Below are 123,902 nucleotides of genomic sequence, written 5' to 3' on the forward strand. Positions count from 1 at the left end.
GGTTTAGGTCGTTGTTATCTAAGGCCTTCCTATAGAAACAAACCGCCAACAAACACATTAAACAGCCGCATACAAGAACACAGAGCCCCTAAAGTAGCATTTAAATAGCTCCCTCCCCCCCCCCCCTCCCGAAAAAGTCACCTCGATCTCTAGATCTAGACGGCCTTAAGGGCTCTGAGCGGAATTTTTGTCAAATAAGGTTTGATCCCAGTGTTTTGTTTAAACGTAATCATCATAAAGACCCTAAATTGCTAGGCGGGGAATTCAACCATGGATATTGCCTCAGTCCTCATTTTTTTCTGGCTACGGCCCTGGATACCAACATACATGAAATAGAGGCCCTCTTGCCGCCTTACATCGCAAAGCTAAGGGAGCTGAGACAGAGAAGATGTCCCTTACTGTACTTTATTCCAAGTTAGAAATTTGTGGGGAGTGCTTCAGCCATTTGTGATCGCCACTTGGGCGAGAAGCAGTTTGCACTTATAGGCTCGGGAAATGTTTAGCCATTCAATGGCGTAGAACTGCGAGCTCTTTCACTTTTGTCTCAGCCAACGAAAGCTCCTGCGAGGAAAAATTCTTTTTCATTGAAGACTGTGATTCGTAAATGTTTTTTATCTTGTGAAAACAAGGTTGACAGAGTTTTCTTATGGAAATTATCATCGAGAGGAACTTTCCTTCCCAATAAAACTCTGTTAAGACGCTTGCCAACTCCACACCGTGTTTCTCTCACGAAACTATTGACAGAGTGGTTTCTTATTAAAACCGTTTGATTATAACACCCTGACAGATGTTAAAAAAAATTGCCAACGGCTTTTTCGGAGAGTCTTTAGCAATTTTTTAGCGTTCGCCATCGTGCTGCATTTCTTTTATTTTTGCGCCAGCCGCCAGTCGCCCATCCCACGCTCTCTCGCTAACATTTTCACTTTCGTTTTAGTTTTCTGTTGTCAGGAGACTAGCCATTCACATCCTGTGTCCCCAGTCTGTCCCCAGAGCCTCCTTTCCCTCGTGCGAAGGCCCCGCCGGCTAAGAGGGACAGGAGGCTTTGGGGACGAGAATGCCCGAGGGTTTCCTATCCCTCTTAGCCGGTGGGGCCTTCGCACGAGGGAAAGAAGGCTCTGGGAACAGACTGGGGACACAGGATTTGATTGGCTAGTCTCCTGACAAAAGAAAACTAAAACGAAAGTGAAAATGTTAGCGAGAGAGCGTGGGATGGGCGACTAGCGGCTGGCGCGAAAAATAAAAGAAATGCAGCACGATGGCACCCGCTAACTAATCGCTAAAGATTCTCCGAAAAGGTGCTTGGCAATTTTTTTTAACATCTGTTGGTGTTATAATCAAACGGTCTTGATTATAAACCACTCTGTCAATAGTTTTTGACTGTCAGTGCAACTATAGGTACATTTGGAAACATGACACTTAGCATACCTAGGAACAGGTTAAAACTAATTATTTCCCTACAAATATTATTAATTATTAACCAGGTTTAATATGCAGTTGTTTTGCAACATCCATTTACCGTGTTTTTTTTTTGGGGGGGGGGGGAGTGGGGAGGCAGAATTTGGGAAATTATCTTCTTGAAAGTGTAAGAGGGCAACACAAATAATTTACATGTGCACTGACATCCCTTCAAATTATCTAATTTTTATTCTCAATCGCACGATTGTGAATATTATACAGAGGGCAGCTTTAATAATCGTTAAGTCGAAAGTCGGAGCCATTTAAATTTGAATAATAATATTAATAGCTGTAACAATGACAGTAATCTATCACTCCTTCATCTAAACATTCGAAGTATTTCTCATAAGGTGGATAAATTTTCTAATTCCTTAGGAAGTATTATGCTTAATTTTTCCTGTTATCGGTATCTCAGAAACACGGCTAGAAGGTTCCAGTCATTCGTCTGATATTCCCGGTTTTAATTTTATTCATAATCATAGGGTTGGTAGGACTAGTGGAGGTGTCGGCCTTTGTCTCGCTGATTACTTTGAATTTAAACATCGTGCTGATCTGTTTTTTTCCGACGATTGTACTGAGTCTTTGTTTGTAGAAATCAATAGCGCAACGGAAAGAAAACGTAGTGATTGGAGTTATTTATAGACCACCCGATTGCAAGCTAAGGCCCTGTTTACCGGCAGGAAGGGTAACCCTAGTGCTAGGGTTACCATAGCAGGAGGGCTACCCCTGCCTCCTCCACAGGCTTTTCTTGGGGATTTTGACGGGAATAAACGAGGACGAATCGGAGCTAGCATGGGAACGAGCTAGAAGCGCGAGCGGAGACTTATGGGAAGGAGAAATACGCGAGCGGGGGATGATGGGAAGGGTTTTTCCCTTCCCTTCATTCTTCGCGCCTCGCATATCCCCTTTTAGTGAGTGCGGGGCGACTGAGGACGACGCAGGTACGGCGAGATGACCTCATCACGTGACCAGTTGAAAGCATGTACACAAGAAAACGTGGTTGATAAAGATATTACATTCTTATTTTGCCTTTAATCCTTTGCATCATGTATTATTAGGTTTTTACAAAACTCATTTATTTTTAGAGGCAAGGAGATCTTAAGCAAGCTCTGTTGAGCTTTTGTAAAGATCCCCCGTAATTATTAGTATTAGTTATTACACAGTGGTGGGCGTCAAGAAAAGGATGGAATACTTATCATTAAATTAACAAGATTGTGGTTGATCCCGGGGGGGGGGGGGGAGGGTTATTGGGTTCAGTTTTGCTGGGTATGTGCCGCTGGCCTCTCAGAGCCCCTGCCCCATTGTAGTTTATTTTGTGGCCAGTTATAGACCCCATCTTAGTCACTTTTTGGGAAAATATAATTTTCGCGATCCCAACTAAGTCACTTTCTATTTATGCATCTACTTTCAAGAACGGAATGTAATGCGAGGTGATTGTTATATTTAATAAACAGCAATTTTCTGAACTTTTTAACCGAGACCACTTTGAATCCCTACTTAATAGAATTTTCTTACACCAAAAATCCGAAAATGTTCGACCCCATTCTAGTAACTCTATTGAAAATGAAACCCCATTCTAGTCAATGCAGTCATAAAAATGCGACCCTATCCAGCGGCACATCCCCATTAGCCTCTTATAACGGAGTACCCCCCCCCCCCCCACCCCGGGTGGTCGATACGATTTGTGAGACGATTTCGATGATTTAGTATACGATTTACGAGTTAGAATTCGACGACAGTTGTATACAAGAATGCGATAGAGGTGAACCGATTTGTACCAGTACGTTATCGACAATTAAAACGTTTAAGAAAACACTACAAGATTCGATATCCATTTGTTACACCCATGACCTCCGCGATGCCGGTGGAGTGTTCTACCAACTGAGCTATCAAGCTAACTGGTAGCTTAGAGTAGACGTCATGGGTTCGGATCGCATTCAGGGCTGAGTTTTTCAGGCTTTCGGTGGTTGACTGTCGTTCGCAGTTTATACATGTTTCATAACAAATTGATAGACAATAGTGCTATGCCAAACTGTGCGTTGGCATGACACGGACGGGCCGGAACATGCAGCCATATGAGAGATTTTCGGCATCTTAAATACGCCCACTCTACTCCCATAAAAATTCCACAGGCCGTGACTATTTTTAATAAAGAAACCAATAAACAATATCTCAGTTCTCCCTCTATCTCTGAAATAACACTTAAACTGATCCCAATTATATTTTTTAATTCCTTCTGAATGAATCGTGAGGCCAGCTATGCTCAGTTACTTAAATTGGTGTTCCCTTCAACTCCACTTCAATTTTCACTTAATTAATGAACCTTTGGTAACAGATTTAAGCTAGGCAGAACATACCCTCCTTCTTTATCTCTGTAAAAAAAGTCTTTTATCACAATCCAATGTTCCTAAATCTGCCTAAAATATTTCAGTCCAAATTTTTGACGAGAATTTCTCTTATAATTAGGTAAACATCAAGTGACGTTCCCAATTGGTTAGGGCGCCAGCCTGTAGAGCTGGAGCTCGCAGATTCAAACTAGCCGTGGAAGTGAATTGTGGATTGAATTCGTAATATGCTCGTAGAGGTAAAGAAATAAACGTATAATATGTAAAACCCACATATTTGAAATCCATGTGTATGTTTCGTTTCACAGTTAGCAGATCGTCACCATTAAAACTATATTCAGTTATCGAAATGTTAAACCTCTTACTGAAGTTACACAACACAGTTGTATGATTGTTTGTTTAATCACAAGATTAACACAAGTCCCATCAGGTGATAAACAACACCGAATTCGATGAACATAACATGTCACTCCAATCAGCTGTTTGCTCATAGAATTCTTGATTCTTCGCAAGTGAGGGTGTCGATTTTTTTCTGGTTTTGTTTTAAATAACATTCAGCCTCCAAACAAGGACATTAGTCAGTTTTCGCCATATCCTTGTCCAAGATGTCTGCAACAGGCGAGGTACATGTGAGTTACTATACTGAATCAATCTTACTCTATTTTATCGAAATTTTTTTTTTGCTATTCCATGCAGGGTGGGATAAGAGAGAGCTCTGGGACAGGACTAGAGCACTTGTCGAAGGATAAGATACACATATTTTTAACACCTCGCTTCAGTTCAGATAATTGTCGTTGGGAATGTTTTACCGGCAACTTTTTCAGTTAAAGAGGTATTCCACGCTAACTTGATAACTATTCAAAGATGGTCAAATAAATCGAAACTTGTCGAATTCTCGTCAATTGAGAGTCGTGCGGGATGTTTTGAAAAATCTAGGGCCATCCAACAGTTCACGATTCTGGTGGATATCTGTTCGGAAACGATGGAGAGCTATTTCGCCTCCGAAATTCGGATGTAGTTTTAAAGAAAATCTTTTGTCGGCCCGAAATTTCGTACACTGGAAAACAAATTCCTTTCGTTTTGGACAGACAAATATCTCGATAAAATAACGAGGTACCACCAGCTAGCCTTTTCGTAAAACAAACGACAGCTTGAAAATTCTGAGAATGTGACTGCATTGGCTTACACAAATATGTCTTTAAAAGACCACCAAACGACCTGGGAACACAGGATATAACTTAAGCCGTCTGCCATTGACTGGATAAAAGAACACCAATAAAAGCACGTAGGGTACAAAGCTCTTTTTCAATTTTGGATAAATTTAATGAACCTGTCTGTGCGGTATGTGAATACATTGTTGTTGTGTTTTAATAATGACGTGGCACTATAATGATCTAGACAATAATTCAAAAATTTTGTTTCTTTTTAACAACGTTGATCCTTTTGTCTGTATGACAATCGCTGCTTATATTTATGACTCAATGTTAATACGACAATCAATGTTAATTTAATTATTTAAATACAAACTATAATTTTATATTATATAGCTCTATTAAGTCGGTAATGCCATGTATACATATGGAAATACTGAATAAACTGTTGTTGTTGTTGTTGTTGTTGTCGTAAAGAAACTTAAATTTTAAAATTTCTGCGTTCGAGATTTGTCGTCGAGGACAAAAAACGTTAACCTTAGTTGACTGGTTTTTTATTTGCATTTATGTCATCGTCACAGTTAAATCGTGACAGTGAGCCATGTCAAAATACCCTGCGCACTTTTTACTCCGGATACACTTTGGGGGAGTGAAAAGGAAGGATTAAGCTTAGACTTCGCCTATAAGTTTGCTCCAGAAAACAATGCTAGGACAGATATAAACCTCTGAAATTGACCCTAATTTCAATTCGAAATCTAACCCTCGAAGTTCCCTATCTTTAACTCAGTGAATTAGCACATTTATTTAAAAATACGACTTTTCACTTCATTTTTACACTTAAGGAGAGATGATAAAAAGATTTGACTGCAGCCGGGATAGAATTACGGGAATAGTTCTCGTTGTCGTGTACGAGCTCGCTAAAGATGTTAAAGATACACGATTTTCCCGTTTTTCCTGGGGGCCGAAGCGGGCGTGTAGCCGTAAATTCAACTTCTCTAATTTTTAGAAAAACGAAAGAGCAGCGGAACTGTAAATTGTGGGGGACATTTAGGTGAAACAAAATTAAATGTGAAATTTGCCATCTGTTGTGGAATTTTTGATATTTGTTGTCAGTATAGCTCTTACACGTAAGTGTTTTTCGCTTTAATGATCTTGTTGAGTGCCCCTGACATTCCATATTTGTTTGCACAGATCGTGCACCTGGATGAAACCTCACTTCAAGCTGTGAAGAAGCATTCCGTAACAACTGATAAAAAAGGTAATGTGAAAAGTAATCAGATACTAGCGAAAAATGTACTGTTTAACTAGGCTTTATTATCTGTCAGCCTTTCCACTGTTTATGTAGGAAGTACACACGTTTCCATGGCTTCGCTGTACTGTATCGATAACTTAGCGATTACACGATAGATTTCTAATATCGCATTTGCAGTATCGAATAGGCGTTATCACGGTTTTCGACGCCATTTTGACGAGTAGGCAAAGACGTCTTGTAATAACAGTGTTTGTATGGAAATCCGATGTCAAATAATTTTCATAAAACGTCGCTTCGGAAAACTGCACGAATTGGAATCATTAGGCACTATGCAAAGGATTTTACAAAAAATAACTGAGGAATGTAGCTGTTCTAGAAAGCGTTTTGCTGCGTTTTGACATTTTCATACATTTGTCTGAGTTTACTCGTAGCGCGAGTCAAGCTCGAGTCACGAGCCAAGTTCGAGTCAGGGTCCAACTTTAATTTTTCTCTCTTTTTTTCTTCTTCTTCTTATGTCTTTTGGTTGTTTTTCCTTTTTATATAATGATGTACTTGTGGTAAGCGAAAAAAAAAAAAAAAACTTTCAGGTTTGCAACAATTTTCGTTTTAATAATACTGATCGATCACTAGAGCCATTAGCTTAACCGCTCCTAACCACACCGCTAACGACATGCAATTAATCCCCATAGAAAAAGTCTACTCTAACCGGGACTCAATCCGTAAGGCCAGAGAAGCCTTTTTAATCTCAAAAGGCAGAACACTTTTTCCACATGGCTTCCGTTATTCGCGAAGAAATTTACTAGCTCTTTTCGCTTTATTATTTTTTATCTTTCGTTACTATTATTTCATTCGCTTCATATTTTATACTGTTAATCAATTTAGTTTAACGTAGTTCCGCTATTTCGCAAATATTTGTCAGCTATATAAGCGTATGTTAATTCTAATGCAAATTTTCATTGTACCTGAAGAAGGCTGGTTTGGCCAGCCGAAATATAGTAACCTTTAAACCGTAATGCTACGTTGTATCGGTCTCTGCTTCTTTTATCATTAATTTAACCACTGTGACTCGCTGCTACTGTGGAAAGATATTCGACAACCGTAAGTGTTCATAGATTTCCTAGGGTAATTAAGACTTGTGGATGCGTACGCCTGAAGCAGAGATCCCATTGCCACGACTGAGAAAACGGACGGTGATGAAGTATTACCTGCCTAATCAACTCAAGCGCCATCTTGTTGCATCCGCAGGACACCCAGGATAACATAGAATTAAACCTGTACCCTCCGCGGCCAAAATGAGGAGTAGCGAATAGTAAAATCCGAGAATCGCCGTGACCGAGACCAAACAATTTTCGAAAATCTGAGCTCGAGACCCTGTACCGGAGAAAATCGAGCCCGAGACTTGATAATCGAGTGCTTCAGGACATTAAATTGAACCAACAACAGTCACCTGGTCACACGATTAGTTATGGACTAACATTTGCTCTTTTTTATGGTTGACCACGACCCGAGATTTGTAAAGATCAAGCGCTCTCTGATTTCCGCTTTTGCCATCAGCGGTATGAAAGTTCATCAATCCAGCCGTGCACTTTGTCTAAGGATTATTTTTAGTTTTAGTTGAGACAAACTAACTTCCGAGTTAGGATTTCGAGTTGGATTTCAGTTCGATAAAAGATGTAGAAGTCGGTTTTTTCGTGATGGTTTTTAGTAATCCACTGGGAGTGAGATTGCAGGCTGTTCGTTTATCACGTATACTGATGGGAGTTTAACAGATCCACGTCTTTAATAAGTTGATCATTGTTGTCTTTTGCTTTCGAGAGCTTTGGCTTCTTGCAGTTGTTTTCATCTCGGTTGCTTCGTGACTGAAAGACTTATGTATTAAGTTTTTAGAGCTGACGTGTATCTCCATTGTTTTGTACGTTAGCTCGCATCCGGTAGATATTCAAAGCTAAGACAGACGGTAACTGTCATGCGAGTCTCTAGGATGCTTCAGCGATTTCTTTTGACAAGCCGGTTTAGTGTTGTTTCTCAGGCAAGAGTGAATTTCGATTCTAAATGAATCTCTTCAGTTGCCATTAAAAGTTCTGAGAGCAGTCAACCCTGTATCATTAACTAGCTCAGTGGTAGAGCATCTGGAGTAGTAATCGGAAGGTCCTAGGTGCGACTCCTGATACTCCTGAAGCTTCCTGAGCACTTGGATTTTTTTTCGAGTATACCTGTCTCATTTACTGATTAATACATCATTCACATTTATTTACCAGGCTTAACATATTCCATCACATTATTTCGATTGCGCATATACCACCTATTGACATTCAAATCGTAGCAGTATAGAGGATGTTTGTCCCATGAACCTAGTTTAATGGCCTTAGCTCCCACGAGTGTCCTGTAGCTCAGTGGTAGCGCATCCGAACTAGTATTCAGAAGGTCTTAGGTTCGAACCCTAATAGGAGCACTCGGATTTTTTCCGAGTATGCCAGTGTCATTTACTGATAAATACATCATTCTCATTTATTCACCAGGCTTAACATATTCCCTGGTCACAATATTTCCATTGCCATTATTTACTTATTCATTCACGAGTTGGCTCACAGGAGCCTTTGATTAGGTCAAAAAAACCTTTAAGGGTCTAAATGTTTATTTATCTATATATCTCTGGATAATATGAGATATATTAAACATTTGAGAAAAGTACACAGCCTTGAAAACAGCAAGAAAATGTTCAGAAGTCAGGAATTTTAAATTTGTACAGTTGGAATGATTTGTAGTAAGCAAGGACTCGTTCAACTTATGTCAAAACGTGCAGAATTGGACAAAACCATAAAGTAAGCTTTACTTTGCTTGAAGTTGTTATAAAAGTAACAGTCATTAAGAGATGGATTCATTAGAAATTTAATCAGTACGTAATATTTTCTTAAATTTAACGCCATTTCAGTTTTTTAACATTTTACTGACGAATCAACACGTTCAGTTATTATGTCAAAATATATACGGGAAATAAATTTTTTTAGCTTTTTTTCTCGTTTTCCCTAGGAATAAAATAAGTATGCCCCGCACAAATTTTTACAGATGTAGCAATTAAAATGTTTACTGTAAACTAGCAATATAGTTTCATTTCTAGAACTGATGTACTGTAAGAGAGATTCAAGAATATATGTTGTCTGTTTTGCCCATCAACCAAAATGGCTGACACACCGTCTACGTCATTGACCGATTAATTATTTATAAATAATAAAACCAAAAGCCACATATAGTTTTGAAAAGTCGAATAAATGTTTTAACTTTGGTATAAGTTTTAAGTTGTAGTGTGTCAACAGACTAAAGAAATGGTGTTTTACTTTTGGCACTTTTCACTGCAGCTTCTGAGCACAAAATTGGAGTTTGTGGTGCCAACAAATATCTGATGTGTAACAATGAAGCAAGGACGTCAAGGGCGTTTTGGGACATTCCCCTTGAAGATCTCTTTGTATGCCAAATTTGTGTGGGGGTAAAAAATTTCATTCCAAATTTGTTTGATTTTTACAGATAAGTTAGCTGTTTGTTGAGTGAGGTTCGCTCCCATTCAACATCCCGAAACTGATGATGATACGGTTGTATCCGAAACATGTCTTGCAAATTCGAAAGTGTGTGTATTTTTCTGGAAAGTTTTTTTACATATCATTTAGAATCTTTCAACGATAGTCGCTTTCAGAGATATACAGTTAATTAAATAACTCGGGAACTGAGTGGAGAAGGGGGTATACAACAAAGTTTTACACGGAGAGGCTCGACCCCAAGGTCCAAACCGTTACCCTATTATATATACAATTTTTGACAGAAAAGGTAACCCTTTCATCTGGCCTGCCACAGAAAATGGTACCACGTTCACATACATACAGTTGAAACCGCAACTCATTTCGTTGGATCAGTACGAGATATCTGTGAAGGCCCTTTTAAATATCTCAAGTAAATCAGTTTTCTCTATCCTTTTCTATACTTAACCCTGTAAAATCCCAACCTCCAGCCTAAAAAAGATACCTCTTTTGGGTGAGGCCTCCCTGTTTAGGCCGTTATAGGGAGTACTTCCCCCGCCTACCCCCTCGGGGAATTAACACATATAAAGAAAAGGGGAAAATAGTAAACAAACAAGGCCAGTTTAATTAGATGGCCACCAAGTCCAAAGAAGGCAACACATGGTAGAGAAAAATGGTGTGCAGTCAGCTCAGGAGTGCTCTTGGCTGCAGCTGGCGTTAGAGCCCGGTGCTTTTTATACAAATCAAAATCAAAACTGTCGATACTCATTTTCGCTACATCTGTTTTGCTTCGTCAGATCCACCGCCCAGATTATCCAAAGTTCCAGCAATTTTTCCTGTTGCTTTTTCCATGTTGGAAAAGGTAGAAGTGGCAGACAGCAAGGGTTGCCTTTCTGCTGGTACCGCGTTTGAAGATAGAACCACCATCTTTTTATAATGAAGAGCTTTGAGTCGGCGAGTTTTTTTGGCGTTAAGCTTCAATAAACGGCTAATTCCTTTAGAAAAACAATAAAGCAGTGAAATCATAGAACAGCAACTATAGGTCAAAAATAGGGTTGGCAAATCTTATCTAATCATTAGAGGAAACATGTCTGTCACTGCTCACTTGAAAACCGCTGTTTTTAAAAGATTTCCTCAACGTAACGGGTGCTTAGCTCAATGATTTGTAAAAGGAAATATGTGCAAATACAATGGCCTTTTAGAAAGACTACAATAAAAATAGACTTTTTTTAAAGTAAAAGTTTCAACGTTGTTTTTATCAAATTTGGTCCTTATTCGGATACTTTAATCATTAAACGTTATTTCATTGCTGATAATTACTCTCAAATATTGCGGTTTGAATAACACTGATTTTAGTGTGTAGTTATTTCAGTTTGTACTTGTATTTTATTCAGAGAATTAAGATGAATTGTGTAGCGTAAGTCACCGACAAGAGACACTTTGCCTTCTTAGCCGGACTTCCTGGAACTGTTTAGATTACCCTTACTTGCGCTTTACCAGTGACACAGTTGAAACCGTGTTAGTCATATCTTTCAACGCAATAGTTTGTTTTAGACATAATTTTAGTTATGCTGATCAAAAGTTGTTTTCTTCTGTTATCAATTGAATGTGAAGCAAAAGTCTTGTTTTGAACTGTTTCCTCGGAAACCGTACCATAAAACAGATACGGCCAAATTTGTTTTTAAGAAGTAACAATAGATTGTTTATGCTTTGTCAACACACTGTCTACCTCATTTACCGTCTAATTATTTATAAATAATAAAATCGAAGCCACATACATTTTTGAAAAGTCGAATAAATTTTTTAACTTTGGTATAAGTTTTGAGCTGTGGTGTATTAACAGACTGAAGAAATGGTGTTTTACATTTGGCACTTTTCACTGATGCTTCTGAGTTCAAAATTGGAGTTTGTGGTGCCAACAAATATCTGATGTGTAGCAATGAAGCGACGACGTCAAGGGCGTTTTGGGACATTCCCCTTGAATATCTCTTTGCATACCAAATTTGTGTGGGGGTAAAAAATTTCATTTCCCACTTTGTTTGATTTTTACAGAGAAGTGATCTGTTTGATGAGTGAGGGTCGCTCCCATTCAACATCCTGAAACTGATGATGATACGGTTGTATCCGAAACATGTCTTTCGAATTCAAATTCAAAAGTGTGTGTATTTTTCGGGAATGTTTTTTTTATATATCATTTAGAATCTTTGAACGATAGTCGCTTTCAGAGATATACAGTTAATTAAATAACTCGGGAACTGAGTGGAGAAGGGGATATACAACAAAGTTTTACACGGGGAGGCTCTACCCCAAGGTCCAAACCGTTACCCTATTCTATATACAATTTTTGACAGAAAAGGTAACCCTTTTATCTGGCCTGCCACAGAAAATGGTACAACATTCACATGCATACAGTTGAAAGCGCAACTTGTTTCGTTGGATCTGTACTAGATATCTGTGAAGGCCCTTTTAAATACCTAAATCACAGTTTTGTCTATCCTTTTCTATACTTAACCTTGTAAAATCCCAACCTCCAGTCTAAAAAAGATACCTCTTTTGGGTGAGGCCTCCCTGTTTAGGCCGTTATAGGGAGTACTTCCCCCGCCTACCCCCTCGGGAAATTAACACATATAAAGAAAAGGGAAAATAGTAAACAAACAAGGCCAGTTTAATTAGAGGACCACCAAGTCCAAAGAAGGCAACACTTAATAGAAAAAACTTGTGTGCAGTTAGCTCAAGAGTGCTCTTGGCTGCAGCTGGTGTTAGAGTCCGGTGCTTTTTATACAAATCAAAATCAACACTGTCAATACTCATTTTCGCTCAATCTGTTTTGCTTTCTCAGATCCATCGCCCAGATCATCCAAAGTTCCAGCAACATTTCCTGTTGCTTTTTCCATGTTGGAAAAGGTAGAAGTGGCGGACAGCAAGGGTTGCCTTTCTGCTGCTACCATGATTGAAGATAGAACCAGCCTCTTGACAACATGAAGAGCTTTTAGTCGGCGATTTTTTTTGGCGTTAAGCTTCAATAAACGGCTAATTCCTTTAGACAAACAATAAAGCAGTGAAATCATAGAACAGCAACTATAGGTCAAAAATAGGGTTGGCAAATCTTATCTAATCATTAGAGGAAACATGTCTGTCACTGCTCACTTGAAAACCGCTGTTTTTAATAGATTTCCCCAACGTAACGGGTGCTTAGCTCAATGATTTGTAAAAGGAAATATGTGCAAATACAATGGCCTTTTTGAAAGACTACAATAAAAATAGACTCATTTCAAAGTAAAAATTTCAACGTTATTTTTATTAAATTTGGTCCTTATTCGGATACTTTAATCATTAAACGGTATTTCATTGCTGATAATTACTCTCAAATATTGCGGTTTGAATAACACTGATTTTAGTGTTTAGTTATTTCAGTTTGTACTTGTATTTTATTAAGAGAATTAAGATGAATTGTGTAGTGTAAGTCACCGACAAGAGACACTTTGCCTTCTTAGCCGGACTTCCTGGAACTGTTTAGATTACCATTACTTGCGCTTTACCAGTGACACATTTGAAACCGTGTTAGTCATATCTTTCAACGCAATAGTTTGTTTTAGACATAATTTTAGTTATGCTGATCAAAAGTTGTTTCCTTCTGTTATCAATTCAATGTGAAGCAAAAGTCTTGTTTTGAACTGTTTCCTCGGAAACCGTACCATAAAACAGATACGGCCAAATTTGTTTTTAAGAAGTAACAATAGATTGTTTATGCTTTGTAAACAAGGGTTTCCTTAGTTTTTCCTTTCAGTTTTCTTGCTGCCAGAACATGACTGGAAATAACTTTCTTATTCGTTTTTGGTGTAATTCCGCCGTGTTTCAGGTTGAATTTGTACCAGTTAAATTTTACCCTTAATGACTTTTAATCTATAAGTAATTACTGAACGGTAACACCTATTGTACCAGATCTGTTATACCAACACGTCTTGTACTTTTTAATTAAAGCTACGAGGTTGTAAGCACGTAGCATAGTTAATTTATGGAAAGAGGCGGAACCAAGATTTGGACAAGAAGGCTGTGTCCTATTTCAAGTTTCTGTTGTAAAGAGTTGTTACGCTTTTCATTACCGGTAATTTTTGATTTCTCTTGTATTTAGCCAAGAGTGTTTTTAAAAGATGGAAATGTTCCTTGTAACTTTTATATTGATTTCCTCGCTTTGTTTTGTCCAGATCGTTTGGCGATGACATTGAACTGAATTGAAGAAGAAACTTGTTTAAGTGCGCAAGCGTACTTTCGCTTAAGAACTACTGCGCAAGGCATTACGTTAGCTTAAATGTACGATTGATGAGATTTTGACAGCTGATTGACAGTTCCCGCCAAATCACGCCTGGACGATATAAAAGTGATGAGATTAATCTGTTTTTGGCCTTTACATCTTGTTCTTGTCAGAGTAAGGTTTTGCAGTGTTATCAATAAACAAGCAAAGGAGCAGAAGATGTGGTTTTACTTCTTGAAGTGTAATAGCGCGTAGAATTATAGTACAACAAAAGACTAATCCTCTGAACGTAATTCTCACATCTTCGAGCTCAGAGTCATGTAGGGATTTGTGTTCGGAGGCTTGTTTTTAACTCGTGAATGCGCGCAGGCGCAATGAGCGAGTGATGTGAGCTTAATGTCACTTAATCAGAAGAAAAGTTTATATTGATTAAATGGGAATTTAATCAAAATCATAAATTATTCATAGTCTGCGTACAATGCATGTTAAGCTGCCATTACGGGACAAAAAACAAGGACGTAAAATCAACTTAACGAGTCACGTATTCTTAAAAGAAAACAGCTAGTATGTGTGTTGTCTGCTACTTTCTTCCACTGAACGACACTAAAGGGCAACTTTCCCCTCAGGACGGATGTTTTCCAAAAGTTCGACTTCGATTAACCTCCCTCGTAGACGCTCTTTTGGCTCTTCTAGTTGGGGAGGAAAGATTGCGTGACGAGCCAAAAAGAGAATCTACGAGATAGCCTACACTTCGATAGGCGGACCTGCTTATTTCAGCAAACATCAAACGCAAATGTGAAAACCTTTAAAGGAGCCTGCCGTAAAAATCCGGGGAAACGACGAGACTGAAAGAATACGAAATTCCACAGTGCGATAAATTCCCCTTCAGTGTCAAACGTAATCGATAAGATCAGGCCGTAAACACTGAATTTACATACAGCCGAACAAAACATTTCATTTCTCTGGCCGCAATATAAAAAAGAAACTGTTCAATTAACTTTAAAGATTCAAGACCACTCCGTGGGTGAAAGGCTAAGGGTAAAATAGGAAACTAATTTCATCCGGGGTCCATTCTCGTCCCCAGAGCCGCCTGGTCCTCTTAGCCGCTGGAGGTTGGGCACTAAGACCAAGTGGCTCTTGGGACACAGGATTGTCCACAGGATACATGAATACCGGAAGTCCTAGAATCTGGGACTTCCGGTATTCATGTATGAAGTGTTGAAATGTCATTAAATTTAGTGAGACTAATATGGCGGCTGCCAGAGGCGATAAGTTTGTTGAGATACTGGCAAATGTTCTTCGTCTTCTTATTTTGGAAATCGATTTCTCTTCGTGAGCATCTTGGGAACGCAATTAGATTTATTGTCAAAAAAAGGAGGGATGTGTAAGGTGTCTTTGCGTTCGGCAAATCCTTCATATTCCAGCTTTTCCCCTTTGTTTTGACTCATGGCTGGAGGTCAGTGACTCCATCATTTTGGTCGCATGGCCGTTGAATGCGCTGATGCGGGATCAGATATCAAAATTGACAGCTCGAAACTACCATCTGCAATGATTCTTTGAGGCGAATTGTTGAACTTCTCTGTATCCCAAATGGAAGTAATATTAAGTGAATTTAAGTTGATTGGAAAAAAAAATTAGGAAGGTTTTGGACAGTGTTGAGATTAGGGAAAAGATCAAAGCAGTTGTAGTTGATGAGGCACATCTCATTGCAGAATGGCGGATGAACAAGTTTTATTCTACTTCTTTTCACAATAAACATATAAATACTGTGGAACTATATACTTTGTGATCAGCCACTATACAAACCTTTGAGGGTTAATCTGTCATTATATTAAAGTAGAAAGTTGTACAATGTTATGCAAATCATTAATGGGAAAATGACCACAATACGTTCGCATTTTTAGGATGGAACTGGCGTTTCGAGGGCTCAATTTATAATGGAGATGGACCATCTGATGGATAGTCAATAATTTGTTTCTATGTTTATTACACCTATTTTAAAATCACTGGTGATCCTTGCAATCTGATTGGCTCTAAACAGTACGATTTATTGAGGAATCGCACTATTTTTTGCCTCCAAATCGCGTCCCTTTAGCCCATGAAAATAAAATGAAATAATAATTACCACTTAAAGAACGGGTTTCTTGAAGTGGATCAATAAATATATTAACATTGACAAAAAGAAATGTGATTTCAAAATGGTTGTAATAAATTACTAAACATTGAACTCTGCACTCTACTCAGTTCTATTAACAATAAAATTTTTTTGTGTTTAACAATTGTAATACATGAATGTCATTTATAGAAGGAAAATCTTTGTCCATACTATTAAACACAGATGACTGATTATCAGACAGACTAGTAACACTTGTCAGTTCCGAATGTTCCTCCTTGACAAGAATTCCATCTCTAGTATTAATACCTGCAAATTAACTACCATACAGATTCATCAGGTTGGATAATCCATCTCTGCTATAAATTCACCTAAATTCATTTATATTACACATTGAAATTTGTGTGTTTAATGATGTTATGTGTCTGTAGCCCTCAAGAGACTTTCTTTTGAGTTCATTGGGTTCAAAGAGTGTTCCAAATATTACAGTCAATTAAAAAGAAGTTGTTCTACAAATGACCAAATGTTGAATGTAATTTCTATTATCACATAAAATACAATTTTAAGGAATTTTTATATTTTCAGTGACACTCTTTTTATGTCTCAAAGATAATTCTAGCAGGTATTCGATTTGAAGGGATGACAGTGCACATGTAAATTATTTGTGTTGCCCTCTTCCACTTTCAAGTAGGCAATTTCCCATATTCTGCCCCTACCACCACCCCCCCTCTCCGAAAAAACAAAACAAACAAACAAAAACAACATCAACAACAAAAAAAACAATCAGAAAATGGATGTTGCAAAACAACTGCACATTAAACATTGTTAACAATTAATAATATTCATGGGGAAATAATTATTTTTAGACCTGTTTCTAGGCCTGCTAAGTGCCATGTTTCCAAATGTACCTATAGTTGCACTGACAGTAACAGCAACAGAGAAAACAAAAGATATAATTATTTTAAATTCCTTAGGGATGGTGGATCCTGTCATCAAGTTTGGGAGAACAAAGAACGAAATTCGTCGAATTCGTTTGCATTACTTTTGCACAATACTGTATCATTGCAGTGAACTCAAACAGAAAGAACATATTTTACACTGCTGCTAGATACCAACATACATGAAATAGAGGCCCTCTTGCCGCCTTACATCGCAAAGTTAAAGGAGCTGAGACAGAAAAGATGTCCCTTACTGTACTTTATTCCAAGTTAGAAATATGTGGGGAGTTCTTCAGCCATTTGTGATCGTCACTTTGGCGAGAAGCAGTTTGCACTGATAAGCTCGGGAAATGTTTAGCCATTCAATGGCCTAGAACTGCGAGCTCTTTCACTTTTGTCTCAGCCAACGAAAGCTCCTGCGAAGATAGACTCTTTTTCGTTGAAGACTGTGATTGGTAAATGTTTTTTATCTTGTGAAAACAAGGTTGACAGAGTTTTTTTTAGGGAAATTATCATCGAGCGAACTGCCAACTGCTTTTTCGGAGAGTCTTTTCCAATTTTTCAGCGTCCGCCATCGTGCTGCATTTCTTTTATTTTTCGCGCCAGGTCGCCAGTCGCCATTCCCACGCTCTCTCGCTAACATTTTCACTTTCGTTTTAGTTTTCTTTTGTCAGGAGACTAGCCAATCAAATCCTATGTCCCCAGTCTGTCTCCAGAGCTTCCTTTCCCTCGTGCGAGGGCCCGCTGACTAAGAGGGACTGGAGGCTTTGGGACGAGAATGCCCCAGAGCCTCCTGTCCCTCTTAGCCGGCGGGGCCTTCGCACGAGGGAAAGGAGGCTCTGGGGTTAGACTGGGGACATAGGATTTGATTGGCTAGTCTCCTGACAAAAGAAAAGTAACGCGAAAGTGAAAATGTTAACGAGAGAGCGTGAGATGGGCGACTAGCGGCTGGCGCGAAAATTAAAAGACTTAAAAGTAGCGTAAAAAAGAAATGCTGCACGATGGCACCCGCTAAAAAATCGCTAAAGATTCTCCGAAAAGGCGCTTGGCATTTTGTTTTAACATCTGCTGGTGTTATAATCAAACGGTCTTGATTATAAACCACTCTCTCAATAGTTTTTGACTGTCAGTGCAACTATAGATACATTTGGAAACATGACACTTAGCATACCCAGGAATAGGTTAAAACTAATTATCTCCCTATAAATATTATTAATTATTAACCATGTTTAATATGCAGTTGTTTTGCAACATCCATTTACCGATGTTTTTTTTTTTGGGGGGGGCGGAGGGGAAAGGCGGAATTTGCGAAATTATCTTCTTAAAAGTGTAAGAGAGCAACACAAATAATTTACATGTGCACTGACATCCCTTCAAATTATCTATTTTTTATTCTCAATCTCACGATCGTGAATATTATACAGAGGGCAGCTTTAACAATCGTTAAGTCGAAAGTCGGAGCCACTTTAATCTGAATAATGATAATAGCTGTAACAATGACAGTAATCTATCACTCCTTCATTTAAACATTCGAAGTATTTCTCATAAGGTGGATAAATTTTCTAATTTCTTAGGAAGTATTATGCTTAATTTTTTCTGTTATCGGTATCTCAGAAACACGGCTAGAAGGTTCCAGTCATTCGTCTGATATTCCCGGTTTTAATTTTATTCATAATCATAGGGTTCGTAGGACTAGTGGAGGTGTCGGCCTTTATCTCGCTGATTACTTTGAATTTAAACATCGTGCAGACCTGTTTTTTTCTGGCGATTGTACTGAGTCTTTGTTTGTAGAAATCAATAGCGCAAAGGAAAAAAAACGTAGTGATTGGAGTTATTTATAGACCACCCGGTTGCAAGCTAAGGCCCTGTTTACCAGCAGGAAGGGTAACAACCCTAGTGCTAGGATTACCATAGCAGGAGGGTTACCCCTGCCTCCTCCACAGGCTTTTCTTGGGGATTTTGACGGGGATAAACGAGGACGAATCGGAGCTAGCATGGGAACGAGGTAGAAGCGCGAGCGGAGACTTATGGGAACGAGAAATAAGTGAGCAGGGGATGATGGGAAGAAAAAAATAGGAAGGGTTTTTCCCTTCCCTTCATTCCTCGCGCCCCGCTTATCCCCTTTAAGTGAGCGCGGGGCGACTGGGGACGACGCAGGTATGGCGTGATGACCTGATCACGTGACCAGTTGAAAAGCATGTACCCAAGAAAACGTGGTTGATAAAGATACAACATTCTTTATTTTGCGTTACATCCTTTACATCATGTATTATTAGGTTTTTACAAAACTCATTTATTTTTAGAGGCAAGGAGATCTTAAGCAAGCTCTGTTGAGCTTTTGTAAAGATCCCCTGTAATTAGTTATTACACAGTAGTGGGCGTCAAGAAAAGGATGAAATGCTTATCATCAAATTAACAAGATTGTGGTTGATCCGGGGGGTGGGGGTACTTGGGTTCAGTTTTGCTGGGTATGTGCCGCTGGCCTCTCAGAGCCCCTGCCCCATTATAGTCTATTTTGTTGCAAGTTATAGACCCCATGTTAGTCACTTTTTGGGAAAATGTAATTTTCGCGATCTCAACTAAGTCACTTTCTATTTATGCATCTACTTTCAAGAACGGAATGTAATGCAAGGTGATTGTTACATTTAATAAACAACAACTTTCTGAACTATTTAACCGAGACCACTTTGAATCCCTACTTAATAGAATTTTTGTATCCCAAAGATACAAAAATGTGCGACCCCAGTCTAGTAACTCTATTAAAAATGAAACCCCATTCTAGTCAATCCAGTCGTGAAAATGCGACCCTATCCAGCGGCACATCCCCATTAGCCTCTTATAAGGAAGTACCCCACCCCCCCCCCCCCCAGCGGTGGTTGATACCATTTGTAAGACGATTTCGATGATTTAGTATACGATTTACGAGTTAGAATTCGACGACAGTTGTATACAAGAATGCGATAGAGGTGAACCGATTTGTACCCGTACGTTATCGACAATTAAAACGCTTAAGAAAACACTACAAGATTCGATATCCATTTTTTACACCCATGACCTCCTCGATGCCGGTGCAGTGTTCTACCAACTGAGCTATCAAGCTAACTGGTAGCTCATCGCAGACGTCATGGGTTTGGATCGCGTTCATGGCTGAGTTTTTCAGGCTTTCGGTGGATGACTGCGAGGGTCTTTTGTGCTTAGTCTTTCGTTGGCAGTTTATACATGTTTCATATATTTATATTCACGGATCACAGAATTAACGCAGGAACACGTCATCATATGATAACAAACTGACAGTAACATATGCATGGTCAACATTCCTTGCGTTACCTTGGACCAAAATTATAGGAAAAACTGCCTAAAAATATTAGATCCGCAAAAACTTTGAACAACTTTAAAATCGCTATAAGAAAGTTTGACGTCAGCTCTCTGTTGGACAACGGATGTATGTGTTGTTCTTGCTAATAATAATAATAATAATAATAATAATAATAATAATAATAATAATAATAATAATAATAATGATAATAATAATAATAATAATAAAAATAATAATAATAATAATGTTTATTTGTGCTTTTTTTCTATTTACATGTTGATTCTTACAATCTTTTAGTGGTGTTATATAAATTAAATTAATTATTAGTTAAATTAATGTGCAAAGCAAGGAAGCTAAATAAACCATTAGGTTGTCTTGTTAGCTCCTGGCTAATTTAGGTTCTAGACAGCAGGCAAAAAAGAAAGAAAAAAAAATGAAAAAGCAAAAGGAAGGAAGAAGTTATTAATTGTAAAAAGTTAACGTATGTTACGAGGTCAGCATAAGAGAAAATTAGTTCATTTATTGTTCTGACAGTAAATAATGTATAATTTGTTTCGGAAAAGCAGACACAGTTAATTGTCAAATAAACAATTTTTTAGGTGTTAATTAATGATAATTAATTATTAGGTTTTCTTAACTTTACTTAATCTTAGTTGAATAGATTTTACTTTAAATTTTTTGTTAGTCTCCCCAATTAAAAGGGCACTTGTGCTCGGCTATCCAGATTTGAGACTTGTTGTTGTTGTTATTATTATTATTATTATTATTATTATTATTATTATTATTATTATTATTATTATTATATTATTAGTCAATAGTGTTATGCCAAACTGTGCGTTGGCATGACACGGACGGGCCGGAACATGCAGCCACATGAGAGATTTTCGACATATTAAATACGCCCACTTTAGACAAACCAGCTTTTGAAGAATTGCTCCCATAAAAATTTAAAAATTCCACAGGGACTATTTTTAGTAAAGAAACCAATAAACAATATCCCAGTTAGAGCAGTTTCCAATTGAGTGTCGTAAAACCAAAACCAAAGTACGCTGAAATGTTAAACCTCTCCGCTGAAAGGGGAAGTATCATGGGGTTTTTTATATCTTTTGTTAAAAATGATGACACGAGACCTTCAATCAGCTGCCAAACAATTATAGAATCACGAGAGGAAAGAAATCAACTTAATTCTTGAAAGAAACAACTTGTGATCTGTTCTAGCGCATTTTGGAAACAAACATGCGAGAACTTGAAAAACATTAGCCTAATATTTTTCAAGTTTCAATCCAAACCAGCCAACCCTGTCTCTGGCCTGTCTCTTTCGTTGTTTCTGCTGACAGTCAAACATTTTTGGGTTTTGAAATGACAGCAAATTTTCGTGATACTTCCCCTTGAAGTTACATGACAGTTGTATGTTTGTTTAATCACAAGATTAGCAAAAGTCCCATCGGGTGATAAACAACACCGAATTCACTAAACATAACATGCCATTCCAATCAGGTGTTTGCTCATAGAATTCTTGATTCTTCGCAAGTGAGGGTGTCGATTTTTCCTGGTTTTGTTTTAAATAACATTTAGCCTCCAAACAAGGACATTAGTCAGTTTTCGCCATATCCTTGTCCAAGATGTCTGCAACAGTCGAGGTACATGTGAGTTATTATAATCAATCTTACTCTATTTTATCGAAGTTTTTTTTGCTATTCCATGCAGGGTGGGATAAGAGAGAGCTCTGGGACAGGACTAGAGCACTTGTCGAAGGATAAGAGAGAGCTCTGGGACAGGACTAGAGCACTTGTCGAAGGATAAGATACACATATTTTTAACACCTCGCTTCAGTTCAGATAATTGTCGTTGGAAATGTTTTACCGGCAACCTTTTCAGTTAAAGAGGTATTCCACGCTAACTTGATAACTATTTAAAGATGGTCAAATAAATCGAAACTTGTCGAATTCTCTTCAATTAAGAAGGGTGCGGGATGTTTTGAAAAATCTAGGGCCATCCAACAGTTCACGATTTTGGTGGATATCTGTTCGGAAACGACGGATGGCTATTTCGCCTCAGAAATTCGGATGTAGTTTTAAAGAAAATATGATGTCGGCCCAAAGTTTTGCACACTGGAAAACAAATTCCTTTCGTTTTCGGACAGAAAAATCTCTCGATAGAAATACGAAGTAGCACCAGCTAGCCTTTTCGTAAAACAAACGACAGCTTGAAAATTCTGAGAATCTGACTGCATTGGCTTACACAAATATGTCTTTAAAAGACCACCAAACGACCTGGGAACACAGGATATAACTTAAGCCGTCTGCCATTGACTGGATAAAAGAACACTTATAAAAGCACGTAGGGTACAAAGCTCTTTTTCAAGTTTGGATAAATTTAATGAACAAATATCTCGATAAAATTACGAGGTACCACCAGCTACCCTTTTCGTAAAACAAACGACAGCTAGAAAATTCTGAGAATGTGACTGCATTGGCTTAATAAAATATGTCTTTAAAAGACCACCAAACGATCTGCCGGAACTCAGAAGATAATTAAAACCTAAGCCGTCTGCCATTGACTGGATAAAATACCAATAATAAAAGCACGTAGGGTACAAAGCTCTTTTTCAATTTTCGATAAATTTAATAGACCTGTCTGTGCGGTATGTGAATACATTGTTGTTGTGTTTTAATAATGACGTGGCATTGTAATGATTTCATTGTAATGATTTTATAATGACGTGGCATTTTAATGATCTAGACAATAATTCAAAAATTTTGTTTCTTTTTAACAACGTTGATCCTTTTGTCTGTAGGACAATCGCTGCTTATATTTATGACTCAGTGTTAATACGACAACAAATGTTAATTTAATTATTCAAATACAAACTATAATTTTATATTACATAGCTCTATTAAGTCGGTAATGCCATGTAAACATATGGAAATGCTGAATAAACTGTTGTTGTTGTTGTAAAGAAACTGAAATATTAAATTTCTGCGTTCGAGATTTGTCGATGAGGACAAAAAACGTTAACTTTAGATGAGTGGATTTTTTTTTCATTGATGTGATCGTGACAGTTAAATCGAGACAGTGAGCCACGTCAAAATACCCTGCGCACTTTTTACTCTCGATACACTTTGAGGAGTGAAAAGGAAGGATTTAGCTTAGACTTCACCTCAGTAAAAATCTAACCATCGAAGTTCCCTATCTTTAACTCGGTGAATTAGCACATTTATTTAAAAATACGACTTTTCACTTCATTTTTACACTTAAGGAGAGATGATAGAAAGATTTGACTGCAGCCGGGATAGAATTACGGGAATAGTTCTCGTTGTCGTGTACGAGCTCGCTAAAGATGTAAAAGATACACGATTTCCCCGTTTTTCCTGGGGGCAGAAGCGGGGGTGTAGCCGTAAATTCAACTTTTCTAATTTTTAGGAAAGCGAAACAGCGGCGGAACTATAAATTGTGGAGAAAATTTAGGTAAAACAAAATTAAATGTGAAATTTGCCATCTGTTGTGGAATTTTTGATATTTGCTGTCAGTATAGCTCTTACATGTAAGTGTTTTTCGCTTTAATGTTCTTGTTGAGTGCCCCTGACATTCCATATTTGTTTGCACAGATCGTGCACCTGGATGAAACCTCACTTCTAGCTGCGAAGGAGCATTCCGAAACAACTGATAAAAAAGGTAATGTGAATAGCGATCAGATACTAACGAAAACTGTGCAGTTTAACTCTTTATTATTTGGCAGCCTTTCCACTGTTTCTGTAGGAAGTGCACAAGTTTCCATGGCTTTGCTGTACCGTATCGATAACTTAACAATTTCACGATAGATTTCTAATATCGCATTTGCAGTATCGAATAGACCTTATCACGGTTTTCGAGGCCATTTTGACTAGTAGGCAAAGACGTCTTGTAATAACAGTGTTTGTGTGGAAATCCGATGTCAAATGATTTTCATAAAACATCGCTTATAAAAACAACATGAATTGAAAACTTTTGGCACTATGCAAAGGATTTTACAGAAAATAACTGAGGAATGTAGCTGTGCTAGAAGGCATTTAGTTGCGTTTTGACATTTCCATACATTTGTCTTAATTTACTCGTAGCGCGAGTCAGGCTCGAGTCACGAACGAAGTTCGAGTCAGGGTCCAACTTTAATTTTTCTCTCTTTTTTTCTTCTTCTTGTTCTTCTTCTTCTTGTTCTTGTTCTTGTTCTTCTTGTTCTTGTTCTTGTTCTTCTTCTTCTTCTTCTTATGTAAAAAGATGATGTACTTGTGGTAAGCGAAAAAAAAAAAAAACTTTCAGGTTTGCAACAATTCTCGTCTTAATAATAATATCGATCACTAGAGCCATTAATTTAACCACTATAATACGCTGCTACTGTGGAAAGATATACGACAACCGTTAGTGTTTATAGATTTCTTAAGGTAATTAATACCTGTAGCCGCATACATCTGAAACAGAGATCCCATTTCCACGACGGAGAAAACGGCCGGTGATGAAGTATTACCTGCCTAATCATGTCCACATGACACCCAGGATAACATAGAATAGAACCTGTACCCTTCGCGGCCAAGATTAGGAGTAGCGAATGGTAAAATCCGAGAATCGCCGATACCGAGACCAAACAATTTTCGAAAATCCGAGCTCGAGACCCTGTACCGGAGAAAATCGAGCCCGAGACTTGATAATCGAGTGCTTCAGGTCATTAATTTGAACCAACAACAGTCAGCTGGTCACACGATTAGTTATGGATAACATTTGCTCTTTTTTACGGTCTATCACGTCCCGAGATTTGTAAAGATCAAGCGCTTTCTGATTTCCGCTTTTGCCATCAGTGGTATTAACGTTCGTCAATCCAGCTGTGCACTTTGTTTGAAGACTGTTTCTAGTTTTAGTTGAGACAAACTAGTCAAACTAACTTCTGAGTTAGGATTTCGAGTTGGATTTTCGATAAAGGATGTAGAGGTCGGTTTTTTCGTGATGGTTTCTAGTAATCCGCTGGCAGTGAGATTGCAGGCTGTTCGTTTATCACGTATATGAGAGTCTAACAGATCCACGTCTTTAAAAAGTTGATCATTGTTGTCTTTTGCTTTCGAGAGCTTTGGCCTCTTGCAGTTGTTTTCATCTCTGTTGCTTCGTGACTGAAAGACTTATGTATTATGTTCTTAGAGCTGACGTGTATCTCCATTGTTTTGTGCGTTAGCTCGCATCCAGCAGATATTCAAAGCTAAGACAGTCGGTAACTGTCATGCGAGTCTCTAGGATGCTTGAGCGATTTCTTCTGACAAGTGGTTTAGTGTTGTTTCTGAGGCAAGACTGCAGTTTCGATTCTAAATGAATGTCTTCAGTTGCCAATGAAAGTTCTTAGAGCAGTCAACCCTGTATCATTAACTAGCTCAGTGGTAGAGCATCTGGAGTAGTAATCTGAAGGTCCTAGGTGCGACTCCTAATACTCCTGAAGCTTCCTGAGCACTTGGTTTTTTTTTTGAGTATATCTGTCCGCTCATTTACTGATTAATACATCATTCACATTTATTTACCAGGCTTAACATATTCCATCACATTATTTCCATTGCGCATATGCCACATATTGACATTCAAATCGTAGCAGTATACAGGATGTTTGTCCCATGAACCTAGTTTAATGGCCTTAGCTCCCACGAGTCTCCTGTAGCTCAGTGGTAGAGCATCCGAACTAGTAATCGGAAGCTCTTAGGTTCGAACCCTAATAGGAGCACTCGGATTTTTTCCCGAGTATGCCTGTGTCATTTACTGATAAATACATCATTCTCATTTATTCACCAGGCTTAACATATTCCCTGGTCACATTATTTCCATTGCCATTATTTACTTCTTCATTCACGAGTTGGCTCACAGGAGCCTTTGATTAGGTCAAAAACCCTTTGAGGGTCTAAATGTTTATTTATCTATATATCTCTAGATAATATGAGATATATTAAACATTTGAGAAAAGTACACAGCCTTGAAAACAGCAAGAAAATGTTCAGAAGTCAGGAATTTTAAATTTGCACAGTTGGAATGATTTGTAGTAAGCAAGGACTCCTTCAACTTATGTCAAAACGTGCAGAATTCGACGAAACCATAAAGTAAGCTTTACTTTGCTTGAAGTTGTTATAAAAGTAACAGTCATTAAGAGATGGATTCATCAGAAATTTAATCAGTACGTAATATTTTCTTAAATTCAAGGCCGTTTCGGTTTTTTAACGTTTTACTGGCGAATCACCACGTTCAGTTATTATGTCAAAATATGGGAAATCCATTTTTTAGCCTTTTTTCTCGTTTTTCCAAGGAATAAAATAAGTATGCCCCGCAGAATTTTTTTACAGATGTAGCAATTACAACGTCTACTGTAAACTAGCAATATATTTTCATTTCTAGAACTGATGTACTGTAAGAGAAATTCAAGAAAATATGTTGTCTGTTTTGCCCATCAACCAAAATGGCTAACACACTGTCTGCGTCATTGACCGTTTAATTATTTATAAATTATAAAACCCAAGCCACATATATTTTTGAAAAGTCGAATAAATGTTTTAACTTTGGTATAAGTTTTAAGTTGTAGTGTATTAACAGACTGAAGAAATGGTGTTTTACATTTCAGTTGGCACTTTTCACTGCAGTATCTGAGCTCAAAATTGGAGTTTGTGGTGCCAACAAATATCTGATATGTAATAATGAAACAAGGTTGTCAAGGGCGTTTTGGGACATCCCCCTTGAATGTCTCTTTGCATGCCAAATTTGTGTGGGGGTAAAAAATTTCATTTCCCACTTTGTTTCATTTTTAAAGAGGAGCTGAGCTGTTTGTTGAGTGAGGGTCGCTCCCATTCAACATCCCGAAACTGATGATGATACGGTTGTATCCGAACTGATGTCTTTCAAATTCAAAAGTGTGTGTATTTTTCTGGAATGTTTTTTTATATATCATTTAGAATCTTTCAACGATAGTCGCTTTCAGAGATATACAGTTAATTAAATAACTCGGGAACTGAGTGGAGAAGGGGGTATACAACAAAGTTTTACACGGGGAGGCTCGACCCCAAGGTCCAAACCGTTACCTTATTACATATACAATTTTTGACAAAAAAGGTAACCCTTTTATCTGGCCTGCCACAGAAAATGATACCACGTTCACATGCATACAGTTGAAACTGCAACTCATTTTGTTGGATCAGTACGACATATCTGTAAAGGCCCTTTTAAATATCTCAAGTAAATCACAGTTTTCTCTATCATTTTCTATACTTAACCTTGTAAAATCCCAACCTCCAGCCTAAAAAAGATACCTCTTTTGGGTAAGGCTTCCCTGTTTAGGCCGTTATTGGGAGTACTTCCCCCGCCTACCCCTCGGGCAATTAACACATATAAAGAAAAGGGAAAATAGTAAACAAACAAGGCCAGTTTAATTAGACGGCCACCAAGTCCAAAGAAGGCAACACGTGGTAGAGAAAAATGGTGTCCAGTCAGCTCAAGAGTGCTCTTGGCTGCAGCTGGTGTTAGAGTCCGGTGCTTTTTATACAAATCAAAATCAAAACTGTCAATACTCATGTTCCCTGCATCTGTTTTGCTTTGTCAGATCCACCGCCCAGATCATCCAAAGTTCCAGCAACTTTTCCTGTTGCTTTTTCCATGGTGGAAAAGGTAGAGGTGGCGGACGGCAAGGGTTGCCTTTCTGCTGCTACCTATAAGGAAGATAGAACCTGCCTCTTATCAACGTGAGGAGCTTTGAGTCGGCGAGTTTTTTTGGCGTTAAGCTTCAATAAACGGCTAATTCCTTTAGCCAAACAATAAAGCGGTGAAATCATAGAACAGGAACTATAGGTCAAAAATAGGGTTGGCAAATCTTATCTAATCATTAGAGGAAACATGTCTGTCACTGTTCACTTGAAAACCGATGTTTTTAAAAGATTTCCTCAACGTAACGGGTGCTTAGCTCAATGATTTTGTATAAAGAAATATGTGCAAATACAATGGTCTATTTGAAAGACTACAATAAAAATAGACTCATTTTAAAGTAAAAGTTTCAACATTGTTTTTATTAAATTTGGTCCTTATTCGGATACTTTAATAATTAAACGGTATTTCATTTATACATGTTTCATATATTTATATTCACGGATCATAGATAACGTAGGAACACGTCATCATATGATAAACAACTGATAGACAACAGTGTTATGCTAAACATTGCGTTGGCATGGCACGGACGGGCCGGAACATGCAGCCACATGAGAGATTTTCTGCATATTGAATACGCCCACTTTAGAAAAACCAGCTTTTGAAGCATTACTCCCATAAAAATTCCACAGGGACTATTTTTAATGAAGAAACCAATAAACAATGTCACAGTTATCCCACTATCTCTCAAATAACACTTAAACTGATCCCAATTATATTTTTCAATTCTTTTCGGATGAATCGTGAGGCCAGCTGTGTTCAGTTACTTAAATTGGTGTTCCCTTTAACTCCACTTCAATTTTCTGTTAATTAATGAACTTTTGGTAACAGATTTAAGCTAGGCAGAACATACCCTCCTTCTTTATCTCTGTAAAAAAGTATTTTATCACAATCCAATGTTCCTAAATCTGCCTAAAATATTTCAGTCCAAATTTTTTACGAGAACTTCTCTTATAATTAGGTAAACATCAACTGACGTTCCCAATTGGTTAGGGCGCCAGCCTGTAGAGCCGGAGCTCGCAGATTCAAACTAGCCGTGGAAGTGAATTGTGGATTGAATTCGTAATATGCTCCGGCGTAGAGGTGAAGAAATAAACGTATAATATGTAAAACCCACATATTTGAAATCCATGTGTATGTTTCGTTACACAGTTAGCAGATCGTCACCATTAAAACTATATTCAGTCATTGAAATGTTAAACCTCTCACTGAAGTTACATAACACAGTTGTATCTTTGTTTAATCACAAGATTAACAGAAGTCCCATCAGGTGATAAACAACACCGAATTCGATGAACATAACATGTCATTCCAATCAGTTGTTTGCTCATAGAATTCTTAATTCTTCACAAGTGAGGGTGTCGATTTTTCCTGGTTTTGTTTTAAATAACATCCAGCCTCCAAACAAGGACATTAGTCAGTTTTCGCCATATCCTTATCCAAGATGTCTGCAACAGGCGAGGTACATGAGTTATTGTAATCAATCTTACTCTATTTTATCGAAGGTTTTTTTGCTATTCCATGCAGGGTGGGATAAGAGAGAGCTCGGGGACAGTTTTAAAGCACTTGTCGAAGGATAAGATACACATATTTTTAACACCTCGCTTCAGTTCAAATCAGAATTGTCGTTGGGAATGTTTAACCGGCAACCTTTTCAGTTAAAGAGGTATTCTACACTAACTTGATAACTATTCAAAGATGGTCAAATAAATCGAAACTTGTCGAATTCTCCGGCTTCAATTGAGAAGCGTGCGGGATGTTTGAAAAATCTAGGGCCATCCAACTGTTCACGATTTTGGTGGATATCTGTTCGGAAACGACGGAGAGCTATTACGCCTCAGAAATTCGGATGTAGTTTTAAAGAAAATATTTTGTCGGCCCGAAATTTTGCACACCGGAAAACAAATTCCTTTCGTTTTTGGACAGACAAATATCTCGATAAAATTACGAAGTAGCACCAGCTAGCCTTTTCGTAAAACCAACGACAGCTAGAAAATTCTGAGAATGTGACTCCATTGGCTTAATAAAATATGTCTTTAAAAGACCACCAAACGATCTGGGAACACAGGATATAACTTAAGCCGTCTGTCATTGACTGGATAAAATAACAATAATAAAAGCACGTAGGGTACAAAGCTCTTTTTCAATTTTCGATAAATTTAATAGACCTGTCTGTGCGGTATGTGAATACATTTTTGTTGTGTTTTAATAATGACGTGGCATTGTAAAGAAACTGAAATATTAAATTTCTGCGTTCGAGATTTGTCGTCGAGGACAAAAAACGTTAACTTTAGTTGAGTGGTTTTTTATTTGCATTTATGTCATCGTCACAGTTAAATCGTGACAGTGAGCGATGTCAAAATACCCTGCGCACTTTTTACTCTGGATACACTTTGAGGGAGTGAAAAGGAAGGATTAAGCTTAGACTTCGCCTATAATTTTGCTCCAGAAAACATATCAGGGCTAGGACAGATATAAACCTCTGAAATTGACCCTAATTTCAATTCGAAATCTAACCCTCGAAGTTCCCTATCTTTAACTCAGTGAATTAGCACATTTATTTAAAAATACGACTTTTCACTTCATTTTTACACTTCAGGAGAGATGATAAAAAGATTTGACTGCAGCCAGGATACAATTACGGGAATAGTTCTCGTTGTCGTGTACGAGCTCGCTAAAGATGTAAAAGATACACGATTTCCCCGTTTTTCCTGGGGGCCGAGGCGGGCAAATTTTTTTCTTTACGCCCACTTCAAGATGGCGAACAGTTACCGTGACAGACTGGTAACTAGCAAGTCAACTAGAGTAACACAACATTACTTCCGGTAAATTCGCAATCGCTTTCGCGTGTTTCCACGGCTTCTCAAGACGTTGTTTTTACCTGTTTTTACACTGAGACACGAGACATTGTCACAGTGATTTGGGCATCCCCGAGTTTTGGGCACCCCCGTGCCCAAATCCCTAGTGATATGGGTATCCCCTTCCAATATGGCTGCCGTGTTTTCGGTATCCCCCGGTACCCTCCCCCCATGCCCAAAACACTAGTGATTTGGGTATCCCCTAAACATGCAAGTAGAATTCGGAAAATTTTCGAAAGATGGATTCCTAAAAATAAAAATGTTTTAGAATATGTCAAAAGCCAGTGCTATCCGATCGGGGTTTTTACGAAACAAAAAAAGCCCTGTTTTAGGAAAATGTTGCGAAAAATTCGAGTACGATCAATAAAAGGATTTCCTGTTTTACATCGATAAACGAAAGGATACAAAGAGGTAGAGCAGCGTTACTGCTGGCCAGATTATTACAAGGATTAAGTTGAAATGGTAAGAATTGCTTTTCACTGCCGTGCATGCTTCTTCCACATTGATTTGTCGACATCAATTTCAAATCCGCAAGCAAAAGAAGCTTCTAAAACTTAGGTCAATTTTGACCTAAATATAACAACAAGTTAAAGCCTATACTTTATCCCCAAAATCTCCCCCTTAACGGTATCGAACGTAAGAGGAGTTATTTTGGTCTAGGTCTTGCTGCAGAGTTGCGTTTGACCCACAGTTTGCCCGCTGTCACGCCACTTCTTTTGTGGACATTTATTTTTTGGGGGGAGGGGAAAGTGGTTGAGCAGTTACCAAAATAAAAAATCCTGAACAAGAATGAACGATTTATGAAACAAAGGTAGCTGTCCTGGCAATCCCGCTTTTGCTCTGTGTTTTTGGAAGTAAACTGATTATTTCCCTTTCGGTAGAAATACGAGATGGGGATACTCTTATATCTACCCCAATCTTTCACTCCCTTCGTACTTCATAAACCTGATTTGTAAAACAGATTTCTCGTTTTCAATGAAACTATTAGCGTGGCTTGTTTATTTTTTCCTTAGGCCGTTTCTACGGTGAGGGGACGACCGAAAACACTACAGTCATATTGGAAGGGGATACCCATATCACTAACTAGGGACTTAGGTATCCCATATATTTCATTTTCCTTAACTAATAACTTTAGAAAACTAATTTATAAGGCTGATTTATTTTTTTGAGTACTCATTGGAACGTTTTTATTTTTATTTTATAGCAGATATTTTTCCTGTCGGCCGACTCCACTACGAAGCCACCGTGGAAGGGGATACCCATATCACTAGGGATTTAGATATCCCATATATTTAATTCTCCTTTACTTTAGAAAGCCGATTTGTAGAGGTGATTTCTTTTCTTGAGTACTTATTGGAACGTTTTCAGTCTATGTAAACCGATTCCACTTCGAAGCCATATTGGATGGGGATACCAATATCACTAGGGATTTAGGTATCCCATATATTTCATTCTCCTTGACTTTAGAAAGCCGATTTGTAGAGCTGATTTCTTTTTTTGAGTACTCATTGGAACCTTTTCAGTCTTCTTAACTTTGAAGATATTTTTCTGTCGGCCGATTCCACCACGAAGCGATATTGGACGGGGATACCCATATCACTAGGGATTTAGGTATCCCATATCAGTTTCATTCTCAGTTGACTTTAGAAAGTCGATTTTTAAAGCTGATTTCTTTTCTTGAGTAACCCTCCAGATTTTGTTTCCTGTTGGCAGATTTTACCACGAAGCGACTAATATTGGACGGGAAGATCAATAACATTAGGCTGCACTAGGGATTTAGGTCTCCCGATTTTTTCTTTCAGTTTAATTAATTTCCCTTAATTACTTTATGTTATTATACCCATTTGATTGCTTACTGATTTACGTATTATTTTGGTTTTTCTTTCTTTGTACGATCCAGTGGACGGCCTTATCTCATTCTCGTCTTTACCCGTCGTGATTTATATTATTTCGGGCTGGACATCGAATGAGTAAACATCAATGATCAATTCAGAACAGAAAAACTTGACATTCAGGCGACCTTCATATTGCGTGACAGCTGTACCGTCAATTATCATGTACTCACTGATTAGTGATTAAATTTTTAATCGCCAAACAAAGCAGGCTTTGAAATGCCCAGATTTGTCTACGTTTACCTGCATTGGAAAGATTTGTACCAAACACATGTTTGCACATGTTAAATTCAGCGCGTAGTCAGGAAAACAACACAAAGACAAATTGCAGATGAGGGTCAGATGAAACTGTGTTCAGCGACGTCTTGTTTTCATTTCGCATAAAATAATGTCTAGAATTGAGACAACAGGATAAGGGATCACTTTCTAAAGACACTGTACATGCGGTGGTGCTGCTTGGTGGGAAATCTATTGGCCACCGTAAAGACTTTCGAGTGATTACATATGGAATGTTAGCCCCTCGTCTGATCGACGAATTGAAGGGCTATAAAATGCTCGAAACGTCAGCACTCGAATATTTCTTTAGATCTCTTTACGGTGGCCAATTTACAATTAGTCATCGACTCTGTTGATAAACCAAATATTTAGACAACGCTTCGTCTTTAAGACTTCGAATGAATTGACTTGCCCCAGTCTGCGGTATTTTACATTGTCAGTGTTTTGTGCATCCCTACCGGGGATACCCATATCACTAGGGATTTGGGCACGGGGGTGCCCAAAACTCGGGGATGCCCAAATCACTGTGACAGCGGAAACTAACGAGGAACTGGGCATGAAAGATTACCAGAAAAGGGACTGGAAATGAATTAAGACATAAATGTTGAACTATGAAGAGTACAAGTTTGTGCGGCTCGTTTCAATACGGACAGCTGTTTGTACAGAGGGTAATCAGGTGCAATCAAGGTACGCAAAAAGCAACCAATCACAAAACTTGTAAATAGAGAATTGTGCATGTGTTTACATAGACTGATGCAGACACTTGAGGGAGTTTGGGTAGCCCTTTGCCTGGCATAAACTTTCAAATTCTCCCAAACTCCCTCAAATGCTGTTTGTAATACACATGATTTTAACACATCTTTATAGTAGGTGAATGTGTGTTCCTTTAACCTTGTTAATCACAGTCACATCCTCTTGTGATTCTTTAAGCTCAACCGCTTGTCTAAATTGTTAACACTTTCCAGAATTTTGCTGATTTTTTGCAATGTTACTTGCAAGATCATGCTTTTTTTTCTGTACCTTTGGTCGTTTCCTGACACGAAATCTAAACCGATCAAAATCATCACTGTCATTGCCCTCATCCTCAGCCTTTCTTGCAAATGGTTTTGGAGGTCGGTCTGCTCGAGTTTTCTTCATCCTTCAGGAAATCCCCTTTCTTCTCCTGCCTGCTACTGTAGATTGCACCTTTATTCTTTTTCTAATCCTTTTTTCTTTGGTTGTAGTCTGGAATCTGTTAAGGTGACGGCTTGCAAAAGTATGTATTGCAGACGCAATTTGAGGTATCACGCTACGGGTGCTCCCTTCTTTGAGTTTTTCATACCTTGAAACAAACAAGCTGACTCCCATAATAAAATTTTCATCCCCACTCTTTAATTTTGAAACAATATCATTGCACACTCCATAGACCTTTGTCTAAAGACCTTCTGCTATGGGATGGATTGGATGAATTTCATCAATACTGTCAACTTGACTGCTGTTTTCTGTAATGTCTGTTGGGTCTAGTGATGGTGTGGTTAAATCTAGTGAACATTGGGGTCAAGCAGCGCCAGTAATGAGGAGAGACGACACGAAGTAAGCGAACAACAAACACTTTACTAAGAACAACAAAGCCTTTTACAAGATGGCGGAGTAAATTAGCAAGCCCACGAGGAGACGCGCGTGATACGCATGCGCGGCTGACAATAACTGCTGGCGCAACTTCTTCTTCTTCTGTGTAAATAGAAAACTAACGTGAACAAAATAAAGGAAACTTAACAAAAAGGGTTGTAACGGATCGTAACTGTTCACTGCAGCAAATAGTTAAACGAACTATTTTTGAAACTGTAGCCTAAAACGCTAGTCGAGAATGTACTCCTGTAAGTATGCTGGAGGTCGACGGGTCCGCTGGGGTCTTGGTTGGGAGGGAACTGGGATAGGAATGGGATCAGTAGCAGAGGAGCTGGTGTCATCTTGCCGTTCGGTGTGGTGCGGGGTGGAGGCTGAAGGGTCTGGGCTAGGCGGGCGTAACAGGTCCGGTGGTGCAGAGGGCTGCTGGCACGGCTGGGGCTGTTCAGCAATCTCCTCACATTCGTCGTCGTCAAGAGGGACAACAGACTGGTATGATGGAGTTGGAAGGGTGTGTGGTACAGCGTAGCACTCGACTAGTTTCACCTTGTAAGATGTAGCCCTGAGTTGCGAGCCAGAGAACTTCTTAATGAAGCACCATTCCCCATCGATGCTAACAATGATATAGCGGTCACGGGCGCGTGACTTGTCTCGGTCGGACTTTATGTAAACGAGGTCTCCAACTTGCAAGGGTGGGACAGGAGCTCGTGGCCGGTAACCGCCTTTGGCCGCTTCGCTGAAAGGATGGTTGGCTTGACGGGCTTTCTGTTTCGCTAAAATGTGTTGTAAGTCATTGATAGGGATCTGCTCATTGGAGAACTGGTTCCGTTGCGTCCAAAGCTCCCGTGAGGACAGGCCTTGGCTGCGGAGTCGCGAGTTGAGTCGGGCAGTGGCAATGGCAAGACTGAGTTCAGTAACTGGACCTCCGCCGGGCTCCTGGCGTAAAAGCTCTTCTTCAAGCTCCAGCACGGCTCGTTCGGCAACGGGATTTTTGTTGGTGTTTTTAATGCGACCAACTTCAACGGAGATGCCAAGATGTTGTAAGGCGTTGAAGTTTTTCAGCGAGACGAATCCGGGTGCAGGGTCGACACGAATCACAGCTGGGGGACCATCGAGGGGGTGTAGACCCACTACCAACTGGGCAAGGGCATCACGAAGAGTATCACTCTTCTCGTCGGGTACGAGGCACGATGCAGTGTAAGAGGTGGTACATTCTCTCAAAAGTAAGATGAATTGGCGACAGCGTCTAATGATATCGGCTGCAAATGACACGCCTACGACTTCAGGAGGATCTTCTGACGACTGGCTGGTAAGGGGGATAGGGAACTTCTTGAGTGAGGCACAAGTGTGGCAGGAGTCTGATACTCGAGCGATAGCAGCACTCATATCCAGGGCAAAGAAGTGACGCTGTATGACCATTTGAAGTTGGTGCTTAGAGGGGTGGTCAAGCTTGAGGTGAATAGCAGTAAGTAGGCCATCAAGTGCGGAACGAGGTACGACGATCAACTCAATAGGGCGGGAGAGTGGTTGTTGACGCTGAACAATGAGCAGGCCATCCTTGGAAATGGAAGTGACATTAAGGTAGCGCTTAACGTCTCGGATGTTGGTCAGTTTCTTGGAAGGGCGGGTGCCCTGTTTCAAGTGAGCGCAGACACGCCGTAGATCGGGGCACTCGTTTTGAACACTGAACCATGCAGGTCTGTTAGTGAAGGGTAGGCGCTTGGTGTTATCAAGGACTTCTTGAGCGGAGATGCCACGTACAACTGAAGACTCTGATTCGTGCACGAAAGAGCAAATTTGGCAGTTCGGTTCAGTACAGTCAGGAGCATTGCGACTGGCAAAGTCAGAGGGTAAATTGGCGGCGCCAGCAAGATGCTGGATGCTAACTTGGTATCGGCTGACCGTGGTCAAGAAGGAGGTAACGCGTGGACTGGCAGAAAATTCACCTCGGCAAAGTTTCTGCAAGGCTTGGACGCAGGGCTGGCTATCTGTCAGAACGCAGGCACGGTTCGTGGATTGGATTATGAAGGGGCTAAAGTGCTTAACAGCAGCGGCTATAGACAGCGCTTCGACCTCGCATGGTAGCCATGTGACCTGATGCTTGCGTAGTTTAGAGCTGTAGAAGCCGGCAAGGAGAAGGCGGTCCTGGCGTGTAACGTACAAGGTGGCTCCGAGACCACGTCGGGTGACTGAGCCATCAGTAACAATCCAAAGCTGGTCAGAGGGACGAGGAAGGACGATGGACTTGTGTGTGTTAAGGGCATCCTGTGCTGCGGAGAATTTCTGACGAAGGTTGTCATTCCACTGAATGTGGTCATGAGATTGTAGATCGGCCAAGGATGATTCAAGTGGGTCCACAAGTTGTGCGCAGTGAGGGAGGACACGGCTAAGGACTTTGTATGCACCGATGAAGGAACGCATGCCTTTCACGGACTCAGGAGGGAGGCAGGTTGCGAGTGCGGCAATGCGGTGGGGGCTTGCAGATAAGGAGCCTTGTGACCAGATCCAACCCAATATGGTGGTTGTTTTGGGGCATATGACAGTCTTAGTAGCAGAAAGGCGGAGGTTACACCGGGCAAGGGCGTCAAGTATACGAGACCAGTTAGCGATAAGCTCCTGCGGGGTATCACCACCACAATAAAGGTCGTCGGCGAGTTTTGTAGCACATCCCTCTTGGAGGAAGTCGCCAAGAACACGACACATTAATTCCTCTAATGCAGTCTCTGAACCGGGCATGCCCATGGCTGACCTGGTATATACCCTGATGCCGCGAAACGGAGTGGCCACGCCGCAGTATTTCATGGAGGCCTTTGATAGAGGTATCTGGTAAAAGGCACGGGTGAGGTCAGACTTGATTATGTACTTCCATGGGGCAATGGTGCGGAGAGTGGAGTCAACGTCGGGCATCAAGGAGGGTTGTGGTTTGCTGTAGCGCCCCACGTCTGTGAAGGCTGTAACCAGACGAAAACCGCCGGAGGGTTTTTTAACGAGGAATGAAGGGTTGAGGTATTCAACGGTAACTCCGATGTCCTCCGGACGACGGAAGACCTGGCATTGTTCCAACTCATCAAATTTCTGCTGCAGTTCAACCAGCTTGTCACGGGAATATTGGGGAACACGGCCTTTGCGTTGCGGAGGCTGCACTGGTCCCATATTAACAGAGGCTTGGACAGGACCGGCCATGCCGTTGTAACCAACAATTTCAGGATTAAAGACTGCGTCATGAGTCTGGAGCATTTCGCGGAACTTGTTGCGGAAGGTGTCGGGTAAGATGTTGTCAGGGTCAATGACGACAGCATCTGAGAAGAACCCAGACTGGGGTGAGCAGCTTCCACCAGGGTGGGAAGGTGGTGGGTGTGGTCCGACAGGGGAAGTGGGAACCGCGGCTGTGGTGTGACGAGCTTGGCAGAGATGTTCGTGGCGACGGACTGTCCTTGGCTCAGCAGTGTCGTTGACTAATCGAACTCTGCTAGCGACTGCGTCCACAATTTGGGGCTGAGGCCAAAGATGTGAACCTTTGGAGTATTTGTTGGATGGTGCATCAGTACGGGATTCTATGGCTAAAGTACAATCAGGATCCATGGTAGGTGGTAGGCTCAGCTCAAGATATTCCCCAGGGAGGACCACTGTTGTAGGTGAGGACGAGCGTAACACATAAGACTGGGTGCGGCGGACGGCGTGAGCCTGGGAACTGGCACTTGACTCGGGATGGTAGGCCAGTATTTCGGAGCCTTGGATAAGAACCTGTCCCTTTGCTGGGCGAACGGATATGTCATTAGTGATCATAAATGGGGTTCCAGCTAAAACATCAACATCTAAGTCTTCCACTACAAGGGCATCAAGGGTCAGGCACGTGCCAGCTCGAGAAAGAGTGAGGTGAGTCTCGCCAACAACAACGAGAGGCGTAACTCCATCTGCTTGTAGGGCCTGCTGGGAAGATTTTACGATGGGAGCGTCGATGCTACGAGCGACAGAGGCCTTGATCATGCTGGTTTCGGCACCAGTGTCCAAGGTGAGTTTAAGTGAGTGGTGACGGTAGAAGGCATTGAAATTGGGGGACTGCTTTGTACTCACGCGTCGAGACACAACCCTGGCCGAGGAATGGGGAGAAGAAGCGAAGTCCTCCACATCAGGTGAACAGAAGAAATCAGAATCGGTGGGGTCATCTTCGTCATCGATGCAACTTGCAAGGCGTGCTTTGGCGAGGAAAGCGCGGTCTTCAGCAGGTAGGTAAGTGCACTGACTGAGGAAGTGACGGTCATTACGTCCAGCCTGCTTACACAAGGGGCAAGACTTGACTTGTGGTTTAGTGGATGCCTTTTGGAAGCGGTTATAAGAACCCCTCAGAGGCGGCTGTCTGAACGTCGATGCTGTTGAACGCAAGATTTTAGCATCGGCGTTGCTGTTGATCTCTTCCAAGAGGGAATCCAATGCTTGAGAAATTTCAGGTTTGAGGGTTGCAAGAGACTTGGACCGGAGCTCGGTACCGTAGCGTTGCTTGACCAAATTGGGGAGCTCAGGGTGGACTAATCTCAACCATGTGAGGACTACAATATTTTCGAGAGTAGGAGACATTTCCTCGTCGGCGCCGGGAACCTCGCCATGGTGTGAGATACTTCCATTTGCCAATAACAAATTGTCTTCGATAAAGGACATTAGACGTTGATAAAGATCCTCAGGGCGCTCAGCAGGGGCAAGTGTGATGTTATTGAAGTCGAGAAAGTGAGCGCCGGTTGACTGGAAACCGAAGTGAAGGCGAATCGCTTGCCAGATGGAGTTCATGGAGGTTGAGTTCTTGACAATGGTGTTACGAGAAATTACGGGACAATAGTTCGCAATTTGTCCGAGCATTAATTCAAGATGGGTACACTTTTGTTGTGCAGTTCTACGAGAAGCTTGAGGTACGGATTCCGGGTCGTCCTGGAGGCCGCGACCAGGGCTGCCAGGGGATTTCTTCAACCATGTTACGCCATCAGCGAGAAAACCCGCGAAGTTGCGGTCGAGGGAAAGAATGTACTGAAGATTTTGTCTCCAGGCTTCAAACGACGTTATCGTTTCCTGTTTGGTTAAGGACCACTGCTTTGGTGCTCTTGGATTCATTTCGTGCTCTTGAATGAACGGAGAAAAGGCAGAATGTGTACTAAGCTGTGAGTCTTTGTGTATTGTTGATACAGCTATCGACTAAGCTGTTTCGCTAGTTCCTCGCTTGGAAATCGGTCGACGATCCGTTATGAGCTGGCTGTCTCTAAGTACGAGACGAGGGTAAGTTCCAACGGCTGCCACCACGCCAGTAATGAGGAGAGACGACACGAAGTAAGCGAACAACAAACACTTTACTAAGAACAACAAAGCCTTTTACAAGATGGCGGAGTAAATTAGCAAGCCCACGAGGAGACGCGCGTGATACGCATGCGCGGCTGACAATAACTGCTGGCGCAGATTGTCCATTGAAGCAGACTACATTTTGAGTTGCTTCCTCTTACACATTTTTCTGGTGTACACCGTCTGCCTGCTAATAACTAACAAAGTAATTCAGTAATGCTGGCTGTTATTCTGATCTTGTTTGTAACTTGTCACCCCTGCTTGGAATCCACAATAACTATATAACTGTATAATTTGGAATTTTATTGCATCGCTTGCAAGATGAAGTGAATCCTGTGCTCTGATTGGATACTCGTGTGATCAAGATGGAGCCATCTTGCCCACTTAGGATTACCTGTTACCAATGCACCCATGCATGCAGAATCAATAGTAAAGCCATATAATAATAAATCTTTTATTGGCCAAGCTTGGGTCAAGATGGCAGGATATTGGCCTTGTTCTATTGTTGGCAAAATTATTGATTGTCCTGTCCCTAAATTGTACCGATGCCCCCCCCCCCCCCCAACCCCTCAGGCCCTACACACACGCACATCTTTTTAGGCTGGGATCCCTCCTTTTAAATAAAGGCTAACCTCTTTTGTATCATGATTATTTTGAAGGACGTAAAAAAGAAGATAAGCCTCTTGCCCAAGCCAAGAGCTTCATTATCTGATACACAAGAAACCTGCAAAAAAAATGTTAAAGTACATCAAGGTTTGATACTGTACTTGTATTAACCTTGTGGAGGATTAAAGAAACTGTATGTATTTATCTGGCTTTGACATACCACTTCATCATTCATACAGAACCACCTCTGGTCCACCTTGCAGTAGCTATAATGGTGGCCACATTTGCACTTAGTACCACTATGTACTACAACACTTTGCAACTCGTACATATTGCTGTTCTATGTAAACAAAAAATTATGGTATAAACAATTAGAGAAGGCATAATCTTAACTATTTCTATAGTTGTGTTCCCTTTCTTAGATAAGCATTTAAATGGTAATACAGTGGAACCTCTCAAATACTGGTATGGGCAACCTCCTATTTAATGTCAGGAAAAGTGGTTGGTTAAAAGAGGTGGTCACTGTCAGGGAGCCTGCAGACTGTAATGTTGTTAATTCTAACCTGAATCAATTTCCATAAATGGGGATGGATATGACAAGTGGAAGTTGTGGGAAACATGAGCAGAAGGCGAGTGTTTCATCAGCTAGTGGCCTGTTTCAGGTTATCCCAAAACTTTCACAAATGTTACCATGGAAACAAGGAAAGTATGAATTTATACATCTTTTCTATAGAGTTACAGTTAAACAACCAACCAAAATAAATACAAGAGAGTATTTCTTTCAAGCTAAGTGGACTATTTCATCACTTTTCCTTTTTGTTTGTAGAGATCAAAATAACTACAATCAAACTTCCCATAAGTGAACACTTCCCATAAGCGGACACCTTTGGGACCAAGCATAGGTGTCTGCTTTTGAGAGGTGTCCACTTACGGGAGCTGTGCATTGGTGGAGGTTCAACTTTAATAATACTAATATTCTTAAAATAAAGCTATATACAGGTAATAATAGTACAGACAATAATTAGGGTAGGTCACTGCTTACAGCTTTTCTAGCAAAATTATATTTTACTTTCTTATTGTATCAAAAATAATTATACCTTTGATGGCTCATTCAGTAGTAAGCAGTCAAACCATGCAGGGTATATCAATTTCTTCCTCAATTTGTTATTTCCTGTTCTCTCAAATCTGCAATATATTATTGCGAATATTAGGGAAAAAAGGATCCCTTGTCTTTAGAGTTCAGGTATTAAATACAAGAAGCTAAGACAAAAATCTCCACCAAATTATGTAACTTTCAAAATCAATTCCTCGAAATAAACCTACCTTTTTAAATGGAATGTGAGGACTTTGGGCCATTTACTAACAAATTGGTCTTTCTCAGCCCTGGTCAGCTCATTACACTGTGTACAACACCAAGCACAATAGGTATTGTGGGCACATGCAAACACAATCCAATATGATCTCTGTGAGACATATTGCAAATTCATGACTTCCTAACCTTTCGCAGAAGCATCGGTTGTCCCCATCAAGAATTTCTGTCTGTGTATTATTGAGTGCTTCAACCAGTGATTGGGAGGACCCCTATTTTATAATAAGGAAAGATAATTCCATTTGACTATGTATGGTGATGGTTAAGAGGCCATGATAGGAAACGGGGAACTGTAAATAAGAAAATTGAATAAATTGTTAATATTAAAATGTAGTAACTGTTTGCATAAATATGACCAAAATTCTTGATGATTGACACAAATCCTTAATGCATAGCCCATCATTGTTGATTACTGTGCTTTGCTATAACATGCAAAATCTGAAATTGAAATCACTGCCGACAGTTGCATTTTTCGCTACCGTCAATGACCGCACTGGAAGCTTTAGAAACAAAGTAACAGGATCAAAAGGTCACGTTCGTGCACGGTGATTGGTGGATTTTGATCCACTTTGTTTGATTGATGGCAGGAAAAAACGCAACCATCTGCTCATGTGGTATTTTGTATTTCAGATTCCACCTGTTATTGAAAATTGCAAGTTAACTGTTACATGTACCTGTATGTCAATACTGTGATTGCTCTTCTGCTGACATGTCGGCACATTGTACACTTTACTGAAGTGGAGAATAAAATAGCATATTTGGAGATATTGACTTTGTTTATCTGTGCAAAATTACTACTGTCACATACCTCATGCAAACATGGGCACTATTATTTTTGTTTGTTATAGTAACTAGAATACTTCTCAATGGGAAGCCTACTAATCACTAGGCGTGGCCTATTAGTTAGGCCGCTAGGGGTCAAATCTTCCACCCTGCCACTCCGACTGGATTTTTCTTCCATAGTCTCAAATTCAACTACTCTACAGTTTGTAAATAGCCTTCATTGGTCAGCATCCTGCCAGTTGGTTATAACATGGTGCTGGAAAGTCATTAGGGGCAGCCATGATTCACATTTGTGACATTAATCTATTCATTTGTTATTTTTTTTTTTATTATTTGTTATTTTTGTATTATTTTAATAATTGCATGTATGGAAACCTGTACTGGTTAGCTCTCCTCCAATTTCTTCATGGAAGTGAGAGGCACCACTAAAAATAGACCACCAGCCTTTAGTGGAAGTGTATCATTACTCTATGAAGTATTGGTTTAATCATGTTTTATGTCTAGCTGTATAAGGTATAGGTTTAACTGACACTCACTTGTCAACTGAGTTGACAAGTTTTTGTTAACTGAGTTAACAAAACAGGTGTTTCCAATGTTTATGAGTCCTGATAACGCCATGTCCAATCGATCGCACAGAAAACTAGTGTAAACAGAGAAATAGACGAATTTTCCACGAGTGTGACAAATTACCGCGTATAAAAACAATTTTGCCGCCAAAACTTACATATCTCTTAGTTACCAGCTTCCCAACGAACGAGCGCACTTTTTTCATGCCCAGTTTCCTCGTTAGTTTCCGTGGGCCCAAAAAGTGGGCGTAAAATGAAAACCGATTTCGTGTTACGCCCACCAGAAAAATGTCTTCTGAGCTTTGAAGTGTACTCAAGGAATGGTGACTCTATAAAAGTACGAGACATATTTTTTAAAGGTAGTAGAGGTTGGGTTAGCCGTCGAAAGGGGCTCGATACGCTACAGACTATAAAAATGTTTGGAGGGGATTTGAGAAGTATTCTTCACAAGGTTATCCGCACTTTAATTGATCTCAGCTCATTAAAGTTACATTTCGCTAATGATGTCTCGTGTCTCAGTGTAAAAACAGGTAAAAACAACGTCTTGAGAAGCCGTGGAAACACGCGAAAGCGATTGCGAATTTACCGGAAGTAATGTTGTGTCACTCTAGTTGACTTGCTAGTTACCAGTCTGTCACGGTAACTGTCCGCCATCTTGAAGTGGGCGTAAAAAAAAAATTGCCCGAGGCGGGGGTGTAGCCGTAAATTCAACTTCTCTAATTTTTAGAAAAACGAAAGAGCAGCGGAACTATAAATTGTGGGGGACATTTAGGTGAAACAAAATTAAATGTGAAATTTGCCATCTGTTGTGGAATTTTTGATGTTTGCTGTCAGTATAGCTCTTACATGTAAGTGTTTTTCGCTTTAATTTTCTTGTTGAGTGCCCCTGACATTCCATATTTGTTTGCACAGATCGTGCACCTGGATGAAACCTCACTTCTAGCTGCGAAGGAGCATTCCGAAACAACTGATAAAAAAGGTAATGTGAAAAGTGGTCAGATACTAACGAAAAATGTACTGTTTAACTCTTTATTATCTGTCAGCCTTTCCACTGTTTCTGTAGGAAGCACACAAGTTTCCATGGCTTCGCTGTACCGTATCGATAACTTAGCGATTTCACGATAGATTTCTAATATCGCATTTGCAGTATCGAATAGGCGTTATCGCGGTTTTAAACGCCATTTTGACGAGTAGGCAAAGAATTCTTGTAATAACAGTGTTTGTATGGAAATCCGATGTCAAATAATCTTCATAAAACATCGCCTCAGAAAACTTCATGAATGGGAAACTTTTGGCACTATGCAAAGGATTTTACAGAAAATATCTGTACATTAATCCTAAGCTCTATAAACATCTCCTACATCTTCTGATGTTCAATAAAGCTCAGTGTCATTTCCTTGTTTACTTTAAAGTAGGTGGTGGTCAACTAGAAAGCCTTTGCTACATTGACCACCACACACATTTTATAATTTGTACTGTATAAGTATTTATTTTTATCTTGTAATTATCTGTTGTAATACTTTACTTTCTATGTTTATGTTGTGTAAAAAGTGTGAAATAAATGAACCTTGAAATGAACCTTGAGGAATGTAGCTGTGCTAGAAAGCATTTAGTTGCGTTTTGACATTTCCATACATTTGTCTGAGTTTACTCGTAGCGCGAGTCAAGCTCGAGTCACGAGCCAAGTTCGAGTCAGGGTCCAACTTTAATTTTTCTCTCTCTTTTTTTTCCTTCTTTTTCTTCTTTTTCTTCTTCTTCTTCTTCTTCTTCTTCTTCTTCTTCTTCTTCTTCTTCTTCTTCTTCTTTTTTTTCTTCTTCTTCTTGTGTCTTCTGGTTGTTTTTCTCTTTTATATAGTGATGTACTTGTGGTAAGCTAAAAAAAAAAAAACTTTCAGGTTTGCAACATTTCTCGTTTTAATAAAAATATCGATCACTAGAGCCATTAATTTAACCACTGTGATTCCCTGGAAAGATATACGACAACCGTTAGTGTTCATAGATTTCCTAAGGTATTGAAGGCCTGTAGCTGCATACACCTGAAGCAGAGATCCCATTGCCACGACTGAGAAAACGGACGGTGATGAACAATATTACCTGCCTAATCGACTCAAGCGCCATCTTGTTGCATCCACAGGACACCCAGATAGAACCTGTACCCTTCGCGGCCAAAATGAGGAGTAGCGAATGGTAAAATCCGAGAATCGCCGTGACCGAGACCAAACAATTTTCGAAAATACGAGCTCGAGACCCTGTACCGGAGAAAATCGGGCCCGAGACTTGATAATCGAGTGCTTCAAGTCATTTACTTGAACCAACAACAATCACCTTGTCACACGATTAGTCATGGACTAACATTTGCTCTTTTTTACGGTCTATCACGACCCGAGATTTGTAAAGATCAAGCGCTCTCTGATTTCCGCTTTTGCCATCAGCGGTATTAACGTTCATCAATCCAGCCGTGCACTTTGTTTTAAGATTGTTTCTAGTTTTAGTTGAGACAAACTAGTCAAATTATCTTCTAAGTTGGTATTTCGAGTTGGATTTTCGATAAAGGATGTAGAGGTCGGTTTTTTTGTGATGGTTTCTAGTAATCCGCTGGCAGTGAGATTGCAGGCTGTTCGTTTATCACGTATATGAGAGTCTAACAGATCCACGTCTTTAAAAAGTTGATCATTGTTGTCTTTTGCTTTCGAGAGCTTTGGCCTCTTGCAGTTGTTTTCATCTCTGTTGCTTCGTGACTGAAAGACTTATGTATTATGTTCTTAGAGCTGACGTGTATCTCCATTGTTTTGTGCGTTAGCTCGCATCCAGCAGATATTCAAAGCTAAGACAGTCGGTAACTGTCATGCGAGTCTCTAGGATGCTTGAGCGATTTCTTCTGACAAGTGGTTTAGTGTTGTTTCTGAGGCAAGACTGCAGTTTCGATTCTAAATGAATGTCTTCAGTTGCCAATGAAAGTTCTGAGAGCAGTCAACCCTGTATCATTAACTAGCTCAGTGGTAGAGCATCTGGAGTAGTAATCTGAAGGTCCTAGGTGTGACTCCTGATACTCCTGAAGCTTCCTGAGCACTTGGTTTTTTTTTTGAGTATATCTGTCCGCTCATTTACTGATTAATACATCATTCACATTTATTTACCAGGCTTAACATATTCCATCACATTATTTCCATTGCGCATATGCCACATATTGACATTCAAATCGTAGCAGTATACAGGATGTTTGTCCCATGAACCTAGTTTAATGGCTTTAGCTCCCACGAGTCTCCTGTAGCTCAGTGGTAGAGCATCCGAACTAGTAATCGGAAGCTCTTAGGTTCGAACCCTAATAGGAGCACTCGGATTTTTTCCCGAGTATGCCTGTGTCATTTACTGATAAATACATCATTCTCATTTATTCACCAGGCTTAACATATTCCCTGGTCACATTATTTCCATTGCCATTATTTACTTCTTCATTCACGAGTTGGCTCACAGGAGCCTTTGATTAGGTCAAAAACCCTTTGAGGGTCTAAATGTTTATTTATCTATATATCTCTAGATAATATGAGATATATTAAACATTTGAGAAAAGTACACAGCCTTGAAAACAGCAAGAAAATGTTCAGAAGTCAGGAATTTTAAATTTGTACAATTGGAATGATTTGTAGTAAGCAAGGACTCCTTCAACTTATGTCAAAACGTGCAAAATTGGATAAAACCATAAAGTAAGCTTTACTTTGCTTGAAGTTGTTATAAAAGTAACGGTCATTAAGAGATGGATTCATCAGAAATTTAATCAGTAGGTAATATTTTCTTAAATTCAAGGCCGTTTCGGTTTTTTAACGTTTTACTGGCGAATCACCACGTTCAGTTATTATGTCAAAATATGGGAAATCCATTTTTTAGCCTTTTTTCTCGTTTTTCCAAGGAATAAAATAAGTATGCCCCGCAGAATTTTTTTTACAGATGTAGCAATTACAACGTCTACTGTAAACTAGCAATATATTTTCATTTCTAGAACTGATGTACTGTAAGAGAAATTCAAGAAAATATGTTGTCTGTTTTGCCCATCAACCAAAATGGCTAACACACTGTCTGCGTCATTGACTGTTTAATTATTTATAAATTATAAAACCAAAGCCAGATATATTTTTGAAAAGTCGAATAAATGTTTTAACTTTGGTATAAGTTTTAAGTTGTAGTGTATTAACAGACTGAAGAAATGGTGTTTTACATTTGGCACTTTTCACTGCAGTATCTGAGCTCAAAATTGGAGTTTGTGGTGCCAACAAATATCTGATATGTAATAATGAAACAAGGTTGTCAAGGGCGTTTTGGGACATCCCCCTTGAATATCTCTTTGCATGCCAAATTTGTGTGGGGGTAAAAAATTTCATTTCCCACTTTGTTTCATTTTTAAAGAGGAGCTGAGCTGTTTGTTGAGTGAGGGTCGCTCCCATTCAACATCCCGAAACTGATGATGATACGGTTGTATCCGAAACATGTCTTTCAAATTCAAAAGTGTGTGTATTTTTCTGGAATGTTTTTTTTACATATCATTTAGAATCTTTCAACGATAGTCGCTTTCAGAGATATACAGTTAATTAAATAACTCGGGAACTGAGTGGAGAAGGGGGTATACAACAAAGTTTTACACGGGGAGGCTCGACCGTAAGGTCCAAACCGTTACCCTATTATATATACAAGTTATGACAGGAAAGGTAACCCTTTTATCTGGCCTGCCACAGAAAATGATACCACGTTCACATGCATACAGTTGAAACTGCAACTCATTTTGTTGGATCAGTACGACATATCTGTAAAGGCCCTTTTAAATATCTCAAGTAAATCACAGTTTTCTCTATCATTTTCTATACTTAACCTTGTAAAATCCCAACCTCCAGCCTAAAAAAGATACCTCTTTTGGGTAAGGCTTCCCTGTTTAGGCCGTTATTGGGAGTACTTCCCCCGCCTACCCCTCGGGCAATTAACACATATAAAGAAAAGGGAAAATAGTAAACAAACAAGGCCAGTTTAATTAGACGGCCACCAAGTCCAAAGAAGGCAACACATGGTAGAGAAAAATGGTGTCCAGTCAGCTCAAGAGTGCTCTTGGCTGCAGCTGGTGTTAGAGTCCGGTGCTTTTTATACCAATCAAAATCAAAACTGTCAATACTCATGTTCGCTGCATCTGTTTTGCTTTGTCAGATCCACCGCCCAGATCATCCAAAGTTCCAGCAACTTTTCCTGTTGCTTTTTCCATGGTGGAAAAGGTAGAGGTGGCGGACGGCAAGGGTTGCCTTTCTGCTGCTACCTATAAGGAAGATAGAACCTGCCTCTTATCAACGTGAGGAGCTTTGAGTCGGCGAGTTTTTTTGGCGTTAAGCTTCAATAAACGGCTAATTCCTTTAGCCAAACAATAAAGCGGTCAAATCATAGAACAGGAACTATAGGTCAAAAATAGGGTTGGCAAATCTTATCTAATCATTAGAGGAAACATGTCTGTCACTGTTCACTTGAAAACCGCTGTTTTTAAAAGATTTCTTCAACGTAACGGGTGCTTAGCTCAATGATTTTGTATAAAGAAATATGTGCAAATACAATGGTCTATTTGAAAGACTACAATAAAAATAGACTCATTTTAAAGTAAAAGTTTCAACATTGTTTTTATTAAATTTGGTCCTTATTCGGATACTTTAATAATTAAACGGTATTTCATTTATACATGTTTCATATATTTATATTCACGGATCACAGATAACGTAGGAACACGTCATCATATGATAAACAACTGATAGACAACAGTGTTATGCTAAACATTGCGTTGGCATGGCACGGACGGGCCGGAACATGCAGCCACATGAGAGATTTTCTGCATATTGAATACGCCCACTTTAGAAAAACCAGCTTTTGAAGCATTACTCCCATAAAAATTCCACAGGGACTATTTTTAATGAAGAAACCAATAAACAATGTCACAGTGATCCCACTATCTCTCAAATAACACTTAAACTGATCCCAATTATATTTTTCAATTCTTTTTGGATGAATCGTGAGGCCAGCTGTGTTCAGTTACTTAAATTGGTGTTCCCTTCAACTCCACTTCAATTTTCTGTTAATTAATGAACTTTTGGTAACAGATTTAAGCTAGGCAGAACATACCCTCCTTCTTTATCTCTGTAAAAAAGTATTTTATCACAATCCAATGTTCCTAAATCTGCCTAAAATATTTCAGTCCAAATGTTTTACGAGAACTTCTCTTATAATTAGGTAAACATCAACTGACGTTCCCAATTGGTTAGGGCGCCAGCCTGTAGAGCTGGAGCTCGCAGATTCAAACTAGCCAGGGAAGTGAATTGTTGATTGAATTCGTAATATGCTCCGGCGTAGAGGTGAAGAAATAAACGTATAATATGTAAAACCCACATATTTGAAATCCATGTGTATGTTTTGTTTCACAGTTAGCAGATTGTCACCATTAAAACTATATTCAGTTATCGAAATGTTAAACCTCTCACTGAAGTTACATAACACAGTTGTATGATTGTTTGTTTAATCACAAGATCAACACAAGTCCCATCAGGTAATAAACAACACCGAATTCGATGAACATAACATGTCATTCCAATCAGGTGTTTGCTCATAGTTTTCTTGATTCTTCGCAAGTGAGGGTGTCGATTTTTCCTGGTTTTGTTTTAAATAACATTCAGCTTCCAAACAAGGACATTAGTCAGTTTTCGCCATATCCTTGTCCAAGATGTCTGCAACAGGCGAGGTACATGTGGGTTATTATAATCAATCTTACTCTATTTTATCGAAGTTTTTTTCGCTATTCCATGCAGGGTGGGATAAGAGAGAGCTCTGGGACAGGACTAGAGCACTTGTCGAAGGATAAGATACACATATTTTTAACACCTCGCTTCAGTTCAGATAATTGTCGTTGGGAATGTTTTAACGGAAACCTTTTCAGTTAAAGAGGTATTCCACGCTAACTTGATAACTATTTAAAGATGGTCAAATAAATCGAAACTTGTCGAATTCTCTTCAATTAAGAAGGGTGCGGGATGTTTTGAAAAATCTAGGGCCATCCAACAGTTCACGATTTTGGTGGATATCTGTTCGGAAACGACGGATGGCTATTTCGCCTCAGAAATTCGGATGTAGTTTTAAAGAAAATATGATGTCGGCCCAAAGTTTTGCACACTGGAAAACAAATTCCTTTCGTTTTCGGACAGACAAATATCTCGATAAAATTACGAGGTACCACCAGCTAGCCTTTTCGTAAAACCAACGACAGCTTGAAAATTCTGAGAATGTGACGGCATTGGCTTAATAAAATATGTCTTTAAAAGACCAACCACCAAACGATCTGGCAACACAGGATTTATGAATTAAGCCGTCTGCCATTGACTGGATAAAAGAACACTAATAAAAAGCACGTAGGGTACAAAGCTCTTTTTCAATTCTCGACAAATTTAATAAACCTGTCTGTGCGGTATGTGAATTCATTGTTGTTGTGTTTTAATAATGACGTGGCATTGTAAAGAAACTGAAATATTAAATTTCTGCGTTCGAGATTTGTCGTTGAGGACAAAAAACGTTAACTTTAGTTGACAGGATTTTTTTTTTGCGTTTATGTCATCGTGACAATCGTGACAGTGAGCCACGTCAAAACACCCGGCGCGCTATTTACTCTGGATACACTTTGAGGGAGTGAAAAGGAAGGATTAAGCTTAGACTTCGCCTATAATTTTTCTCCAGAAAACATATGCTAGGACAGATATAAACCTCTGAAATTGACCCTAATTTCAATTCGAAATCTAACCCTCGAAGTTCCCTATCTTTAACTCAGTGAATTAGCACATTTATTTAAAAATAGGACTTTTCACTTCATTTTTACACTTAAGGAGAGATGATAGAAAGATTTGACTGCAGCCGGGATAGAATTACGGGAATAGTTCTCGTTGTCGTGTACGAGCTCGCTTAAGATGTGAAAGATACACGATTTCCCCGTTTTTCCTGGGCGCCGAAGCGGGCGTGTAGCCGTAAATTCAACTTTTCTAATTTTTAGGAAAACGAAATAGCGACGGAACTATAAATTGTGGGGGACATTTAGATGAAACAAAATTAAATGTGAAATTTCCCCATCTGTCGTGGAATTTTTGATATTTGTTGTCAATATAGCACTTACATGTAAGTGTTTTTTCGCTTCAATGTTCTTGTTGAGTGCCCCTGACATTCCATATTTGTTTGCACAGATCATGCACCTGGATGAAACCTCACTTCAAGCTGTGAAGGAGCATTCCGAAACAACTGATCGCAAAGGTAATGTGAAAAGTGATCAGATACTAACGAAAAATGTACAGTTTAACTCTTTATTATTTGTCAGCCTTTCCACTGTTTCTGTAGGAAGTACACAAGTTTCCATGGCTTCGCTGTACCGTATCGATAACTTAGCGATTTTACGATAGATTTCTAATATCGCATTTGCAGTATCGAATAGGCCTTATCACGGTTTTCGACGCCATTTTGACGAGTAGGCAAAGACGTCTTGTAATAACAGTGTTTGTATGGAAATCCAATGTCAAATAATTTTCATAAAACATCGCTTATAAAAACGACATGAATTGAAAACTTTAGGCACTATGCAAAGGATTTTACAGAAAATAACTGAGGAATGTAGCTGTGCTAGAAAGCATTTAGTTGCGTTTTGACATTTCCATACATTTGTCTGAGTTTACTCGTAGCACGAGTCAAGCTCGAGTTACGAGACAAGTTCGAGTCAGGGTCCAACTTTAATTTTTCTCTCTTTTTCTTCTTCTTCTTCTTCTTCTTCTTCTTCTGCTTCTTCTTCTGCTTCTTCTTCTTCTTCTTCTTGTGCTTGTGCTTGTTCTTCTTCTTCTTCTTCTTCTTCTTCTTCTTCTTCTTCTTCTTCTGCTTCTTCTTCTTCTTGTGCTTCTTCTTCTTCTTCTTCTTCTTCTTCTTCTTCTTCTGCTTCTTCTTCTTCTGCTTCTTCTTCTTCTTCTGGTGGTTCTTCTTCTTCTTCTTCTTCTTCTTCTTCTTCTTCTTCTTTTTCTTCTTCTTCTACTTCTTCTTCTTCTTCTTCTTCTTCTTCTTCTTCTTCTTCTTCTTCTTCTTCTTCTTCTTCTTCTTCTTATGTAAAAAGATGATGTACTTGTGGTAAGCGAAAAAAAAAAAATAACTTTCAGGTTTGCAGCAATTCTCGTTTTAATAATAATATCGATCACTAGGGCCATTAATTTAACCACTGTGATTCGCTGCTACTGTGGAAAGATATACGACAACCGTTAGTGTTCATAGATTTCCTAAGGTAATTTAGGGCCTCTAGCTGCATACACCTGAAGCAGAGATCCAATTGCCACGACTGAGAAAACGGACGGTGATGAAGTATTACCTGCCTAATCAACTCAAGCGCCATCTTGTTGCATCCACAGGACACCCAGGATAACATAGAATAGAACCTATACCCTTCGCGGCCAAAATGAGGAGTAGCGAATGGTAAAATCCGAGAATCGCCGAGACCGAGACCAAACAATTTTCGAAAATCCGTGCTTGAGATCTTGTACCGGAGAAAATCGAGCTCGAGACTTGATAATCGAGTGCTTCAGGTCATTAACTTGAACCAACAACAGTCACCTGGTCACACGATTAGTCATGGACTAACATTTAGGATTTCGAGTTGGATTTCAGTTCGATAAAGAATGTAGAGGTCGATTTTTTCGTGATGATTTCTAGTAATCCACTGGCAGTGAGCTTGCAGGCTGTTCGTTTACCACGTATATGAGAGTCTAACAGATCCACGTCTTGAAAAAGTTGATCATTGTTGTCTCGCGCTTTCGAGAGCTTTGGCTTTTTGGAGTTGTTTTCAGCTCTGTTGCTTCGTGACTGAAAGACTTATGTATTAAGTTCTTAGAGCTGACGTGTATCTCCATTGTTTTGTGCGTTCGCTCGCATCCGGCAGATATTCCGAAGCTAAGACAGTCGGTGACTGTCATGCGAGTCTCTAGGATGCTTCAGCGATTTGTTCTGACAAGTGGTTAAGTGTTGTTTCTTAGGCAAGAGTGAATTTCGATTCTAAATGAATCTCTTCAGTTGCCAATGAAAGTTCTGAGAGCAGTCAACCCTGTATCAGTAACTAGCTCAGTGGTAGAGCATCTGGAGTAGTAATCTGAAGGTCCTAGGTGTGACTCCTGATACTCCTGAAGCTTCCTGAGCACTTGGATTTTTTTCCGAGTATACCTGTCTCATTTACTGATTAATACATCATTCATTTTTATTTACCAGGCTTAACATATTCCATCACATTATTTCCATTGCGCATATGCCACATATTGACATTCAAATCGTAGCAGTATACAGGATGTTTGTACCATGAACCTAGTTTAATGGCCTTAGCTCCCACGAGTCTCCTGTAGCTCCGTGGTAGCGCATCCGAACTAGTAATCGGAAGCTCTTAGGTTCGAACCCTAATAGGAGCACTCGGATTTTTTCCGAGTATGCCTGTGTTATTCACTGAGAAATACATCATTTTCATTTATTCGCCAGGCTTAACATATTCCCTGGTCACGTTATTTCCATTGCCATTATTTACTTCTTCATTCACGAGTTGGCTCACAGGAGCCTTTGATTAGGTCAAAAAACCCTTCAAGGGTCTAAATGTTTATTTATCTATATATCTCTAGATAATATGAGATATATTAAACATTTGAGAAAAGTACACAGCCTTGAAAATAGCAATAAAATGTTCAGAAGTCAGGAATTTTAAATTTGTACAGTTGGAATGATTTGTAGTAAGGAAGGACTCCTTCAACTTATGTGAAAACGTGCAGAATTAGACAAAACCACAAAGTAAGCTTTACTTTGCTTGAAGTTGTTATAAAAATAACAGTCATTAAGAGATGGATTCATCAGAAATCTAATCAGTACGTAATATGTTCTTAAATTCAAGGCCGTTTCATTTTTTTAACGTTTTACTGGCGAATCAACACGTTCAGTTATGTCAAAATACGGGAAATCCATTTTTTTTAGCCTTTTTTCTCGTTTTTCCTAGGAATAAAATAAGTATGCCCTGCAGACATTTTTTACAGATGTAGCAATTACAATGTCTGCTGTAAACTAGCAATATATTTTCATTTCTAGAACTGATGTGCTTTTAGAGAAATTCAAGAAAATATGTTGTCTGTTTTGCCCATCAACCAAAATGGCTGACACACTGTCTGCGTCATTTACCGTTTAATTGTTTATAAATAATAAAACCAAAAGCCACATATATTTTTGAAAAGTCGAATAAATGTTTTGACTTTGGTATAAGTTTTAAGTTGTAGTGTGGTGTCTTATATTTGGCACTTTTTACTGCAGCTTCTGAGCTCAAAATTTGATTTTGTGGTGCCAACAAATATCTGATATGTAACAATGAAACAAGGACGTCAAGGGCGTTTAAGGACATCCCCCTTGAATATCTCTTTGCATGCCAAATTTGTGTGGGGGTAAAAAATTTCATTTGCCACTTTTTTTTTTATTTTTACAGAGAAGTGATCTGTTTGTTCAGTGAGGTTCGCTCCCATTCAACATCCCGAAACTGATGATGATACGGTTGTATCCGAAACATGTATTTCAAATTCAAAAGTGTGTGTATTTTGCGGGAATGTTTTTTTTTTACATATCATTTAGAATCTTTCAACGATAGTCGCTTTCAGAGATATACAGTTAATTAAATAACTCGGGAACTGAGTGGAGAAGGGGGTACACAACAAAGTTATATACGGAGAGGCTCGACCCCAAGGTCCAAACCGTTACCCTATTATATATACAATTTATGACAGGAAAGGTAACCCTTTTATCTGGCCTGCCACAGAAAATGGTACCACGTTCACATGCATACAGTTGAAACCGCAACTCATTTCGTTGGATCTGTACGAGATATCTGTGAAAGCCCTTTTAAATATCTCAAGTATATCACAGTTTTCTCTATCATTTTCTATACTTAACCTTGTAAAATCCCAACCTCCAGCCTAAAAAAGATACCTCTTTTGGGTAAGGCTTCCCTGTTTAGGCCGTTATTGGGAGTACTTCCCCCGCCTACCCCTCGGGCAATTAACACATATAAAGAAAAGGGAAAATAGTAAACAAACAAGCCCAGTTTAATTAGACGGCCACCAAGTCCAAAGAAGGCAACACATGGTAGAGAAAAATGGTGTCCAGTCAGCTCAAGAGTGCTCTTGGCTGCAGCTGGTGTTAGAGTCCGGTGCTTTTTATACAAATCAAAATCAAAACTGTCAATACTCATGTTCGCTGCATCTGTTTTGCTTTGTCAGATCCACCGCCCAGATCATCCAAAGTTCCAGCAACTTTTCCTGTTGCTTTTTCCATGGTGGAAAAGGTAGAGGTGGCGGACGGCAAGGGTTGCCTTTCTGCTGCTACCTATAAGGAAGATAGAACCTGCCTCTTATCAACGTGAGGAGCTTTGAGTCGGCGAGTTTTTTTGGCGTTAAGCTTCAATAAACGGCCTATTCCTTTAGACAAACAATAAAGCGGTGAAATCATAGAACAGGAACTATAGGTCAAAAATAGGGTTGGCAAATCTTATCTAATCATTAGAGGAAACATGTCTGTCACTGTTCACTTGAAAACCGATGTTTTTAAAAGATTTCCTCAACGTAACGGGTGCTTAGCTCAATGATTTTGTAAAAAGAAATATGTGCAAATACAATGGTCTATTTGAAAGACTACAATAAAAATAGACTCATTTTAAAGTAAAAGTTTCAACATTGTTTTTATTAAATTTGGTCCTTATTCGGATACTTTAATAATTAAACGGTATTTCATTTATACATGTTTCATATATTTATATTCACGGATCACAGATAACGTAGGAACACGTCATCATATGATAAACAACTGATAGACAACAGTGTTATGCTAAACATTGCGTTGGCATGGCACGGACGGGCCGGAACATGCAGCCACATGAGAGATTTTCTGCATATTGAATACGCCCACTTTAGAAAAACCAGCTTTTGAAGCATTACTCCCATAAAAATTCCACAGGGACTATTTTTAATAAAGAAACCAATAAACAATGTCACAGTTATCCCACTATCTCTCAAATAACACTTAAACTGATCCCAATTATATTTTTCAATTCTTTTTGGACGAATCGTGAGGCCAGCTGTGTTCAGTTACTTAAATTGGTGTTCCCTTCAACTCCACTTCAATTTTCTGTTAATTAATGAACTTTTGGTAACAGATTTAAGCTAGGCAGAACATACCCTCCTTCTTTATCTCTGTAAAAAAGTATTTTATCACAATCCAATGTTCCTAAATCTGCCTAAAATATTTCAGTCCAAATTTTTTACGAGAACTTCTCTTATAATTAGGTAAACATCAACTGACGTTCCCAATTGGTTAGGGCGCCAGCCTGTAGAGCCGGAGCTCGCAGATTCAAACTAGCCGTGGAAGTGAATTGTGGATTGAATTCGTAATATGCTCCGGCGTAGAGGTGAAGAAATAAACGTATAATATGTAAAACCCACATATTTGAAATCCATGTGTATGTTTCGTTTCACAGTTAGCAGATCGTCACCATTAAAACTATATTCAGTCATTGAAATGTTAAACCTCTCACTGAAGTTACATAACACAGTTGTATCTTTGTTTAATCACAAGATTAACACAAGTCCCATCAGGTGATAAACAACACCGAATTCGATGAACATAACATGTCATTCCAATCAGTTGTTTGCTCATAGAATTCTTAATTCTTCACAAGTGAGGGTGTCGATTTTTCCTGGTTTTGTTTTAAATAACATCCAGCCTCCAAACAAGGACATTAGTCAGTTTTCGCCATATCCTTATCCAAGATGTCTGCAACAGGCGAGGTACATGAGTTATTGTAATCAATCTTACTCTATTTTATCGAAGTTTTTTTTGCTATTCCATGCAGGGTGGGATAAGAGAGAGCTCGGGGACAGTTTTAAAGCACTTGTCGAAGGATAAGATACACATATTTTTAACACCTCGCTTCAGTTCAAATCAGAATTGTCGTTGGGAATGTTTTATCGGCAACCTTTTCAGTTAAAGAGGTATTCTACACTAAATTGATAACTATTCAAAGATGGTCAAATAAATCGAAACTTGTCGAATTCTCCGGCTTCAATTGAGAAGCGTGCGGGATGTTTGAAAAATCTAGGGCCATCCAACAGTTCACGATTTTGGTGGATATCTGTTCGGAAACGACGGAGAGCTATTACGCCTCAGAAATTCGGATGTAGTTTTAAAGAAAATATTTTGTCGGCCCGAAATTTTGCACACTGGAAAACAAATTCCTTTCGTTTTCGAAGAGACAAATATCTCGATAAAATTACGAAGTACCACCAGCTATCCTTTTCGTAAAACCAACGACAGCTTGAAAATTCTGAGAATGTGACGGCATTGGCTTAATAAAATATGTCTTTAAAAGACCACCAAACGACCTGGAAACACAGGATATAACTTAAGCCGTCTGCCATTGACTGGATAAAATAACAATAATAAAAGCACGTAGGGTACAAATCTCTTTTTCAATTTTCGATAAATTTAATAGACCTGTCTGTGCAGTATGTGAATACATTTTTGTTGTGTTTTAATAATGACGTGAGTAGTATATCTTCAGCAAAATTAACCTGGTTACTGCGTTCCCCTTGCGTTCCGTGTGCGTTCCCTTAATTAATATTCCTAAGGGTCGAGTCCATGACGTCATCTATTGTTATAACCTAGGGAAAAAATGCGTTCCTGCATACTAATAACTGTCTTCCTCCATACTAATTAAGTGTCTTCCTGCATAATATTAAGTGTCGAGGTTTACTAATGAGCGTCACTCTAATACAAAGGGAACAATAGACATGCCTAGGCTTGCCCGCTTTATACCCACCCTGATTGGATAGTCAAGACTCTATTGTTAGAGTTAATAAAAACAGCGCAAAATTTGAAAGCGTTATCATTCAACTAGAGTAAAGATTATTTTATCGCTGCTATATTTCGCAAGGATAGTTCCAAACATGCAAGTCGAATCGAGCGCTACACCTCTGTCGACAAAAGATAAAGCGAGTTCCTTACCCGGTCAGTTCTGCCCGTTTCATCCCCGCTCAACGTTAGAATTGGTAGAAAAAGCGCAAGGATTTAGCTATGTTTACTGTCCCGAGAAAATGTGCTTTATGTTTGCCCCTGCTTCAGAATGGAAAGAGTACATAGAGCGTATCGCACATCATACACACTCTGATGTGAAAAGGTATGCAGCTCAGTTGGTCTGTGATTGTTCTAACAAGCTAGCATTGAGAAAAAGTAAACAACCGTGGAGCCAGGATGGCATGTTTCTGACGTGCCACAAAAAAGAGTGTAACTTTTTCATGTGGATAGACCAGCCAATATCGCATGCTATCAAGGAGCGGCTCTCATATTCACCTCAGCCACGGTTCACGAGATTTCATCCTTATAGAGAGATAAAGGAGATGTTTGAAAATCATCGCCAAGAGGTTAAACAAAAAGGACTTATTCAGCGCCAGCGCCATGCACGCAAATATGACGAAGGATTTTTAATGTGTGACAACGGATTCAACAGTCTAGGAAGTCCTAAAATATTTCACGGTCTTAGATACAGAAAATGGATGGACGAAGTATGGGAATCTTACAAGTTTTATGTCCAAAAAATGAAAGAAGACTCTCGAGACGACCCAGATCCTTCACTTTGTTTAGATAAAGACGATTTGCTGCGTCAGGCGTATTTCAAGTACGCAAGTGATGACGGCCATCATCCCGAAAGTTTCCGAGTGTTGAAGGTTTTATATGAAAGACATATTGAAGGCAAACACGTACCTTTTGAAGGTTATGTCATCAGCCCCGAAGAACATGAAGAGATAGAAAGAGATAAACAGTTATCTTCTTATTCTAGAGCTTTTGCACGAGATTTACGCAGATCAAAATGTATTGCTATGCTTAACAATATAAGGAACCAAGATCTTCCTGTTTGTTCTAATTAAATATATTGCATTACCGTCTGTGTGGACATAGAGCTGTCTTGAGATCCTTTGAAAGATTTTTAAAGGTTTTGAGTGAAATAAAGTTTTATTCATCTTTACACCGCGTTAGTCACTAATTATGTTTAACAAATGTTTGACTCGAGCTCTAAAATTTGCATGTGAATTATCTCGTGTGTCTTTTGTTTGAGAAACAATAAGTCATATCCAACACCTACTCTGATTGGGTAGTCCCAGAGTCAGTGTCGATAACAATACCCGAACCGGCTACACGCAATCTATTTTATGCGAAATCTTCATCGACTTCGATTCTCAGACCGTCAGTTCCTTAACAACATGGCTAGCAAGTTTACTGTTGGAACCCCAAACACCCTCGAAAAAGTGTAGAATGGTGATATTGAAATAGAATATCGGAAACTATTAGCGACCTGTTTCAAAACCATGAACGGAACAAGGGAATTATCACAGAGAGCTTAGAAGACAATTAAAACTTAGCGACGCGCGACATCCACGCGTGTGTCTGAGAAAATAAAGACACATGACTAGAAATGGCCCGTTTGTCTCTTTTTGTCCCTTTTGGCGTGGTTTTGGCCTTTCAGGCCTGGTTATGACCTTTCAGGCCTGTGTTTGGCCTGGTTATGGCCTTTCTGGTCTTCTTTTATTTATGGAGGAGAACGCTTAGTAACCCCGCCTTCATCAATTTTCTATAAAAGAGACGCGTTACTTTCTGAAGTTTAGTTTCCTGTCAGAAGGCGTGCGGTTCAAACCAAAGATGACGAGCACAAACTATACCTTATACCTGCAACAAGGTGCTGGAAATGATGAAGACAATGAAGAAAGCGATTTCTCCCAAGAAAGCGATTTCTCCCAAGAAAGCGAAGTTTCTAGTCAAGGAACGGAGTCTTCCCAAGAAGAAGAAACAGAAAACTTAGAGCCGTGGTCACGCATTCTTGATGAAGCCGAGAACCGCCACAAGACCCAGCTTAACGCTTTGATCAATCAATACCAAGAAAACGGCGATTCAGAAGATGTGGCTCGTAGTAAAGCCGTAAACGCTCTCGTTCCTGTTTACAGAAAAGAGCTGAGAAAAGTGCTCTTAGAGAATCTACAATGGATGCGTGCAATGAAAAAAGATCCCACCTTCAAAAAAGTGATGGAAACTCAAAAAGAGCTTAAAGACACAGAAGGATTTGATTGGTTGGAATCGACGGAACTTGCTATCGATAAGCGGAAATTCTTACTCAATCGATTGTACGAAAAGTAGCCCATTCCACAAGATCAAGACTAAACCTACTATGACTGTTATGGATTTTTTTTTTTTTATTTCCTAGATCTTTGTATTGTTGCATTTCAATAAAACTGTAAACAAGCAAACTTTAAGTGTGTTGATTGATGACTTGAAAATAATAACAATAATCGGTAAACTTGTACAAAAATTTAAAAAAATCTGAAATTTGAAATACAAATTACTAAAGCAAGATCAAAACTTTTTAATTAAACACTGTTATTTGTGATGACACTTTTAAATAAAGATGATGATTCCAAAGTTGAGAACTGTTGCGTGACTAGCGACGCGCGACACCCACGCGTGTGTCTGAGAAAAATAATAATAATAATAATAATAATAATAATAATAATAATAATAATAATAATAATAATAATAATAATAATAAAAACATATAACTACAAATGGCCCGTTTGTCTCCTTTTGTCCCTTTTGGCGTTCTTTTGGCCTTTCAGGCCTGGTTATGGCCTTTAAGGCCTGTGTTTGGCCTGGTTATGGCCTTTCTGGTCTGTGTTTGGCCCTTCTGACACTCTATATAACCTGACTATTTGCGAAAAAGATGTCATTTGTGTTTAGTCACCAAACTGTCAACATGGTTTACAAGAGAGTTTGCAGAAACTGTCCGATTCCATCGTGCGGGGCTAAATACCTTGTCAGATTAGCTAACCATCTCGCGGATGTTCATCAGCTAGGGCACATACAGCGAAGACAGTATTTACAAGAGGCGAAACTGCAACCTAAAGTTAAAGTCGTCGTTTACGAAAGTGAAGCGGATAATTCCGGAAAAAATCACTTTCACAATCCAGCACAGACACAAGAAACGGTGTACGAACTGTCAAGACAGCGGAGAAATGAGGCCTCTTTTAAAGCAAAAACTAAAAGACCGACTTCAAAGAACAAGGCAAACCGCAAGAAACAAAGAAAGTCGAACTCTTGGCTTAGAGGCCATAGGAAAATTGTGTAGACACGGAAGGAATATTTATTATTCCTCGAAATAAAACGGAAAAAACGGATTTGTAATAGTCAGTCAAATGATTCATTTTCATTCCTTTTCCTTTCAAATCGCTGAGTATTTGACTCTTTTTCCTCATTGTTTTTTAATAAAGTTTTTTAAACGGTATCCCTTGTCTGGTTCTATTGCTAGCAATTATAAGTCGCGTGTTTTAATTGATCCTTGTTAAGTTATATAAAATTGATTATATACTAATGCGTCAAGATACTCCCTTGGGTTTTTCCAGCAGAACTGAACTAATTTGTATGCAACTTAAGACTCGTGGATCCGCATAATTAACTGAACGGTGCGTGACTTTAATAGTTTTTTATTTCCTCGAGATAGGTAGGAGAAAACGGTCTTGTAATAGTCAAACAAACTTGAAATATAGAGTTTTCAGCGCCACTTTGTGTATATATGTGTGTGTGTGTTTTGTTTTTTGACGGTAATGATCGATAATCGTCACGAATAACCTGAAATATCGGAGATAAATTTTCCCAGCAAACAGGGCTTCAAACAACACCTCCCAGTCGCGGACAGTTAAACAAGCGCTCAAGGCAGCTTGAAGATCAACAACGTTTGTGAAAAAAGCCATTTTCAACGGTACTAACGTTTTAAAAATCGGAAAAAGTTCTCCCAGCGAGTTTAAGTTGAATGAAGGAATGACGCTTTCGAAATCTAACCGCTTTTTATTCAAAACAGACAATATAAATCTTAAGATCCAATCAGGGTGGGTATAGAGCGGGCAAGCCTGGGCATGTCTATTGTTTCCTTTGTACTAGAGTGACGCTCGTTAGTAAACCTCGACACTTAATATTATGCAGGAAGACACTTAATTAGTATGGAGGAAGACAGTTATTAGTATGCGGGAACGCATTTTTTCCCTAGGTTATAACAATAGATGACGTCATGGACTCGACCCGTAGGAATATTAATTAAGGGAACGCACACGGAACGCAAGGGGAACGCAGTAACCAGGTTAATTTTGCTGAAGATATACTACTGACGTGGCATTGTAAAGAAACTGAAATATTAAATTTCTGCGTTCGAGATTTGTCGTCGAGGACAAAAAACGTTAACTTTAGTTGAGTGGTTTTTTATTTGCATTTATGTCATGGTCACAGTTAAATCGTGACAGTGAGCCATGTCAAAATACCCTGCGCACTTTTTACTCTGGATACACTTTGAGGGAGTGAAAAGGAAGGATTGAGCTTAGACTTCGCCTATAATTTTGCTCCAGAAAACATATCAGGGCTAGGACAGATATAAACCTCTGAAATTGACCCTAATTTCAATTCGAAATCTAACCCTCGAAGTTCCCTATCTTTAACTCAGTGAATTAGCACATTTATTTAAAAATACGACTTTTCACTTCATTTTTACACTTCAGGAGAGATGATAAAAAGATTTGACAGCAGCCAGGATACAATTACGGGAATAGTTCTCGTTGTCGTGTACGAGCTCGCTAAAGATGTAAAAGATACACGATTTCCCCGTTTTTCCTGGGGGCCGAGGCGGGCAAATTTTTTTCTTTACGCCCACTTCAAGATGGCGAACAGTTACCGTGACAGACTGGTAACTAGCAAGTCAACTAGAGTAACACAACATTACTTCCGGTAAATTCGCAATCGCTTTCGCGTGTTTCCACGGCTTCTCAAGACGTTGTTTTTACCTGTTTTTACACTGAGACACGAGACATAATTAGCGAAATGTAACTTTAATGAGCTGAGATCAATTAAAGTGCGGATAACCTTGTGAAGAATACTTCTCAAATCCCCTCCGAACATTTTTATAGTCTGTAGTGTATCGAGCCCCTTTCGACGGCTAACCCAACCTCTACTACCTTTAAAAATATGTCTCGTACTTTTATAGTGTCACCATTCCTTGAGTACAGTTCAAAGCTCAGAAGACATTTTTCTGGTGGGCGTAAAACGAAAATCGATTTTCATTTTACGCTCAGTTTTTGGTAACGAGGAACTGGGCATGAAAGATTACCAGAAAAGGGACTGGAAATGAATTAAGACATAAATGTTGAACTATGAAGAGTACAAGTTTGTGCGGCTCGTTTCAATACGGACAGCTGTTTGTACAGAGGGTAATCAGGTGCAATCAAGGTACGCAAAAAGCAACCAATCACAAAACTTGTAAATAGAGAATTGTGCATGTGTTTACATAGACTGATGCAGACACTTGAGGGAGTTTGGGTACCCCTTTGCCTGGCATAAACTTTCAAATTCTCCCAAACTCCCTCAAATGCTGTTTGTAATACACATGATTTTAACACATCTTTATAGTAGGTGAATGTGTGTTCCTTTAACCTTGTTAATCACAGTCACATCCTCTTGTGATTCTTTAAGCTCAACCGCTTGTCTAACTTGTTAACACTTTCCAGAATTTTGCTGATTTTTTGCAATGTTACTTGCAAGATCATGCTTTTTTTTCTGTACCTTTGGTTGTTTCCTGACACGAAATCTAAACCGATCAAAATCATCACTGTCATTGCCCTCATCCTCAGCCTTTCTTGCAAATGGTTTTGGAGGTCGGTCTGCTCGAGTTTTCTTCATCCTTCAGGAAATCCCCTTTCTTCTCCTGCCTGCTACTGTAGATTGCACCTTTATTCTTTTTCTAATCCTTTTTTTTTTGGTTGTAGTCTGGAATCTGTTAAGGTGACGGCTTGCAAAAGTATGTATCGCAGACGCAATTTGAGGTATCACGCTACGGGTGCTCCCTTCTTTGAGTTTTTCATACCTTGAAACAAACAAGCTGACTCCCATAATAAAATTTTCATCCCCACTCTTTAATTTTGAAACAATATCATTGCACACTCCATAGACCTTTGTCTAAAGACCTTCTGCTATGGGATGGATTGGATGAATTTCATCAATACTGTCAACTTGACTGCTGTTTTCTGTAATGTCTGTTGGGTCTAGTGATGGTGTGGTTAAATCTAGTGAACATTGGGGTCAAGCAGATTGTCCATTGAAACAGACTACATTTTGAGTTGCTTCCTCTTACACAGTTTTCTGGTGTACACGTACCGTCTGCCTGCTAATAACTAACAAAGTAATTCAGTAATGCTGGCTGTTATTCTGATCTTGTTTGTAACTTGTCACCCCTGCTTGGAATCCACAATAACTATATAACTGTATAATTTGTAATTTTATTGCATCGCTTGCAAGATGAAGTGAATCCTGTGCTCTGATTGGATACTCGTGTGATCAAGATGGAGCCATCTTGCCCACTTAGAATTACCTGTTACCAATGCACCCATGCATGCAGAATCAATAGTAAAGCCATATAATAATAAATCTTTTATTGGCCAAGCTTGGGTCAAGATGGCAGGATATTGGGCTTGTTCTATTGTTGGCAAAATTATTGATTGTCCTGTCCCTAAATTGTACCGATGCCCCCCCCGCCCAACCCCTCAGGCCCTACACACACGCACATCTTTTTAGGCTGGGATCCCTCCTTTTAAATAAAGGCTAACCTCTTTTGTATCATGATTATTTTGAAGGACGTAAAAAAGAAGATAAGCCTCTTGCCCAAGCCAAGAGCTTCATTATCTGATACACAAGAAACCTGCAAAAAAAATGTTAAAGTACATCAAGGTTTGATACTGTACTTGTATTAACCTTGTGGAGGATTAAAGAAACTGTATGTATTTATCTGGCTTTGACATACCACTTCATCATTCATACAGAACCACCTCTGGTCCACCTTGCAGTAGCTATAATGGTGGCCACATTTGCACTTAGTACCACTATGTACTACAACACTTTGCAACTCGTACATATTGCTGTTCTATGTAAACAAAAAATTATGGTATAAACAATTAGAGAAGGCATAATCTTAACTATTTCTATAGTTGTGTTCCCTTTCTTAGATAAGCATTTAAATGGTAATACAGTGGAACCTCTCAAATACTGGTATGGGCAACCTCCTATTTAATGTCAGGAAAAGTGGTTGGTTAAAAGAGGTGGTCACTGTCAGGGAGCCTGCAGACTGTAATGTTGTTAATTCTAACCTGAATCAATTTCCATAAATGGTGATGGATATGACAAGTGGAAGTTGTGGGAAACATGAGCAGAAGGCGAGTGTTTCATCAGCTAGTGGCCTGTTTCAGGTTATCCCAAAACTTTCACAAATGTTACCATGGAAACAAGGAAAGTATGAATTTATACATCTTTTCTATAGAGTTACAGTTAAACAACCAACCAAAATAAATACAAGAGAGTATTTCTTTCAAGCTAAGTGGACTATTTCATCACTTTTCCTTTTTGTTTGTAGAGATCAAAATAACTACAATCAAACTTCCCATAAGTGAACACTTCCCATAAGCGGACACCTTTGGGACCAAGCATAGGTGTCTGCTTTTGAGAGGTGTCCACTTACGGGAGCTGTGCATTGGTGGAGGTTCAACTTTAATAATACTAATATTCTTAAAATAAAGCTATATACAGGTAATAATAGTACAGACAATAATTAGGGTATGTCACTGCTTACAGCTTTTCTAGCAAAATTATATTTTACTTTCTTATTGTATCAAAAATAATTATACCTTTGATGGCTCATTCAGTAGTAAGCAGTCAAACCATGCAGGGTATATCCTCAATTTGTTATTTCCTGTTCTCTCAAATCTGCAATATATTGTTGCGAATATTAGGGAAAAAAGGATCCCTTGTCTTTAGAGTTCAGGTATTAAATACAAGAAGCTAAGACAAAAATCTCCACCAAATTATGTAACTTTCAAAATCAATTCCTCGAAATAAACCTACCTTTTTAAATGGAATGTGAGGACTTTGGGCCATTTACTAACAAATTGGTCTTTCTCAGCCCTGGTCAGCTCATTACACTGTGTACAACACCAAGCACAATAGGTATTGTGGGCACATGCAAACACAATCCAATATGATCTCTGTGAGACATATTGCAAATTCATGACTTCCTAACCTTACGCAGAAGCATCGATTGTCCCCATCAAGAATTTCTGTCTGTGTATTATCGAGTGCTTCAACCAGTGATTGGGAGGACCCCTATTTTATAATAAGGAAAGATAATTCCACTTGACTATGTATGGTGATGGTTAAGAGGCCATGATAGGAAACGGGGAACTGTAAATAAGAAAATTGAATAAATTGTTAATATTAATTAAAATGTAGTAACTGTTTGCATAAATATGACCAAAATTCTTGATGATTGACACAAATCCTTAATGCATAGCCCATCATTGTTGATTACTGTGCTTTGCTATAACATGCAAAATCTGAAATTGAAATCACTGCCGACAGTTGCATTTTTCGCTACCGTCAATGACCGCACTGGAAGCTTTAGAAACAAAGTAACAGGATCAAAAGGTCACGTTCGTGCACGGTGATTGGTGGATTTTGATCCACTTTGTTTGATTGATGGCAGGAAAAAACGCAACCATCTGCTCATGTGGTATTTTGTATTTCAGATTCCATCTGTTATTGAAAATTGCAAGTTAACTGTTACATGTACCTGTATGTCAATACTGTGATTGCTCTTCTGCTGACATGTCGGCACATTGTACACTTTACTGAAGTGGAGAATAAAATAGCATATTTGGAGATATTGACTTTGTTTATCTGTGCAAAATTACTACTGTCACATACCTCATGCAAACATGGGCACTATTATTTTTGTTTGTTATAGTAACTAGAATACTTCTCAATGGGAAGCCTACTAATCACTAGGCGTGGCCTATTAGTTAGGCCGCTAGGGGTCAAATCTTCCACCCTGCCACTCCGACTGGATTTTTCTTCCATAGTCTCAAATTCAACTACTCTACAGTTTGTAAATAGCCTTCATTGGTCAGCATCCTGCCAGTTGGTTATAACATGGTGCTGGAAAGTCATTAGGGGCAGCCATGATTCACATTTGTGACATTAATCTATTCATTTGTTATTTTTTTTTTATTATTTGTTATTTTTGTATTATTTTAATAATTGCATGTATGGAAACCTGTACTGGTTAGCTCTCCTCCAATTTCTTCATGGAAGTGAGAGGCACCACTAAAAATAGACCACCAGCCTTTAGTGGAAGTGTATCATTACTCTATGAAGTATTGGTTTAATCATGTTTTATGTCTAGCTGTGTAAGGTATAGGTTTAACTGACACTCACTTGTCAACTGAGTTGACAAGTTTTTGTTAACTGAGTTAACAAAACAGGTGTTTCCAATGTTTATGAGTCCTGATAACGCCATGTCCAATCGATCGCACAGAAAACTAGTGTAAACAGAGAAATAGACGAATTTTCCACGAGTGTGACAAATTACCGCGTATAAAAACAATTTTGCCGCCAAAACTTACATATCTCTTAGTTACCAGCTTCCCAACGAACGAGCGCACTTTTTTCATGCCCAGTTTCCTCGTTAGTTTCCGTGGGCCCAAAAAGTGGGCGTAAAATGAAAACCGATTTCGTGTTACGCCCACCAGAAAAATGTCTTCTGAGCTTTGAACTGTACTCAAGGAATGGTGACTCTATAAAAGTACGAGACATATTTTTTAAAGGTAGTAGAGGTTGGGTTAGCCGTCGAAAGGAGCTCGATACGCTACAGACTATAAAAATGTTCGGAGGGGATTTGGGAAGTATTCTTCACAAGGTTATCCGCACTTTAATTGATCTCAGCTCATTAAAGTTACATTTTGCTAATGATGTCTCGTGTCTCAGTGTAAAAACAGGTAAAAACAACGTCTTGAGAAGCCGTGGAAACACGCGAAAGCGATTGCGAATTTACCGGAAGTAATGTTGTGTCACTCTAGTTGACTTGCTAGTTACCACTCTGTCACGGTAACTGTCCGCCATCTTGAAGTGGGCGTAAAAAAAAAATTGCCCGAGGCGGGGGTGTAGCCGTAAATTCAACTTCTCTAATTTTTAGAAAAACGAAAGAGCAGCGGAACTATAAATTGTGGGGGACATTTAGGTGAAACAAAATTAAATGTGAAATTTGCCATCTGTTGTGGAATTTTTGATATTTGCTGTCAGTATGGCTCTTACATGTAAGTGTTTTTCGCTTTAATTTTCTTGTTGAGTGCCCCTGACATTCCATATTTGTTTGCACAGATCGTGCACCTGGATGAAACCTCACTTCTAGCTGCGAAGGAGCATTCCGAAACAACTGATAAAAAAGGTAATGTGAAAAGTGGTCAGATACTAACGAAAAATGTACTGTTTAACTCTTTATTATCTGTCAGCCTTTCCACTGTTTCTGTAGGAAGCACACAAGTTTCCATGGCTTCGCTGTACTGTATCGATAACTTAGCGATTTCACGATAGATTTCTAATATCGCATTTGCAGTATCGAATAGGCGTTAGCACGGTTTTAAACGCCATTTTGACGAGTAGGCAAAGAATTCTTGTAATAACAGTGTTTGTATGGAAATCCGATGTCAAATAATCTTCATAAAACATCGCTTCAGAAAACTTCATGAATGGGAAACTTTAGGCACTATGCAAAGGATTTTACAGAAAATATCTGTACATTAATCCTAAGCTCTATAAACATCTCCTACATCTTCTGATATTCAATAAAGCTCAGTGTCATTTCCTTGTTTACTTTAAAGTAGGTGGTGGTCAACTAGAAAGCCTTTGCTACATTGACCACCACACACATTTTATAATTTGTACTGTATAAGTATTTATTTTTATCTTGTAATTATCTGTTGTAATACTTTACTTTCTATGTTTATGTTGTGTAAAAAGTGTGAAATAAATGAACCTTGAAATGAACCTTGAGGAATGTAGCTGTGCTAGAAAGCATTTAGTTGCGTTTTGACATTTCCATACATTTGTCTGAGTTTACTCGTAGCGCGAGTCAAGCTCGAGTTCGAGTCAGGGTCCAACTTTAATTTTTCTCTCTCTTTTTTTTCCTTCTTCTTCTTCTTCTTCTTCTTCTTCTTCTTCTTCTTCTTCTTCTTCTTCTTCTTCTTCTTCTTCTTTTTCTTCTTCTTCTTTTTCTTCTTCTTCTTCTTCTTCTTCTTCTTCTTCTTCTTCTTCTTCTTCTTCTTCTTCTTCTTCTTCTTCTTCTTTTTCTTCTTCTTCTTGTGTCTTCTGGTTGTTTTTCTCTTTTATATAGTGATGTACTTGTGGTAAGCTAAAAAAAAAAAAAAAATTTCAGGTTTGCAACATTTCTCGTTTTAATAATAATATCGATCACTAGAGCCATTAATTTAACCACTGTGATTCCCTGGAAAGATATACGACAACCGTTAGTGTTCATAGATTTCCTAAGGTATTGAAGGCCTGTAGCTGCATACACCTGAAGCAGAGATCCCATTTCCACGACTGAGAAAACGGACGGTGATGAAGTATTACCTGCCTAATCGACTCAAGCGCCATCTTGTTGCATCCACAGGACACCCAGATAGAACCTGTACCCTTCGCGGCCAAAATGAGGAGTAGCGAATGGTAAAATCCGAGAATCGCCGTGACCGAGACCAAACAATTTTCGAAAATACGAGCTCGAGACCCTGTACCGGAGAAAATCGAGCCCGAGACTTGATAATCGAGTGCTTCAAGTCATTAACTTGAACCAACAACAATCACCTTGTCACACGATTAGTCATGGACTAACATTTGCTCTTTTTTACGGTCTATCACGACCCGAGATTTGTAAAGATCAAGCGCTCTCTGATTTCCGCTTTTGGCATCAGCGGTATTAACGTTCATCAATCCAGCCGTGCACTTTGTTTTAAGATTGTTTCTAGTTTTAGTTGAGACAAACTAGTCAAATTATCTTCTAAGTTGGTATTTCGAGTTGGATAAAGGATGTAGAGGTCGGTTTTTTCGTGATGGTTTCTGGTAATCCGCTGGCAGTGAGATTGCAGGCTGTTCGTTTATTACGTATATGAGAGTCTAACAGATCCACGTCTTTAGAAAGTTGATCATTGTTGTCTCTCGCTTTCGAGGGCTTGTGCCTCGTGCAGTTGTTTTCATCTCTGTTGCTTCTTGACTGAAAGACTTATGTATTATGTTCTTAGAGCTGACGTGTATCTCCATTGTTTTGTGCGTTAGCTCGCATCCGGCAAATATTCAAAGCTAGGATACTCGGTAACTGTCATGCGAGTCTCTAGGATGCTTGAGCGATTTCTTCTGACAAGTGGTTTAGTGTTGTTTCTGAGGCAAGACTACAGTTTCGATTCTAAATGAATCTCGTCAGTTGCCAATAAAAGTTCTGAGAGCAGTCAACCCTTTATCAGTAACTAGCTCAGTGGTAGAGCATCTGGACTAGGTTCGACTCCTGATACTCCTGAAGCTTCCTGAGCACTTGGATTTTTTTCCGAGTATGCCTGTCTCATTTACTGATTAATACATCATTCATATTTATTTATCAGGCTTAACATATTCCATCACCTTATTTCCATTGCGCATATGCCACATATTGACATTCAAATCCTAGCAGTACACAGGATGTTTGTCTCATGAACTTAGTTTAATGTCCCTAGCTCCCACCAGATTCCTGTAGCTCAGTGGTAGAGCATCCTAACTAGTAATCGGAAGGTCTTAGGTTCGAAGCCTGATAGGAGCTCTCGGACTTTTTCCGAGTATGCCTGTGTCATTTACTGATTTATTACACCCATTTTGAAATCACTGGTGATCCTTGCAATCTGATTGGCTCTCAACAGTGCGATTTATTCCCAAATTGCACCAGTTTTTGCTCCAAATCGCACCCTTTCTTAATTAGCCCATCAAAATAAAAATAAAGTAACATAGATAGAATATTAATATTGACAATAAAGCTCTGATTTCAAAATAGGTGTAATAAAGTGGTAATTGAACTTTGCGTCGCGCAATTTTGGTCTGAAATCATACTTGCGATTTCAAATCAAACTCGCGCTGCGCGCTCGTTCAATTTTGAAATCACACGTATGATTTCAGACCAAATTGCACTCCACTTAGTTCAATTACCATTATAAATACATCATTCTCATTTATTCACCAGGCTTGACATATTCCCTGGTCACAATATTTCCATTGCCATTATTTCCTTCTTCATTCACGAGTTGGCTCACAGGAGCCTTTGATTAGGTCAAAAACCCTTTGAGGGTCTAAATGTTTATTTATTTATATATCTCTAGATGATGAAGGCTGTTCAATGCAGCCGAAATATAGGCTTTAAAGAAAACACTGGTTGTCTTCAATTGTGACTATTATATCTAGATAATATGAGATATATTAAACATTTGAGAAAAGTACACACCTTGAAAACAGCAAGAAAATGTTCAGAAGTCAGGAATTTTAAATTTGTACAATTGGAATGATTTGTAGTAAGCAAGGACTCCTTCAACTTATGTCAAAACGTGCAAAATTGGATAAAACCATAAAGTAAGCTTTACTTTGCTTGAAGTTGTTATAAAAGTAACAGTCATTAAAAGATGGATTCATCAGAAATTTAATCAGTACGTAATATTTTCTTAAATTCAAGGCCGTTTCTGTTTTTTAACGTTTTACTGGCGAATCAACACGTTCAGTTATTATGTCAAAATACGGGAAATCTAAATTTTTTTAGCCTTTTTTCTCGTTTTCCCTACAAATAAAATAAGTATGCCCCGCAGAATTTTTTACAGATGTAGCAATTACAATGTCTACTGTAAGCTAGCAATATATTTTCATTTCTAGAACTGATGTACCTTTAGAGAAATTCAAGAAAATATGTTGTCTGTTTTGCCCATCAACCAAAATGGCTGACACACTGTCTACTACATATTTTTGAAAAGTCGAATAACTGTTTTAACTTTGTTATAAGTTTTAAGTTGTAGTGTATTAACAGACTGAAGAAATGGTGTTTTACATTTGGCACTTTTCACTGATGCTTCTGAGTTCAAAATTGGAGTTTGTGGTGCCAACAAATATCTGATGTGTAGCAATGAAGCGACGACGTCAAGGGCGTTTTGGGACATTCCCCTTGAATATCTCTTTGCATACCAAATTTGTGTGGGGGTAAAAAATTTCATTTCCCACTTTGTTTGATTTTTACAGATAAGTTAGCTGTTTGTTGAGTGAGGGTCGCTCCCATTCAACATCCTGAAACTGATGATGATACGGTTGTATCCGAAACATGTCTTTCGAATTCAAATTAAAAAATGTGTGTATTTTTCGGGAATGTTTTTTTTATATATCATTTAGAATCTTTCAACGATAGTCGCTTTCAGAGATATACAGTTAATTAAATAACTCGGGAACTGAGTGGAGAAGGGGGTATACAACAACGTTTTACACGGGGAGGCTCGACCCCAAGGTCCAAACCGTTACCTTATTATATATACAATTTTTGACAGAAAAGGTAACCCTTTCATCTGGCCTGCCACAGAAAATGGTACCACGTTCACATGCATACAGTTGAAACCGCAACTCATTTCGTTGGATCAGTACGAGATATCTGTGAAGGCCCTTTTAAATATCTCAAGTAAATCACAGTTTTCTCTATCCTTTTCTATACTTAACCTTGTAAAATCCCAACCTCCAACCTAAAAAAGATACCTGTTCTGGGTGAGGCCTCCCTGTTTAGACCGTTATAGGGAGTACTTCCCCCGCCTACCCCCTCGGGCAATTAACACATATAAAGAAAAGGGAAAATAGTAAACAAACAAGGCCAGTTTAATTAGACGGCCACCAAGTCCAAAGAAGGCAACACATGGTAGAGAAAAATGGTGTGCAGTAAGCTCAAGAGTGTTCTTGGCTGCTGCTGGTGTTAGAGCCCGGTGCTTTTTATACAAATCAAAATCAAAACTGTCAATTCTCATTTTCGCTACATCTGTTTTGCTTTGTCAGATCCACCGCTCAGATCATCCAAAGTTCCAGCAATTTTTCCTGTTGCTTTTTCCATGTTGGAAAAGGTAGAAGTGGCGGACAGTAAGGGTTGCCTTTCTGCTGCTACCTTTTGGGAAGATAGAACCAGCCTCTTGTCAACATGAAGAGCTTTGAGTCGGCGAGTTTTTTCGGCGTTAAGCTTCAATAAACGGCTAATTCCTTTAGACAAACAATAAAGCGGTCAAATCATAGAACAGAAACTATAGGTCAAAAATAGGGTTGGCAAATCTTATCTAATCATTAGAGAAAACATGTCTGTCACTGCTCACTTGAAAACCGCTGTTTTTAAAAGATTTCCTCAACGTAACGGGTGCTTAGCTCAATGATTTTGTAGAAAGAAATATGTGCAAATACAATGGTCTATTTGAAAGACTACAATAAAAATAGACTCATTTTAAAGTAAAAGTTTCAACATTGTTTTTATTAAATTTGTTTCTTATTCGGATACTTTAATAATTAAACGGTATTTCATTTATGCATGTTTCATATATTTATATTCACGGATCACAGATAACGTAGGAACACGTCATCATATGATAAACAACTGATAGACAACAGTGTTATGCTAAACATTGCGTTGGCATGGCACGGACGGGCCGGAACATGCAGCCAAATGAGAGATTTTCGGCATATTGAATACGCCCACTTTAGACAAACCAGCTTTTGAAGCATTACTCCCATAAAAATTCCACAGGGACTATTTTTAATGAAGAAACCAATAAACAATGTCACAGTTATCCCACTATCTCTCAAATAACACTTAAACTGATCCCAATTATATTTTTCAATTCTTTTTGGATGAATCGTGAGGCCAGCTGTGTTCAGTTACTTAAATTGGTGTTCCCTTCAACTCCTGTTCAATTTTCTGTTAATTAATGAACTTTTGGTAACAGATTTAAGCTAGGCAGAACATACCCTCCTTCTTTATCTCTGTAAAAAAGTATTTTATCACTATCCTATGTTCCTAAATCTGCCTAAAATATTTCAGTCCAAATTTTTTACGAGAATTTCTCTTTTAGTTAGGTAAACATCAACTGAGTAGACGTTCCCAATTGGTTAGGGCGCCAGCCTGTACTGAGCTGGAGCTCGCAGATTCAAACTAGCCGTGGAAGTGAATTGTGGATTGAATTCGTAATATGCTCCGGCGTAGAGGTGAAGAAATAAACGTATAATATGTAAAACCCACATATTTGAAATCCATGTGTATGTTTCGTTACACAGTTAGCAGATCGTCACCATTAAAACTATATTCAGTCATTGAAATGTTAAACCTCTCACTGAAGTTACATAACACAGTTGTATCTTTGTTTAATCACAAGATTAACACAAGTCCCATCAGGTGATAAACAACACCGAATTCGATGAACATAACATGTCATTCCAATCAGTTGTTTGCTCATAGAATTCTTAATTCTTCACAAGTGAGGGTGTCGATTTTTCCTGGTTTTGTTTTAAATAACATCCAGCCTCCAAACAAGGACATTAGTCAGTTTTCGCCATATCCTTATCCAAGATGTCTGCAACAGGCGAGGTACATGTGGGTTATTATAATCAACCTTACTCTATTTCATCGAAGTTTTTTTTGCAATTCCATGCAGGGTGGGATAAGAGAGAGCTCGGGGACAGTTTTAAAGCACTTGTCGAAGGATAAGATACACATATTCTTAACAACTCGTTCAGTTAAAGAGGTATTCTACACTAACTTGATAACTATTCAAAGATGGTCAAATAAATCGAAACTTGTCGAATTCTCTGCAATTGAGAGTCGTGCGGGATGTTTTGAAAAATCTAGGGCCATCCAACAGTTCACGATTTTGGTGGATATCTGTTCGGAAACGACGGAGAGCTATTTCGCCTCAGACATTCGGATGTAGTTTTGAAGAAAATCTTTTGTCGGCCCAAAATTTTGCTAACTGGAAAACAAATTCCTTTCGTTTTCGGACAGACGAATACCTCGATAAAATTACGAGTTACCACCAGCTAGCCTTTTCGTAAAACCAACGACAGCTTGAAAATTCTGAGAATGTGACTGCATTGGCTTAATAAAATATGTCTTTAAAAGACCACCAAACGATCTGGGAACACAGGATATAACTTAAGCCGTCTGCCATTGACTGGATAAAAGAACACTAATAAAAGCACGTAGGGTACAAAGCTCTTTTTCAATTTTCGATAAATTTAATAGACCTGTCTGTGCGGTATGTGAATACATTGTTGTTGTGTTTTAATAATGACGTGGCATTGTAATGATTTAATAATGACGTGGCATTATAATGATCCAGACAATAATTCAAAAATTTTGTTTCTTTTTAACAACGTTGATCCTTTTGTCTGTATGACAATCGCTGCTTATATTTATGACTCAATGTTAATACGACAATCAATGTTAATTTAATTATTCAAATACAAAATATAATTTTATATTATATAGCTCTGTTAAGTCGGTAATGCCATGTATACATATGGAAATACTGAATAAACTGTTGTTGTTGTTGTTGTTGTTGTCGTAAAGAAACTTAAATTTTTAAATTTCTGCGTTCGAGATTTGTCGTCGAGGACAAAAAACGTTAACTTTAGTTGACTGGTTTTTTTATTTGCATTTGTGTCATCGTCACAGTTAAATCGTGACAGTGAGCCATGTCAAAATACCCTGCGCACTTTTTACTCTGGATACACTTTGGGGGAGTGAAAAGGAAGGATTAAGCTTAGACTTCGCCTATAAGTTTGCTCCAGAAAACAATGCTAGGACAGATATAAACCTCTGAAATTGACCCTAATTTCAATTCGAAATCTAACCCTCGAAGTTCCCTATCTTTAACTCAGTGAATTAGCACATTTATTTAAAAATACGACTTTTCACTTCATTTTTACACTTAAGGAGAGATGATAAAAAGATTTGACTGCAGCCGGGATAGAATTACGGGAATAGTTCTCGTTGTCGTGTACGAGCTCGCTAAAGATGTTAAAGATACACGATTTCCCCGTTTTTCCTGGGGGCCGAAGCGGGCGTGTAGCCGTAAATTCAACTTCTCTAATTTTTAGAAAAACGAAAGAGCAGCGGAACTATAAATTGTGGGGGAAATTTAGGTGAAACAAAATTAAATGTGAAATTTGCCATCTGTTGTGGAATTTTTGATATTCAGTTTGTTGTCAGTATAGCTCTTACATGTAAGTGTTTTTCGCTTTAATGTTCTTGTTGAGTGCCCCTGACATTCCATATTTGTTTGCACAGATCGTGCACCTGGATGAAACCTCACTTAAAGCTGTGAAGAAGCATTCCGTAACAACTGATAAAAAAGGTAATGTGAAAAGTAATCAGATACTAGCGAAAAATGTACTGTTTAACTAGGCTTTATTATCTGTCAGCCTTTCCACTGTTTATGTAGGAAGTACACACGTTTCCATGGCTTCGCTGTACTGTATCGATAACTTGGCGATTACACGATAGATTTCTAATATCGCATTTGCAGTATCGAATAGGCGTTATCACGGTTTTCGACGCCATTTTGACGAGTAGGCAAAGACGTCTTGTAATAACAGTGTTTGTATGGAAATCCGATGTCAAATAATTTTCATAAAACGTCGCTTCGGAAAACTGCACGAATTGGAATCATTAGGCACTATGCAAAGGATTTTACAAAAAATAACTGAGGAATGTAGCTGTGCTAGAAAGCGTTTTACTGCGTTTTGACATTTTCATACATTTGTCTGAGTTTACTCGTAGCGCGAGTCAAGCTCGAGTCACGAGCCAAGTTCGAGTCAGGGTCCAACTTTAATTTTTCTCTCTTTTTTTCTTCTTCTTCTTATGTCTTTTGGTTGTTTTTCCTTTTTATATAATGATGTACTTGTGGTAAGCGAAAAAAAAAAAAAACTTTCAGGTTTGCAACAATTTTCGTTTTAATAATACTGATCGATCACTAGAGCCATTAGCTTAACCGCTCCTAACCACACCGCTAACGACATGCAATTAATCCCCATAGAAAAAGTCTACTCTAACCGGGACTCAATCAGCCTTTTTAATCTCAAAAGGCAGAACACTTTTTCCACATGGCTTCCGATATTCGCGAAGAAATTTACCAGCTCTTTTCGCTTTAATATTTTTTATCTTTCGTTACTATTATTTCATTCGCTTCATATTTTATACTGTTAATCAATTTAGTTTAACGTAGTTCCGCTATTTCGCAAACATTTGTCAGCTATATAAGCGTATGTTAATTCTAATGCAAATTTTCATTGTACCTGAAGAAGGCTGGTTTGGCCAGCCGAAATATAGTAACCTTTAAACCGTAATTCTACGTTGTATCGGTCTCTGCTTCTTTTATCATTAATTTAACCACTGTGATTCCCTGGAAAGATATACGACAACCGTTAGTATTCATAGATTTCCTAGGGTAATTAAGACTTGTAGCTGCGTACACCTGAAGCAGAGATCCCATTGCCACGACTGAGAAAACGGACGGTGATGAAGTATTACCTGCCTAATCAACTCAAGCGCCATCTTGTTGCATCCACAGGACACCCAGGATAACACAGAATAGAATCTGTACCCTTCGCGGCCAAAATTAGGAGTAGCGAATGGTAAAATCCGAGAATCGCCGAGACCGAGACCAAACAATTTTCGAAAATACGAGCTCGAGACCTTGTACCGGAGAAAATCGAGCCCGAGACTTGATAATCGGGTGCTTCAGGACATTAACTTGAACCAACAACAGTCACCTGGTCACACGTTTAGTTATGGACTAACATTTGCTCTTTTTACGGTCTATCACGACCCGAGATTTGTAAAGATCAAGCGCTCTCGGCGGTGAGTGATTTCCGCTTTTGCCAAAAGCGGTGTTAACGTTCATCAATCCAGCCGTGCACTTTGTCTAAAGATTGTTTTTAGTTTTAGTTGAGACAAACTAACTTCCGAGTTAGGATTTCGAGTAGGATTTCTGTTCTATAAAGGATGTAGAGGTCGGTTTTTTCGTGATGGTTTCTAGTAATCCACTGGCAGTGAGATTGCAGGCTGTTCGTTTATCACGTATATGAGAGTCTAACAAATCCGCGTCTTTAAAAAGTTGATCATTGTTGTCTCTCGCTTTCGAGAGCTTTGGCGTCTTGCAGTTGTTTTCAGCTCTGTCTCTCTCTATCTAGACTGTTCACAGTCCCCCTATTTTTCCGTGGAATTCTCTCGAGACCGGTACGCTTCGATGGAGCTGCCGCCATCTTGGTTTGTATAAGCGAGCGCGATCTGGGGAGAGTGTCTAAACTTCCGCTCCCCTCGGTAGTTTAGACACTCTCCCCAGATCTCGCTCGCTTGTACAAACCAAGATGGCGGCGGTTCCATCGAAGCGTACCGGTCTCAAGAATCTCCCGGAAAAATAGGGGGACTGTGAACAGTCTATTCTCTATCCTTTTCGATACTTAACCTTGTAAAATCCCAACCTCCAGCCTAAAAAAGATACCTCTTTCGGGTAAGGCCTCCCTGTTTAGGCCATTATAAGGAGTACTTCCCCCACCTACCCCCTCGGGGAATTCACACATACAAAGAAGAGGGAAAATAGTAAACAAGCAAGGCCAGTTTAATTAGACGGCCACCAAGTCCAAAGAAGGCAACACATGGTAGAGAAAAAATGGTGTGCAGTTAGCTCAAGAGTGCTCTTGGCTGCAGCTGGTGTTAGAGCCCGGTGCTTTTTATACAAATCAAAATCAAAACTGTCAATTCTCATTTTTGCTGCATCTGTTTTGCTTTGTCAGATCCACCGCTCAGATCATCCAAAGTTCCAGCAATTTTTCCTGTTGCTTTTTCCATGTTGCAAAAGGTAGAAGTGGCGGACAGTAAGGGTTGCCTTTCTGCTGCTACCGTGGGGGAAGATAGAACCTGCCTCTTGGCATGAAGAGCTTTGAGTCGGCGAGTTTTTCTGGCGTTAAGCTTCAATAAACGGCTAATTCCTTTAGACAAACAATAAAGCCGTGAAATCATAGAACAGCAACTATAGGTCAAAAATAGAGTTGGCAAATCTTATCTAATCATTAGAGGAAACATGTATGTCACTGCTAACTTGAAAATCGCTGTTTTTAAAAGATTTCCTCAACGTAACGTGTGCTTAGCTCAATGATTTGTAAAATGAAATATGTGCAAATACAATGGTCTTTTTGAAAGGCTACAATAAAAATAGACTCTTTTTAAAGTAAACGTTTCAACGTTGTTTTTATTAAATTTGGTCCTTATTCGGATACTTTAATCGTTAAACGGTATTTCATTGCCGATAATTACTCTCAAAAATTGCGGTTTGAATAACACTGATTTTAGTGTGTAGTTATCTCAGTTTGTACTTGTATTTTATTAAGAGAATTAAGATAAATTGTGTAGTGTAAGTCACCGACAAGAGGCACTTTGCCTTCTTAGCCGGACTTCCTGGAACTGTTTAGATTACCCTTACTTGCGCTTTACCAGTGACACAGTTGAAACCGTGTTAGTCATATCTTTCAACGCAATAGTTTGTTGTAGACATAATTTTAGTTCTGCTGATCAAAAGTTGTTTTCTTCTGGTACCAATTCAATGTGAAGCAAAAGTCTTGTTTTGAAGTGTTTTAAAGTGTTTTCTCGGAAACCTAACCATTGAATAGTTACGCTCAAATTTGTTTTTAAAAAGTAACAATAGATTGTTTATGCCTTGTCAAGACACATTTTTTTAGTTTTTACCTTCAGTTATCTTGCTGCCAGAACATGACTGGAAATATTAAACTTGCTTATTCGTTTTTGGTAGTTTTTGGTGTAATTCCACCGTGTTTCAGGTTGAATTTGTACCAGTTGAATTTTACCCTTAATGAGTTTTAATCTATAAGTAATTACTGAACGGAAACACCTATTGTACCAGATCTGTTGTACCAACACGTACTGTACTTTTTAATTAAAGCTACGAGGTTGTAAGCGCGTAGCAAGTTAATTTATGGAAAAAGGCGGAACCAAGATTTGGACAAAAAGTGTTCTATTTTAAGTTTCTGTTGTAAAGAGTTGTTACGCGATTTCATTTAATGTTTGATTTCTCTTGTATTTAGCGAAGAATGTTCATTTATAAAAGATGAAAATGTTCCTTGTAATTTTTATAGTGATTTCCTCGCTTTGTTTTGTCCAGATCGTTTGGCGATGACATTGGAAATTGAAGAAGAAAGTCATTTCGGTCACTGAAAGTTACTCGAAGGAAAATATGTAAATTGTTTAAGTGCGCAAGCGTACTTTCGCTTAAGAACTACTGCACAAGGCATTACGTTAGCGTAAATTTACGATTGATGAGATTTTGACAGCTGATTGACAGTTCCCGCCAAATCACGCCTGGACGATATAAAAGTGATGAGATTAATCTGTTCTTGGCCTTTACATCTTGATCTTGTCATAGTAAGGTTTTGCAGTGTTTTGCAGAAGACGTGGTTGTACTTCTTGAAGCGTGATAGCGCGTAGAATTATAGTACAACAAAAGTCTAAGGCCCCGTTTCTATGGAGAAAAGTTGTCCCGCGAAAGGGGGTCACCCTCCCAGCCGCGTCAACTTCAGCGAGCGTTTATATGAGAAAAAAGTTGATCCCTTTGCCCGATCCAACAGCGCTCGTGCATGCTCTGATTGTCTCGCCTTGACGGAGTTGACCCGGCTAGGCGAGCCAAAGTGTTTATATGGAGAAAAGTTGGCCCGGCTAGGAGGGTGACCCTACCATCGAAAAAGGGTGCTCCGGCTAGGCGGGTCACCCTTCCAGCCGAGCCAACTTTTCGTTTCTCCTGTAAACGGCTCGCCAAGTTTTGTAAAGAAATGTAGGAAAAGTTGGCTCGCCCAGGGTAGCTCGGGTAGGCGAGTGACCCTTCTACCCGGGACAACTTTTCTCCATATAAACGGGGCCTAAGCCAGTAACTTCTATTAATGAAAGAAGTTTCAAGAGAATACTCCAGAGACAGTCAATACAGAATGATTGCATTTAACCCTTTAGCCCCTTATATCAAAGAACAAATTCTCCTATCTTGTCTCCTATCTTTCTCTATGTCGGGGAAACCACTCGACGTTTTACCACAAGGGTTCACGAACACTTACACTCTGACCGTAATTCTCACATCTTCAAGCTCAGAGTCATGTAGGGATTTTTGTTCGAAGGCTTGTTTTTCCATTCTGGACTCGGCTACCACTACGTTTCAACTCAAGATCAAAGAGGCCCTCCACATTAAATGGGAGCGACCCTCACTCAACAAAAAGCTCAAACATATTAATTTGACACTTTTACTTTAATTTTTTTTTTCATTATTCTTTTCTGTAATCTCTCAGTATTATGCAATTTGTTTCACATCTGTTCTTGAAATCAGCCACATTGTTAAATCATTGTTTTGTATTCCCTTTTAGTATTATGTAACATGTAATTAGCTACATTGTTCATTATTGTAATTTTCTACCGCTTGTTGTATATATTTATATTTTCACAACTTGTAACATCCCGAAACTGATGATGGATACGGTTGTATTTGAAACATGTCTTTCAAATTCAAAAGTGTGTGTAGTTTTCTCAAATGTTTAATATATCTCATGCTATTAAGAAATTACGATAATATCATACATAACTGAGAGATATAATAAAATCTGTTAAAAATACCAAATGAAACACTGATAAAACAGGTAATTAGCTTGGCACTTTTCTATGCAATTCGCTTTCAACTTAGCCTATTCACAAACCACCTTTTTATCATTAATTATGTAACCTTGATAATGGCGCCAGATACACGGAAACGTCGGTTTCTATCTTTTATATTTCTTGTCTCATTTTTTATTTTTGCGGAATTTAGGGGCCAAAATGCTGATATAAATGACAAAGCTGCGTTAAAAAAATATTTTTAAACATTTTGTTTCTCTATGGAATTACACTGAATGGAAATAATGGAGGTGTTGGACGGGTCGCACATCACGGCTGAACCTAACCTGCAGAACACGTGTTGTTTTTCTGCGTTTTTCAGGCGAGCGAAGGGGCGAGAGCGGGGGGGGGGGGGGGGGGGCAGGACTGGACTACCGCTCGCTGATCTCCCGCGTAATAATGTTTATGGAGTCAAGTAATGACTATCCTTAGGCCCAATTGAGTTTCAACGAAAAAAAAGAGGGCTGAGACAGCTAATTCCAATAGATACAAATATACAACGCGACGAAAGGGTGCCGAAACTCCAAATCGGATACGTCATCGCCACGCCCACCAGTGGTCCTTTCTGGTAACCAGTCTTCTCCGCGGTCGTTTTTTGACGCCTTGCAAAGAAAGTTTTTTTTCCGCGGAAACCAGAGATGTTGTCTCGAATTTTCGGTATTAATCAATCACTTGATCATGAATCCACAGAAAAAGCAGAGGATACTACGTCATCTTTACTCTTTGATCCAAGGAAAACCTCTGGGTTTGATAAATTTCTGTTATGTGGTCCTTCATCGAGCGGGAAAACATCTCTCCTCTTCGAACTGGCGCTAAGCTTTGCAGACGAAGAAAAACATGTGCTATACATCTGCCCTAAAAAGTTTTCGAAGCTTCCTTTGCTTGCTCATGGAAGACCTCAGCCTGCTAGTGGCACTTTAAACTATATTCAGATGGTGTATTTGGAGACGAGGGAAGAATTTTTGAAGTACATGGCATGCATTCATTTCTCGACATCTCGACTGTTTACTGCGGTCATTGTTGATGACATTAGTGCTTATTTTCCGGCGACTATCAGAAATGAAGATTTGTCATTGGTAGCAAAGGTGTTCGCATTGACGGTGGACGCTTTTCTCTTTCAAAGGTCAAAACAAACGTAAGTTTTTGTATTGTAGAGCCAGAGAAGTGGTGTATGTAAATTTTTGGGATAGAGGGAGGTGGGGGGAGGGGAGGCGGGGCAAAAGGGAGGGTGGACTGAAAATGTTTCCTCCCCATGCCCCTTCCCTAGCTTTACTACTGACATAACTCTGATGACAAGAGTGTACAAATTACAAAGGTTACAGTATTATGTGCTGTTTGCACAAAGAAAGTGTCGACGTTTAGAAATATTCTCAGAGACATTAAAAGGCAGGAACGCAATCACAATACCAGCACACTTTGCAAATACCATCACACAGATATAATACAAGATCACAGGCTACACTTATCAATCCTGGCGCACGGAGGGAGATATACAAGAACATGTTCTTCCCAATAAGGATAAAAGAGTGGAATGAACTGCCACTTAACATTCAAAATATCCAATAGGCCATTTCTGAGTTGCTGTGAACCTAATTATGAAAGCAAGGCTAAGTGCAAAAACTTTTCATATGAAAATTAGTTTTGTTTGTATATGAATGAAAACTAATTTTCATAATAAAAACTTTGCACTTAGCCTTGTACTCAATTTAATGAGGTTCACAGCACCTCGGAAATGGCCTATTAGAGGCCCCCTTCAAACTTGCCCTGTGGGTACATTTTAACATTTAATTAATTTTAATTGTATTTATATATGTTTCCTCTACATGTGTATAAACACCATATACTGCACTGTATAACATAGCACTGTATTTTTAATAAATATGTGTTAAGTATATACACCTGCACCAGCACACCGTTGCGCGATGGGCAACCTTTGCCATGTATAAATATAGATGTAGAGGGTGGAGGGGGTACTCCTTGGATTTTTTGGTTGAGTTGTGTACTGGGCTGAGTTGCTCAAAGCATGGTTGGTGCTAACCATTGGTTAAAAGGTATTAAAACCTATGGGTTGTTATGGTATTTAACCCGGGTTAGCGCTAACCATGCTTCGAGCAACTGGGCCCTGGTTGTGTGGCTGGATTCTGTAAACCCTGACCTTATTTCAGACCAAAACCTATCATTTTGTCACCCTTTTTTAAGGACCTGGCCTCTAAAGTTCACTATAGTTTCTAGAATTCATTTTTGTATCTGTAAAATCCAAACAAATTTTCAGACTTACAGACTAAAATCAAAAACCATCCCCTTTGGGCAATTGCAATTGGGTGCACACACCTATATAGCTTATATAGGTAAGGAACCCCCCCCCCCCCTCCCACCCCTGAGGGTCAGAATGAGGGTTGGATGGAGGGATGTGATGTACTACAAGTTTTAATGGTTGGACCATTATGTATATAAAAGTTTGAAGGTATTAAATAAATGAAGCTGATAATTCAAGAGAGATCAAAGTATTTTCTGATCTAGGTCTGTCGAGATCCAGCATCCCTCAATGTCTTGTCGCTATAGTCTTTGCAAATTTAGAGTTTTGATGCTAATTTTAACCAAATGGCCAATCGTGTAACTCTAGTTGGAAGGGGTGGTCCCGAGAGAACAGGGTGATATGTTGTGTAAAACCAAATGCAAGACTGATTGGACAGCTAAAAAGGGTAATTCTATTGCCTAATATTTTGGTTAGACAACTAACCTTCTTCAGAGCTGAGTATAAATGGAAACAAACAGTTACAATATTTAAAATGATACTTATGAAAAGATGAAAATTAATATGATTGGTTGACAAACATAGAAAGCAGAAACGTGTACAAAAGCCACTATAAAAATAGAGTATAAATAGAATAAGTTTCATCACATTTGTTGGATGTTATGGAGAGTGAGAGAAGAGAGGGAGAAAGGAGGATTTGTAATGTGGAAGGAAACAGGAGGAATGAGAAAAAAAAATACAATACTGTAAACCATAATTTTTTACCATAGAAATATAAATTATTCTGTGAGGATGGATGCAATAAGGAAGGCTTGGAAACTGGAAGAAACATGTAAGGAAAACAGAAGACTCGTACAATCCACACTCACCCCCACCTCTGTCTCCTTCGCCTTGCCAACCTTCCACTTTGTATAATGCCAAAGGAATAGGATTCTGAAATTTCGCATGGGATGCTGAAATGGGGTAAAAATTGACGAGGGAAGCTGGATTGGAAATGTTCTTAATCCTCTTACAAGCCCCTTTCTTTTTTCTTTTGTAATTATAATGACACAAACAAGTAGTAGTTTTATAGTATTAACGTTAGATATATTTTAATTTTTTGTGTTTTTACCGCTGATGAAAATAGCTGCTATTGATATTGGTGCTGTATAAGTTTTATTATTATTATTATTATTATTATTATTATTATTATTATTATTATTATAATGTCAAGATGGAACAAAGTGATAAATCTAAGTATACCACACATTACCGCTTACACTTTACATGTTATAATACAAGCTGGTAATAATGCTTCACTTTAATGTCAAATACAAAATGTTTAACAAATGAAAAGGAGTGTGATGTAAAGCAAAGCCCTTTTTTGGGCGGGGGGGGGGGGATGTCATTGTGGTGAGAGCACCCACCTCCCACCAATGTGGCCCGGGTTTGATTCCTAGACTCTGTGTCTTATGTTGGTTGAGTTTGTTGTTTGTTCTTGTTCTTGTTCTGAGAGGCTTGTCTCTGGGTACTGTGGTTTTCTTCTCTCTTCAAAAACTAACTTTTTCAAATTCCAATTTGATCTGGAAAGTGCATGTCCCCAATTGCCCTGGGCTAATTACATTGACACTTAAATTACGTGATTTTTTTATTTTCTCCTTTTTTCTGAACCCTGTCATACCCATAACAACAAACAACAACAACAACAATTATTAATTTTATTAAAAATTCAGATGATATAAGGGCTTGTCCCACAAATAGCCACAAAGCCAGTTGAGGCGGGACAAGACGAGCACGAGAACATAATGTTAGGTTTTGTTATCATGTTATGTTATCTAAGCTGACTTCATAGGAAACATCGGTCCAATGGGGTGACACTCCCTTCCCTCCCTCGTGACAAATTCAGATGATATAAGGGGCTTGTCCCACAAATAGCCACAAAGCTAGCCGAGGTGGGACAAGACGAGCATGAGAACATAATGTTATATTATGTTATGTTATCTAAGCTGGCCTCATAGGAAAGATCGGTCCAATGGGGTGACACTTGTCTAAATCACAAACTGGAGTACTGGGACACAGGCAGTAAAGTGGGATGACAAGGCCGATTAAGGTGGCTTACTACAGTTTATGGGGGTCACCAGATGCTTTCAATAATATGGTCACTGGCATTCATTTTGAGGGAACAAACAACAAATGCAAAGTCAAAATCATTACCAAGACAATGAGTGTTTGTTATTTTACAATGCTAGAAGTGGCTCAAAACTAGTGGCCAAGTACCCATCAGAGGGCTGGGCTCTAATTCTTTGAAAATGTTTTACTCAAAAGCCACCTCTACGACCCTACCTCAAAATCTTACCGTTTAAACTTTGGATCAAAATACACATTCTTACAAGTTAAAACAAAAATCTTTAAGAGAGGTTTTTGCACATCAACGAAAATGTCAAAATGGGAATTTTGAAAAAATATATTAAAATCTGCCTCACAGATTTTGAAAAAAAAAATATCCAAAGATCAATGTTGATATATATTTAAAAATATCAAAAATTGAGCATAGGTCGTACGGCTAGATTTCAAGAATATATATACATACAACCTTATTTTGGGCATGTGCACTGCACACACTTTGGGGAAAACCCGTTCACTTGTGTGTGTGCATTATGAACTGCTTGCTTGTTTTCCTTGATCACTCGCATGATATTTGCTTGCACGTAATTGCTTACGTGACACCTGCGTGTAAAGAAATTTTTTGTTACTCAAAACTGTAGTAAGCCACCTTAAAGTTCAATAGTTTTGCATTGTATTATTTTTTTTTTTTTCTTTGTAAGTTCAGTTTTTATTTATTTATTTATTTATTTATTTATTTTTTTTTTATTGTTTGCAAAATCACATTACTTACATTACTTACAGTACGGGCTAAATATATCACTAGACAATACAGTATTCTACCTACAATACATGTTTACTGGTTACTTACGCTACTGAACAAAACAGGACTCTACTTACAATTTAATACAGATAGCCTTAAACATAACAGTAACTAGATTACTTACAAACTGCGGGTTACACGCTACTAAAAAAAAAAAAAAAAAACAGGAAAGCAGTAAGAAAAGAATGAAATTTTGTCACTGGAAGAAAAAAAAAAAAAAAAAAAAAAAATTGTGCGTTTTCGTTAATTTAAATTAATTTTAAATTTCCCATTTTTTCAACTTTCCATTGTAAGATTAGCGCTGACTTCAATTCTAGAATATTTGGAGGTTTTTCTAACATTTTACATGAGTAGTAATATTTCTGAGTTTGTACAGTAAGGATCTGGAATTTCCGCATTAATTTTGAGTTAGTACTCGGGGGTGGATCATAGTCTTTAAATAGGGTTTTGCATTGTATGATTAAGTAAAATTACTGCATAAATTAGGTCTTTATATCTGTTTACAATAAACGTGTATTAGCCCAGCATGCCAGTAAAATTGCATCACTATATAGATACAAGCAATTGTGTAAGCATTAGATAATACTTATAAATGCATACAAACAATCAGATTGTGTGTTTCATGTTGAAAATTGTTGAAATTTTTAAATGCCAGTTTGTTTTTTTGTTGTTGATTAGAAGTAATCAGCCCACAGAAGAGCCATCTGGTATGCTAATGATGTCCATTACACTTCCCAGTGGTGCCAAGTCTGTTCCAAGGCAGTTATTTTATGAACGTTGGGTCCAGTGTTTTCTGCTAACCCAAGAGAAGGAAGTAGGACTCTTTGAGCTGTCTGTATTACCATCTAATACCAGAGATGACTCTTCACTGGCAAAGGTTATCTACAGGATAACAGACCAGAGCTTTATTGTTCAGGAGATTGAATATTCTTCACAGTCTGACAGTGGCTCCTCAACATAGTGAGGTGTGACGCTTACGCCTTTGATAGGTTAAGAGGTATGTTATAATATTATTATTATTATTAAAAATTAGATCATTGTATAATGCAATTCCAGGGATTTGATTGGCTTAGTGGCCATGGTATATGAACCATTATACCATGCCCGAGAAATAACGGCAATTTAATTGTCTTCTGGTTGTTCTTGCAGAGTGAAATCAGCAAGATCTAGCAATATGTCTTTATTGTTTTTAATGAAACATATTATTATTGCACTTGCCCTTGTTGGATATGAGATGATTATAGCCGACTCGGTACTATGTGCCTTGTTGGCAATCCATCTTCTCATATCAACAACAACAACAACAACAACAACTTATTGGGTATTCCCACATGAGTACATGGTATTACAATAGGGCTAATATAGTATAATCTAAATACAAAAGGGTTTCTCACTTTATTACATCCATTTTGAAATCACTGGTGATCCTTGCAATCTGATTAGCTCTCAGCAGTGCTATTTATTCCTAAATTGCACCATTTTTTTTTTTATCTAAATCGCATCCTTTCTTTAGTAGCCCATCAAAATGGAAATGAAGCAACAAAAATAGAGTATTAATATTGACAATAAAACTCTGTGATTTCAAAATAGGTGTAATAAAGTGGTAATTGAACTTTGTGTCGTGCAATTTTGGTGTGAAATCATGCTTGTGATTTCAAATCAAACTCGCGCTGCGCGCTCATTCGATTTTGAAATCACGCGTATGATTTCAGACCAAATTGCACTCCACTCAGTTCAATTACCATTATAAATTAAATAATTAAAAATAATTTAAGTCTGTCTATAATCCATACATGAGTGGGTATAGGCAGCTGTAAGTCTGCATATAGTAGGGTCAACATTATTAAAAAGAAAAATAATTTTAGAAGTATCGTCAAGATCATTTAAATGGGGATATTTTCATATTATGTCTTCGAAGAAATTTCAACGTAAATTATCGTAAAGGTGGCAATGGAGTATAAAATGCAATTCATGTTCAACTTCATTAAAGTGGCAGAAAAAGCAAATTCGGAGATTTTCTGGGTTTTTTTTTGGTATTGTGTGTCTGCCAGTTTCAATCCGTAATCGATGATTTCCGAGACGAAATTTATTTATCGTTTTCCTGTGAGAGGGATTGTTTATTGTGTCCAAGAAATCAGCTTTGTGAGAGTCAGTTTTAAACATGGAGTAAAACTTCAATTTCTTGTTTTGTCTCATCAAATTTAATTGAGTCAAACCTGTTAGTTCGGATGCTCTACCACTGAGCTACAGGAGACTCGTGGAAGGTAAGGCCATTAAACCTAGTTTAATGGCCGTTAAACTAGGTTTAAAATTACATAAAAAATCTTCCTGTTTACGGCATGAAATTTGCGTGGGGAGGGGGGAGGGGATGATGTTTGTGAGTTTTATGACCCCGCTAAAAAAATCCAACAAAAAATTCGTTCTCAACAAGATGTTTTCCAAAGGATACTGTTAAAAAATAAAGCTTATCAAATTATTATCATGTTCAGCTAAAATAAAAACACGACCACAATTTCTGTTTTCGCGAAAGTTATATCAGCTTCGGTAGTTTTATACGGGCCGATGAATGTCATGAATTACTGGATTCACAAACATTAAATACCACCAGAGAATTTCAGTTTCTTTAATAATAAAAACAATGATTCGCAAAGCTACGAAAAAAGTCGCTAATTTGCCATAATAAAGCTCCCACCAATATTTATACCGCATGTTAAAGTTAATCACAAGTCGAGTGGCCCTACGAGCTGGGCGTGATTAAACGCTTTTTCTTGGAGTGATTTTTAATTAGAATACAGACGCAACAAAAGCCGATAGGCTCGCGCTACGGCTAATTTGACGAACGCTTTTGATATTGCGACATTATTGAATACTCCTACAGGTGGCATTGAGGATAATTTGATTGGTGAAGCCTATTACTAATTCAAAGTCGTTTTCGTCTGTTTTGAAACCACTTGAATTTCAAATTCATCTGTAGGCTTTCATCCACAGGTCTTTTGCATGTAATCGCAAACTTACGCGCCTGGACGCGAAGATGAAATCGTTGGATTTAAGCCAAGAAATGGACAGCGTTTTATCGCGTTTTGTATTTTTCGCGCTGTTGCTAGAATGTTTGGAGACGCGACGGATTAAAGAAGTGCAGCGACATGACGCATATTACAATAAGGTTATCGTCTCCACCGACTGGAAGCAAGAGTATCAGAGAAATCATTAGAATTAAGACTCCAGAAAAGATGCTCTCGCTTGACGATAAGATTTCAGTTGAAGCAGAGGGGGATAACTTGAAAATGGCTGATACCTGCTTTAATGGCACGAAAGAACAGGTGATGGTTTGGAGAGGATCTCAAGATTTACCCGCGCGTGACTCGCTTCACACAAGTACTGAAGAAAAGTATGTTTACACAAACTGTAATACGGAGAAACAAGACCCAAAATGCCTGATTTCTCATGTAAACACAGACTTTGACAACGGAAGAGGTGAAACAGTTGTGACGAGTGGCAAGAAAACGGGGTTACATTTACAGGGCAATTCGTGTTCGCAAACACCGTGCGATAGTTGCGGACGACCCATTGTGAGGGATGAGTTTGAATCCGAACTGTACATAACTCGCAAAGATTTAGCTACGGTGCAGAACCAGTTAGAAACGTTTAAATCTCGACTGGAAGAAGAACTTATTGAGAGGTTTAAATTAGAGGAGGAGTTAAAAGCTGAGGCTGAAGCACACGCGTGTGAAATGAAGGTTTTGAAGGAGAAAATTGAAAGTTTGGAAGAGATTGAATGCGAGAAAACGAAGCGAGTCGAAGAATTGGAAAATATGGTTTTGGTTTACAAAGAGGAATATGAGAAAGGTTTGGCCGAGATCGAGGAGTTGAGAACGTTTGTTGGTAAATACCAGAGTGAAGTTTGTAAGTTGAGAGCTCAAACAAACTTGGCAAGTGATCAAGCGGTTGAAGCGATCAATGAAATGGAAATATTGACAAAGAAAACCGAGAAAAGCGAACACGAGAAGGAAAGGGTTAGGAAACAGTTGAAATCTGAAATGGAAGGCTATTGGAAAGAAGTTCGCGAGCTGAGAATTGCTTTGGAAAACTGGGAAAAACGGGACGCCGAAAGAAAGAGTCGAATTCAAACGTTGGAGAACGAAGTTGCGTCTTATAAGGACCAGGTGAATGAGCTTAGAGAGCAGCTTACAGAATGCAGTAATGAAAGAAGCGGGGGTGAGTCTAAGATGGACCACAACAAAAGCGAGCATCTTTTGACGCTTTGTCACGAACTGAACGAGATTTTTAGGGCACATCTTGACAGCCAGGGAAAATTTTCTGAGTTATCGTTCGTTCTTACAGCGACTCAGAAGGAATTGGAGGAAGCGAGGAATCGAAGCCAGCTGCAAAATCTTGCGCTTGAAGAATTTAAGCAAAAATATAACGATTTACACGACAACATGGTGGCATTGGGTGAAGAAAATCGACATTTAAGGAATAGTTTAGAGCAAAGATGCGCCGACTTCAGAGATATAAGAAGGAAGTTTCTGGTGTCAGAAACGGAGGTTTCTTGGCTTAAACAAGCGTTGATTATTGTTGATAATGCAAAGAAAAAGTCCGTTTGTACTAATGTAATGGAAACTATCAGTTAACTTTAGAATTCACCTGCGGCTATGTTGCTACAGAAATTTTAAACTCGTTTGCAATGATTCTGTGATATATTTTTACCTATTTTTATCAAAATGTTTCCATCCAGAGGTATTTTAAATATTCGTGACTTACACACGACTCCCTTTCATAATTAATGTGAAAACGCTCTTAAAATTCAGACATTTTAGCTTTTCAGATTGTCAGCTAAAAGTGCAAATTTTTTTTATCGAAGTTTCGATTTTAAAGAATAAAGAGAACTTTTTTCTCGTTATTATCAAACATTTCTTGTTATTTTCGGGTGAGTCTTCGTTATATTTAAAATGGGAAGTTTTTGAGCCTGAAGAATGAGTTGTTGTTCAATTTATCCTTGGTTTAAATTTTTTTCCCACTGTTTCGAACTCATTATCATACATTACCATACCCAAAATAATAGGAAGATAAAATTCAAGCCAAGGATAAATTTGAACCACAACATACATATATATTTTTCATTTTCTCACTAATTTATCTTCAGCGTTAGTTGCGGTAGCCTACCACATCATGTGATATCCAATGAAATGTCTTTGATAATAGACAGAGATAGAATCGCGTTTACTGTAAACGGCAAGCGTGAGATTCGCGTTTATGTTTTCTTGACAAAAAGTGGCACATAGATTAGAATAGTGCAAATCACTTTTGACTTTCATGCTAATCCAGAAATACTCAATTTTCTGAGAAACTGAAAACAGCGAGCGGCAAATGAAGGATAAACATGGTCACGTGGTCATTTCTACCGTATACTGTAAACGTTATTTTGAATTTCTCTAAGAAGAGAGTCTTTCGTCCGCTAGGTCACGCTACTGTTATTTTAAATAATGCTATTGGCTATTGAAGGCGATTCTGTCACCTGTCACACTTGGTTGGAAAGAAATCCAGTTTAATTAAGTCAGTTTGTAAAGAAGCTTGGTCGTTATCGTTTTCAAATCCTCTGTTATTGTTGTCTTCGTAAATAACAAGTACCTGAGTTTAACTAATGCACAAGTTAACGGTTGAAAGTTATCAGTTGTGGTTTCAGTGGTTTTAAAACTTCAGCTGTCCATCTTTAGCAGTGGCGGTGTTATTGATGCAAAAAAGTCCATTTCCATAAGTAAACAGCGCTCTTTGAAAATGTCTAAATTGCACATTTGATATTTAGTACTTGAAAACCTGGCAGGTTCCACAGCTCCCAAAATAGCTAGACTGGTTTGACACCCCTAGACTTATCTCTGATTATCCAGTTACAGCAGAATGTTTAAACGGCACTCGGCGTAAAAACCTGTGACAATTTCCCCTGGTTTTCTACCTTTTGTCGTCTCCTGGAGTGTTAACGTATTGCTTGCTTTACCTACGTCACTTGTGAGTTTGGCGGATTTTAGGCCAAGTAAAAGTAAATAAATAAATTAATTAAATAAATAAATAAATAAATAAATAAATAAATAAATAAATAAATAAATAAATAAAAGAAACGTTTGTCGTCCGGATTTCTAAACAATAGAGAGCGGGCGGGCGGTATTTTTGTTGTTGTTGTTGTTGTTGTTACAACAACGTGGTGCGTCATGCGATAAATCTCTATCTGTAGGCGGCAATAAAAGCGTTTTATGATTTAGCCTGCCTGAAAGCTCTCGTAATTGTCTTCTTTGGCTTCTATCGCAGTCCTCTCGAATTACTAAATCGGCCTCACTTCCACAACAAGAAAAAAAAACAAAAACAAAAAAAAACATAAGTGGATTCAGTGAATTGGTGATTCACAGGTAAGCTTATCATTTACGAAGACTTAGACCGAAAACAGCATCCTCTATGTCTGACATATCTTGGAAGCATACACCACCACACGTGTAGAACAGTTGACCGAGTTACCGTTCAAATTGTAGCTTCTGAGCGCGGGACAGTGTCATTGCTGCGTAACTCTCCAGTTAAGATATTCTTCACACTATAAAAGACATCAAAAGGTTTTGAAAATTTTAACCGTTTCCTATAGGTATTGCATTTATGAGTATGATATGGATTACTTAAACAGATCGAATAGATACCGACGCACTTACCAGAACAACTGTCTTCACGTTATTTGCTTTCTGTGCAGAAGGCGATAAAGGCATCTTGTGACGTTTGGACGCAGCTTGTAATTTGGAGGCGGCACACATTTACCGTACAAGCCCTGAAACGACACATGAATACACCTATTTGTCAGTTATGATCCGGTAAAATCGTTTGTATTTAAATACACATCCTTACCTCAAAGTGAAGGTATTCATCTCGTCACGGAACTTGGAATGGCAAGCGGTGAAGCTGTAAAAACTCTTGTTGCGATGACCTTGATGCGCCACACACTCTTCACTCTTCACTCCCCTTTTTTACTCTTCTTTTTGTTCGTTCCAACTTTTTCAACAATAAATACTAAAAAAAGAGAGGCGGCCCAAAAAACGGAAGCCGACGGGGACGAGAAACGTCTGTTTTTTTATTTTATTTTTACTTGGGCTTACACTGAGGATGAGTCAAAGCTTGCTACATAAAGTATGTATTAGTTGCTTGGCAACTTCTTGGATCAGCTGGTCAAGAACTTCCTATCCCTGCAGGCGCGGACAGTTCTCACATGCTTAGGGAATTCGACTGTTCGATATCACACTGGATAATTAAATTGCTTCACTATTTTCAGTATCTTTGAACCAGCATTTGAATTGCACAGAAAATGGGAGTAAGTCAAACACGGGATGTAACTGACTACATTACCATAAACACTCCGGTGGAAAAGCAAAACTAACGTAAAATACAGTAAAAACCCGCATATAAAAACCTAATGATATAAGAACCTACAAGCTGAAATTTGGCATTTAAATACCCCAAAATATAAGAACCTGTTCAGCCTGGTAAAGAAAAATAGGTTCTTATACTAAAACAATCACTCCAATTTTGATGGTCAAAATTCTGGGTTTTAATTGTGTGAGAAACTTCTGACAAAAAGTTATTGCCTTGTATGTGTTTTCTTTGATTTAAATTTGTTTGGATTTTCACTAGATTTCACTAGTGCTAAACCATTTTGTATTAGTAGTACAATATTTCTGCCAATTGTTACACTACGACAACCTCTGAAAAATAAGAACCTAATCAGCCTGAATTGTGAAAAACTACCCTAAAATATGAGAACCTGTTCAGCGTGACCTCGAAAATTCTAGGTTCTTATATGCGGGCTTTTGCTGTAACTACAATGGAGCAATTTTGATTCAGGTTACAACGATAAACCTTCAAGGAAATTCGGCTTTATCACTGATTTTGATCATAGAGCTCCCAGCAGATTGTTCGCTGGCGGGTTCAATTTAATATTTTGGCGACAGATGTCTACAAACTTTCCTGTAATACAGCTGTTCATTCGCATTGCTATGGCAACAGTAGTCTGAGACACGTGATTATGTTTTGGCAGTGATCTGAGCACGTCTCTGAGCACTAACTCGGCGCGTGTACTGAAAAGCATATCGGTTCCTTTTAAGTTGCGAAATGCGCAACAGTTTTCCTGTTACTTTAAAACCCGATTTATTCAAATGAAGGATAAATTTTCAGTTTGATTTATGCATTGAAAAGACTCGATATGAAAAAACAACACTTCACGACTGTGATCGCCGCTGGAGTTGACATTCGCCTGCAGGTAATTCAGGTAAACAGTGTGAAAATTTTTAACTTTTTAACCGAAGTTCGTAGTACTCTTTGTCAATGTGATAGATTTAATACGCTTAAATATGTAACTTCGGCTATAGTGTTTGCTTGCTTGGATTATTTTTCGCATTTTCCAAAGGTGAATGAAGCTCCTTTCAGCTTATTGTATGAGCAGGCTAAGATTTTCCATTATTATTATATCGAAATTCAAAATTTCATTAGTACATGAAAATCGCACCCTGATCGGTTGTTTCACTTCTATTTTGTAACTTAAATTTTCGGTATACATCTAAGTTCGAATGGCAAATTAATGGCGGTCAGTTTTGCTTGCCTTGTTTAACACCTTGTGTTGTTGAGCCAATGACCTGTAAGGAACCTTGTCATGAAAGCAAATATTTGCTTTTATACGAGCCAAAAAGAATTGATTTTATTTCAGAGATCGATACTTCTGTTGTCAGTATAGTGCAGCGACAAAAAGAAAAACGAGAAACGTGTCAAAATAGTATATTGGTTTTCGTATACTGAATAATAGCTACATTTATAGTCTAAAGTTGTGTCTATTTTGGTTATTGTCAGACGCATATCGATTTGTTTTCACGCTAGTGTGCCTGAGGCCAATTTTATACGTCAAATGTCGGTGGTGTGAATAAAATTCACATGACCGTGTGACAAATCAGAGGCATCCAACAGTTCATTCGGTGGATATCTGTTCGGAGGGCCTCAATCGCTTCAGAAATTCGGATTTAGTTTTGAAGCAAATCTAAAAGTTTTCTTCCGCAAAACGTCAGCCCAAAATTTTGTTATACTGAAAAACGAATTCTTTTTTGAGAGTGATGTATTTTTCAGTAATGACATAGGCAGCCTCGGAAAACGAAATGCTGAGTGCTCCTATCAGGAGTCGAACCTAAGACCTTCCGATTACTAGTTTCGGATGCTCTACCACTGAGCTACAGGAGACTCGTGGGAGCTAACGCCATTAAACTAGGTTCATAGGACAAACATCCGGCATACTACCAGGATTGGAATGGCAATGAGTGGCATATGCGCAATGAAAGGAAATGTGATGTAATATTTTAAGCCTGGTGAACAAATGAGAATGATGTATTATTCAGTAATGACACAGGCAAACTCGGAAAAAGATATTCCGAGTGCTCCTATCAGGAGTCGAACTTAAGACCTAATTCATTTTGTTTCTTAGGGGTAAATACGTCGTTAAATTGAGTGTATAAACAGGCAAGCTAACATTGTCGGAAAGCCAGCAGCAGCTCGTAAACTCGGAGAAGACGATTCCGTTTCCCTAAACCTTTCTGTAAGTTAAATTTTCAGCTAAAGTATCTGAACCGACCAAACTGTATTAGCTTACAGAGATATGTCTTTATAAGGCCACAAACCGATCTGGAAGCACGGGAGATAACATGTAAAGGCCCCGTCCACGCTAATGCGTTTTCGTTTGAAAACACATACTTGTTGGTACGTTTTCGCCCCGAAAATGTCGATGAAAACGGGACTTTCGAAAACGGTTCCAAAAGTGGAGACTTGTATCGTTTTGAAAATGCTTTGTTTCTAGTGTGGACATGTGAAAACGATAAGAAATGCTAGTGTGGATGAAAATATTTTGCTTCGTTTTCGCCGAGATGACAACGGACACTTTCGAAAACGCATTTTTAATGTGGATGGGGCAAAAATATTTCGCTTTTAAAATGATCTGGTTGGGTGCCCCTGGCAATTACTACAGTTAAGAATCGACTCTGAATTCTGTTCGGTTTTTATGTCATTTGAGGGTCTGGATGGGGGCTCCTCGATAATACAACTTTTAACTTTTTGGCTCTGTAACATGAAATAGTTTTATTTTAGGCATTTTAACACAAACAGAAAAAAAAATCACTGTAACAGTAAATTTAAGCCAGTAAGAAACAAAAACGGTTCCAAAAGGGCAAATATTATTTTGTTTGGTATACCAAGAAGTTTTCAGCCATTTTCCGACGATTCCCGATAATTTCGACAACAGCCCCTTTTAGCACCGGCTCAAAGTTCATGAACCGATTTTCGAAGTGCAGATAAGGTCAGATAAGAATTTACAATGCTAAAAGACTATGGGCCGGGTTTTCACAAAAAAACCCTCTGAAACACTTAACAGTAAACACTGAAAATTATAGGCAAATAACACTAAACACTAAACCCCATTCAGACCCTCTCATTTATCTCTCAAAGTGAAGTGTGTTTCGTGCTGTTTGTGGGGTAGGGGTGGGGCAACCGATACCAAACACTCGATATAATCGATACCGGGGTCTCGTATCAAAATTTCGATACTTGCGTGAAATATCGATATTTCTTTCGATCCCCTTCGATACTCTTTACCTGCCACTCACTTGAAGTTTAGTGCCGAAAACTATTTTATGTCAAGCCATCTTAACAAGCTGAGGCTCCTGAACGGGACAGAGAGCTCTGAGTGGCGGCGCACATGTTTGCTGAAGAGAGTATGACTATGATAACAAAGACAGAGACAGATTCGTTGGAATAAATGTGGCCACCAAAGTGACGTGTTTTTATTTTAAACCAACATGCATGTATAAAATAAACAACTATCTCTTCAGCAAAGGTAGGGAAAACACACCACCTGAAATGCTGTAAACTGATATAAACCAGGCATAAGTGAATAGTCCACAGGCCGGCGGAAGGGGTGATGGGGGATAATTTGACTTCACTTCAGATCAAGAGACGTGCACGGTGTGATGGTGAAATATAGAAAGGGGGTGCCAAATAGTAAGACTTGAATTAAGAACACTAACAGCCAACACACCCTGCCGCTCGATTGGTTGAGGAAACAAAAGGCTACCTATCAGGTCAGATCCTGCGGGATATTGTCTATTGAGAAATGACTTGACATAAAATGCCATTAAGTTTTCCTCATAATGTTTGGTTTTTTCCGCGATTTATGTATGAACTGTTGCAGTGTGTTAAAGGAGATAACACAGCCTCGTAACTAACGTGGTCTGGGTGATGACGTAAACATTTGACGCTGGTGATAACAGCACAGAAAAGTATTGCATGATGACGTCACAATATCCCAGGGGGGTACTCAGGTATAAACGTGACGGGGGGGTCCGACGTATTTTTTTGGCTCTAAAATTTTCAACTCCTGTCTTTTTTTGGGTCTAAAAAATCTGCGCGTATTTTTTTGGGTTCGAATTTCCACCAGGCTAATAGTTCTTACGCAATTCAAGCCAAAGTTCCCGCAAGATCCGAAAGCATGATTCGAATAATCTGCATAATAGGAGTGCCTAATTTCCAGGCAGCTGCGTATTTTCTAAGCGGCATGGGGCCCGAGGGCCCATGGTTGCGATATATAAACCACAAAAAAAAAATATTTCCTCATTCTATGTTCCAAAACTAGTCAACCTTGACCACGAAACTTTGTTTCTTTTTCAGCAGAAAGGCAGTATGTATACTGTTCTTAAAATTGAATTGTCAGGGTATAAAAGTCATGTATTTTTTTGGGTCTAAAATTTCCAGTCATGTATTTTTTTGGGTGCACATTATAAGGTCCATGTATTTTTTTGGGTGCAAAATATTAGGCTCCGTCGGACCCCCCCCCCCTGTCACGTTTATACCTGAGTACCCCCCCCCCCCCTCCTGGGCACAATATCGGCATCGTTATGCAAAATATCGGTAAAGAGCGTACTTGTATCGCATCGATTTGAAAAATTGATATCGGTCCACCCTTATTGTGGGGTTATTGAGTTGATTTTTGTAGGGTTTTTGTCTAACATGCAAAGTATAAATTGGACTCAAAACCAACACGCTAAAAGCAGAAGACATGCCAACTAAGACGGTAGAATTTCTTCCTTTGTTGCGTCCGCGGAAATATAACCTGCGATATAACGTCCAATTTAAGTAACGCACTTGTTTCCCCTTATTTTTTTCAATTTTCTTTGAATTTTTTTTCAGGCTCTCTTTTCGCAACTGCTTAAGTTGCGTTGTAACCGCGAGGATCTTTCTTCTATTTGACTCCCCTTATTTGGCCGCTCACTAAAATTTTAGTTTTTGTTTCATTTTTACCATGGCAGTGATTTATTAAGTGAGCCTGAGCGCAGGACCAACCTGTCCCTTGGGGCTGTTTCTCGTTCATTCGTAGTTACCATTTTGCTATTCAAGATCAAATTTTTGTCTCTTAGGCGCTGGGTGTGAGAAATTACCAGTTTCCAATTTTAAAATATACCGAATGTTTTAGCATACTAGTTTAGCCGTAATTTTTAAAGGTTTCCACGGGAGGAGCGCGGGCTCGTTTCTTCGTACAGCGGCTGGTAATCTAGCTTGTAGGTACGTGGTGTGTGGGGACATATCTTGTATTGGCATGCATGTGTAGACTTGACAGCTTCAAACCAAAACACCGTCGCTTTTTAGAAGAAACAATAGAAACAGGCCTTTCCCGTCATTTCCCCCGGGTGCTAAAGTATTTAGGTGCGTAACCTAAGAGTCCTTCTAAACAAGACAACGGAAAAAGTGGTTGCAAACTGAGAAAAATTCAGATTTTTTGAATGTTGACAAGCAATTAATAAAAATTGTTTTTACAGCTGTCAGCTAAATTTATAAATATTTACAGTTTGGTACACACCTAAGAATTGCTCAACGAGCTAATTAACAATTATTCCACGAGCGCGCGTTGGATATGAGATGATAGATAGGCAACGAGGCGTGTAGCGCCGAGTTGGCTGTAATCATCTCATATCCAACAAGCGCAAGTGGAATAATTGTTTTATTAAAAGCAATCAAGAAAAATTGCTAGATTTTACTGATTTCGCTGTGCAAGAATAACCAGCAGACAATTTAATGGTCGCCATTTCTCGGCCATGGTATAATGGCTCATATACTATGGCCGCTAAGCCAATCAAATCCCTCGAATTGCTTAGCCATCAATACCATGGACGAGAAATGGCGACCATTAAATTGTCTGCTGGTTATTCTTGCACAGCGAAATCAGTAAGATCTAGGAATATTTCTTGATTGTTTTTAATAAAAGAATTATCCCACTTGCGCTTGTTGGATATGAGATGATTATAGCCAACTCGGCGCTACCCGCCTCGTTGGCTATCTATCATCTCATATCCAATGCGTGCTCGTGGAATAATTGTTAAATTTTCTGAGTTTCGAATCTCAAGTATCAGACCTTCCAGGTTTCTTCCCATCATTTCTTAGCTGTTGCACGGAACATTGGAGTTCAAACCAGGGAGGGGGCACTCCCTTAGTTAAGCTATATAGATATGTAGTTCGCCAAAGGGAAAGGTTTACTACTCGCTCTTGTCTGAAATAGAATATAGATTTTAACTATTTTGGTCTGAAAGTCTGATCAAACTTGGTGAGCTTACACAAATTTACGTTTTAATACGCTGTAAAATGACGTGGCAAGTGGGAAACAACATTTAAACTGATAGCTTGAATTAATCGTGTGTCTGACGTATGGGTCACAAGGATCTGTGATCGCGACGTTTCGATCGCTAAACTGCTGGTCTTCATCAGGTGATGGTGTCGACTGGCAGTGCATCAATATAAGTAGCAGCATGGTTGATGATGATTGGTTCATTTCCAGCCTCGCTTTGGCTGTTGGTGTTCAATGCTCTCGTTGGGTGTCCCTATGACTTATGTCAAAATTAATTCTAAACATACTAAAATACATATGCGGGGAACAACAGCGCGTCAATTAACCCTTCTAACAATTTCAGGAGTACCCAAAACTTTATTAATTATAAAATAAGTACACGATGGAAAAATAATTTTTTCCGAGAATTTTCATCGAGTACTGTTATTATCTATTTCATTTTCATAGCATTGGGTGGTTGGCTGGTTTGCTAAATCTCTAAGTGTACACAACTTATTAATGTGCTTGCGAGATGCAGGTAATTTACTGTGTTATATGGATGATGAGTGTCCAGTGCACTCGCGAGATGCGAAGTCCTGAGACTTATAACGCCAAGCCTGTGACCTGCTCACCATGAGTCACCCATAGCTCAGTGGTTAGAGCATCCAGACTAGTTATTGGAAGGTCGTGGGTTCGACTCCTGCTAGAGCTCAAAAAAAATTTTTTTTCCGAGAATTTTCATCGTGTACTTTATCCATTTCATTTTCATAGCATTGGGTGGTTGGCTGGTTCACTCAAAACGTTTTTACTGTAACTTAATTTAGAAGGCGAAAAGTAATAAAATAAAAACAATCCCCGTACAGGAAAGTACTGATCCACTCCTAAAATTGGCATAGAAAACTGCATTCTGGGGATTCATTTGCAATATTGTTACACTAACAGACACTATGGCCTCATTGAGTAGAGAAGACCGATTTTTTTAAACTAGGGCTTTTCGAAACTACAATTTTTCATGTTAACGTAAACAATGTATAGTCTTCGAAGCGGAATACACGAAACCGATTTTCGCTGACTAATTTCCATGTTGTCTTGCTAAGAAGACTCCGTAGGGAAAACACAATACGCTGTTTGGGGATAAAGTTCAGGATTAAAAGCGTTGAACCTTGGATTACAGTTCATCAAATTTGATTGTGGATCAGGCGACCCAGAAATCAAAATACAGGTGTAGCCCGCCATTATGATGGAACCTTGAATTTTTCAGCCGCTATTTTGTCTCTTAAGCTTAGATATCTTGGTTTTTTTCTTCGTATTCAAGTTAGACTCAAGCAACCTCCTGGCGATATACCAGCCTGAAATGTTACGCAGTAGCTTGTGATTTAGTTCTGTATAGGATATCCAATCAACGAACCAGTGTCTCAGTCGCAAATGTTAAGTTAATTACACAGATGCTGTATAATTAACATCGTGGATCGCCTGCTTTCCTCTGTCTGAATAGCACTGTTTATAAATATGGCGGGAAAGTACGACTCGTTGATTGGTCAGTTACAAAATTAGGAACCCACCGAAAGCCATATGATTCGGTAAAAGACTTTCCCGCTGGTGCTGTTTACCTTGCGGTTAGTAAGACCTGACAAAAATGGAAATATCGAATTTATTTCATGAGGCAGTTAAGTTGAGCGATTCAATTTCTGTTTCAAGAAAGTCGGTCGACAAGTCTACACCTTTTGAGGTGTGTTTTTGATGGTAATGTCACCATGTGATAAAATGGAAGCGTTTTCCTACAGAACAATTTAGGTAGGTTTTCTCTCATACGGTTTGTTTTACTAAATAATCTTAAATTATCTGTAATTCTATTATCGAACTGTTTCGTATACAACGAATACAACCCTATCGAGTAAAAAGCTCTTCCACCTAAAAATCACTTGGTATTTTTTTCTTATTTATTTTTCCATTTCCTTCACTTGCACGGTCTAATTACACTATTAATGTAAGAGGTATTCTATTGAGCCAGTCGAATTTAATTTTAATTACGTTCCAAACAAAACTCAAGATCAGAATCGATAGTTTTGTTTTGAATTGAAATTAAGAAAATATTCAGTTTATTTCATTTTAAGCTCGATAAGCAGATCGAACTTTTACATGCTTTAAACTCCACTTTTGTAACTTCTCGTTTCATAAACACCAGCTTGAACAAGACAACAGCTTTGTTGTCTTTTACTGTGGAAAAAGTGACATTAAAATATATGGAAACATTACAAACAAAACTGTCTACCGGGAGATAAGATTGCATATCTTTTAGCTCAGCAGTGAAAATATATTTATCTTTTTGCAACGCTGCTTTACGTTAAGAAATAACCGTTATATCACAGAACGATGAGGAAACATCGATGGATTTATTTTCCAGAAATAAATTTCGTATCATATAATTTCGTAGAACGCATATGTTGTACGTTAAATAACGAATTTTCTCTCTACCTCAACGTTGTCTATGAAAACGTTAAAGCCTTCTTCCGGACCCAAACTATGAATAATTTCATACCAGACAATTTGTTTGAATTCTTTAATCACTCCACAAATTAGATACTTCAAACTATGGACATAAAGAATTAGTGAAACAGGTCACGAAATTAAATTAAACGTCTCGAACCCGTCATATTACTCAATTATATCTCTCTCGGTGCAAATATTGATACCTTTGAGAGCACACAAAGGAAAATCGCACATGATTTTACCAGGTGGAAGATACCAGCCTGCTATCAAGCTGGCAAAACACTGACTTTGCTCGTACGTTTAAACTAAATGACAAAACTTTGGTTTTGTTGTACTATCAAAGGGGAAAAATTTCTCTTTATTCACGAAAACTACGGCTTGTAAACAATGCCCCTTAGGCCGAAAATCCCGGACGCTTTAAGGTTTCCATGAAAACTCAAAATATGCGGTTTATTTTGGAACAATTACTGGCTCTAGTCTCAAGCCTTTAACCGCAAACTAAAAAAATAATACTTTGGCACCTTTCGAGTTTTTAAGTGAAAGCTATTCTGTTGGCAAAATGGCTGAAAGTTTGTTTGATAATCACCTTTAAAATTCTAAGTCGACGCAATTTTTTGGCAAAATGGTCTACTAAAATTTAGTTGAATTGTGTATTTTTTTTAGGGTCAGTGTTATCTCGGGCAAATTAAAATCTTGGTTTATAATGGAGGACAACACCAGACGTACCGATAAGGTAAACAACGTACGGCTTGAAATAGAAAACTTAGAACTGAAGGCTGCAGTCGAAGGAAAAGAGAATATTATTCAACTCCTTCGCGAGGAAGTTAAGATGGTTCGCGAGTCAAAGGAAACCAAAGTTGTTTCAACCGAGCGCGTTTATCGTGAAAATGAAGTCCAAGAACTTCGCGGCGCGGTGCAGAGTAAAGAAATTGCTGTTAAACAACTTCGAGAGCAGCTAACCAATGCACATCAAAACATTCAGCAGGTGCACCAGCAATACGCACGCGCGAGAGGAACTCTTGAAGCGAAGGACGCTACAATCAGCAGGTTGCACAAAGAAAACGACAGATTACAAGAAATTCTGGAGACTACCCAAAATGACCGACTGCAAACACTTGATAAACTAAGCGCCGTGCATGCTGAGTTATCCGCGGTTCGTGTGGATAAGAATTGGGTAGAAAACCAGTTAAAACTGCAACAAGAAAGTCATTTCAGTGCACACACGAGCGGCGAGACACGTGCGGAAACTGAGCAGAGTGGACAGGGGCTTGTGTTTACTATGGAAAGTGTTGCGAAAGACAAGCAAACGTTACAAGAACTGATAAACACTGCTTCGCATTATGAGGAGATTATACGCAGTTTGGAAAGTGGGAAACGCAGTGATGTACTCAGCACACGAGAATCGTATCGATTCGCGCCGACTTCGAGCCCACGGCATGGAGAATCAGCACCGAGAGTTGACGAAAATTACGTGATTGAGCTCGGAAATAAGATGTCGGAGGTTGAAGAGCGTTTAAAGAAAGCAGTCGTGTCACAAAAGTACCAGCTTCAAGCAGAGCGAGAGCAGTTGATTCAAGAGTTCAAAAACATGCAAACACAGCTTCTACAGCACCAGAGACATCATGAAGTGCAGAAGAACGAAATATCGTCAAAAGAGACGCTGATACAGAGGCTGAAAGCTGCAAAAGCTACCCTTGAGACTGAAGTCGAAACTCTTAGAAGCGACCTGGCGGCCAGCCGAGCCGAGGGTGATAAATATTTACAGGAACAGAGGAAATTCCAACACGAATTAACATCGTTCAGAAGCAAGGTGTCCAAACTTGAAGCTGAATTGGAAAATGAGAGACGACAGCGAGGACGGGAGAAGCAAGAGATGGAAGAAATCGGTTCGCACAGTCACGCGGATAAAGATGAGCTGTCCAAAATTAAGATTAAACTGCGTGAACAGTATATGGTGAATGAGAACCACGCGAAGGAAATTGGTGCCAAAGATAACTTAATCAAGCAGATCCGAGAGAGATTGGAAGCTAGCGAAATTGAACTCGACAAATTCAAGTCCATGCAGACCACAGTACAAGTATCGCAGGCGGAGATTGGCCGGGAAAAGGAGAATCTTCAGGAAACGCTCCTCGTCGCGGAACGAAGATTCGCCGAGTTGCAAGCCACCTACGAAGATTGCCGATTTAAGAACGAAAGACTACAGCGTGAATTGCAAGAGTACAAACAGAAGCATTCTCGAGTGGATGTGGTTCAAGAGTCAACTGAGCAAAAGCGGTTTGATCTGGAAAATGATTTGCTGGTTGCTCGGAAGAAGTTGGCAAAGCTTGAAAGCGCGTACGAAAACTGTCAAAGAGAAAAGCTACAATTACAGCAAGAGTTGCTCCCAGCTAACACAAAAATGGCGCAACTGAAGAACGCTTATGAAAACTGTCAACAACAGAAAGCACAACTTCAACAGGATGTGTTATCGTCGCACAAGAAGCTTGGAGAGTTTGAAGCTAAAGTTGAGCGGCAGCGACAAGAAAAAGCCGATGTTCAGCGAGACATGAAAGTCCTGGAAAACAAGTTTAATAAGGTTGAGCAGCAGCTGCAGCGGACATTGAGCGAGAAGCAAAGCTTGTTAGAGAAATTTGACGAGGCAAATAGAAGAGTGATGAATGTAGCGGATGATGGAAAGCGACGCGAGAACCAGTGGCAAGATCAACAGAAAAAATTCGAAGAACTGAGCTCGGAAATCCACAAAAAAGAAAGGACTGTGCATCAGTTAAACGAAGAAAAAGAACTTTTGGAAGCTGAAATTCAACGTTTCAAACACGATTTTGACACTTTAAACAAAGAACTCGCCGCTTGTCAACGAGAAAAAAGCAGTCTCCAAAATGAGTTAGTGAGCGAAAAACAAACGAACATTGAGGCAGAGAAAGATTTCGGGCGTATGCAGCAAGAGCGGGAGAAATTGCAGCACGAGTTAAATTCGATGAAGGATAACAATGCCCAGTGGAAAGAAATGTGTGATAAGATTCAACACGACAAGGAACGTTTGCAACAAGAGCTTCTGGCAGCCCAGAGGAATATCTCCAGGTACGAATCAAGTCATGACAACGAAAAAAGATCCTCGCAACAGGACACCCTTGTGATGAGGACCAAGATAAGTGGGCTTGAAAGTGAAGTTCAGGAATTAAGGAGACACGAGGAGAACTGTAAAGTTAAGACCCTGGAGCTTCAGAAGTGTAAAGCTGTTTTTAGTAAAGTGGAACGAGAGCTGGAAGAGAAATCGAGGAAGCTTGAGCGACTCACAGAAGACAGTGAAACGAAGGGCAGCCTCATGCAGCAGCTGAAACGAGAGAATATAGCACTCAAAAGAGAGTTAGAAGCGGCCTTGAACGAATCTAAAGAGTTTTCATCTGGTTATGTTCCTGACACAAAGTCTATTGAAATTGAGTTTGAATTAGTTCAAAATCAACTTTCAGAGATGGGTTCGCACTTGAAAGAGCTTGAAGAGGACCGTGACTCTTGGTATCAGAAAAACCTACAGCTTCAAAAGGAGATCGTTTCACTGGAAGCCAAGAACTCCGAAATGAAAAGTGTGTGTGTAAGGCTACAAGAACAAGAGAGAAAACTTCACCAGCATTTGGAAAATAGTACGAACACTATTGACAAGCTTGAAAAAGAGTTAATTCTCCATCAAGACAATAGCAAGAGAATTCAAAGTGCTTTTAAGAGCTCTGAAGCGAAGAGAAAAGACCTGTCAAACGAGATACTGGATGCGAGGAAGAAGCTTTCTGACCTCGAAAACCTGTACAAGGCCACAAAGAACGACAGCGGGTCTAAGAAAGAAGCGGATCGAGTTAAAGTCACAAAGCTTGAAAAACAGGTTGAGAGTTTATCAATGCAGAAAAACCAGATCCAACAGCTGTTGGAAGAAACAAGGGATGCAGCAAGACGATATCAAGACGAGTTGCACAAGACACAAGCAAGGCTTCAAGAACTTCAGAGGGACTCTGAATTGTACCACAAGGACATTCACTCTAAAGACACTCAAAACAAAAGGATTCGTTTGGAGAAAGAAAGCGTCGAGAGGGAGCTGGAGAGTATTCAAGTGCAACTTTTAAACACTACCTCAAATGTAGAGTCTTTTGACATAGAGAGATACGAACTTATGCAAGAAATGCGAGCGACAAAAGACAAAGTTCAGGAGTGGGAAAATGCTTATAAGATTCTTCAACAAGAACATGAAAGTTTGGAGAAGGAACTGCGGAATGCTCAAAAGATGGTTAATGAAGTGGAAAGCGAGTTCAATAAAAGCCAAAAAGAACATCAGAATGAAGTCCGCACGAATCAACTGAAAGTCAGCAAGTTTGAATCACAGGTACAAGTGGTTATGAAACAACGCGACTCCTTGAAAGATCAGCTAGACGAAGTGCGTGAAGAGTTGAGAAGAACCAAGGATGAATACACGCATCTCCAGAAGGAGTTCATTCAGCACCAGCAGAGATGTGATGCTTATCGCAAGGAACTTTTGGCCAAGAATCATTTGATAGAGAAGCTTGAAGAGGAAAAGAAAGCCTTACAGAGGAGGATGGAGCAGTTGAGAATGGAGCTTGGACAAAACGAGGTGACCGGTCAAGCTGTGAAGCAAAAGCGAGACACCTTAGAAGGTGACTTGTAGTCTTTTTTCTACTTATATTGCTTTAATTGGGTTACACACGGGTTACCTTAAAGCACCCTCACCACCCACTACAGCTCCTTCCCTCCCTATAGGGACATTTCAAAACCAAAATTGTGAAAAGCTGATTGGTCCCACTTGAAATCGCCTGACACTGCAGCAGAAAGACTCTTTCAAACTACAAAGAGGCGGTGAGGTGATGCAGCAGAAAGACTCTTTCAAACTACAAAGACGCGGTGAGGTGATGAACGTAACTCTGGGATGGGTTGTTGTCTTATCTAAACCATCGCAATCGTCTTAGTCCCTCTCTGCTATGGGTTAAGGTACTAAGAACCTACAGCTCGGAACCCATTGCACAACTACATAACAATTTGAGAAGACGGTACTCTTGGCAGGTACCCTGCTAAGACCAAGAGTTTAAGAAGCATTTGTGGGATATATGGCTTGCGAGACTAAGTGTTTGATTTTTCCTTATTTTAGGTGATTTGCAAACTGCTGGGGATAGGATCACAGAGCTGGAATACACGTTGAGCACACTACGATCTGAAAAGGATGAAATCCAAAGAGAGCTGTACCGAGTCACAAACAGACTTACCACTGTAGAAGACTCGTATGCCAGAGCTCAGGAAAAAGTCAAGGATCTAGAAATTCAAATGAATGCGGCTCGTAAGGTCATCGGTGATCTCGAGGACGAGCTGGTCATGATCAAGAACAAGGCTTCCCAGCTCGAGGGGGATCATGAATACAAGTTTGGACAGATTGATGAGCTAGAGGAGAAATTGGATGCAGCACACAGGAGTTTGTCCGAGATTGAGTCGGCCTACGAGTGCAGTGAGCGGGAAAAGGAAGATCTGAAGCAGCAGCTCACCCACGCAGAGAGAAAGGTGTTGGAACTGAGGCATGCCATTCAGAGGAACGAGGAAGAGAATGACGACCTTGAAAGGCAGTTAGACAACACTCGACATCGAACAACGAAGCTTGAAGGTCAACTGAACAACGCACAGAGACAAAAAGCTCAATACAAGGAACAGTTGGAAGACGTTAGAGCAAAACTGTTAAAGTGCAAGGATGAGCTAGGAACGGTGCAAAATCATTTGTACGACTGTCAAAGAAGCCTGGATGTATTAAGGAAAGATGCAACAAACAAAGATGGTGCTATTGCAGAGCTGAGAGAAAAATGTTCCTCGCTAGAAAACACATTAGGACAAACAAGCACAGAACTCGCGAGGCACCAAACACAGAACGACTTGCTTCAACAAGATAAAAGAGATCTCCAAGACGAGCTTCTGGAAAACCAGGAGAAGTTCCAAGAACTGGAGGCTATGTACAAGCTGTGTGAACATGAGAAACAGCGACTCGAGGAGGAGATACACTCGTTTTACAAAAGATTAGCCGAGCTACAGGGATCGTATCAGACATGTGAACACGATAAACTGGACGCTCAACGCCATGTGATGGTGCTGGAACATAAAGTGAACAAGCTTGAGGTTGTTTTAGAGCAATCACAAAGAGAGAAAGCCGCTCTAGAGTTTTACTCTGGAGATCTGAACGTTTCAAACAGAAAGACGATCGAGGAACTGTCCGTGGTCAAAATGCGTTTGGAGGAAAACGAGAAAGTATTCAATGAGTTTTCAAACCAGTTGTCCGAGAAAGAGAGAGTCACCGAAGAGTACAAGGCCAAGATAACAACGCTGACGACTGAAAACGATTATCTGAATGCTGAAGTGAACAAGAAGAAGGAAGCATTGCGACAACTAGAGAATGAGCGACGCAGGCTGCAAGAGAAGTGGAGGGAGACCAACGATGAGGTCACTCGGATGACGCCAATATGGGAAACGGCTCAACGAAAGAAGGAACAGATTGAATCTGAACTGCAAGCGAACCGTAAGAAAGTAGCGACATTAGAGACTCTTTTGAAGAAAAACGAAGAGCGAACTACGCTGGCCGACAAAGAGCTCAATCTTTGTAAAAATAAAATGTCGGATCTCGAGGCGGAGCTGAATACGTTGCGAAAGAAAGTGTCCGTGATGGAATCATATTATGAAGAAGCAAGGAAAGAATTGGAAGAAGTTAGAGATCAGCTGAGAGAAGCTCAAGAAAAGAACACCAGTTACTCCGTTCAGCTGGATACAGCCCAGAGTGAGCAGTTAGATCTCAAACAACAGATAACGATCCTGGAGAAAAATGTTGCACAGCATGATCAAGAAATCACTAGTCTTCGTGAGAAGAAGGAGTCTTTGGAAGAGGATCTTTTTACCAGCCGTAGCAAAATGACAAAGTTAGAATCAACAATTAGCGCGCTGGAAACGCAGAGAGCTAACTTCAAGGAACAGCTTAGTGACTCAAGGAATAAGAATGTCGAACTCAAAGAGGAAAATATGAAGATTGCAAGCCAGTTGAAAGAACAACAAGGATTAGCAGCGTCTTTGAAGAAGTCTCTCTCAAAGAAACAGAAAACAATCGAAGAACTACATGTGAGAATTTCTGAATTGGTGACGGAGTTGGAGACGATGAGGCAAGAAGGAGTGTCGATAAAAGTGTCGTGTGAAAGTCTCCAAGGTGCACAAGAAGACATGAGTTTGAAGCTGCTGGAGTACGAGAACAAGGATGAGAAAGCAAAACAGGAACTTCAAGATGTTCGTGACTCAAGGGATGAAATGGAAAGGGAGTTGAACATAGCCATCCAGAGGAACACGGAACAGGAACATCAACTAAAGAGCTTACAGCGGGAAAGAGATCGGCTCAAGTTTACTTTAGATGAAACTGTTAGAAAGCTTACAAACGAAAATGAAGATAGATCAAGAGCTCAGAGAGAGTTACAAGACAATCAGATAATTATTGAGCAACTTAGAAACCAAAACGGAACATTAGATTCTCAAATCGAGGAGCTTAGAGCTTTGAAAGCATCTCTTGAAAGCGAGTTGGATCACTTACGGTCCGACTACGACGAATGCAAATCAAAGAATGATATGATGGAGAAAAATATCCAAGATTCTGACGATGAGATTAAGCGCTTCAAAGGCGACATTTTACGACTAGAGGATTTGGTAGCTGGCCTAGAAAAAGAGAAATCGACCTTGGAAAAAGACATCCAAGTTTCTAATTCAAAATGCCTTGAATATGAAGCTTTGGTTAGAAGAACGACTCAAACGGAAAGCGACCATAAACACGAACTCCAAAGTGCAAACAGTAAAATCCTTGCACTGGAATCAGAATGCAAGATGTTCAAGCAACAAAGCAATGAAATGAAGCGCGAAAACGAAATCTTAGGAAAGAAGGTTCGAGATGTTGACGAATTGTTCAAGAAGAGTGATCGAGAAAGGAAAGAAGCCAGGCAAGAATTAATTGTAACACAGACTCAGTTAGCTGACTTGGAGTACAAGTATGATTATGAATGCAACGAGAGAGGAACGTTAACGACGCAACTAGAAGATGCGAATACTCAAGTGACTGCAACTCTTGACAAAGCCTTGAGTTTGGAACAGAAAGTTGTTGAACAAAAACTCCTTCTCGACATGGTCAACAAGGAGGTGGACGAGAAAGAGGAAGTTATACGACAACTGAAAAGCAGTAAAACGTTTCTCGAAGGGCAGAGAGACAGCTTGAAGCAGAATATCTCGTCTGGGAAGGAAGAATGTGGACGTCTGCAACAAGAGATCGCTCGCCTTCAGCGTGAGAACTTGGAGCAGCACAAGAAAACAACTGAACTAGATTCCAAGCTACGCAAAGCAGTGGCTGAGAAGGAGCGAGTTCGAGATGAAGCAAGTAAATACAAGGAAGATCTGTTTGCACTTAAAAACCGACTGGATGAGTTCCAAGGTTCAAACGACAATCTTGAATACCAGCTTGAGGAATACAAGCAAACTGCTCTGAAATATAAAAATGATATGATCACATACCAGAGGCAGGTCACCGAGCTCACCGGGCAGTCTGACGTGTTTAAAGAGACTCTCGACGCAAGGGAGGGGTCCATAGGGCAATTAAAGGAGGCCAAGCGAATTTTGGAAGAGGAAATTGAACGGTTTCAAAGTACTGTCAAGGAGAAGGAAACGGAGAACGATTTGTTGATGACGAAGAGGAAGGAGCTTGAAACTAGCTTGAACTCTGCACTGCAGCAGTTAGCCGAGGCAGAAGGTGCTTTGAAGGTAATATACAATGGTTATACTTTTTGACTTCATCCAGAGACTGACAAGTCAGCTCTTGCTTAAATGACTACCCTTGAACCGTCTTTGATACCCCAAAGTTTGACTTTGCAGAAACTGCAACAGTAACAAGGAGAAAAAACGAAAACGAGTAGTTCAAGTCAGAGCCACAAAGAAGTTCGTCACATTCAACTTTTTCACAGTTTCTGTAGAAGGTACACCGGTAAGTGTAGTACATGTGAAGGTGGATCGATGAAAGAAACAAGGAAAAGCGGAAGTGTTTTAATCGCGGGCCGGATTTCATTGTACCATGACCTATTCTATCTGAATTTAAAGTTTGTTATTATTGATTAATACTTGGACTTAAGTTTTCCTCCCTTTTCAATATTACAATATTTAATATTTATATTGCGTATCTTCTATAAAAATAATCAAATGCGTATTTTCTGTCTTTCCTATTTAAGATGAACAAAGAAGCTGCTAGGAGAGGAGAAGGCGATGTTGTTTCTCTGAGAAGTAAACTTGCAGATATGGAAAGAAAACTGGTGGAATTCAAAGAGAAGGAAGATGAACTTCAACAGAAGAACGTAGTTTTACAGTCTCAAATCTCAAGCCTGGAGACTGGTTACCGCAGAAGCCAAGAGGATCATCATGACCTGGAACGAGAGGTCCAGTCTCTCCAGGCTGAGCTGGACACCACGAGAACGTCACGTGATGAAGATCGTGAAGAACTTGAGAGGTTAAGATCCGAAGCTCAAGTGAGTAGAAACAAAGTGTTTTCTCTAGAAACACAACTTCAACGAACAGAGAAGATTAAAGAGGGATTGGCGCAACAAGTGGATGTGTCCACGTCCAAAGGGAGTGACAGTGATAGCGAGCTTATTCGTCTTCAACGAAGAGTCCAGGAACAAGACATTCTTCTTGAATCTCACAAGAAGGACATGGCAAGCAAAGAGGAGACCATCGAAATGTTCAAGATGGAGAACGGGAATTTGCAAAACGATGTCGGTAGTCTGCAAGAGGAAGTTACCAGAAATAGGTCGAGTCTGGAGAAACTACAGCAGAGGAAAGATGCTGCTGATAAGGAGTTGTTTGACGCCTTAAAGCAAAGTTCAGAGTTTGAACTTCGTCTTGGCACGGCACTGGAGGACAATGAAGAGTTAAACAAAGAGCTAATGGAAAAGCAAGGCAAGGTTTCCAGCCTGGAGCAGGAATTATACCAAGCACTGAAAGACCTGGCCAATTTACGACACGAACTAGAAGAGGCTAAATCTAGAGCAATAAAGGGTAAGGAAGAGGTTGCTGAACTACAAAGGCGGTTGGACGAAACGGAAACCAGTTTTGAGGTGTACAAAGGCAGTGGCAGTGAGAAAGACAACCAAATTGGTTCTTTACATTCTACAGTAAAAACGTTGGAGCAAGAGTTAAAGACTTTGACGGAAGAGCTTTGTTATGAAAAGGAGAGGCATGGCCACGCTCAAGAGGAAATCAGTAAATTACAGACCGAACTGGAAGCTCAAGAAGCAAGTGTTACAGAGTTGGAATGCGCTACTGAGCAGCTTAAAAATGAAAGCGAAACGCTCAAGAAAGATGGTTTAGCCAGTAAAGACGTGGCTGATGGCTTTAGAGAGAAGTATCAATCCGTGCAACGCGAGCACGAAAACCAACAATACGAGCTGACATCGCTGCAACAAAAGCTGACATATCTGGAAGCAAGGTATACCAGCATTGTTGATGACAAGGACAAGTTAAAGGAAGAGTGCATTGCCTTGAAACGAGATACCTCCGAGAGGAAGATTGCATTGGACATAGCACAGCGTGAGAAGAGCAGACTCGAAGGCGAGTTGACAGCTGTGAAGCAACAGGCCACTGACTTGCAGACCAGGTTAAGTAACATTCTGAGGGAGAAAGACAAATCTTCTGACGACGTGTCGTCGATGAATAGTTCGTTAACCGCTTTACAAGCGGACTACAAGATGATTCTGTGTCAAAAGGAAGACAAGGAAAAGGAGATAATGAACCTCAACGACAAGCTATCCAAGAGCGAGCTGGAACATAGAGATTTCAACAGTACAAAAGCGTCTTTACAAGGAGAGGTGAACTGCCTGCAACAGAAGGTAGACGAACTGGAGCACACAGTTGCTTATCTTGAACAAAAAGACAAGGAGCTCCAGAAAGAGTCGATCGATACACACAAGAAAATAACAGCTCTTGACCAAGAGTTGATTGTGTACAAGAACAAGATCACAAGAATGGAAGCGTTCAGTGGCGTGAACGAGGGTAAAATAAAGGGTCTCAGCGACGATCTGCTCACTGCGACACAAAAGGTCTCACAACTGGAATTAGCATTGAATACAAGTCTTGAGAAGGAATCCCAACAACAGAAAGATCTTTTGGATGCACGCAAGAAAGCCACAGACTTTGTGGTCGCTTATCAAACGAGCCAGTCTGTGAAGAATCAGTTTCAACAGGAAATTAACTCGTGTACGAGTAAATTAAGGGCAAGTGAGCGAAAACTACAGAAAGAGACCAAGGAGAGATCTCAGCTCGAAGCTCAGCTTCAGGAAATAAAACTCAAATTCGAAAATCTTAAGTCTGAGTCCATGAAAAACCAGAGAAGACTCACAGAACAGCAACAGCAAAGCAACATTAAGCACAGGGACAGCGAAACCAAGCTGGCTGCCATTGAAAAGCTTCAGGTAGAGAGAAATAGTCTTGAAAATGAAGTTGAAAATCTGAGAAGAGATCTCGCTAACGTGAAGTTTAACTCGGAGAAACTTGACCACGAAAACAAAGATCTGAAGCACCAGTTAGAGGCAAGTAAAGAGCGCCTGGCAGATATAGAGTCTGCTGCTGATCGAAACAAGAGGGAATGCGACAGACTGAGCAGCGAAATACTTCTACTGGAGACATCGTATCAGGAGACACAGCTAATCTGTGAGATGTTAAGAAAGGAAAAGGAAAGCCTTAACTATCAACTTCTTGAATCATCCGTCCCTGAAGTGAACTTTGGATCGGAGGAGGAATCCATAAAGAAAGAGAAAGAGGAGCTTCAAAGCCAACTTGCTAAAGTCCAACGTGAATTAGATCATTTAAAATCTATCCAAGAGGAAACGGTCACAGAGAAGACTAAAGCTGAAGAGCACCTTTCAGCAGTGAGAAAAGAGCTTCTGGAGGTACAAGGCGATGTACAGGCAGCGCGTATGGATTGCACCAGGACCTCACTAGAGCTTGAGAGTACCAAGAAGCGGCTATGTGAATTAGAGATGTCTTATGAACAGGCTAAATTGACCAAGGAAACATTCCAAGCAGAGGCCAATGAGGCACAAAGGAAGTTAGCGTCGCTCGAGGCGAGTTATGAGTTTAGTGAAAGCCAGAAGAATGATCTGAACAGAGAGGTAATGAATTATGAAAAGAAGCTTGCACTGATGGAATGTTCGTATAACAGAGTTCGTGAAAGGGAGACAGAATTGGAACGAGAAAATCTCGAATCGTACAAGAAGGTGACTGAGTTGGAATACGAACTACAAACAAAGAAGGAGTTGTTGGAGGAAGTGCAGAGTGTGGTGCGAAACATGGAAGAGAGGAACGATGTCTTCCAAGTGGAAGTTCTGGAATTTCAAAGCAAGATAACAGAATTGGAAACGACGTGTGAAACGTGGAGAGACAAGTCAAGAAACTGGGAAGAGGAAGCGAAAGCGGCAGAACGTCGAGCCAAAGAGACCGAGGAGTCTTGCAGATTTGGACAACTTGAAAAGTCAGAACAGCAGAATGAGCTTGCTGCGTTAAGAGATAATATTTCAACTTTAGAGCATGAACTCACAGACAATAAAAGAGAAAGAGAGGATTTGCTTGGCCAAATAGATGATTTGAGGAGCGCCAGTCTTAACGATCGTGACAATGTTAACAGTTTAAAGAGGCAGATTAAGGAATTCGAAAATAAGGTCGCTGATGCAAACAGAGAGATTGAAGAGAAAGCAGCCAGCGTGGAAGAGTTCAAAAGACAGAAGACATTCCTTGTGGATGAGGTGGAAACACTCAAGAGAGCGCTGCTGGAGAAAGAGAGATTCCATGAGGATAGTATCAGAGACAAAGAGAAAATGAACAGTGAATTAGAAATGATTACAGAGGAGCTTGAAGAAAAGAAGAGAAAGTTAAAAGCTTGTGAAGACGAGAAAGAGAAGATGCGAAACGAGAAGATCTCAGCGCACAATCTTGTTTGCACTCTGCAAGACAACAGTCAAACGAGTGAAGTCCATAATGATTTGCTACAGCAAGAGCTGGAGTACTTGAGAAAGAAAGTCTCAGATATGGAACTGGAGCTAGAAACGTACAAGACAAAGAACGAGACGTTAAAGCAAGATCGTCGGAGGCAGGATGGAGGCGTCGGGGCTTGGGATTGGGATGCAAACCAACAAGAGATCAAAAGATTGCGGTTTGACCTTCTAACGAGCTTGGATAAACACAGGGAGCTGGAAAGATTTTGCAAAGACACTGAAGATGAGAAGATGAGATTGCAACGCGAGCTCTTGGAAACGCACAATAAGGCTTCGGAGATGGTGATAGCGCACCAGTATTGTCACCAAGAAAAGGAAGCAATGCAAAAGGAGATCGCTTCATTGAAAGAAAAACTGAGAGACTTGGAAAGCAGTAGAGAAGACACCCACGACAAAACAACTGATCTTCAACGAGAAATTCTGGATCTCCAGCGGACGTTCTCGAAGGTGGAAAGCATGTATGACCATGCCCAAAACGACAATAAAACACTGAGATCGCAATTAGAAGAATCAGAGAAGAAGATGCGTGGACTTGAAGATGAACTGTTCAGCACACGCTATGAGATTAATCAACTTAAAAGCAATTCCTTTAGTAGTGAAGAGAAGGTGCACCTTGAAGAGAAGCTGTACTCTATTGAAACAAAATACACTGAGCTAGAGAAGTCATATTACAGTCTTGTTCAAGAGAAAAAGGAAATCTTTGATGGCCAACAAGTGAAGAGCCAGGAGCTGCTGCGCCTTCAGAGGACACTGGACGAGAAAGCAAGAGACGCGGAGCAATTACAACGGCAACTGGATGAATACAGCAACAGTTCAACACTGGAGAAGAATCGTCTGCGGGATGAGCTGGAGGAAGCTCTTGTCAGACTTCACAAAAGTGAAGCTGAATTATCCGAGAAAGTCTTTGAGCACGAGCGGCTTAGTGATGAGCATCAGCGAAGTCTCTTCGAGAAAGACAGTCTCATAAGCGAGCTGAACTCGCAAATAAGCTCACTTAACTTTGAAGTTTCTACTTTGAAGAGAGAGTTGGCCTACTGCAAGGATGATAAAGACGGTTGGAGCGAGGAGAGGGAGAATCACAGAGAAGAGGCGTTTAACTTAAGAAAGGATAAATCACGGGCAGAGGAAGAGCTTCGGCTTATCAAAGACGAGTACCAGGACATAAAAGATAAGTTGGCAGCTATGAAAACTGAAAAAGGTCATTGCGAAGAACAGAATGCGAAGCTGAATGATGAGATGTCAGAGATGCGGCGAGGAATGGTGGTTTCAAAGGATGACTTGCGAGCGGCCAACTTAGAGATTGAGAGATTAAAGCGAGAGTCATCCATGCATAAGTACGAGTATGATTCATTTGAAAGCGAAAAGATTAGCCTCAAGGAGGAACTTTCTGCTGCAAAATTAAGCAAGTCTGAGGTTCAAGACGAACTGAGGAGGGTAAAGAGAGATTTGGAGAAGCTACAGCGAGAGGCAGGCGCGAGAGGACGAGAACTCGACGCCTGGGAAAGAGAAAAAACTGTGATGCAAGAAGATATAAAGAACTATAGAGCTGACAAATTTAATCTTAGCGAAGAAAACCGAGACCTCACCCGAGAGATTGAAAGACTTAAAGCGCAGTTAACGTTGAAAGAAGAAGTCGCTGATGACGTAGGACAGGCCAAGAAAGAAAAGGAAGAGATTTATTATGAATACACGGTGATAAAGGAGAAATTCACCAGGATTGAAATAGAGAAAGAGACCTTGATTCATGAAAAGCAAACTCTGGAGTTTGATCTCGATGATTGCAAAAGCAAGCTACGAAGGTATTCGCCTTATTACGTTATTAATTGTGTTAATAGAGAGATTTAGAATCGCATTTACGGCAAACGTTTCTATTTTTTATTTTACTTTAAGGTTTGAAGATTCTAACAGACAGCTGGAGGAAGAAAAACGCCGATTGGAGTTCGAGCTGAGAACAGCAAAGGAAAGGCTCTTAATTGTGGAACGAGAGTTTGATTCCAGAGCACTCGAAAAGGAGCAAATTTCTCAAGAAATCAGCAGCACCCGCATTGAACTCAGAAAACTTGAAAATGAGCTGCAAAACGCCCTCAGGAAGCTCAACGATGCCAACGATGATGTCACGGCCAAACAGAATCGCCTAGAGAGACTGGAACGAGAGCTTGAGGATCAACGAAGGGCGTGCAGGTCACATGACCTAGATCGCGAGCAGAAGACCAATCAGGTCAGCTTATACTCATTACTGTATCGAAATATTTACTTCTGTTTGGTTCTGCTTCTTTCTTCATTGGCTCTAAATATAATTTTGCTTTCTTGGGGCTCGCAACTTAGTTGTTGGCAGAGCAACGGTGGTGCACAAAATCGAACTTGTAGAGTAACTAACATCCATACACTGCCACCAGTGAAGGCCTTTAGATTCTACTAGGAGAACGACTACGAATACCAGTTTTGAAGTATTTAGCGAAGTACTAAGAAGAGAAAAGCAGGATTTGAATGTGATATATTTTAATCCGCGAACGAAATCCTAAACTTTAAATGAAACGTACTGAACAGTACTTTCCTGTGGTGCTCTATGTTGTTCACTGAAATTTCAATTTTTGTCAACCATTGAAAGACCTAATATGGCGGTTTCATTTTTACACAATCAGGTGAGCATCTTACAGCATAAGATTGAAGACCTTGAGAGTGAGATTCAAAGCTTACAAGATGACTTGATACTCAGCCACAGAGCTTACGAACAATGCAAGAAACAGTTGGAAGAGAGGGAATCCTCAGATGATCAAACGGAGACATCCACGCTTAGTTTCGAAGTCAAAGGACGTCCGCAGCAAACGGCAACGCTAGATATTGACGTAAAACCACAGGTAACGACACTGGACATTAATGTGAGCCCTCACCAAAGTTTTGACTACACTTTCGCACCTCAAAATTCTACAGCAGAATTTGAAATTCAACCACAGACAACAGTGGAGTACATGCCCCAACAGACCAGCGAAGCAGAATTAGAAAACGTTGCTTCACAAACGACCACCACACTTGACATTGACGTGCAACGACGTCACGCAACAACAGAAATGGAAATTGACATCGAACGGAATCCCCGACCCATCCCTGTTTCGTCATGGACAACCGGAAGTGCGTCATCTTTCCAGGTTTTCAGGGACCGGAAATACGGCCCAGTACAGTTTACCCTCGAGGAGGAGGAAGATGGGGAATACGAGATTGCGCAGATTGAGAGCAGGAGAAACTCGAGAAGAAGATGGAAATATTAAGATTAGAAAGAAAAGAAAGCATACTTTGTTCATTACAGAGTGGTTTTCAATTGAGTGTCGAAAATAATTCGCCTTTGCTTTGGTTATGCTTTACTATCCTCTCTGGTTCATTACTAAAATTTACGTCACTTTCAGAACCAAAAGCCAAACCAATCGTAGCTTGCTCGCACGCGTTTTCCGCGCTTGGCGCTTTGTCCCGAGTTCTGATTGGTTGATTGCGTTGTTTGCGTCTGTTGTGATTGGCTAGAGTGATTTATTTGGTTTTGGTTTTACGGCACGCTTTTGAAAAGTTTCAAGGCCTTCGCTCCCTGTACCTGAGCGAAAGAAACCATGGCTCACGTATAAATATGTTGAACTCTAACACTATGAAATTTGCATGTGTTTTTTATAACCTTTCTAGGTATAAGATAAAAACGTTAAAATTTGAAGAAACTCCATTTACCTCGTAAAGTTAGAAATTACAAATGCACGTATCGTTCGAATTATATTGAATAAAGGTTAGTTAAATTAAATGTTCAATTTATATATCATTTTGGCATCAAAATAAGTCGTATTTCGTAGGGCACAATTTTAGTCCAATAAAACCTCATTTGGTCGGTTCTTTTGGGACTTAAGAATTACTCTGAAAGCATCTATTTCAAATATAAGACTTGGCATTTTTCGTTGGAAATGATTGCATCTCAGTGTAACAAATCTTTTTATAGGTTGCATTAAACACTAACTTTTCTTAACATTTGTGAGAAAGAGACCATGGCATGTGTTTTATGCAATTAAGTGAAAATATACTGTATTTTTACTCTGTATATTGTTACGTCTGTTGTTCAATATTTTATGCAAGGGGGAAATATGAGTTATATTTAATGGGCGCGAAAAGTATAACGCTAACTTAGGGTGCGTTCGATCGACCCTATTCCGGAAACAAGAAATCCCTCATAAGAGGTTTTTTGGAGTTACTGGAGTGCAAAATCGCTTTTAAATTATCATGTGTCAACGAAAGTTTGCAAAATGTCTCCCCAACTTTACTTAAAAGATAAATCTAACAGCTATTCGGCTTATTCCTATTCCGGAATACAGTCGATCGAAAGCAAGCTTAATTTATAGATAGGGTAATATATGAAATTTGTTATATCCATTGAATTTTTACATTATTTCGTATCGCTATAGTTACCGAAAAAGTTTGATTTTCCAGTATATGTCTTGTTATCGAACATATATTGATTGTATCGCGCTTTCTTTTTGAAGAAATGATGACCTCCAGGGAAAACGTCATAATAAAAGAACGTCTTGATTTGTGAAGTGGGAGTGCTTATATTAGGTTACAGTATGAGCTGCTGTTTGTAGTGATACGTGTTGGCAGGAGCGCCTAATTCGCTCCTGATGTAGCACAATAGCGCAGTGTACGCCGGCCATCTCTCTTCCCAGTTACCGCGCGTTTTATTTTCGCGTTCGTTTTCTCCCAACTATCTGAAAGCCTGGGTCTAGCAAAGCTACTCTTTTCGGATGTACCTTGATATACCTTACGTAGGAAACAACCCCTAGAGGGAGTGGTACTTACTGAACGGACGTTACTGTCGCTGATTGCCTGGGCCCAGTTGTTCAAAGCCCGATTAAGTTAATCCTGGGTTAACAACAACTTTGGTCCGAGTTTAATTACACAACAATAGAGATTTTCCAAAAAGATTTTTGTTCCTTAGTTTTGACGTTGACTTTTCTTTACCACTAGCTTAACATTAAAGTTTAAAAACAATGTTAACGAGAGAGCAGAAAACCTCGGTTAGCTTTAAAACGTGGATTAACGCTAATCGGCTTTCGAACAACCGGGCCCTGGTGGTTGGGAAATTTTGGGGGGTGGAGGGTAGGGTGCGGACTCCGAGGAACTGTGTAGGGTAAACTAAGGATAAAGACCATACCGCTAGCCTCTTCTAATTTACCCTAACCTGCGAGCACAGTCGCCTCATTGTCATTGACATGTGTAAGGGGCTAGCTACCCTGGCACCAGAGATCTGGTCCCAGTTGTTCAAAGAGCAGATAACTCGCTATCCAGCGGATAAAATGTATTACTTGGAGTACAATTTATCTATCGGATAACGATTTGTCCACTGGATAGGGTTATCCGCTCTTTAAACAACCGAGGCCTGTTCTCTAAATTTTAACACTAAAGATAACCCCCCCCCCCCGGGGAGGGGGGTACTTCCTTATAAGAGGCTAATGGGGATGTGCCGCTGGATGGGGTCGTATTTTCACGACCGGATTGACTAGAATGGGGTTGCATTTTCAATCAAGTTACTAGAATGGGGTCGCATATTTTCGAATTTTTGGGGTAAGAAAATTCTATTTAAGTAGGGATTCAAAATGGTCTCGGTTAAAAAGTTCAGAAAGTTGTTGTTTATTTAATATAACAATCACCTCGCATTACATTCCGTTCTTGAAAGTAGATGCATAAATAGAAAGTGACTTAGTTGGGATCACGAAAATTACATTTTCCCAAAAAGTGACTAAGATGGGGTCTATAACTGGCCACAAAATAGACTATAATGGGGCAGGGGCTCTGAGAGGCCAGCGGCACATACCCAGCAAAACTGAACCCAACTACCCCCTAGGTCGCCTCGCTGTCGCAGCTTCGCCGATGGCACTCAGGTATCACCAAACAAAATAACCTCGAACATCCGGAGTTTTTGTGCCAAGTTTTAAAATTGTTCTAGGGAACTTCCCCTCCCCTACAGTCCTGCCATCAAAATTCTAAAAATCTGATGTTCACTTATACGAACTGATACCTCACTGAATACACCGAGGAGCCAATGGCTAGCCACTTTAATTCTCGGCATCTGGAGGTTTGTAAGGCTATCTTCGATAATGTATGCGAATGGTGCATGATCTACGTTAAGTTTACGGTAACAGACGAAAAAATCATTTTAACAAAGATATGTTTGCCTGCAAAACAGCTTTTGATTTTCTTGGCCACTTTTCCGTTTCCAGCCAGTACCGCAGAGAGCGTTTTAAAAATAAGCTTTTCTTATTTGAAACAGTTTGTAATTTAATTTGCGTTTTCGTTTGCTTTTATTTATCCTACGAGGATGTAATATTTGTCCGTTTCCAAATTCAGAGATTATTGAATTGTGAGAAAATAAAGCGATGCCGTAATAATTTTGTTTCATACTGTGCAGTAAAAGTTCTGTTAAGCGCATGGGCTGACCAGAACCCCAGGGAGTGGGGGGGGGGGGGGGGGAGTGCTCCTCAGAATTTTTGGTGGGGATGTGCTGCTCGATTCTCCAAACCCTGGCTCTATTTAAGACCAAAATATGCAATGCTCCGGTGCCCTTTGTCACAATAGATCTGCACCTTTTTAAAGCTCTATTTTCACTGAACCCTGATAACCTGCAGCTGTAATGTATTTTAGGGTTAGGAGGATTGCTCTGTTGTTTTGTCAGTTTAACAGAATCCCATTTGTAGTAACATTTAATCCAGTCCTTCCTAACATACGTCGAATTACTTTCAACAATTTAACTGTTTTGTCCTCTCAACCAACCATGTACACTTAAGACGTTCCCGGGAAGACGTTGCTAAATATAACGGCGCAGGTCGCCCGCTTTATCAGACCTGGCTTCTAAAATTCAAACCAATTGTCAGACCCGGTTTCTAGAATCCAAACCCGTTTCTGTAAAATCCATACCCGTTTTCAGTCTTTCCGATAAAAATGAATAATATCTAAACCCAATTACAGACCAAAACGGCTCAAAAACCGTATTCTTTGGCGCCGCATATACCTACATAGCTTTCACAGGGTGGTAGCCCCCCCCCCCCCCCCTGATCAGAACAGTCTTGTTTTCGCATCTGTGTTTTTTGTTAAACGAAAACCGCTCAACAATTAACGTCCTCCTAAACCACAGCCAACTGGTATTGACCTAGTAATTTCAAATGGAAACATTTATTTGTGGTTATAATGCCAAGCAATTATTTTAAGTGTGTAGTGCGGCTCGTTTTACATATTTTCGACAGTCTTTGGAAGGTACGAAACTCTTGGAGGCTTTTGAGCAGAATGGCATTTTGCCACGAGTAAGCTGCTTTTATGCGTATGTCTCATCGAGCGGTAAAACAACGAAATTCGCGTGTATTCGTTCAACAAGCCAAAACACATACTGCCAAGTTTATAAAACAACTTGAGTAGGCGGATTGAATTACCATATATTTCACGAATG

The 123,902-nt window shown here is 39.3% G+C and overlaps 6 protein-coding genes and 3 long non-coding RNA genes across 30 annotated transcripts; 6 read left to right on the forward strand and 3 right to left on the reverse strand.

The window, feature by feature from the left end:
* Nucleotides 1-4,230: 4,230 nt before the first annotated feature.
* On the forward strand, nucleotides 4,231-73,828 carry LOC146480863 (uncharacterized). Of its 20 annotated transcripts, none has more exons than XR_014864626.1 (4): nucleotides 4,235-4,423; nucleotides 4,585-4,632; nucleotides 6,143-6,209; nucleotides 12,552-14,184. It is a non-coding gene; the product is annotated as an uncharacterized LOC146480863 (long non-coding RNA). The 20 variants fall into 20 exon arrangements; XR_014864624.1 differs by lacking the exons at nucleotides 4,235-4,423; nucleotides 4,585-4,632; nucleotides 6,143-6,209; nucleotides 12,552-14,184 and adding exons at nucleotides 21,771-21,971; nucleotides 22,170-22,217; nucleotides 51,535-51,601; nucleotides 55,612-56,055; XR_014864628.1 differs by lacking the exons at nucleotides 4,235-4,423; nucleotides 4,585-4,632; nucleotides 6,143-6,209; nucleotides 12,552-14,184 and adding exons at nucleotides 21,779-21,971; nucleotides 22,170-22,217; nucleotides 51,535-51,601; nucleotides 73,376-73,828.
* LOC146480864 (uncharacterized) lies at nucleotides 32,003-42,713 on the forward strand. The gene is made up of 2 exons (XR_014864620.1): nucleotides 32,003-33,733; nucleotides 40,633-42,713. It is a non-coding gene; the product is annotated as an uncharacterized LOC146480864 (long non-coding RNA).
* LOC146480865 (uncharacterized) lies at nucleotides 34,620-40,090 on the reverse strand. Its single transcript, XM_085109201.1, has one exon. The coding sequence runs from the start codon at nucleotides 39,749-39,751 to the stop codon at nucleotides 34,883-34,885; it is 4,869 nt and encodes a 1,622-aa protein (XP_084965327.1). The 5' UTR covers nucleotides 39,752-40,090; the 3' UTR covers nucleotides 34,620-34,882.
* On the reverse strand, nucleotides 40,096-42,066 carry LOC146480866 (ubiquitin carboxyl-terminal hydrolase 17-like protein D). Its single transcript, XM_085109202.1, has 4 exons — nucleotides 41,903-42,066; nucleotides 41,677-41,764; nucleotides 40,800-40,919; nucleotides 40,096-40,697 (listed from the first exon to the last, which is right to left on the reverse strand). The coding sequence occupies exons 1-4, from the start codon at nucleotides 42,064-42,066 to the stop codon at nucleotides 40,590-40,592; spliced, it is 480 nt and encodes a 159-aa protein (XP_084965328.1). The 3' UTR covers nucleotides 40,096-40,589.
* LOC146480867 (ubiquitin carboxyl-terminal hydrolase 3-like) lies at nucleotides 64,812-68,410 on the reverse strand. The gene is made up of 6 exons (XM_085109059.1): nucleotides 68,343-68,410; nucleotides 67,083-67,140; nucleotides 66,359-66,435; nucleotides 66,142-66,220; nucleotides 65,265-65,384; nucleotides 64,812-65,162 (listed from the first exon to the last, which is right to left on the reverse strand). The coding sequence occupies exons 1-6, from the start codon at nucleotides 68,408-68,410 to the stop codon at nucleotides 65,055-65,057; spliced, it is 510 nt and encodes a 169-aa protein (XP_084965185.1). The 3' UTR covers nucleotides 64,812-65,054.
* Nucleotides 73,829-74,795: 967 nt separating the features above from the next.
* On the forward strand, nucleotides 74,796-79,592 carry LOC146480868 (uncharacterized). Of its 2 annotated transcripts, none has more exons than XR_014864644.1 (3): nucleotides 74,796-74,945; nucleotides 76,647-76,713; nucleotides 79,154-79,592. It is a non-coding gene; the product is annotated as an uncharacterized LOC146480868 (long non-coding RNA). The 2 variants fall into 2 exon arrangements; XR_014864643.1 differs by having other exon boundaries at nucleotides 74,913-74,951.
* A 3,052-nt stretch (nucleotides 79,593-82,644) lies between these two features.
* On the forward strand, nucleotides 82,645-90,351 carry LOC146480869 (uncharacterized). 2 transcript variants are annotated; one of them, XM_085109211.1, is made up of 3 exons: nucleotides 82,645-83,196; nucleotides 87,899-88,217; nucleotides 90,209-90,351. In XM_085109211.1, exons 1-2 carry the CDS (start codon nucleotides 82,700-82,702, stop codon nucleotides 88,179-88,181), a joined length of 780 nt encoding a protein of 259 aa, XP_084965337.1. In that variant the 5' UTR covers nucleotides 82,645-82,699; the 3' UTR covers nucleotides 88,182-88,217; nucleotides 90,209-90,351. The 2 variants fall into 2 exon arrangements, with proteins under 2 accessions (XP_084965337.1, XP_084965338.1); XM_085109212.1 differs by having other exon boundaries at nucleotides 87,902-88,217.
* A 12-nt stretch (nucleotides 90,352-90,363) lies between these two features.
* On the forward strand, nucleotides 90,364-93,004 carry LOC146480870 (uncharacterized). Its single transcript, XM_085109210.1, has one exon. The coding sequence runs from the start codon at nucleotides 90,364-90,366 to the stop codon at nucleotides 91,849-91,851; it is 1,488 nt and encodes a 495-aa protein (XP_084965336.1). The 3' UTR covers nucleotides 91,852-93,004.
* Nucleotides 93,005-95,284: 2,280 nt separating this feature from the next.
* LOC146480871 (uncharacterized) lies at nucleotides 95,285-121,002 on the forward strand. Its single transcript, XM_085109213.1, has 6 exons — nucleotides 95,285-95,513; nucleotides 104,022-108,013; nucleotides 108,502-112,166; nucleotides 112,628-118,239; nucleotides 118,331-118,658; nucleotides 119,083-121,002. Exons 2-6 carry the CDS (start codon nucleotides 104,062-104,064, stop codon nucleotides 119,704-119,706), a joined length of 14,181 nt encoding a protein of 4,726 aa, XP_084965339.1. The 5' UTR covers nucleotides 95,285-95,513; nucleotides 104,022-104,061; the 3' UTR covers nucleotides 119,707-121,002.
* The last annotated feature ends 2,900 nt before the right edge of the window (nucleotides 121,003-123,902 follow it).

The sequence above is a fragment of the Pavona decussata genome, unplaced genomic scaffold (assembly GCF_977016875.1).
Source record: "Pavona decussata unplaced genomic scaffold, jaPavDecu1.1 SCAFFOLD_52, whole genome shotgun sequence".
Lineage (NCBI taxonomy): Eukaryota > Metazoa > Cnidaria > Anthozoa > Scleractinia > Agariciidae > Pavona > Pavona decussata.

Excerpts from the sequence above, each read along its gene's own strand:
- LOC146480865 (XM_085109201.1), bottom strand. The coding sequence starts at position 39,751 with ATGAATCCAAGAGCACCAAAGCAGTGGTCCTTAACCAAACAGGAAACG.
- LOC146480866 (XM_085109202.1), bottom strand. The coding sequence starts at position 42,066 with ATGAATTTGCAATATGTCTCACAGAGATCATATTGGATTGTGTTTGCA. Across the intron at positions 41,765-41,902 it reads CTCACATTCCATTTAAAAAG|ATTTGAGAGAACAGGAAATA; the intron begins GTAGGTTTATTT and ends AATATATTGCAG. Across the intron at positions 40,698-40,799 it reads TCTGTATGAATGATGAAGTG|GTTTCTTGTGTATCAGATAA; the intron begins GTATGTCAAAGC and ends TTTTTTTTGCAG.
- LOC146480867 (XM_085109059.1), bottom strand. The coding sequence starts at position 68,410 with ATGGCGGACAGTTACCGTGACAGAGTGGTAACTAGCAAGTCAACTAGA. Across the intron at positions 66,221-66,358 it reads CTCACATTCCATTTAAAAAG|ATTTGAGAGAACAGGAAATA; the intron begins GTAGGTTTATTT and ends AATATATTGCAG. Across the intron at positions 65,163-65,264 it reads TCTGTATGAATGATGAAGTG|GTTTCTTGTGTATCAGATAA; the intron begins GTATGTCAAAGC and ends TTTTTTTTGCAG.
- LOC146480869 (XM_085109211.1), top strand. The coding sequence starts at position 82,700 with ATGTTGTCTCGAATTTTCGGTATTAATCAATCACTTGATCATGAATCC. Across the intron at positions 83,197-87,898 it reads TTTCAAAGGTCAAAACAAAC|AAGTAATCAGCCCACAGAAG; the intron begins GTAAGTTTTTGT and ends GTTGTTGATTAG.
- LOC146480870 (XM_085109210.1), top strand. The coding sequence starts at position 90,364 with ATGACGCATATTACAATAAGGTTATCGTCTCCACCGACTGGAAGCAAG.
- LOC146480871 (XM_085109213.1), top strand. The coding sequence starts at position 104,062 with ATGGAGGACAACACCAGACGTACCGATAAGGTAAACAACGTACGGCTT. Across the intron at positions 108,014-108,501 it reads AAAGCGAGACACCTTAGAAG|GTGATTTGCAAACTGCTGGG; the intron begins GTGACTTGTAGT and ends TCCTTATTTTAG. Across the intron at positions 118,240-118,330 it reads TGCAAAAGCAAGCTACGAAG|GTTTGAAGATTCTAACAGAC; the intron begins GTATTCGCCTTA and ends TTTTACTTTAAG.